Source organism: Trachurus japonicus, chromosome 3 (assembly GCF_045865225.1).
Source record: "Trachurus japonicus isolate A0001 chromosome 3, Traja_1.0".
NCBI lineage: Eukaryota > Metazoa > Chordata > Actinopteri > Carangiformes > Carangidae > Trachurus > Trachurus japonicus.
The window spans coordinates 14,963,032-15,065,135 of NC_140909.1; the positions used below are offsets into that span (position 1 = coordinate 14,963,032).

Here is a 102,104-nt window from a genome sequence, read left to right on the forward strand (position 1 = left end):
AGAACCAACTTTGAACCACACACACAGAAGATGGTACAAGGTAAGCAAAAATGCTGGTAAAAGCTCAGGGTTAACATTTATTTTGCACTAAGAAAATGAGATATCCTTCACCCTTTGCCCAGGATTTACTAAACCACTCCCGACCCAAACAAGGTTAATGTGGACTTTCAATGGACATTATCAGAAACATGGAGGTTGAGCAAAGTTGAGCAAAACCAGCAGAATATCGGCTGTCAAATGAAATGTTATGAAATGGTTGAACAGTTAAACAGTGTAGATGTTAACCCTGGACCCGAAGAGTCTTATAAACTTTATGTTACAAGCCAGACAAAGGTTTACATTATTCTTAGTTTGTTTGTTGGTTTTTTCAAGAATTAAAAGATAAGAGCGGTTTGATATGAACGATTATTACTGAACTACAGCGGATCTTCTTCAGTCCATTACAACCTCCAACCTGGTTGCACCCTTTTTTCCTTCTGCTGCAGTGACTCTAAGACAAAGGGCCATTCAGATGTAGGAACTGTAGAGAAATAGTTGTAAATTACAGGGTTTTGTTCTTGTTTTAGTCGCTACAATGTACAAAGGAAGGTGTGGCGGTGGAGTATTTAACAGCCACATATTTTATGTTTCAGTTTGACTTTTTGTTATCAACGTTCACAACGTATAAAACTCAATCTGTGAGGGGAGAAAACAGGCTGCAGAGGCGGCTGCAGAACTAACTGAGCGTACAGCAGACATAGGATGGACAATGGATGTCTCTGTAGTATAAACGCAGCACGGACTCCGAATGGTAGTAATAATCCACACTGATCACTGTGATAACGCAGAAGATCGAGCTCTGGAGATAAATGGAGAAAATGCAGAGCAACAAACATTATGATTCAAACTAGAAGAAAAGTTTTGACTGAACACGTACATAATTCAAACTTCACAGTCTTTGCATTTTAAGCTAAGAAGAAAATCCAGCTTTGTTCTCTTTAGTTTGGTCAGAATAATTTTCTTGCTGCAAACTGTCACAAAGAAAAAGCTGAGCCCATTTTGTAAATTCAAACACATGCAAAGAGCACTTTGTTGATCCAGCTCTTACTGTAAGTGCTCACACTTGAGGCTGTTTTAGTAGCTGGAAACAGAAAATCAAACTCATACAGTTATCTGAGTAAATAACCTGTTGTTTTTTTTGCAGAATGAATGATTCAAATCCAAATCTCCATATTCTCAGAGTGATTTCTTCCTTTAAGTCACCTGGCTACTGCACTGAGCAAAGCTGTGGGTTTGAGGAACAATGTGATCATGATGAAGATGAGAAAAACACTAAAGCAGCACAACGTCCTCCTGGTCCATTAAGATCAAGTGCTTGCCAGACAACAGTCAACCTCCATAGTCCAAAGATGTATATGTAACCAAGCTGCATAGGTAGGTACCAGTCCATTTTCACAGCCTCTATACAGTCCTTCAGTACTAATGTGGGAGAGACGTGAATGATGAACTAGCTCAGCCACCAGTGGAAACCCAAAGTAGGTCACTGACTCCTAGATGTTGTGTATTCTTGGGTAAAAATCCAACTTGCCTTTGTAGACAATACTTGTGTTTTCACCACATTCACACATTTCATTGTACAGCATCCTTGGCTGGCACGAAGATATGTTGTAGGTTACATTGGCCAAGTTTTTTTTCTTTTTTTTTAATGAGACAAAAATAGATTTTTACCCTCATGAGAAGAGAAATGCATTGGTATTAGTTGTTTTCCAAATAAGATGTGATATGAATCTGACTAGACTCTGAGTCTGACTAGACTTATTCACTGTCTCGCTCCACAGAGGCTGGACAATGAAAAACAAACCCGCCAATAACCAAGCCAGACCAAACTCCATAATTAGTACAGATCATGACTAAAAATGCAGGTTCCACATTAGGTTTGTAGGTTGCACCAGAATAAACTGGGCATGTGACCAGGATAAAATTATTAGCTGCTTAATGAAGGAAGCTCTTTCATTAGAACAACAATGACCCCAGTTATGAAAAAGAAGCTCTAAAAATTGACCATGCGCTGGACTTTTTGTTTTAAATCAATGTCCAGTGATGAAATGATCAGGTCTGGTCCTGTTTTCTAATGTAAATAAGGATGAGTTTTGTTCTGAGAGCCACTCTATTTCAGTCGGCGGTTATTTTTAATCGTGAGTATTGGAAACCAGACTAAAGTAGGGGACAAGTTAGAAAAATCTCTATGAAAAATGACTGCCCGCAGACAGTCCATGGCCCTTCCAGGCTACAAAACAAGGCTACATATATCCATACTAGGCTGTGGAGGAAGAGGTTCCTTCTCCTGTAGAGCTCATACTGGAGGCAGGCTGAGATTAAAACCAGGTTAGAAAAAGGACATTTAAGCACAAAAATCCCTGGTTCTTTCTTGGACACAGCAGTAGGCTGCTGCTTGGTTTTCAGAGCAGGTTCTGCTGGAACCAGGTTGGGCTCAGTAGTAAATCTCATCCACGATAAGACGAAAACCCCTCTTCAAACAAAGACAAATGCATTTTAGATCCACGACAGTCTTAACTTTGGTTCTCAGCCACACTCCAGTCGAGGTCCTGCTCAACATCAGGCTTCAGTAGAGAGAAACCCAAACTGAAAGTGAGTCCTGGCAGAACCCAAACCCTGCTGAATATACAGACCAGGATGAAGTCAAAAGAGGATCAGAGAGTTTCAGACCCAACCACAGGTCTGCTCTAGGCCACGCAGCAGTATCTTTTCCACCAGGACTTTGACAGACTCTTCATCTTGTCCGGTGTCTGCCTTTGCTTTTTTCGTCGTTTTTGTTTCCCTCTCTGGTGCTTTTGGGAGCTGTAGTTCTGCAGACTTGCCAGTATGGCTGTGTCGAACACTTCCTTGAGATTTTTTTGGGTCAGAGAGGAGCACTCCATGTAGGCCACAGCTCCGATTTCCACGGCACAGTCCTGGGCGTCCACTGGGTCGATGGGCCGCTCCCGATACTTAGCCAGGTCAATGAGAACCTAAACAAACAACACGCTTTTAGATCTCATGTTGGTAGTTTCAGTCAGCAAGATAAAGAGCTGTTCGTGTGAAGGCCTTCACCAATTACAATTTAAAGCAGTACTAAAGAACTTTCAGTTTTGGTTGAGTTTGGCGGCGCCTGTGGACCAAAGCGGTAGTGTTTTGCCTGAAGAAAGACTCCATTTCCCATGAACACTAGCGTGAAGCCCTGTAAATATCCTGCATTAAAATTAACAGAAGACATCAAAACTAAGTTTCTGTTTCCAGTGGATCATTTCAAAGTGAAAACACAAACATAATCCATTGCTAAAGTGCTGTTTTGCCTGTTCCCTCCTTGTTGTGACTCGCAAAAGTGAAAGTGAAACTTAAGTGAGAGCAGGGTTCCTACCATGCTCCTCAAAGCTGCTTATAGTGCCAGAGAAAGAGATACAGACCCCCTCAGGCCATGACAGAGGTGTCATTCAACTTGTTGTAAGTCGATGTATCATCACAAAAGTTATGAAAATATTTTATGAAGGTTGAAAAGTTCCTTAGTGTTGGTTTAATCTTCTAAACATTATTTGCGAGCATTTGGTAAACCATCGTGAAAAGATATTATATCTTTATGTGTGCTGAGCCACTGAAAATATCACAAATCAATTACTCAATAAAACTTTGTTAAATGTCGTAAAATTGTCCAAACATTGAACTTTTGGCAAAACAATCCGTTCTTTTCTTTGCAGTTCACGAAAAGTTGGAGGTCTTTGTTCAGGCTCCATGTGATTTATATTAGATCATCTAAGGCACCAAGACAGTAAGAAGGATCCAGAACAATGACAAAAGTAACATTTGCATCCTCTAAGAGCATCATCGTTACTTTACTGTATCCTAAAAATGACTGACTGGATGATTTCCATAAGATCAGAAACACTGAGGTTCAACAGCCCTGAAAGATTGTTGAAAGATGGATGCAGCTACAAAGAAGTACAAACTTTGCTCATGTTAGTTTGTACATAGTCGGATTTTTACACACTGATACAAATCTAAGCGGCTGAAACAGATATAGATATCTATATGATGATATATGTTAATAAGCACACCTTGACATCTTCTCGAAGGTCACACTGCGTCCCAACAAGTACAAGCGGAGCGAACGGGGCGTGTCTCCGTATCTCCGGGATCCACTTCTCAGGAACGTTCTGGAAAGAGGCGGGACTGACCACGCTGAAGCACAACAGGAACACATCTGCACTGGTGTAGCACAGAGGACGCAGCTTGTCAAACTCATCCTGCGAAGGTTGGGAGAGATCGAGAGCAAGAAGGCGTCAAAAAACAATGAGATAAACTCAGTAACTCACCAACCAAACCACTAAATTGCGCTTATTACAGTAATGCATTCAGGACAAACAGAAGAAAAGTGACCAGTGCAGCAGAAGTGTCGTGTGTTGTCAGGAGAAGGAAAGGCAGAGAGGGAGAAAGTGATTATAAGTTCAAAGTAGAGGAAGCAACAGAGCAGATTCAGATTTAGTCCCACAAGTGGAGCAGGAAAACCAACTTTTGAGACCTCTCTTCCTCTTTCGGTGTGTGTGCATGTGAGAGGAGGAAGAGGTGTTGTCCAGTGACACTGAGTGGTCTGATCTCCCAGTGTGTCACTCCTCTGCCTGTGATCCTCCCATTCATTTTGTTTTCACATCTGAGAGCCCTGTGGTGCAGAGGATGATGGCGATTTCTGCTTTATGGCGTCTTAACGTGTGATATTGTTGATTTAAAGCAGAAGTAAGCGGAATGTTGTGTTAATATAAGTCCTAAATAGTTATATCTTCCGACGGCAATCACTTATATAGAGTGTTTGGTCTGAAACACGGGTCTGTCAGTCACTCTGCTCTGCTGTAAGCCGAGTAGAAAACGTTCCTTGTATCCTACAACCTTTATCCAATGAGGAGAGAGAACGGCATGAAGGGGCGGTCTTCTCTGTGTGTGCAGCCAAGAGATGCGCGTGAATGTGGTGACGAGGGCGGGGACTGCTAACTCCATCGGCTGACAAGAAGTTAGTCAAAATGACCGGATCGCTTACTTCTGCTTTAACTGCTAAATATTACCCTTTTGGTAACACTTTATTTGACACCTATCTCTATAACACATTATAACCATACTTATAATGAGTTATAATGCAGTTACAGCACTGTATAACTTTAGTTATAAACACTCATAAATGATCATAATGCTTTATAACAATAATCATAACACACTATAAAGTATTTTATCATGACATATAAGGTCAGTTATTATAATACGTTATAATTGTTAGTAACTGGCTGACAATGCCCACATCGATAATGCATTATAAATATAGTTATAATGTATTATAATTGGCTTATAAACGTGTATAACTATCATTATAAACACTCTAAATTATCATAAGGCTTTATAACAATAACCAACACATAATAGAGCATTTTATAATGGCTTATAAGGACAAGTATTATAATAGAGTTATAATTGCTCTATAATGTGTTATGCTTATTGTTATAAAGCCTTATGGTAATTTATGAGTGTTTATAATGATAGTTATACATGTCTATAAGCCCATTCTTATAATACATTATCGATGTGGGCATTGTCAGTGAGTTACTAACAGTTATAATAACTTATTATAATACCTGACCTTATAAGTCATGATAAAATGCTTTATAGTGTGTTATGATTATTGTTATAAATCATTATGATATCAATTATGAGTGTTTATAACTATAGTTATACAGTGCTGTAACTGCATTATGACTCATTATAAGTATGTTATAATGCATTATAGAGATAGGCGTCAAATAAAGTGTTACCAATCTTTTTTATAACGATGTCTATTGTTTCATTTATAAATCCTATTTCCATTGCTTGTCTCTGGAGCTGATTCCCTCAGGAGCTCACAGACTGGCTGGTAGGCTATACAGTTGTTATTATTATTATCAGTTAGGTAAAGTGCATATCTGACGTTATCAATGAACTATTTGTGTTTCACCGTAAACATCAGCTCTCTGTCGGACCAGTTGTATCTCATCCTAACTTGACAGGTCTTTGACTTTTTTCCTCCTCACATAAACAGCTGCTGCAAGTGTCGACACGACTGCATCACTTCCTGTGTGCCAGAGAATCTCCCCTGGGAAAAACCAGCCAGATACCAGCAGCTAGTTTCCTGGACAAAGACTGAGCCCAACTGAGACCGAAACTGAATTTAACTGAGATATCAGCTGTAAAACTGGATATTTAGCTCCTGGAGGTTAGTGCTCAGTGTTGTGTTGGTCCAACTACGTAGACAATCCTCTGTCCCACTCAAATGACTGATCAAATAAATGTGGACACAGCAACAAAACTTAAATGTATTTATGCATATGAAGACTGTAAATGCATTGTAGCAACATTTTTGAGATGTCAGTAGCCTACAAAACACCAGATGATTGTTATGTTTCCTCAGCTGTAAGTAAAGAAAGAAAGAAAGAAAGAAAGAAAGAAAGAAAGAAAGAAAGAAAGAAAGAAAGAAAGAAAGAAAGCATTGTTTCCAGCCCAAATAAAACAACAGGAAATGCTGCTGGCTTTCTTTGTGTGCGTGTATGTATGTGTGTGTGTGTGTGTGTGTGTGTTGAGATCACTGACCTGTCCAGCTGTGTCACAGAGTTGTAGTTTGACTGGCTGCCCATCCACTGACACCACCGCTACACACACACACACACACAAACACACAAGGTCAATAACAAGTGTAGTGTCGCTTTCCACTGAAGAAAGTAGTAGCTAAATAGGGTCAGATTTGGTCATTTGGAGGTTAAATTTGTGAACAGTTTTTAATCTATTCCCTTGATCATATTATCTATAGCGTATTATATATAGCATATCTAAAGTAGAACTCTGTAGGCCTAAATGATCAAATGACATTAAATAGACTTGAACTACAGTATGATGACTAATAGGCTACTTGATTTGGTCATTTGGAGGTTAAACTGTTTTTAATCTATTCACTATTCCCATTGAGAGTAGCATCTTGAGCTAGAATTAAGTTAGTTATCAAATAACATGAAATAAACTATTTCCAATGTAAGATACATTTATTTCTAACATGTGTAGGCTATTTATATTTCACTCTACTCCACCAACAGTCTGTGTGGGTCAGTCTTTTAGCCTATATCTGAACTTTTTGTTTTTTTCAGTGTCTCTCCTCCATCCTTTATTACCTGAGAAGTTGTCAAACGCGGTGGGGACATACTCGGTGGGATACCCGTTGGTGGTGTAGCTGACCACCAGGCTGGTTTTCCCCACAGCCCCGTCCCCCACCAGCACACACTTCACCCGCCTCTCCGCTGCCCCTGTTGCCCCTGTTGCCCCCGCTGCCCCTGCTGCCCCGGACCGCCGCGTCCTCCCGGAGCCCCTGTCCCGGCTGCGGACCCTCCTGGGCGGGACAGGCGGAGTAGGGGGCACCGGGTCCGGCTTGTAGCTCCCATCGCCCCGCGGAGGCATTTGGCACAGAGGAGGAGGAGGAGGAGGAGGAGGAGGGGGAGGAGGAGGAGGGGGAGACCCAGTGAGGAGATTCAGACCCGGTTCGGTCCCAGATCTCACATCGTCCGCCGCTGGTCCGTCCGGTTTCACGGCCGATGATGGTCCGCTGACTCTGCGGTCGTCGCTGCGCTCCACTTCTCTCTAGTTTCCATGATGAAAACAGCAAAGTTTGAACTTGTGAAAAGCCCGAACATCCTCAGACTGAGACCGAGACCGAGACCAGTCTGGGTCCAGTGTCCGGACCATCAGAGCCGGGTTAAAGATGAATTAAAGTCCGATTAAAAAGAGCGGAGACTCGGCTGTGAAGCTCCTCTACAGCTGCGTCCGTCCAGTCACCCAGAGCACCGAGCTGCCTAATGACATCACGGCGTGTGTGTGTGTGTGTGTGTGTGTGTGTGTGTGTGTGTGTGTGTGTGTGTGTGTGTGTGTGTGTGTGTGTGTGTGTGTGTGTGTGTGTGTGTGTGTGTGTGTGTGTGTGAGAGAGAGAGAGAGAGAGAGAGAGAGAGAGAGAGACCAGTCAAACCTATGATGATAACAACAACAACAGTGATAATAACTGGACCCAGAGTCTGTACTAGGCCTAATAAATTATCTATCTATCTATCTATCTATCTATCTATCTATCTATCTATCTATCTATCTATCTATCTATCTATCTATCTATCTATCTATCTATCTATCTATCTATCTAATAAGAGATCGTGTTTCTGATGTTATTTATTTAGTGGGATAAAAACTTATTTTAACTTTCCCCTTATTTCCTTCAGGGTTTGCACGTTCACGCTTTCACACTCAAATCAACAGATAGCTAGGCCTATACAAACTTGTAACATAATATTAGCTATGCAGTGTTTGATGCTGGACCTTGGCCAAATCTGGTTGATTATTTGAGGGGGGGAAGTATTGTGAAAAACTTTGCAACAGGTGAACTCAACATGAAGTCCCAAAGACTCCCTCTTCAAGACAACTATCATTATTCAGATTTAACCTTAACACACAATAGGCCTAATAATAAATTCAGTAAAGTAGAATATAAATCCCTCTGAGCTACCCATCATAAAACTGAAATATAAGGTGCCTTACATGTTTTCCAAACTAAATGCATCAGATTTAGCTAATTAGACTTTTGACGCCTTTAGACGGACGCTGCATTTGCGCCATCTAGTGGCAGAATATGATAGGCTAGGCCTAATATTTACAATTTCATCCTTTATTGGAAATAAGATTAAAATAAATAACAATATTGTGAGCTTCAGGCAAGTTATACTGTATAAGGCATCATATTAATTTGGATGAGTATTTCTGTGTGTTTCTGAATAAAAAGTCTGAATCAAGAAATGAGGAACCAATAACAGTTCCTCTGTTTGTTTCAACACGGACACTTTTAAGAGTTGTACGAGAGCTCCATGTGTGTTGACATGTCCAAGAGAGTCTTTACTCTACCACACAGTTATTAGCTTATTGATAGAAATAAAACGAAATAAACCTTTCCACCGGACAGACGGAGCCCCTGCTGCAACATGTCCGGCGGCAGCGAGACGGTGCTCGGCTTCCTGGAGGAGGCGGCGCCGTGGCGGCTCCTCGCCCCGCAGTTCCCCAGTAAGGTGGGGGGGAAGCCGGCGTGGCTCAGCCAGAGAGACCTGCCCTCCCCGGCCCAGCTGGAGTGTGAGAGCTGCCGCCTGCCCATGGCCTTTCTGCTGCAGGTTAGGAAGTAAACACCACCGTGTAATATGGAAGTCTGTATGGAGGTGATATCAGATTGAGAGCTAAAATGAATTTAATGTAATTCAGCCACACTGGTGAACAGTTTGTGTGACAGGAGCCTGTTTTGTTTTGTTTTGTTTCTTTTAAAAACATGTCTTAATTGTAGCCTACCTATTTTTATGAGAAGATGGACCCCATGGGTTATTTACTATCTTGCCTAGGACTCTTATACCTCAAAATTAAACATTTATTTACTGATATTGTTATCATTTAACTTTTTTTTTTTTTAAATATCCCTTTTTGTAGTTAGTACAGAACTAGATAGTGTATTGTGTGCTCTACCTTTACACTGTGCTATCTCTCCATGACAGATTAGGCCCTATCTCAAGATGATTTGTTAATGTTAATTGCCTGTTAATGTGCATTAAGGGCAATGAAGTAAAAAAACAAAAACAAACATTAACTTTGTATATTGAATGAATGAATGAATGAATGAATGAATGAATGAATGAAGGAAGGCTTTATTTCACATGTGAGTAATATAGCTATAACATATTTAAAGCACTTAAGTAAATACAACGTTTGAAAACTCCCTAATATCCGTGAGCCTGTGGACATTTTTAGGGACATTTAAAGTGGAATTGAAAGATAAGTAATTAAAGAGTGACTGAATGGCACTCACCTAACACCAGGTTGACTTACATGAACCCATCTCTGATTCAGCTCCTTTAAAACAAACAAACAAACCCAGACTCACTTGAACTACTCAGTGTGGTCACCCCTGTCCTCCTCTGCTGCAGGTGTACGGACCGGTGTCTGGTCGGGACAGCACTTTCCACAGGACACTGTTTCTGTTCTGCTGCAGGACTCCCGAGTGCTACAAACACAACGACAGCCGCTGTATGAAAGGTACTTGAAACCATTACTGTGGTTTTTATGCTCGTCTTTTGTTACACTATAGCAGAAGTGACAGCTCACCAAAAGAGCTACATTAATTAGCAATAAATTAATTAATATATTGGCCAGTAAACAGGAAATGAATCATCAGCTGTTTTGATGATGGGGTCACTGTTTCTCTGTCCATGTTGGTTTTCAGACTTAGTCAGACAAAGCATTTGAAGATGTTGCTGTGGACTGTAAGAAAATGTGACATTTTATAGATCACACAATAGACGACTGATTGAGAGAAAAAATTAGGTAATCTCGGTACTTGCAGCCACTTTGCTCTTTATCTTATTTCATCCAAACTTTAAACTATTCTTGTCTTAATATCTTAAGACTTGATGCCTTTTTCTTTCATGTTCTCTGACAGGGTTATTTTCTCTTTCCATTCAGTTTTCAGAAGTCAGCTACCCAGGAGGAACGAGTTCTACCCTTACGACCCCCCACCAGGTTTGTGCATTTGCAAGGATATCAGTGAAAAGTGTAAACCATCACCCTGTTAGGTCAACAGTACAGATGTTTTCAAAATGCATATATGTTGACTGACTGCTTGAATCTCCTCTACAGCTCATCTCATCAGTAGCTACTAGTGATCAACATTTGTTGTTAAAGGGATAGTTCACCCAAAATTCAAATTTCACTCATTATCTACTCACCCTCATGTCGACTAAGGGCTGGGAGAATTTTCAGAGTCCTCCGTGGCTTCTCTGAGTTACAGGGGGGTCCGCGCAGCATTATTTGTCCATATAATGGTTGTGAATGGTGCTCACTTTTCTTCGTCCAAAAAGACACACCAAAAAACATCCAAATACCTCCATACTGCTCGTCTGTAATGTCCTTCTTGTATTGAAGCCCAGACATGAGAAATTGTTCCGTCGGTCACAGGAAGAGCAGTGAACTGAGACACTGGGAGCTTCCGCTACAAACAAGCTTAAAATATAGACTTATTAAATTTTTTTCGGAACAATTTCTCATGTCGGGGCTTCAATACAAGAAGGACATTACAGACGAGCAGTATGGAGGTATTTGGATGTTTTTTGGCGTGTCTTTTTGGACGAAGAAAAGTGAGCACCATTCACAACCATTATATGGACAAATACTGCTGTGCGGACCCCCGGGTGAACTATCCCTTTAATGTGTATTTCTGCAGGTTTGTGAATTGTGGACCTTTTTGTGGTTTACCAGTTTTATGTGCATGACCTTTTCATGATGTTTTCATATTGCAGTTACTGTACATGCACAACGCTGACGAGCCTTGTTTTGTGTACCATGATTTTTTATTTTTTTCTCATCTATTTTTTTTCTCTCTCTCAGACGATGACCCCCCCAGTGATCCTGAACACAACCAGAGTGTGTTGCCCGTCTCTGGAGTTAAACTGTGTTGGGTGTGCGGTTGCCCTGGCAGCAAAGCCTGCTCTCGCTGTCACACTGTGACCTACTGTGGAAAACATCACCAGACCCTCCACTGGAAACACGCACACAAGAAGGAGTGTGGCAGCCAAGGTGTGTTAGACATGATGAGGGCTTGTTTAGCTTCAGTTGTTAATGCATGGATGGAGGATTTTCTGAACAGCGTTTTACAGTGTTTATAGTTGTAAGACGCTTTCAAATGTCCCAGCTAGGGATGTCACAATTATAGATTGTCTTGGTACGATTATTGTCAGAGCAATAATCACGATAATTATGCATTAATTAATTTACAACACTATGAATGTGTAAAAATCAAATATAGTCAAATATAATTACATTACTTATTATTCACACAAAATATTTTAAGTATCTATTAGTATATGACCAATTATTAATCCCCCAGGGGAAGTGTTTGAAATATTAGAGTTATTAGTTGTCATCTATACCAAATGTTTAAGTTTATTTTAATCATTTTTTTTAATTACAAATGATACGCTAACATTTGAATTCCTACCGATTCAATGTTACGTTAAATAAATGGACCAGTGTCTGTGTGTTTAGCTTTACTTTGGCGCACATCTGCCGATATGGTTTTGACATAGGCTAATCTTTTTTGGAAAGAGACGGTATTTAGGAATCTTTGTGTTTTGTCTGTTCCTGTACAGAAGCACCTGTTGTCACAACCTCTCCGTTCCTCTTCCCTGCGTCTGAGCTGGTCACCGAGCCTGAGGAAGAGGAGCAAAAGGGGGAAGAGGAAGATGCAAAGGAGGCTGAAGGAGAGGAGGAGGAGGAGGAGGAGGAGGAGGACAGTGCTCACAGGGGTGCAGACTGTCCCTCCTTAGCAGACAGTACGTTTTAAATCATACTCAACATACAGGTTAAAAATGCAGTTCTCATAGTATGATTGATCATTTTGATTATTGGATCTTTATCAGCATGTCTCTCGAAGGGATCGGTCCTGACTCTGTTCTCTCTGCAGCGCTGGCTGAGGCAGAGCTGGAGGAGATGGCCACGTGTGAGACCGAAGACAACAAAGTGTTTCAGAAGTTCAAAAAAAAGATTGCACCAGAACCCCATCAGGTAAAAATGACAAAATTGTGACATCTGCAAGCTATATGTATTATTTAATGTTTCATCCCTATGTTATATATTGATTGGTATATTTACATTATCTCAAATAATTGAGTTACACACTGTGCATTTAAATAATCAGAGACTCTGATGATGTGGAGTTAGAAAAGTCTACGCTGATTGTTTCCTCCGCTTCAGTCTCACAGTGTTGTGTGTTGTGTTCAGGTGGTGCGTTACAGTCGAGGTGGTTCTCCCTTGTGGATCTCTCCTCAGCACATCCCCTCAGATCAGGACATCCCACCATGCACCTGTGGCGCCAAGAGGACTTTTGAGTTTCAGGTAGTTACTGCTTTTTAAATCCCCAGTGATCCAGTCTAAGACCTTTTGTGCAGCCTTGAACAGAGCAGAAGAAAACCTCTCCGATTGTTAATCAATGGCCAGAGAGATTTTTCGTTGAAAAATAAAATCGCTACTACCAGACCCAGACTGGTGAATTTCGTGACTATTTGTATCTGTCCAGTGTTTACACTTAGTGTTTACATTTATTTCTTTTATTAAAAACCGTAGGCACTTTAAAAATAGCACTTTATGACAGATACTGCCTGCTGATGCACTTTATTGAATCTCAAATAGCACTTTACGTCAACTATGGTCGGATAAATGCACTTCAATTTTTTACCATCCTCCCGATTAATGCAACCGTTATGTGATGTACTACTGAGTTTACCATTTGTTTTGTCTTTGTCTAAATGTAATTGTATTTGTTTGTGGACAATGGGACTACAGATGGAAATGATCTCTCTAGCTAAATCTGACATATTTGCATATCAAATAATTGTTTTTGTAATGTTCATGAATATGTGGAGTCCCGTTTCAAATAAACTACCGTAATAAATGAAATGAAAAATACATCTGCTGACTTGTGTGTGTGTGTGTGTGTGTGTGTGTGTTTAGGTGATGCCTCAGCTGTTAAACAGCCTCCGTGTGGACGCAACAGGGGCCAGTATCGACTGGGGTACGCTGGCCGTCTACACCTGCTCCGCCAGCTGTAACCATGACAACCAGTACTGCCCCGAGTTCGTCTGGAAGCAGGACTTCAGCTCTGATCAGACTGACAAACAGACTGAACATTCATAATTCAACGTATTGAACTCAGACTGCAGTGAAGAAACTGGTTCGATCACATGTGGTGACGTCACTGGACACGTTACTGGTTGAACACGGACTGAACGTAAAGATCTGTGATATTCAGCTGAGTGAGGGGTCAAACTCCTGAGACGGTAAGGAGGAGATGAAGATGTTTTTTGTGGGGCAGATAGCAACTGCATTTGAGCCAAATGTATTTTTTTATAAGGAACAGACTAAATGTATAACTGATAGGACATACTGTATCTATCATGACATTTAAAGGTTCAGATATTTAAACAGATTTTTGTTTCCTGCTATTTCTACACATTTTCTGTTATACTTTAAAAATCTGGCTGTTAAGAGCAAAGTGTCAGCGGTATCTCTGACCTTTGTGGTTTGTGGGTTATGTTCAGTTCCAGTGCTGCGTACAGGCAGAGACGTTCTGGTACAGGTTAGTCTGCTGGTGCTGATGATGAGAAATATAATATAATCTTGTGCCTTCTCACATAATAAACATTTCAACAAAGCTGTCTAAAGGTATTCATCTAATTATGTTCATATTTTAGTCCCTCACTGATAATATAAATAACTTTAAGCACAGTGTATGTCTGATATTTAGACATTTTTTGACAGTCAGTGGTCAGTTATCCTCCTGCAATGCCAATTAATTGCTACATATTAAATTCAGTATTACATATATATTAGATGTGTGATATCTGGTGGTGGCAGTCAATATGTTCACATAATCTGGTTAGATTCATGTCTTGATGGCCACACCTAGGCCCGTCATAACTGACCGCAATTATTTTGCATAATCATTAAAATCATATCCATTCATCTGTATAAAAACAGCTGAATGAAACCAACAGAAATGTCATATTTCCATCACTATTTCCTCATTCTTTTCCACCGTTTGAGGTTTGACTGGCGTTAATGACATCACGTTGTGCCCCCTTCTTCTGCTATGGTTAAATAACACGAGTGGAGCGCCACAAACTGTTTGTCTCAAGGCGCTTCATTTCTAATATTTTACACCTGCATTTCATTCATCTTCGATTTAGTTGCAAAGCCGAAAACAGAAATGCAGTTTTTATTTATATGTTTCAGTGTTTGGCTCTTCTTCCTCTTCGTAAGGTGTGTCTGTATTATTAAACTACGTTTTGGCTTATGCAGTAACAGCGGCATAAAATTATCAGAAAAAGACAATTAAATCGTTAATCGCAACCATTTGTTTGGCAATTAATTGCCAACAAAAACTTATTGATTGTGACAGCACATCAGTCTTCTCCCTGCCCCATCCCTCTCTGGCCTGTCAACTGACAAAGAAATAACAGAATAACAAAGAAAAGTAGATGTGCTGAATGGGAAAAGCCAATGTAAACCTTCACTCATTAACTAAAATGGATTATTTCACTTTTCAGTGAAACACAATTTGAGAGTAGCACAAGTGATAGGAGTCGTGAAAAAAAGCAGCTTTAACAGGAGGGTCATTATGTACACATTTATTAATGTACAGTGCAGCACATTAACAATTTCAGGAGCAGAATTGCTTTAAGATGTGACTGATTGTTTCCTGCCAGAGTTACAGAGAAATCAATGAATACTAAAAAAGTATTTAACCTCATCTCTTTTATCATTATGTTAGCCATACAGACGTCAGGTGGCAGACACACAGGTGGTGAAATCAAATGCACAGTGAATCCAAAACAATTTGAATTGCAAAAAGTTTACATTCAAGGATGTGTTTAGTTAAAAGCGCCTGTGTGCTCCATAAACATACCAACAAGTGCCCGAAATTCAAACTCATCTAAAAAGTAGACAAGAGGCCAAGAATGCTGCTGAGCAATCCACACAGATGGTCACGCCGGATTCACCAGGTTTGCCTACATTCATAAACAATTCCTCAAAGAAAAACGTTTATAGTTTTAAATGGCGAAAAAGTACATAAAAAAATTTAAGACAACACATAAATGTGGCAACATGATGCATAGTTATCTGCCATCACACAGTCTTTTAGTGCTAAAGTTTTAAAATGCAGGGTGTGAATGCAAAATAAAGTGGTCGGCCTCTCCTTTCACCTGAGACAGTAACGTTTCTTCCTCTTTTAGTTCTCGTCGTTGCATCCCGACTGCTTTTGCAGACAAGGAAGAAGTTGCAGAGCTTGATTCCTTTTGAGGCTACACTCACTTTGTTACAGTTCAAATCAATATATAAACAATTAACCATTAAAAGACTTCACGTTTACAATGGGTAAACTGTTTATAGAGAAAATTATTTTTAGACTGACTCCAGAGAATTAAGAACAAATGTATCAGAAACAAAAACCAAGTGATGTGAACCTTAGAGAACGAACCAACAACTTGCTGATAACCCCAGCTGTAGGACTCGGATCAGTTTAGTTCAACTTGTATCAATTCAAACTTTAAGAGCATCAGACTTTAACTGCAGACTTAAAAGACTGGACTATATCTTGTCCCACACTGAAATTCTCAATTTTAGGAGAAATCTACTTCCAGCATTTATGAAAATAGGACTATGCTGAACCGACATATTTTTGAATGTACATGGTACAACCATAGCACTCTCAAAAGGCAGACTTGAAAAAACTATAATCTTATAACACTGTGATAGGAATGTGGGGCTGACCGACCCAAACACAATTATATATCTGTGAGACAAAGCGAACAATTACTAAAAATGTACAAAACTATTTAAAATCGCGTGGAATAAAAAAAAAAAAAACAGCAACAGTCCCAGTGAGTCTGCCTCTCTTCCAGTCAGCCATTTTTTACATTTTCTTACAGTCTTATGTACAATCAGGGATAAGTGGATGACTAAAAACAAACAAAAAACCACTTGAAAAAACAAATGGAAGGGATCAAGTTCAAAATAAACCATCAGGTGTGATGAGTACGCAGAAAAAAGACCTTTCAAAAGCTTGGTTTTCAAAAAATAAAAAGGTATTCATCCACATCCCTGTACAACAAGCCCTTAGAGCAGTCCACTTGTAGAGGTCAACGCATGGATGACACTTCCAAGGAAATAAAAACAGAGTGTAAAAACAGAGGGGGTGGGGGAGACGGTAAAAGAAGGAACTACAGGTCCTACGTTGTCTTGCGGAAACCTTTCAGGATGGGATAGATGTTTTCAAACGCTTCATAGATCTCTGCTCTCACCTTGGCTCCTGAACAACAAACAAACAAACAGGTTCATCAATCACAAGTAACTTCATCCAGTAACATCCTGTTCTTTATGATGTAACACAAAGGTCTATTATATATACACATGAGCACTGATTTTGAGATTTTAAATTAGGTTTCTGGGGTAGGGTCTTTTCCCCAGCACTCTAAAATACTATATCCTTTTAACAATTTGCTACTTATACACCGATTCCATTTATATGCGATAAGATGTGGTTGTTAACTCTAGTTCTGATCTATAAGTGGTGATGAGCGAAGTGCCTTACCTGTGAGTACAACTTTTCCAGAGACAAAGATGAGCAGGACAATTCTGGGTTTGATCATTCTGTAAATTAGCCCTGGAAACAGCTCCGGCTCATAACTGCAGTGGACAAGTGTTTTGTGTTAGTCACGACAAGAACTAGCTCATTCATTAAGAAACCATTTTAAGTTCAGAAGAAAGCCTGTGCTTATAGTACCTGATGTTGTCTGTACAGTTCATGATATACAGGTGCATCTCAATAAATTAGAATATCATGGAAAAGTTCATTTATTTCAATAGTTAAAACTCAAAAAATTAAACTAATACCTGATATAGATCAATAACACACAGACTGAAATATTCCATGTCTTTATCTCATTAAATTGTAATGATTATGGCTTATATTTAATTAAAAAAAAACAAATTCAGTATCTCAAAAAATTTGAATATTACATCAGACCAATTAAAAAAATTATTGTTCATCTTCGGGAAAGTATGTCCATTTATATATATTCTAGACCAAAAAACGCAGACGAGCTGAAGGCCGATATCAAAGCAACCTGGCCTCAGTATTGCCACAGGCAGTTTGCCTCCATGCCACGCCGAAATGATGCAGTAATTGAAGCAAAAGGAGCCCCAACCAAGTATTGAGTGCATTTAAATGGACATACTTTCCAGAAGATCAACAATTCTGTATTAACAATCATTTTTTTATAGGTCTGATGTAATATTCAAATTTTTTGAGATATATTTGGGGCTTTCATTAAATATAAGCCATAATCATTACAATTAAACAAAATAAAGAATTTGAATATTTCAGTCTGTGTGTCATCATGGATCTATATCAGGTATTAGTTTCACTTTTTGAATTGAACTATTGAAATAAATTAACTTTTCCATGATATTCTAATTTACTGAGATGCACCTGTACTTCATTTGAATTTTAACCAATTCCAGGTTGGAAATAAGGGGCCATGACATTTGCACACTGCACAGAACATAACAAACCTGCTGAACTGTTGATGTGTGAGGACTAAACCCTCCAACCGGATGGGGAACTTCACATCGCAGCTTCCCACCATGTTCTGAATCTTGAAGTCCAGGAACTTGGCAGGAAAACCGAGCTTCTGCACCACACGAGCGTATTTTCTGGCAGCTAACCTCGACTGCTCCTCACTGCAGAAGGAAAGGTCAGTGAGAGGCAGAAAGATCAAGGGAACAATGCAGAGGGAAACTCGACGTGTATGAAGGAAGGTCAGGAAGGGCAAGCTGATGGCCCTGTCCTATTTTTCCCACTTCCACTCGATCTTTGCCCTAGCACTCGGTTTTGCGCGTTCTCGTGTAGCGGTAGGGTGTCCCAGTTCTTTTAAGAGCGATAAGAAGTGCTTTTCAACCCTTAAAACTACCCCTTAAATCGGAGGGAGGTTGGAGTGCAAGATGAAATTACCCACGATACTTTGCGAACTGTTGTTGTTGTTGTTCTTTTTCCGTTTTATTACAGGTGGCACCAGTTTTTTTCAGGAGCGTTATTAAGATCATTAAGCCCACACGACAGGTAACACAACAGCTGGAGCCGGCATTTTCACCATGGAAACCCACCACAGACGCAGGTGAACACGTCGGCTACACCAAGTGGTGTCCCATTGCGTAGGGTACAGTCTCTACTTCTAACACTTCTCACTTCATCGACAAGGGGTATCTCCGTTTGGAGGCCACTCGAAACCGAGTGCTGGTGTTTAGGGAAGAGAAATGAGATTGGGCCTTTATCTCATCCTCAACGTGGTTTACCGTCCCTACTCAAGACGATCAGAAACATCAACAGTGACAATACAAACTACATTCTGACCTCTTGGCTCCGGTGCAGACCATCTTCCCAGAGCTGAAGATGAGGGCAGTTGTCCTGGGTTCTCGTATTCTCATGATGACAGCAGCAAAACGCTACATGAAAGGAAGACAACAGGGAATCCCATTACTACAGCAGAACTTTCCTAATTAGCCACATTCACAGCGACGCCATCTTTGCTTACGTCGTCACTCGGGGTGTGAAGATTCAACGCCGTTGCATAACGTTAACGTTAGCAGTTGCAGCTTATGCCGGCTAACTTAATTCAAATCAGTTTAACCCCAATGTTGTTTTACTTTGAAATATCGGGCGTTAACCCATGCCTTCCTTAAATCTGCATCAACCGGGAAGCGATGAAAGGAAAGCAGTTCATCAGACGCCCGACGTTTTACGGCTTGCAGCCAGTGACACAGCAGTTGTACGGTTTGTTTACCCACACGACGCTGTGAATATGGTCAATGACTGTTTGCTTCATATGAATATGTACGGAAATGTCCATTCAGTTGTGTGATTACTGATGACCAAGAGGAAATGATGGCATGATGACATTACTAAAGAAATATCTGCGTAACTCTATGTAATTTTACACCACACTGGTGACAGCTAAAAAAAACAGAAGTCACATTGTGAGGCTGTTGAGCAACATTGACTGGGTCACATCAGTGTCGTACCTTTGGGTTGTACTCTGCGTTCCTGGCTCTCAGGGCAATGGTCTTCAAGTCGAGTTTACAGCCCAGATTTACAGTAGACACAATATTTCTGATAGTAGGGAGAGTGAGAAAAGCACAGAGATTTGCAAAAAGACAAAAAGGAAAGTTTTTCAGTAAGTTGTTCTAAATTCAAATGTGTCTTGATAATGACAATGACAAAGTAGAAATATCACCCTGGGCTAAGTTTGTGTTTTATTAAATAGGTGATCTTCAAGAGTGACAGTGACAACTGTTATATAGGTCAGGGACAAATAGGGGTTGGCAAGATGAGCAATTCAGAAATTTTTGTAAAAGCCAGTCAGATTTGTTGCTTTTATGTCATTTTAACCATTTAACTAAACTAAGACTGAATAACCTGAACACGCCAAATGGTGTAACCACAAAAGAATACATATTTTATCCACCTACACTGGATTTAAGTGTAAATATACTTTTTTCAGAAAACATTAAATTGAAATACACATTTTGCTGTATTTCTATATTTAAATTTTCATGCATTTTAGCAACACTCAGCGAGACATATACTAAAAACATTTAAAGTGAAAATGAATTTCATTTATTCCATATTTGAGTACAGATTTATTTTCCTGTATATAGTCTGATTTCTATGAAAAATTACTTGACATGGGGTTGCATCACGTGTGGTGACACTCACTTAGTTAAATATTGAATATGAAACTCACTGTAGCTGTGGTACGATTCCCGAGCTCTCTGAGGCCGGTGTTGCCGGTGTGATGGGGGTCATGGGGGTCAGCGGGGTGTTGTAGAGCGGGGTGTTCCCTGGTAGCGCTGTGGTGGTGGATCCAGCTACTGCCTGGGAATGGAAAAGCTGAGGGGTCTGCCCTGAAGTACCTGGAAGGCCTGGGAACCAAAGAAAGTTTTTTTAATAACAGGAACTGGATTATAATTATTATTCCCTCAGGATAAATGTGGAATATGCTAGTTCCAGGAATATGAGGTTAATGAGGATGGACATGATGGTGTATGTTGTAGGCTACCTGCGCTGGCCTGCTGCGCCTGTTGTTGCTGTTGTTGCTGCTGCTGCCTCTGCTGTTCCTCCAGTATAGACAGACTGTTGGTGTTCTGGACAGGCTGAGGCGTCAGGCCGGTGCCATACGGCATCATGGGACTGAAAATTGGCATGCCTGGTGTCATAGCACTCTGCAAAATAAGACACCACCAAAATTAGGATTGAATAGTAACACATGTAAAGTAAACACATTTTTGTCTGCCTGCAAAATTAATAAAATATTTGATATTTATGAATATATAATTTCATGTGTAAGGATTTCTGCAATGCAAAATAAGTGGAGGCTGAAACTAAAGTTTATCGTGCCTGTCCTTTTCACAATACAGTTTGTCCAACCAATAAAGGTAACATTGTAGGTAACCTATATTATTGCTAATCCTGATCGTGGTAAGAGTAATGGTAGTACTATATTCGCACCCAAACACACATATAGGCTCTTTTCTCAGCTAACTTGTTGTTTCCTGCAAGAAGCAGCAACACTTTAATTTGACTAAGTTATGTTAACCAAAGCAGCATTGTTACCTGGGGGGATGCCAGCCCCTGGAAAGCTGGTATACTGTTGTTCTGATCCATCTCTTGGGCTCCTTACGTTGCTTCGCTGCCACCGAGGAGCAGACAGCAACACAGACACACAGATAACTTCACACAGCAGGTGCTTCCTCAAAAGGTGCGAAAACCCAGAAAACCAGACACAACCTCGGTGGACTGGGCTGGAGGGAAACTCTTAGCTTGAGTCGTCTCTTCTCTTCTCTTCTCTTCTCCTCTGGCAGCTTTACCGAGCCTAAAACATAAAGGATAGACACGATATTTTCACAAATCAATTGTTTGACGACGAGCATCATCAAAGCTGGAAGCAAATGACGAGACGACGCCGCAGCGGTGGCGCCAACACAATCACAACTTGCTAACGAACTAAAGTTGCTAGTTGTTTTGTTTTTTTGTTTTTGTTTTTAGCTTTTAATGTTTCATCGCTTCACTTCGACCTCGTGTGCACAAAATGTGTCCTCCGGTGAAGTATGCGATTGACAAATGTATGTATACAACATGCAGTCTCTAAAATAAATACACACACACACACACACACAACACATCAACACGGCGGCGGAGCTGAAGTTAGCCGCATCGCCGATGTTAGCAACAGCAGCTAACATGGAGCCGCGAGTCAAACGTGCGGCGGACACAGAGAGAAAACAGCGACATGGTGCAGTAAAAAAAAACAGCGGCGAATAACTCTGACATTAACCAGTGCATGGTAGCACACAGCCGGCCAACTTACACTTGCTCTCTCGCAGTTAACCCCGGCGCATAAAAACATTTAATTCAGCCTCTGGTCCGTGTCATCCTCGGTCCCTCTCTTCTCCCTCTTCTTCCTCTTCTTTCGGTTTTATGGCGGTTGGCGTTTCGGTGCATTACCGCCACCGGCTGGTTAGGAGTGTGGAGGATCAACTCTGTCAACAAAAAAAGGGGGAAAGAAAGAAACAGGCTACTGTAAAAGACGTATGAAACAGTGAATGTTTTTATTTACAATTTATGATTTATTATTAGTATCCTTATCATTATCCTATGTATTTTTTGTTGTTTCGAATCTTTTATCCTATAACCTTGTTTCCATGGCAACAAATATAACGGGAAAGTGGCAACACAAAAAGGAAGGAAGGAGTGTGGCTTCTTTTTACAAAACATGTGAGCTCCCCGTCAAAAATGGCAACTAACAATTATGTACATAACAATACTGTTGTGCCAGGGGAAGAAAAAATATATAAAAGTATGCTCGGTTGGGACCGGTCGGAACTAACGGTTGTATAAAATAAAAATTAAAAAAAATGTAAAAATGTAATGTAATGTAATGTAAAGAAAAGTGCAGTCTTGTGCTGCCAGGGAATCAGAAGATCTGCCTGTGGAGAAAATCCTGAGGGCTGAGATCAAGTCTCTCCAACACAAGTTGACCACAGAAAACCAGCTCCGACAAAAAGCATCTGAGCAGGAGCTGTTCTACAGATAGAAACTGAACAGACCTGAACAGGCTCGACACTCAGGTCAAAGCATAAACGATGACTTGGTTTCCTTGCTTATGTGACAGTTGAGGTTCCTGTCACTATGCCTCCAATTGTGCCCTGGCTACTTGGCCAAAGGGATGTCCCTTTGGGTGACTGGCAAGCGCGCATGACTATTATCCGGGAGGTGTGGGTTCAATCCCCGCCCGGGCCCTCTTCACCTTGCCACACTTGGTAAGAAGAGCAAAGCTCCTCAAGAAGCTGAAGTCCTCAGGACGACTCAGCAGGATGAGGGCCTGCAGCAAGAGCTAGAGAAAGAATACAACAATCTTTCCCCCCCACTATGACCCATAATAGATCAATGCTCCCCACTCTGGAATAACAGACCCTATAAGGACTGGATGGACAAAAGGCATTTGGTCAGTACTTCATCTCATCGATAGTGATGGTCACATTATGTCAGTTTCTGTCTTAAATACGGTCTCTCTGGAAACCCTAACACTTTTACATCCCTGTCTCTCTCTTGGGATTAATCAGAGGAACCCCATTGAGTCGGTCTGACATCCCCCCTTGTCTTCCACGTCTCTTAATCGGTGGCTGTGGGTTTGAAGAGATTAAAATCCCTAACAAATCTGTATGTAAAATGTATAGTAATATTATACCCCAGGATCTCTTTTTGTGAAATTAAATTTTACAAATATTTTTTAAATGATACAATAGTAGCCTACACTCTTTAAGATCTAAATATTGAAAGTTTCTCATAAACCCAAAAGCCAAAGAAGTTCACTTTAAGACCTTAAAGGCACCATATGTAAGAATGTGGCTAAAAACGGTTACTGCAGTCGAACTCAAAACACAGTGATCTCGTTTTTTCTCCCAGCCATAGCGGCAGCTCAGTGGAGCAGACCGGAGGCTGAAATGCTACTGACGCTGCGTGACTGGGAGAGAGGGCTAGGTGGCGCAACATGTAAACACGCAAATTCAAAACATAAACATGATTTGCAGTCTGCAAAAAAAGATTTTTAATGCGAATACTCTGGCTGTACTATTGTTGTTGGTGAGTTCATCATGTTATATGAACATTATTCCTGAGTCTCTGTGACATATTAGGAGGATTTTACGGCCAGTTGCTTTAGATTTCTTACATATTGTACCTTTAAATGGTGTAGCCTATATCCATCCGGTGAATTCTTACGACTGAGATTCGGTTTTGAAACTAAGTGTGTGTGTGTTTTGTGAAGATATTGAAACTTCTGACCATTTGTTTTTCTTTCGCAAGTTCTCTGATGCTTTATGGACTGATATTCATGGCTTCATACATCGATCCACTTGAATCTCTTCTCTCGAGTCGTGAAGATGTCATGTATGGACATGACATATGGATGACTTTCTCATCAATAATATTCTTATCCTGGGTAAATTTTACATACACAAGTGTACATTTCTAAAATAGGTTTTGCATGTTTCATAACGAATTTCTTAATTTCATAAAAGCCCTCAATCATGAAAAAGAAAAATGCCCTTAAAGTTTAATATTATTGATAAGTATGATCTACAAAAGAAGCCCTAGCCTTTGTTTTATTTATTTATAACTTTATACACATATGTGGATATATATTTATATGTGTGTATTTTATTTTGACCCGGGTTTATGCACTTGTTCCTTTATTGCATTGTTAAAGAAATGTATGTTGTGTACATTTTGATTTTTGATTAATAATCTCATTATCATTACTAAATATTATATACACAAGTGTCGATATGCCAAATCCCCACCCTCGTGGCTTGCTCTTAAGAATGAGTTCTCCTTGTTAAAAAAAAATGTTTGAAACAAATAAATAATCCCCATGCAGATAAATTGTACACATTTATAGCAAAACTTAACCTGTCCTAAACCCCTTGTATTTTAGTATGGATTCACTTATTAAAATATTTTTTCTTTTAATTGCTCTTTTATTTATTTTATTCTCCTTTCTCTCCCTTTTCATCTAAGGTCTGTCATATGATGATTTTTATATGCAATAACACTACCAAAACAATTTTTCAGTTTGAATTACCCAAGGAGGTGTGAATTTAATTTGTAGGCCTATGTATGTAAAAGAACTGTTTTGTTTGTTTGTTTTTCTTTATTTTAAACCAATGCATTTACAAACTAGGCAAATATATCTGTGTCCAAAATTTAACAAGAGCAGACATGTTTCAGAGATAAGAATCATGAATAACATTAAATAAACAAAAATTAAGATATGTGAGTAGAAAACAAAACAAACAACAAATACAACAGGGAAGAGAGAAAAAAAAGAACTGTTTATGTTTGAGTATGTCATTGTTCATGTAATGTGGCATCATCATGTTTAAAAACAAAAAACAAAAAACATATCTTTATTTATTATGAAGACCAAGACAAAGACTTTTTCATTTTCTGTCAGTTAATCTTGAGTTTGGGGAAATTTCACATCCACAAAAACAAATGGGCCAAATCCAAACCGAACATTGCACCCTTTAAATATGAATGAACTGCACTGTTATGCTGCCACAATCAAGGACATAAGAAATAAGAAAGCCGCCAAAACGTACTAAGTGACTTGTGAAGGCCTCTGGCTGTCTTTTGTTTTTTGTTGTGTGTGTTTTTTTTTGTTTTTGTTTTTTTGCTTTATTGTCTCTCTTTCTGTTCCCATGGATGTATTTCCAAGTAGCTATATACTATACTGATGTACGTATGTATGCAATTTTCTGTATCGCACAATATTAAAAAAAAAAACACAAAAAAAAACACATTTTGTTTTTTTAACAAACTTTATTATCGAATTAGAAACATACAAACATGACATTATACAAACATGAAACAACACTAAAGTACAGAGAGTGCATAATACATATAGCAGAGCTTGAGAAAAATAAGAAAATGAAATATGAAGAAAAATTAAAAATACAATGTATCCATATGCATATCCAGAAGGATAAATATATGCAAAAAATTGAAAAACAAAACAAAAACAGTAGAGATTTTATCTAGCAATATGGACCATAATCTTTTAAAAAATATATATATTTATTAGAAATACAAATCTTACAAGCAGCAAATTTCAATATAAAATACATTTTGAAACTGAGCTTAACATGTCAGCATTTCAATAAAGGTTTAACACAGTAACAGATGGAACAGGAAAGCCATGAAAAAAATAAAAAAATAAAAAAAAATATAAAAATTATAATTTGAGGTAAAAATTCAAATAAATAGATATTTGATACAAAGAACATAAATGAAAATTTACAAATATAGAAAATTAGGATCAGGACCATAATCTCATTTGATCTTCTTGTTCTTCGTCGGTCCTTTGTGAGCGTCACTCCGGCGGCTTCCGGAAGTGGAGCAACTTATTTTCCGCCGCGTCACGGTGAGCAACAGACACAGACAGAGCAAAGATGGCGTCGCTGAGTGACAAATCAGTTTGGGACGAGGTGGAGGATGGCATCGGTGAAGAAGTGTTAAAAATGTCCACGGAGGAGATCGTCCAGCGGACTCGGCTGCTGGACAGCGAGATCAAGATCATGAAGAGCGAGGTGCTGCGGGTCACCCACGAGCTGCAGGCGATGAAGGACAAGATCAAGGAAAACACGGAGAAGATCAAAGTGAACAAGACGCTGCCCTACCTGGTGTCCAACGTGATCGAGCTGCTGGACGTGGACCCCAACGACCAGGAGGAGGACGGGGCCAACGTGGACCTGGACTCCCAGAGGAAGGGAAAGTGCGCCGTGATCAAGACCTCCACCCGGCAGACCTACTTCCTGCCGGTGATCGGGCTGGTGGACGCCGAGAAGCTGAAGCCCGGAGACCTGGTGGGTGGCAACAAATAAACCAAGATTATATCATTCATTTGATGTTATTTTTTTAGCCAAAGCTCATATCCACAACCGTAAATTAACTAATCAAATACTTTGTAGGCTACTCACCGTTTCAAAAACGAAATCAAACAATACATCAACTTCAAGGGATAGTTCACCCAAAATTCAAATTTTACTCATTATCTACTCTCCTTCATGTCGACTAATGGTTGGGAGAAGTTTCAGAGTCCTCCGTGCCTTCTCTGAGTTACAGGGTGGTCCGCGCAGCAGTATTTGTCCATATAATGGTTGTCAATGGATACCAACTTTCTTCGTCCAAAAAGACACACCAAAAAACATCCAAATACCTCCATGCTGCTCGTCTGTATTGTCCCTCTTGTATTGAAGCCACGACATGAGAAATTGTTCCGCCGGTCTGACACAGGAAGAGCAGTGAACTGAGACTCTGGGAGCTTCCGCTACAAACAAGCTTAAAATATAGACTTATTTAATTTTTTTCGGAACAATTTCTCATGTCAGGGCTTCAATACAAGAGGGACATTACAGACGAGCAGTATAGAGGTATTTGGATGTTTTTTGGTGTGTCTTTTTGGACAAAGAAAGTTGGTATCCATTGACAACCATTATATGGACAAATACTGCTGCGCCGACCCCCCCCCCCCCCCGTAACTCAGAGAAGGCATGGAGGACTCTGAAACTTCTCCCAGCCCTTAGTCGACATGAGGGTGAGTAGATAATGAGTGAAATTTTAATTTTGGGTGAACTATCCCTTGAACTATCCCTTTAATTAGTCAATCTGAAAATAAGAAAGCCATAGCTGAAGACCATAGTACTATTTTCTCTGTTTCCACGCTTTTGAATAGACCTTGTGTTTGCCTAACATGAAATGTACTTGTTTTTTATCTTCTCCTGCCTTTCATGATATTATGTAAACATCAACTTGCTGACATTATTCCACTTTTCTTTGTAACCCCCTCCTCCCTCATTTTCACATTGCACTTTCCAATTCACAATGATACTATACCTCAATAAAAAAAAAAAAAGGTTGGTGTCAACAAAGACTCCTACCTCATCCTGGAGACCCTCCCCACCGAGTACGACTCCCGGGTCAAGGCCATGGAGGTGGACGAGCGCCCCACGGAGCAGTACAGCGACATCGGAGGGCTGGACAAGCAGATCCAGGAGCTGGTGGAGGCCATCGTGCTGCCGATGAACCACAAGGAGAAGTTTGAAAACCTGGGCATCCAGCCCCCCAAGGGGGTCCTGATGTACGGACCGCCCGGCACAGGGAAGACCCTCCTGGCCAGAGCCTGCGCCGCTCAGACCAAGGCCACCTTCCTGAAGCTGGCCGGTCCACAGCTGGTCCAGATGTTCATCGGAGACGGTGCCAAGCTGGTGAGGGATGCCTTCGCCCTGGCCAAGGAGAAAGCCCCGTCCATCATCTTCATTGACGAGCTGGACGCCATCGGAACCAAGAGGTTTGACAGCGAGAAGGCCGGAGACAGAGAGGTGCAGAGGACCATGCTGGAGCTGCTCAACCAGCTGGACGGCTTTCAGCCCAACATGCAGGTCAAGGTAAATATGCTGCCTGCCACCACAAACACTGTGTCAAACACCTCACACTATATTTATATCAGCCAATTGACTTGCATCACTCTGGACTCCTGGTTAAATCAAACTTAGATGTTATTTTCATGTTGTTACAAAGCCATACTTCCTTCTGACAGAAAAAAAATGTCTACAGACCACAAACTGTAATCCCAGTAGTTAAAAACTAAAAAAACAACACAAATAAATTCATATTTGTATCATTAATGGAGCTTTTAATCCAGCAAAAGATGATTTATGACTCGTGTGGAGGTTGTTTCAAACAAAAAGAGATTACAATTATTTTATCTCATTGAAAACATGCAGTTTTTTTTATATACCTTATATGCCTTATGATAAACACCAAACAATCATTCCTAATTTTAATATCATCCTAACTGTAACAGAATACAAAACAGTTGTGCTGAGTTTTGCATTTGTGACTTTTGCATCCCTCAGTGAAATGTTGTTTATATTCAGTCCCATCACCTGTGGAAACTTTTAAGACACGTATCATTCAAAATTAAAGAAAAAAAAGAGAGAACTCACTGCTCCAACATGTTCAGGTGCCAGACAACATGCAATAAAAACAATACAAAAGTAAACAGAAAGGAATATGTTGAACATCGGCACAGAAAAGTACAAATAAAATCAAAAGACTTGCATGTTTTCCTAAACTAAAAAAAGAAAATAAATTGTAAGCAGAACATATTACCTACAATTATAACTTTCCTGAAGTTGTAGTTGTTAAAAAACAAAAATATTTTCACCACAGCGGCTTCTAGCTCTACATCTGACAGCAGCGTTACTACAGTAATATCCTGTGTGTTTTCTAGGTGATCGCTGCCACCAACAGAGTGGACATCCTGGACCCCGCTCTGCTCCGATCGGGCCGTCTGGACAGGAAGATCGAGTTCCCCATGCCCAACGAAGAGGCCAGAGCTCGCATCATGCAGATCCACTCCCGCAAGATGAACGTCAGTCCGGACGTCAACTACGAGGAGCTGGCCCGCTGCACCGACGACTTCAACGGAGCCCAGTGCAAAGCCGTGTGCGTGGAGGCCGGCATGATCGCGCTGCGTCGCGGAGCCACGGAGCTGAACCATGAGGACTACATGGAGGGAATCCTGGAGGTCCAGGCCAAGAAGAAGGCCAACCTCCAGTACTACGCCTGAGGACACTCCCGGTGTCTTTGTTTTTGTGTGAAAGCCTTTGATTGTTAAAGAAATTACTGAGTAAACACTTGTTACCATTGTTGATTAACTTGAGTTAATAAAAAGACATAAAACGTCACAATTGAGTGTTGTTCTGTTAATTAATTTCCTGCGAAACGGTTGAGGGTGGGCTTGTAAATATGCTCCTGGTTTACAATGGTACAGCTGCTGTGGATTTAATTACTTCAAACAATGTTATCTAAACGTGCATTTACAAGTAGTCAAGTTGGAATTTATCATTTTAGTCAGGTCATAAACTAATTAAAATAAAAATGTATCACTTATTTCTACCAGTGGGATGTCTAGTGAGCTAGCATTACTCATCACTGTCCTCTTGCTGAGAAGCACAGACTTTTCACATTTAGGAATATAGTTCAGTAGAGAGTGTCATTACATCATTTATAGGATGACCTGGGGCTCACCTAGTAAAGCGAATACCATAAGTCTCTGGTTCTAATTGTTGTGGCCATGGGTTCAAATCCAACCTTTGCTGCATGTCATTCCCACTCTCTCTCCTTAAAATGAATGCCTGTCTATCTCTTACTATCCTATCTATATATAGGAAAAGTGCCCAAAATATATTAAAAATAATCACAAAGGTACAGTATGTTTTAAAAGTTGGTAATTGTTATAATAATTTCTTTCATTCTGGCCCTAAAAACCTTGCTTTCACAATTTAATTTGAGAAGTGGAGAACATACACAACATGAAATTGAGATTTCAGCCCTTAAAAGGCTCATCTATAGACTCCAAGTGATTAAAACCAACTAAGTTTGCGATAACACCCCTCTTGTGGTTTTCTACATAAGTTACTCGTCAAGGGAAAATATATCTACACATACATCTCTTTATACAGCTGTATATCCGTTTAAAATATGGTGAAATCTTGTTGGGATCTAATTGTCAAAGACTTGCACATTTCTATAAATAAGTTTATTCACTGACAGAGAATGAAGTCTCTTCTGACAGAAGTTGCACCTTTGTAAACTCATAATGAGGAAAACTGCTGTGAAAACAAATTTGTGTTTTAAAGAGAAAAGAGTGGTTCCTACAAAACCCCAACAGGACAGTCCTGATTATCATTAATTGTTATAGTGAATCCACACGTATGATCAGTCAAGGATCAATCATTTCTGATCAGACACGCTGCCTTGTGTCCTACATTTACCTTAGTAATAACCTACAGTATACAGTTGCTCAGATGTCTGTGACCTCAGGATCAAAAGCCAAGGGCTCGTCCGGGATTTGAACCCGGGACCTCTCGCACCCAAAGCGAGAATCATACCCCTAGACCAACGAGCCAGATATTAAAGAACAGTGCACATGTGTTTCTCAATGGCATCACAGACTGAGGTTTGCTTAACTGTATGTGCAATGTCAAGTCCCCCACTTCTCATACATGTGAACAGCAGCACCCCTCAATACAGGTCACTATGCTGTACCAAGTGTTTTGTTCTCTCATGTTAAGGCTGGATAAAATTACACCTCACACAGACAATGTAAAGATCTGGACTCAGCTTAGTGACAGACAGTTATTTGTGTTTCCCTCAGTAACTTTGTCCCTTTTTTGTCTGATTATATTACAACTGGATAAACACAGTTGCCCACACTGTGGAGCAGGTCTGAACAAGCTGAGGTTCACAGGATAAAGTCTTGTCTTTCCTGCATTTGCCTGAAAAACTAACTTCATTAAATGTCATGCATGCTGGTTAAATGTGACCCCCACCCCATAAAGATACAAAAGCCAAGGGCTCGTCCGGGATTTGAACCCGGGACCTCTCGCACCCTAAGCGAGAATCATACCCCTAGACCAACGAGCCTCTACAAAACGCCTTCCACAACTGTTTTTGTGTGGTGGTGGTGGTGGTGATGGGCCCTGTGATTTGTACTCCTGTTGCTGCTGATGTGGCGACTTGGAGGTTTCATATTTCATCTTATCCAACAGCGCCGCCTGCTGGTGTCGTTTATACGCGCGTTTTCGCATGGTACTACAACCATATCTGCACATCATCCTTTGAATGTGGGTTAACTACAGATCGACTGAAACAATAACTGTTTGGAGACTTTGCTATATAAATGTGATAATGAAATTCAATGCTGGTTATCAACATAATAGATAACATTTGTAATTTAGTATGTTTTGCATCTATACAAAGAAGGAATCGCACTTTATTTTATTAATGTCATATAAAAGATGCGCACTGGAAAACTTCGCCGCTGTAGCTGCAGCTCCGTCCAGAGGCCTGATGCTGCCACAACAACCACCAATTTAGCATTTTCTCTAATTAGAAACAGCAAACGAGACACGGTGCAACCAGAGACTGTATATAAAAACAACTAGTAGCCTCCTGAGGATTGAAGTCAACACCACTCACATGTCCGACCGACTTCGAGCGAGGCCGCGGGAGACACACACCTGACCTGTCACTTCCTGAATCCTGCAGAGCGCCAACCTCCCAGGTGACCCCCAGTTTGACTGACTAGACCCGCCCTCGCCCTCCCTCTGTGTTTGAACCCTCGGAGCCGCCGTAGGAAATTAAACTAATGGCTATTGGTTTAATATGACCTCATTAAAGTGTGACTTGTTCAGTCATTATTGTTCACTAAAAGGTAATTTTTCACTTTATATAAAATATGTTACAGGACAACACTAAATTAATAAAATGTCCAATACTGTCTTAAAAAAAGCAATCAGAAATGTTGTAGTTCACACAGACTATCAATATCAACACTGTATTGGTGACTGCCACCTTGTACATATTTAAAGCACTGATTAACTTTTAACTTGCGTTGGCAGTGACTTTTTTCTTCGTTAGAGCAAAACCATGTTCAACATTGTAAAAATGTGAGGTGCACCTGAGTGAAACACGCCATAAGAGGAGCAACAAAATGTTCAATTCTTTACATTTATTAAGAATGTAAAAAGAACAGCAGAGTATATATCCTTTCAAAACATAATGAAAAAAAAAAAATCCAAACAGAGGAACCATCTATGTGAGGATGAGGAAAGAAGATGCTTCTTAGAACAGGAGTTATGATGGAGAATCAGTTCGGCTAATCACAAACCAAACCAAGGGTTTGTGAATAGTGACAATATGAGGGGAATAACTGTGGTGAGCAGCATACATCTGACATAAATGTAGACTGTAAACTGATATCACAAAGGAAAACCAGCTCCCCAGTGAAACCCTCATGCAAGAGGCCATCCGAATGACCTCTGGATCAGAACTCCTGTTTTAAGAAGCTTGATGTAAAAGGGGCCGAACCAACAGGGAGAGACCAAAGAAGAAAGTAGAAGCTGATGGCAACATCTTTTTTTACTCCTCAATCTTTCCTCAAAGGTACAGTCTGCTCATTAATGCCCTCCTTAGTGATTACACAGACACGAAGGGCGTCTCCGGTGTAGACATCTCTCTCTGCAGCCGAGATGAAGACGTCTTTGACCAGCTGAACCGCCTTGTCCTGAGTCAGGGGGACGTGCTGCACACCTTCCATGTTCTTAAAACCAATCTGGGGGCAGAGCACATTGAAAAGAGAGTCAGACATCATCAACATACCTTGTCCAGTGCAAGGAAATCTGGCAGAACTGCACACAAAAAAAGAAATATTGCATAAACAAACAAGTTATTGAACATTTGTGTGTTGCCTACCTGGTTGTCAAGCAGTGGCTGCAGCATGGCACTTGCCGATCCTCCAGCCTTGTAAGTGTCTCTCTGGTAAGAGCCCACTGGGTCAAAACTGTACACTGCTCCTTTGCCTACATTAGATTTGAAGTATTAGTGAAAAGCTTTACAGTTTAACACACGGCAATGATAATTGAATAAAACTGCATGATACAATGGCAATGTAAGCAAGCCAAAGACTTAAACAGTGTAATATTTACATTCACCTGCAATCACAGATATAGTGCAACAACATAGTTACAGAAAATACATACATCATCACGTTACTTATCTTACAAGCGGCTGAGTTTTAAGTACATACCCTCCTCATCCAGTCCTCCAATGATGTTGTAGACGTAGTAGGGGAAGAACCTCCTGCCGTAAAGGATGGTCGACAACATGGCTGCGATGGCTCCGCTGGTCATTATCTTGTTGTTTGAATGTTTGTACATCTGGTAGAGGAGACATTACAAAAAGAAAAAAAAACTAATTCTTAACTGTGACACAAAACTCACAAAACAACTATACAATACATATAAATGCCCTCTTGAATTTTTTGTAAAAGACTTTAAGAATATTCCAAACTTGAAAAAAACAAACTGTCACCATGAAAAGCAACAAGCCATCAGCCTAAAGTAAATTATATCTGACAGCACCACGACCAGCAGACTGCACTGGTGGACAAGCAGGGGCAGGTTGAGTTTGCAGCGTCAGTAGAACATGGCTTTCTTGAAACTGATTACACCAAAAGAAAAAGAGGCCTGGATGAGCTCACCTTTAGTCTGGCATCAATGATTTTGGTCAGAGTGAGGCAGTCACCATGGAAACCGCTGCATCCAATGACAGTTGTGTCTGTTCTGTATGGTGAGAAGTTGGCACAACAATCACACACAATCAGTGTTGCATATTCTTTACTCATCTGTGTGACAATGACAAGTGATTTACTTTCTTTTTTTAAATCTCCAACACTATCTGGCCTGTAATCAAAGCGCTACCACAGCATCAGTAGGCAAAGGGAAACTACACTTCCCATATTAAAAGTGGAGCCGGGGCAGCAGTGACTAGGAAAGAAATGACATGTGGAACCGTAGTAAGATCTATTAGAGATGATATGGTGTCTAAACAAGTTACTTCTGCTGCTGCCCCTCGTTGACAGCAGATGTGACAGTGACTGTGCAAACTTACAGCTTGTAGCATTTTGGTGAGTCCCGGCTGTGGATGGAGTAGCCTTCACTCAGCCTGGTGTCTGAGGCTACAATGGCGAAATCTTCTCCGGCAACAGCTAGTACGGTCCTGAAAATACGAAGGAATAAACGACACAACACAAAATTAACGCGTTATTTATTTATTTTTTACAAACCAGTAGGGAAGAGGAAAGTGTAAAAATGCACCTCTGCACCTCACACACTTGCTAACGGAAGCTAAGCCGCTAATACGAAACCGAAACCGTGCTACTATTTCAAACTCATATTTCCATTTATATATCCTTAGCTAATGGTATTACTTAGCACCATTAGCTGCTATAAGCATATTTTGTGCTATAAAACAACAAACAAACTCCGCTCTGTTTACAAACTTTCCATCAGAGCTACCTTTGTTTTGTTACCGTTTGCTAACGTGGCTAGCTCGTTAGCACAGCCCAACTGCTAGCAGGCTAACTAGCTCGCGATTGGAAAAACAAACTCACCCTCCGTTGAAGGCGTACGGCGAGAACCTGTGCTCAACGGGGCCGGTATAATGATACTCTCTCATCTTCCCATTGTCTCCAAAAGCCTGTGCAGACATCATCTTTGCTACTAGGAGTCAACAGTGTTCAGCTTTCTGCCGGATAAAGTCGCTGTCTCACTGCAATATGGCAGCCTCTTCTTCTGCTGGCTGCGTGTGTCCGTCCGGCGCGTTCAGCCGCACTCTGCACCGCAGCGCCCCCACCGGATGTTTCTGAGAGAGCAGGCGCCGCCACATGAAGGGAGGAAGGCCAAGAAAAGCCCTCCATCAGGATCTGTATCACTCCCATCCATAGATATAGACACGTCTTCACATGCTGCTTCTTAAATGAATTTAAACTTTATATTAAGTCCCTAAAATGTATGGAGTCTAAACTTGCCAAAGACCTCTATTTAGTGTTCAAAAATGATCTGACTAATGAAGCGTAACAGTTATTGAGTCAACCTTTTAATTCTAATTTATTTACTCTACTTTAAGTGTATGTACTTTCTTTTTTTTGTCTGTTTATTTTATTTCATGCCCTTATATCTTGTGTTTCGTATATGTATTTATTTTAATTTTATTTTTTATCAAGGTTTCATCGCTTCAATATGGTGTCTGTTCTTGTAGATTTTAGTGTACTATTTGTACATTCATTTGTTTGCAATAAAGTAGACTGAAGTAGACTCTTAGACTGAAGTGTTGAATAAAGAAATTATAAATATGCATAAAAATAAACAGTTTTAAATAAAATATTATGCAAAACATAATAGGACAACATAAATAACATTTATGGCAGTTAAAGTCAGGATTGCCTTCGTGTCATCTTCCAGCATTGGTAAGTCAGTCTCATTTGAATGGATGATATAAAATATATCAAAAAGCAAGAGCAAAATAAGAGAATAATTTAGATTTGCAGATTGCTGGACTACACGTAAATTCAAAAAAGTTAATGACACAAGCAATGACAGCTGTCTGCACAACTGAGTGCATCAGAATTATCAAAAACATAATTTGGATGGCAATAACAGGCCAAATACTTTTTATGTTAACTATTCAATAATGCATTTAAGTAACATTTAAGGTTTAAACACAGCCCATCGTGTAATGGGGTTTTAAAGCTTGATTGGGATGTTACATATGGTAATTATGAAGCAGCTTTCTTTTCAGTGCATGAAGGATTATGTCTGAACTTTTGTACCAAAACTGTCCTATCCCTTCCAGCCTTTGAGTTTGAACATTTCATCATCATTGTGAAGCTTCGTTAACTTTAACGTTAAGGCATATTTATACAAAACTAAACAACAAATCCATTCATGGGATTGGTAGACAATTCAAACACTTTTTGGTCCAACATACAAGTTACAAAAGAATTTTCTTCTTGTCTTTTGTTTTAAGTAGCTTTTATTGAAAAAAGACACCTCAGATTTCAGTGACTATGACATTATCGGCACAAAATATTCCTTAAACCACCCACTCATTGCAAGACAAATACAAAATAGATAAGAAAAATACAAAAAAAAAAAAACTTTTTTAAAGGTGATTGCAAAACATTGATAGTAATAATCATAAATGGTGGGTGCTGAAGTAATTACAATGAGTGGTTCCATTTTTGTACAATTATCAACAGTGGGTTGAGAAACTTTGTTTTGATAAACAAGACTCGCACATAAATACCCGAAAAACTGCGGCAGCCGCGAGGTCTACCACGGCCAGTGTCTTTTACATTTCACTACACAGGATAAGCACCATGTCATTATGTAAGACAAGATTGTTTAAATAAGATTGGTCTTTACTGGCCTGTCTCATTAAATAAAAGTTTATTAAACTGTAAGATACAAAAACGTACAAAAAATTGTTTTATGGATTGTTTCAGTAGTACAAGATCAAAAGCACCATTTGTTAAACTGAAACAATTTCCCATCCGACAGTTCATCACTAGAGGAATGTTAAAAAATGTCAGGATTCATTGGTTTGATGAAGTAAGAGCACACCGATACTGTTAATGGTTCACAGTTTAGTGCAGCACATCTGGATGGATTTGATTAACAGTTTAGCTGTTACTGTAGCTTTAATATAAGTCATGTATGGTGTCGGAGGTTCAGTCGGTCTCAGACAGAGTTGCTATGTTAATGTTAATGCCTAATCTAAGTGAGTAGATCATGTATATTTGAGATATAACCACATTTGTTATTTTAGTTTAGCTTGAAGACGGAAAATAATAATTGTAATATTAGGCCCACCTTACTGATGTTGTCAGAACGTTCACAGAAAATATGAATGTTTGTTTTCTGGTGTGAGTTCTGTTTTAAAAGACCAGTCAATCAGTCGAGAGTAACAGCAGTTTGAGACCTTACATCTGATTGTTGGTATTTGGTAGGAGGGCTAAAATGTTTGTTTTTGGATCACAATCTGGGCCTTCAGTCATTCTCCATTTTACAGTTTCTAATTTTACAGTTTGGATCATGTATTGTGGTTAAAGATGATCATTTTTGAGCCGACTTAGACTTCTTCGGTGTTTTGGCTCCTCCCTTTTTCTTGGGTGTGTTGAAATTTTTGTCACACACTTCACATACCCAAAGCCCTGAGGAGACAGAGAGAGATGAAATGTATAACAGTAAAGAAGACAACCAGATTTACACATTCAAAAAAAGTAGGCAAATTAAATTAATGACACGAATATAAATTATGTTGAAATCTGCAGAGTCACCGTGGGTGAAGCCAATCACGACTATAGTTCAAGTCAAGTATGTGGTCGTATATCTGTCTGCCCATCAACACACCCCTGCACATGCCATCATGTGCCGTATCTGTGTCTTTCCACTCACCATTAGGAATGGAGTCCATGCCCACGCAGAATGTGTGGTATCCTCGGTCGCATTTGTCGCAGAACATCATCTCGTCCTCGTGGTGGGGCTGCTGGCACACGGTGCAGGTCTTACACTCCATACACTGCCAGCGGTACGTCTGGATCACACCCACCAGCTCCGTGCTCATGTCCAAGCACGACGGGTGGCCTAAAGACGGACAGACATGGAGACACATGCAAGGAAGCAAACATGCATGCACAGAGCCAAACACACATATATGCAGGGACAGAAATAAATACACAACACATGCACATGCACACACACAAGCAAACACAAAGACACAAAAAGAGACATAATGTGAACAGGCCCATCCCTCAGCATATACACACATGTGAATACATCATCCTCTTGTTTTAAAAAAGCCTTGAGATTGTTAGAAAGAAAGAACTGCAATTGATTTAGACTGGAAAACATTTGAAACCAGTCTGTGCAGTAAAAATAAATAAAATACTAAAATTTCCCACAATTTAGACAAACTTCAGATGAACAACATACTAACAAACTAACACAGTATAAATCATTTGAATTGACGTAAATTTAGCCTGTTAAACTCTAGTTCCTGATATGGGAGTTGAACGTAAAAAAAAAAAAACACATCACAACAAAAAACAGGGAACAGTCCTTTTAAATGAAGCGTGGGAACTTACCGCTGTTATCACATTGGGAGCAGTGAATGAGAGCCTCTGGCTTGCCTCTCTTGTTGGCCTCTTTACCCTTCTGGCAAATGCCACATATAGCATTGGGAATGACCTTAGGCTGCAAGGGCAGAATAATGCTATAAAAACCAGTCATACATGGGTTTCCTGTAGTCATGGACAACAGTAGTTCGACAAATGTTTAATGTCTGAAGAATAGAGAAATAATAAATAAATGAATAATATAAAAAACAAACAAACAAAAGACCATCAGGTTGACTGACAAGGGCTTTTTGGACTTTCAGGACTCACTACATGAATTCATCTCGACTGCTTTATACACTTTGAACTCTACCTCAGGGTACAGAAACAAGAAAGGCATACGATGTCTAACAGACTTTCTTGCAAAGCCTGTGGCACTTAAAATCTATAGCTGGTTAATTTTCATTGCTTTGAGCCAATATGTGGTCAGACACAAGCGCCACTTCCAAAACATTATTCCCCCTTCTTTAACTGTGCTGTGTGAATATACAGATACTTGAGAAGTAGTACTGAGTGTCATAGAGGACAGGAAGGTAAGAACCAGAGCAGGAAGGTTAAGGAGTCTCTGGGACATCTAAATCAGGATGTCAAACAGGAGCTTCTCACTATGTGAATATCTCCATTTGAAGCCACAGAACACTTTTGGATCTCTAGCAGAAAACATGAATAATTCATCATTAGTCACAAATATTATGGTATTATTGACATTGTGACACTGTAACGCATGTGGCGGGACCCTGGTTCAAAAATCGAGGCCTGAACCAAACTATGGACTGTACAACTAAAAAAAAAATCACTTTGTTTTCCTGTTTCTTTAAAGCATGTATTAGCCTGATTAGCCTGTATCGTGTCCAGTTGCTTCCAGTGCCTCAAGATATGATGAGACATCCTTCATTAAAATGTTCCCTGATTGGAAGACAGTACAAAACTATGGGTCAATCAAAGACATGGTTTGGTGACAACATCCAAAAAACAAAAGGAGAAAACTAAACAAAGAGAAAGACAGCAGCAGGAAAGGAAAGTAAGAAAAGGGACAGGCTGGATACAATCCCCTGAACTGCTCATGCACATATTAACATAATTTATGCACATTATATATTGTACATATACCGAATATGTCACCAATTCTCTTGTAAACTTGAGCTGGTCGTAGATTTGGCCTGACTGAGATTACTGAGATCTTTAGTAAAAGCTCCATATTACTATAGTGAAGCGATAACGTAGTTGTGGGCACAGTCGCTTGTGTTACTGGCAAGGCCCAGTCAATACTTAAGAAATCGGCTTCATGCCAAAACATCTTTTCATTACAAACATCTACACAGTAAAACTGAAAGATGAGCAATTCATGAGCTGAATCCAGCTGGTCTGAATAGGTTTTATTCTAAAGAAACTAAAGTTGGACATTAAATACTGTATTTTACACACAGAAAAGGGACACAAAAGTTTAACATTGCATATAATATACTGTAAGACATACATACAGAGGGACAGTTAACTGGGTACTTTATGCCAGCTGACCACACACTCACACAGCTAGTTCCCACAGATTTTACAATAATGGATGAAACTGTATGAATATTTTTACATCACGTTTATTATCATCTAAGGGTCTCTCCTGTTGAGAGATGTCTATAATGTAAGGAATGAGATTTGCTATTTCTACAAATGTTGATGTGTTGCCTCACAACTCCCACACACCTGCCTAGACTGAATGTACAGTATCCAATGTAACGGCGCTGTACTGACGATCAAAGCTCGCAAATTCAAATTCATGTCTGATTCTGTTCTTTCTTCATCTCCACAATGTCTCGTCTCTGTATGAGCCACAGACAGGGAGCGGAGCCACAGCTTTCATATCAATTCCAATTGAACATTTTAACATGTTAATGCTGCAACATAGACTTAACACGTATGTATGTAACATGCAACATGTATCACATCTGGACAAAAAAAAAGTACTGCTGTAAAGGCAATTGGTAAATCAGTCAATCTAATTCCAACTTTGTTGTTCATAATTAGTTTTTATTCATGAGCCGTTTGTGAAACATCACACTAGTCAGAAGCTTTAGTTTTCACCAATCATTAGGTCACCGTTAACCACTGCACATACCGTAGATGGTAGCCAGACCAGAGCGGAGTAACGTTAACCAGCTAGCCTCAAGCTCTAAACTCTTGTGGAGACATAAAAGTCATTAGAAATCTAAAGTCATCTGTCAAACTACTTTTGAATCTTCTGAATATCTACCACTGATGGGCAATTTACTTTGGCCAATTTACCAGAGTAACAAAGTCATGGATTCTGTACACTGCATTTTTCAAAATACAGAAATACCTTTTTTTTCTTATATCTATACGTCGTTTTGCACTCATTGCAAATTGGTACAGTACAGGGATATTAGGTTACTGAGTATTCTAGTTATTTCTGGCTACCAACATGCTATGCCATGTCTACAGGCTCCAAAGCATACGATGAGCAAATGATCTGATGAATAAAAGGTCAATTCAATGTCAAATCAAATCAAACTTAAGCACACTGAAACTCGTAAACAGACACTAAAAAAAAAAAGGACCATGCCCACACCACAAAGCTGAGCCGAACCCAACTGGACTCACCCAGGTCCATCATACTCTTATTAATGGTAATATACCAGCACATTTTTAAGAGTTGGGAATTTTCCTCTGCAGGGTTGTGGATTGGAAAAATGAACAAAAAATCAAAGTGCACAGCTCGTTGGGCTGTAGGAACAAGTCTCATAATACTATTGGCCCATCGACGGTGCCGTTTATTCAATATGGCTACCAAAGATATGCCACTGGTGTGGGGCTTGTCCAGCAGAGTCCAAAACCAGACAGATAGCATGCAGACTACTTCTAGCTCAGCTCAGCAACAGTGTGAACAAGGTCAGCAAGTCCTCATCTCTCAAGGACAAGTAACGACCATGTCAAACAGCTGTCTGATACTTATTAAAAGATTAACAGTACATCACATGGTGTATAAACAAAACATATTATTATACCAATACACACTTTAAACATGAAGGTTAAGTGCATTCTAAACTTCAGATATAAATGTTAAAATTCTCTAGTGTTAACATCAACTACTTTAAAAGAAACCACAAAGTTTATGTGGTTTATATTTTTCTTTTATCGGAGTAACAAAAAGATTTTTCAAAAATGAAAAAGGAAAACTAGCAGCCAAAACATCCACTTACTTGTCTTGGAAGTATCTTTTTTTGACAAGTGAGGACAGACAAGAGGTATATTGAAGACACTCAAAAATGAAAAACTTTTAAAGTTCAAATTTGTCTTCGCTGAAAAAAACAAAAAAAGGTGAAAGTGCGGTGGGAAAGAAACACGTGTACTGTTCCTTTAAAATGTTCTTATTGCTCACAGTCTGGTACGAAGAGGGGAGAGAAAAAAAGCCAAGTGGCATAAAAACAAAAACTGAAGACAGGACCCCCACTGTGTGTGTATGTGTGATGTGTGTATGTGTGTGTGTGTGTGTGTGTGTGTGTGTGTGTATGTGTGTGTGTGTGTATGTACCAGAATGTCCCAGCTGAAATGCCGACAAATTGTAGAAGCCGGAGAACAAAGTGAAGAAAGCTAGGGAGGGGTGGGGGTGGGGGGGTGTGGTGGGATGGATGGAGTAAGGGGAGTGGTAGTAGTAGAAAGAGGAGGAGGGGGTAGAAAGTGCTGCTGCTGTTGTTGGAGAAGAGTTCAGGTGGTTTTGTCCTCTACCTTGTACCCTGGGGTGGCTTTGTGGGAGGCCGAGTGGCGCTGGTTGCCGTCTTTGCCCGGGGTGGATGTCCTGTCTTTGGCCTTGGACTTGTGGCCCTGTCCGCCTGCTCCCTCCTGGCTCTCCACGTCGGATGTGTTGCCTGATGAACTGTCCTGTAGAGAAGAGGGGCAAAAGGAGTAAAAGTATAAAAAAACACTGCTATATTTTATAATTTTCTTCTTCTTTCTACTAGAGTCTCGGTCTATCGTCTTACAGATAAGTTCTTGGGCTTTTTCTCATCTTTGCCATCCTCTCCTTCATCCGAGTCAGGCTCTGAGTCCAGTGCGGGGAGTTCTGGATCCAGTGGAGGCTCAAACAGAGCTGTGTTCAGTGGCAGGTACCGCAGCTCATTAGGAGAGTACCTGTTGTTAGGCACAACACAATGTCAACTTATAAAAGGGAAAGAAATGGAAACTGAAATGTACAAGTCTTAGCGTGGCCGTGAAAGGACCACAGACTTGGAATGAGGTTGAGAGCACAATAAGAGAGTCTGTATCTCTGTCTATTTTTAAAAAGAGATTAAAACAAAAACTGCTGTTGAAATATGTTTAATTCAAGCTTGGGTTGCTGTATTTTGCTTCATGTACTGTACCTGTGCCTGATGTGTTGTTATTGTGTTAAACTTTATACTCTTTGTATTGTACTTATGGAATTACCTTAGGTGGTTAGAATCTAGGTAGCAATAGGAATTGTTTTCATAATATATTGTATTGTTTTGATGTTCTGGGCCCCCGTTTCATAAACTACAGATAGCTTCTGGGGTTACCCTTTTTACAAGATCATGTCTGCTGTATATTATGAATTGAAATTGTATTTTTGGATTTTAAAATGATTTGTAAATAAACGAACGAATGTCACAATGAATATAACAATAGATACATCTTATACGCCTACACAAACAACACCGTATCAAAACAGACATGTACCGTACCTTTTATAGTAGTCTTGAAATTGACCTGGTATGAGAGCCACTGGGTAGGGTCCTGTCCTGCTCAGCTCTGGAGCCAGCACCTTGAACCTGCCCTGAGGCACCTGGATGATCTGAGAGAGCACAAAGAAAACAATGCGTCACAAAAACTTCTGGGTCTCTTATGTGAAAACAGCCAATGCTACTTTTTTTTTTTTAACAAATCCCTGATCATCCATATCCCCTGCTTGGACTCACATGTGTCTGCAGGTCAAAGTAAGCTCTCCTCTCTTCCATGCGCTCCCTGTTGAAGTTACTGTTGAATTCTGCAGCTTTTTTTGCTGCTTTCTTTATGTACTCAGGAACCTTACTGGCCTCCACCTTCTGAGGATTCTGCTGCTGCATTTGCTACAAAAGGACAATGGGGAAAACACACTAGGGTTAGACACTAATCACCATCATCTCTAAGTTCTACATGATATTGCAGTTGTTTTTATACTTACAGAGTATTCTTTAGCTATTCTCTGCCGTTCTCTCTCCTGCAGTATGACCGAATACTCAGAGTGTTTGGTGGGATACTCCTTTATCATCAGATCTATCACCTCGTCACTCCGCAGAGCTGTCAAACCTGGAAAAATAGACAAAAAAAACACTTGCATGAAGAAATACAACATCACACAACAGGGCCCCTCACAAAAATGTTTTATCCACTGTGGTGAAACAATCATGAGCCTCAGAGTTCTGGGATTTGGTCCCTACCCAGAGTGCACTGTGTTTCAGTGATGACATTCTGTTCACGCAGGTAAAGTTTCTCTTTATGGGACAGGTCTCTCCTCTCCATATCTACAGAGGGACAAAAAAACAACATCAGAACCTTTTCCACTGCTGTAAATGACCAAAACTTATTGGAAAGTCTTCTGTAAATATGTATAGTGCATGCAAACACTAATAATCAAGATGTTTTGACTTAAAAGAATTTGTCCTTGGATTTTACTCTCATCTCATAATCTACAATAACTATGCAAGCTAATAGTCTTAGATCGGTAAATTAATCAACAGATTACAGAGTACTATTTTAACATTTTTGTCCGGTTCTTACCAGGATACTTCCTCTTGAATGATGTAACTCCCAAATATTCGCTGACCTGCTCCTGCAGCATGTAATACTCTCCTGTGTCATCTGGTGGCCACTTGTACTCTGTCAGGTTCTCTGCTGGGAAATATGTCGGGCTGGAAGTTTGAGAGAGGAGAACAACAGCTTAGCTTTAACAATTAGTAATGCACCCATAAATGTTCAGGTTAATCGGTAAAATTCACATTTATTTCTGTTCAATATGTGTTTGCATTTCGTATAAATCCATGACATAAAAATGTATCACCATGAACTTTGTTATACTGCTATCGAGGTAAAAGTAGATTAAACATGTCTTTCAGTCTTCACAAACACACCAAAAAAGCTGTCAATGACTATTATTGAAGGTAGAGCATATTTACACATTACAACAAAGAACATTGATCATTATCTATTAGAAGGAAAAAAATTCTGCTGGTCAGCTTGAGTTAGCACAAGTTACTGTTTCACACCCAGCACTGAGCCAACCTACCCAAGCTCTTGGCTAGAGGTGTCACAGCTTCGAGAGCTGTCCCCTGAACCCATCCTCCTTCTTTTGGGAGGCTGGCTGCCATCGTTGGACTCCTCCTCTATTACATCCTCCTGCTGAGAAAAAGAAAAACTTTACTCTCATATACGATATGATGCGTTGTATACAGCCCACTAGCATCTCCGTTTTTCCATTTCCATTTCCCTTTGGTATTTCTTCACAAGAATTTGCCAGTCCTAAAAACATCCTTATGTTCCTGACCTACAACAGCACCAGTGAATGGCTGAAAGAGGCACAGATATACCAGAAATCAATGATTTGGCCCTTGCTTGTGATTTTTATTTTGGACATTCTCAGATGTCAGCTTCACTTGTCCTTGAATCAAAACACTTGAAGACACGTTGTCCTGTCGAAAATGCAGATCCTCACCTTCAAAGTCATCTTCCTATTTCTCAGTTATCTAGTCCAGATATCCCTCAACTGGATTAAAAAAAAGTTTAGTTTCAAAAACTTTGGGGCTGGGTGTAAAATTTGTTGCCTAACAGTTTATTGGTTTGGTGGTGTGAAGTAACCTATTTATTGTGCAAATACACCCCGTCATTCCCTAACAAACCATTTGTGTCTAACCAAAACAAAACGCATGAGTTGATGTGCACAGTTTATGTTCAAAGTGGTGACTTGCAGGCTAGAGGTGAAGACCATATGATGTTAACTGCAACCGCATCAAGCTGCGTAATGTTACGTAAAAAAGAGCATCGCTTTGTGATTATAAAAGCCCCAGAGAAACACACATTAACCCAAACAGACTCTGTATTCATTCATCACAACAGAAAACAAAGGAGTGATGCTAATGTAGCTAACAATTATTGTCGATCATATGGACGGTGCACAGCTAGCCGTTAGCTCGCTGCTAGCTGCTAAACAACCAACCACGCAGAGCTGCGGAGCACAGCTGCCGGTGATTCACGTTAGTATCGAGTACAAATGTCACCTTTAAGGATTGCGCTCCTGGGGTAGCGGGGTTGCTGTCGCAGGGCGGTCTGACGGGGAGCACTGCAGCCATATCTCGTTAAGTAAAGTAAAGCCCGCTACTGGAGCAGCTCAGCTCAGCTCAGCTCAGCTCAGCAGCCTCTCGGTCGTTGGTTGTCCTCTTCTTGAGTGGAATTCCGGTTGTTAAGGGACGTTTAGTTACATAACCGCCATCTTCTGGACTGGAGTATAATGGTAAATGTGTATTTATTTCGTTATTTGTCAATAATGATTGGTATTTATGTTGTACATGAAATGGTTATAGAGAAATATACTTCATTATTAGAGTCCAGGTCCATTTTTAAAAAGGACAAGCACACATAAAGGAGACATATCAAGTTCCACATGGCTGACTGGTATCTCACACAGCACTGAGACCAGGATTGGAGTGGATAGCAGCAATATGACAGCATTATGTGCATCATTCAGTCGACAAATGAATTTATACATTAGTTTTCTCAACAGAGCGTGAAATGCATTAACTCGCACGTTTTATCTTTGGTTCAATTCAAATATAAACCAAACCAAACAGGTCGTATGATAAATGTTCGATGAATGGAATGGGAACAGTTGTGGTGCTATGGTTAACAACAGCGCCATCCGGTGGAAGTCTCGCGATATTACATCATTTGGCCCGTTAGTTCGGCTTTTATTTTGAAACGGCAAGGCACGTACGGGAAGTCAGAGGGGAAAAGCTGCCCGGAATCCGTGGTGGATATCATCAACAAGACTATTTTTTTCCTTTACTTAGCTAGCTGTCAGTGTGAAACTAGTACTTACTCCCTTCGTGCCGTGTTAACTGTCAAACCGCCACCGTGGCGATGTCGGAGTCTTACGGTAAGGAGTGTGTTTTTGACGAGTGTCCACCGTTAACATCTCCCTGCAGCCGCGGGCGGGCGGGGATGGGGAGGCAGGTGTGCACAGAGAGGGTTTTCTCACCGTAAACAGATAGCTGACACCAGGCTAGCCGAGCCGCTGGAGGAGGCTCCTGGCCTAAAAAAATGTCTTGTCAGCGCAAGCGAGTCCACAGAGGCTACACGGCTGAGTTTTACTATGGCTATACAGACAAAATGTATCTGCTTTTTAACGTTACAAATCTCCAATCTCCGGAATATGGCACCTAGGGATAATGGAGCTGCTCTGGTTGTCTGAGCTGTGCATCCTGTAAAATGCTCTCAGTAGCTACAGGGATGTGGGGAATAGGTAGATGTTGAGATGTTATGGTTATTTTTGAACTGCAGCTCAGATGTATCGCCCTTGTCCCAACAGCAGCACTGTTTATTAATGTGTCTTTATTTGAGGGTAACTTAACAATCCTCCATCCCACAGACTGAGTTATGTTTATATTTCCACATATGGCGAAGATAATTCAGGATAATCTGAATATGGTTATCAAATAATTGTGATGGTGACGTGTACTAAGCATAATACTTGGGAAACATGTTATGAAGACTGTCTACATGATCACAAACTGTTGTTTTTTTCTGTAGCTTCTTTAATTATACAGTTTCTCTTTTGTCCAGCTCATGCATTGGTTTGGCTCTTGTTATGACAGCCATTATTGCTGCAACAGTAGTAGACAAATCAAATCATGTCATGTCAACAAATCCTGTTCTCTCTCTCCCTCCGTGTGTGTGTGTGTGTGTGTGTGTGTGTGTGTGTGTGTGTGTGTGTGTGTGTGTTCCCTCCTCAGATTTCCTGTTTAAATTCCTGGTGATTGGGAATGCTGGAACAGGCAAATCCTGTCTGTTGCACCAGTTCATAGAGAAGAGATGTAAGTCAGAAAGACACACACCATCGTTAATTATTTACAGTTTCTTTGACACCTTGTGTAAGTGTAGTAAAGCAGTGTTGCTAGTGTCGTTCCTAGATGTAATATGGCATTTGTAATTATATTAGAAATCAACACTTACTTGCATGTGATAATTTGATTTGCCTTGAGACAATTGTGCCTCTAGAGATATTAGCCTATAGATGCAGAAAATTGCATTAGCCTAATTGTTTTTTTTTTACTGTGAAGGTACACTGTAAATTATCACCATAATATTGCTGTTATTTACTATTTGTGGTAAATATTCCATGTTTTATTTTGTCTTCCAGTTAAGGATGAATCCAACCACACGATTGGAGTGGAGTTTGGCTCTAAGATCATCAGTGTGGTCAATAAGATGGTCAAACTGCAGATTTGGGATACTGCAGGACAAGAAAGGTTCAGGTAGGGATAAATGCAAATTCATCTGGAACATGTATTCAATGTTTGTTGTGTTGTTTTTGTACGGCACTACATAACATGCGTTGCTGTGTCAGGTCTGTGACCAGAAGTTACTACAGAGGAGCAGCCGGAGCCCTGCTGGTCTATGATATCACCAGGTAAAACAGCCAGTCCCACAACGTGATTTCAGGCCACCTTATTATCATCTCCTTCCTTATTTGTTTTTAGTCAGTTCTCAGTTACCCTCACAAGAAATGTACATTTTTCCCCCCCATCCGTCTGTGTCTGCACCCCAGTCGAGAGACATACAACGCTCTGACCACATGGCTGAGCGATGCCAGGATGCTGGCCAGTCAGAACATCGTCATCATCCTGTGTGGAAACAAGAAGGACCTGGACTCTGACAGAGAGGTCACATTCCTGGAGGCTTCACGCTTTGCTCAGGAGAATGGTAAGATCCACAGTTTATGATTGAATGGGACTTTGATTGGTTGTGCATTGGTTGTTACCCCGCAAATACTTCATTTACACATGTTACCTTGATGTTCTAATAGTAGGGGTGCACCGATCACAATTTTCTGGCCGATCACAGATGTTTCAAAAAGCCTGACCTGCCAATTCCGATTTTGGCCGATACCAATATTTTTAAAAAGTCAACAGTACCACCACCACCTACATTTAATTTTACTGTATATTATTAACTGTATCATCCCCCTATTTTTCTGCTCTTTGTGCTCTACAGGGATGCAACAATATCAAAATTTCACAATATTACAATGCCTCAATAACAAGCCCATGATATTTATTGCAGTATTGTTACATGTAACATGATATAAAAATCTCACAGTATGATAATACAATATAAGCTCCACAGTATAATATTTATTCCACTATCCATAAGTCAACAACAAGAACATTTGGTCAAAAATAAAATAGCTTATCTGCCTTTCTCAATCACCTGCCTGTCTGCCCCGGCCCCCATCTCCCTTACTCACCCGGCTCACCTCGCTCTGTCTCCCTCTCAAACTTTAAATAAATAGGCTGCTTGGTTTTGTATCTGCCGTCTCACAACACAACAGTATTTTTTTTCAACAGTGTGAGGAGTTTAACGATCTGCACAGTCGGTCCGTGTGTCTGACTCACGTGTGCTACGTCTGACTCGCGTTACATCTGACTCCAGTCACACTCGGCGCCGATCGATCAGCCGGCCAATTGATCGGTGCACCCCTAACTAATAGAGAGAGGACACATGTCTGCCCATAATTGCGTTGCTCAACATAAAATCACTGTAATGTTTAGACTACAAATTAGTGAAACCCTGTATGCTTATATGCAACTGAGCTTGGCTTTGTGGGATGTGTGACGATCACAGTGATAGTTATGCACATGATTTGTGTCAGTTTGTGGTGTGTGTGGCATGAGGACTTACAGTATGTGATATGATGATACCACTGTGTGTGTGTGTGTGTGTGTGTCAGAGCTGATGTTCCTGGAGACCAGCGCTCTAACAGGGGAGAACGTGGAAGAGGCCTTTGTGCAGTGTGCTCGGAAAATCCTCAACAAGATCGAGTCAGGTAGGGTCTCTGATCTTCACCCTCAACCCTAACCCCCGACGCTAAATCCCTTCTTTTCCTAACAGGATCAACACGGCAGACTCAAGACCCTGCACCGTAGCAGCTCTCTTGGATTATTTTTCAGAGTTGAAGTTAAGAACAGAAATATATCTCCTTACCACACGTCTGGCTCGAGTGTTGTTTCAGAAGAGCCTCAACGAGATAAATACCGGTAGATATACTGTCACATGAAGGGAGTGGATATTGGTTTGTGTTCAATGTTATAAAGGGATGTATACGATGGAAAACTTTGTGCATTTGTGCTTTTTTATTTAATCTACATCTTTTTATGGTCACATTTTGACCATGACTGACTGGCGAGTCTGCTTTTCTGTATTCTGTAATGTAAACTTTGTGGTGATCCTAATGTGGACCTCACGCTTTTCTGTCTCCTCACTGATCTCATCCTTGGTTTTCAGGAGAGCTAGATCCAGAGAGGATGGGGTCAGGTATCCAGTACGGCGACGCTGCGTTACGGCAGCTCCGTTCTCCTCGTCGTGCTCAGCCTCAGGGCACTCAGGAGTGTGGCTGCTAGTGAACGTGCCCTGTGCCCAACACAGATGAGGTAAAGGCCCCAGATTATCAGTGTGTTTGTAATGCGTGGTCACTGTCAACCGTCAAAGGCGACCTCTCGTGTCGTGTCACTAGCTGGGTTTACATGGATCCAAATATTGCGATTACAATCGGTTTAGACGTCCAGACCGAATGAAAATGCTCCACATAAACAGCTCAATCAGAATAAACAGGCCCAAACTAAATGAAATGTTATTGTTACCTTTCATTCGGATTCAGAGAGGTGGAATTAACCTTTTCTTAAACCAAAAGAAATTAAAATTATATCATGTAAACGGTGAAACTGAATTTTGTCTGGTTACGTTCTTTCTGCTCCGTGTCAACGTAAATGCTAAGTGACGTTTCTTCACTTGCAAAACAACAAACAACTACTCTGCTGATCAGACCACAGATCTCCATCTTTGATCAGTCGTGGGATGTTTTGATTATAAGATTATAAAGAACACTCAGCGCCTGCCACACGGATGTAAAACATCTGTTCTGAATAAGAAAAAATTTATTTATATAGCACTTTTCCCAGAGAGGATTCACAAAGTGCTTCACAAGGTAAAAATACAAAAACAGAAACAACACACAGCAACATACAGCAAAAGTACACAAAATAACTAGTAATGAATAGCATACTACTGGAACACACACCTGAAGAGATACATTTTCAACTGTCTTTTTTAAAACTATCGACCGGCGAGGCATTTCTTAGTTCCACCATTTAGGAGCGACTGCCTCAAAAGCTCTGTCACCTTTTGGTTTTTAATTTAGTGCAAGGGACAGAGAGAAGATGGCGCTCAGCTGATCAAAGTGGCCTAGTAAATGCAGTGCAGTTTACTCATGTAAACACCCGATCGGATTAGATCAAATCACATGTAAACAGTCAACCTGAAAGACTTTTTCAGAATGAATTAAATCAGAAATAGGAAGACGTGTCCATGTAAACCCACCTACTGTGGAGAGGTTTTTAGTTTTGTGGTAAATGTTTGATCACTGCCAAAGGAGGAGTCGCTAACACTCTACCTGGCGTGTGCTCAGTGTGTTTCAGACAGGTTTGTGAAGACCAGGAGAAGCAAGAAGAAGCAGAAGAATAGCAGCCATGGGGGACCCAGAGTGCTGGGTGCAGGTTGTGGCGCTGGTGACTCCTCCCCCGACCTTTGATCTTCGACCTTCGCACGGAAACCTTGAGAACCCTCAGAACCTTTGTTGTCATGGCTGCACTTGCAAAGACGCCACGTCCCCCCCTCCCCTTCAGACCTCCGAGCATCTCCAAGGTGACCAGAGACCAACCCACCTCCAACAACAACAACAACAACAACAACAACCTGCTCCACTATTGGACCAAACCCTCCCCGGCCCTCCAATCAGGAAGTGACATGTAACCTCTCTCTCCCTCTTCTACTTTTCTCTCCACACCCTCATACCTCACGACCATGTTTTTCCACTATATCACATATTCACTACTTAAGGAATAGTCTCTACATTTTGAAAAAAAAATATTGTTTGAATTAAACAAAATATAGATATAAAAATGTAAATTATTACCTTTTAAAGGTGTTGGCAGGTGAATATTTATATTTTGCAGCAAACCAGAGCAATCTCCTCTCCCATACTAGCCACTCCAGCTTAAAGTGAACAACACTGACATGAAGCATTGATTTTCTCATTTTAACGCTTGTCAAGAAAACACTAATTTCCCCAAATTGTTGTTAATCCCTGCCTTGCCTACTCTATCACTTCTCACTCTCCATCCACCTGCCTGGACTGCCCGTGAACTCCCTGCTCGCCTGTTTTTAACACACCACTAACAGTCCCTGTACTGGACCTGTTTCACTCCCTTCTTCTGTACTTCCTGTCCTAGTAAAGTGATAATCATACTTTTATCAGCTTATCCACCCTCCATCTCCCCCTTTCTTGCATTTTCTTTACCCCCTCTAGACACCTGCTGCTTACCTGTCTGTCTGCCTACCTGTCTCTTCGCTCTCCCCTCCCGTCCCCATGCAGCATCTTACACACTGTATAGTGTTTGTGTACATAGAGATTGACGCATGTTTTCTCAAACAGAATATCAGAGTATTTCATTATGAAGAGTTATTATATGTATATCAAAGTGGATTTCATATCCAGCATCGGGTTCATGCACCACTGTAATTACCATGTTAAGCTACAATACACTGGCAATCAGTATATGTGGGCAGTACTGTTTGCAGCGTTTATGTTTATTTGTAAACGGGACGAGTTGATGTGGATTTACATGTGGACTAACCATGATGTTGAAAATGCTGTTTCGTCTTTGTTCAGCTTAGACAGAGTTACAAAACACAGAGGCAGCCTGAAATGTCCTGAACAGACGTTTGGTTTTCTGTTCTAGTTCATTTAAATCATTTGTACTGTGAAAGTTACATGTCATCTTTTCACCCACAGTGGCACATTCAACAATCACCGCTAAATGGCAGTGTGACACACTTCTTTGTCCAAAGGTTTCCAGTTATGACAAATGACTGATCTATTCCAGTAATTGTTGCCTGTTTACATGAATACCTGACTGACTGCTGCCAGCTGTTGGCGAATCCTAAATACTAACTGAATGCATTTAGCACTGGTATGAAGCTACCTGACGTGTGCTTGATTTTTGTCTCCAAAGATTTTAAACTTTGAAATAGTTCAGCAACATAAAGCTCGCAACAAAAACACACAACATTTTTGGAAACTGTGATTTAGATTTTTAGTTTGTTTGTTTCACAATGGTGTATTCAAACACAACTACATATCATTTATGATTTTACATTTTCCCAAAAGAGTATGCATTAAACTTTTAAATTAAATACACTTCAAACTGTAGAAATATTTTAAATTAGAATAATCTCAAGTGATCCGATAGTGGTTTTGGCTGCTTCGTGGCAGATTGCTGTCTTGTGTTTATGTCATCAAGTTCCTTTTGTTTATATTTATGTAAGTCTGTTTTTCTTGTCATAATGAATATCATGGATTTTTAATTTATTGTGTATGATAAAAGCATATGTTTTTAAAATAAAAAAATAACTATCAATAAAACATTTTCTTTGAAAAGAAGATTTGATATGACATTTTTGGACCCAAGCATATTTTGTGTGAGGGGTAAAAAAAAAAAAAAAAAAAATTAGGACCTGCCAGAGCAAGAGTCTTTTACACTGATGATGGTAAATGCTCTTCCGAGTAATGTGTGAAAGACAGAGAGGTGAAAAAGGGATTTATTGAGAACTTTGCACCACAGCGTTTAGTTTCTCAACAGTCTGATTCTGTACATTCAGCATAAAAAGCATGATATCCTATATAAACAGAAAAAATACAGAATTATGGAGTTTAAAGTATAACAGCTGTAACATCCTATGTCATTAGTAAATGAATTATTTTGGAATACAATCAATTAATTAGCCCAGACTAAAATTTCTAATTACACTATCCCGTTAAAAGAAATTGTGAAAGCCCTGGTGTGTGTTTCTAATGGATTACTAAACAAAGACAAACATGTTTATTGAAGTAGCTCCTCACCAAAACTAAATTCCTTTACAGTCTTAACAGGATCGTTGCTATGAAATCACTTCTCATTGAAGAAGTAATAAAGTACATCATCAATCAACTACCTTATCACAAGATTGTCACATCTAAAAAAAAAAGAAGAAAAAAAAACAACACTGGCTCAAATGCAGTAATAATGTATATTGCACAAAACTTGTTTTAACTATACGTCTGTATAACTTCAAAACACTGTAAAATGTAACCTTTATGAAGCAAAGCAAGTAATGTAGTAATACTGAATGTCGAAGTTAAAATACATAAATATTAAACGCCTGAATGTGAAGGACAGGCCTCTTGTTCTCTCATCTCCATTAGCTCTGTAACATATACACATAATTTGGACCAATAACTATATCTGCAATGTGAAAATACCTTTTTTTCAAGTCTTTATGGCACAGAGCTGATTGTATGACAGTTACTGTACATGGGATTTAATTTCTCATGGTCCCAACATTCAAGAAAAGTTTCGATTGTTATACAAAGGGGTAAAAATCAGTTTGAGTCTTTTTGCGTATGTACAAATAATATTGTCACGTTCCATACATCAACAAAAACATACAAACAAATATACAGATATTTACAAGTTGAACACAGAACATGAAAACTAAATATCCTCTACAAACATTATATAAGAAAGGTGACTAATTATCAAAGTGCTGCCTGATTTGGTCCTGCTTTGGAGAGTAGCTACACCGTTTTAACCAGCAAGCAGTAAATCACTAATATGTACCCATGAATTTCTATTACTAATAGATAATAGAATACCTAATTAGAGCTAACTCAAGCTTTGGCTTCATCATCTTTGTTTTTGCGTCTAAAACATTAGAAGCTGAAAACAACCTTGGCTGTTTTATGTAATGTTTTTCACACAACCAATAAATGGTTTTTTTTTTAAAAAGAAAGAAGAACAACAACTACAGTATGCAAAACACTGCACACACTGTTCACAGTCATTGCAATGGCTTTAAAGTTCACATACATCTATTTTCAGACTGTGTTAGCACCAGGTTTACACACATGGATTAACACAAGTAAAGGACAAACAAATCTTATTTCAACTTAATAACACATAAAAGTGTTAATGAGCTCATGGAGAAATGCAACCGCAACATTAGACGACCGCCAGCCAGTACAGTGTGTGAGTGATTTGCAATCTATCAGAAAACGGTCTAGTACTGAAGTTACACAAACCATTAAATCTACAAGAGCCAGTTTGCAGCACTGATTGATCTGAAATATATTTGAATCTGTACGTGAACCAACTTCGCACTCAGCACAAATAAGAAGATGCCTATCCACATCGAGGCTGCACAGATTCAACCAAGCACATTTTGGAATACAAACGACCTGCTAGTGTGTTTGACTTTGTTTACATGTGTGTACAAAATGCGCGGGCTTCATTTTACATTCCTGATATTCATTTTTACAATACTCATCTCTGAATCTATCCAAACATGTTGTCATGTACCATTTTACTGCTCCTGTGAGCGTCCACTGTGGTTTGGTATCCATGTATACACACATCTTATCCAGGATGTGTTTAAAGGGATAGTAGCATTTTTTTAAAGTGGGGTTGTATGATCTACAAATAGCCCCTAAGTACTTTAATTGCAGTAGAAGACTCTCTGCACTCCTCCCGTTAGCAACGCCAGCCCATAATAGCCCTGCCCAGAGATTTACAACATACATTGTTGTGAATGGACCCAAAGAAATGGCCTGTTTTCGTGGCCTAAAAGAGGTTTTACCTGAAAAAAAATACACAGTTCCATTGTTCGCTATAATATAATTTTTTCCAGCCCCTTAAAGTGCAGGAAAAACGCAGTTTTTATTAGGAGCTAACCAACTGCTGATCGGTGGGCGCTAACCCTGGGCTGAGGGATACGTGAGTTGGTTAGGTCCAAATAACAACTGCGTTTTTCCTGCACTTTGAAGGGCTGGAAAAAGTTATATTATAGCTAACAATGGAATTGTGTATTTTTTTTCACGTAAAACCTCTTTTAGGCCGCAAAAATAGGCCGTTTCTTTGGGTCCATTCACAACAATGTATGGTGTAAATCTCTGGGCAGGGCTATGGGCTGGCGTTGCTAACGGGAGGAGTGCAGAGAGTCTTTTACTGCAATTAAAGTACTTAGGGGCTATTTGTAGATCATACAACCCCACTTTTAAAAAATGCTACTATCCCTTTAAAGGGTCTGCATCAAAGTATGGCTGTGAAATGAACGTTACACTCTTCATTCACATCTAAATATCTGTATATTTTTAGAAATATTGTATTTACTTTTGTTTCTAATTATTTTTTCTTTCAAAAGTTTTTTTTCTATCATGTAAAATGTTTCTTATATCAAAATTGATTCATTAAAAAAAACATGATAGTACACTCTTGATTAATAAGCCACACTGTGAATTTCAAGGTTTACATTCTCAAAGTCAGAGTGATTCAGGAGCTGCTGTTTGACTCAGTCAGCCCCATTAATTATACTTTAACAGGTTTTTAAACCTCAGAGGTGATAGATAGGCAATAATGGCTTTACTTTCTTTTTTGTCCTGAATCTTCTTTAAATATTTCTGCTGAGTGTGTGTGTGTGTGCGCGTGTGCATGTCCTATCGAGCGCGAGCAGAGAAGCAACGCATATACTCAGTGAGCCAGGGGTTGAACTCGGGTGGGACCACCCTCGTGGCCTTGTGCAGATCAGCGGACTTGGCTCTACGGCGCTCGGTTCTCTGGGTCTGGACCTGGCGCTCCACCTGCCGTCTGGTCTTAGCACGTAAAGCCGACTCATGGATCTGTCAGGAGAAAAAAAACATGAATTTAAGTTCCACATGTGACACAACGTGTTCGGTTATATAACATTGACAGACGGTTCGATTACCTCATTAGTTGAAGCTGCAGGACCCACGTTGTGCGTCTTCCTGCCCGCAATGTCGGCATCCCTCTCCCCTGAGCCGTACAGAGCAAAAGGATGTCTGCTTTCCTTACCGTCCTCCTTGGGCTGCCGGGACGGTGTAGGCCTGACCCGCTGGGGGTGCAAACTTTTTTTTGAAGGTTTGGAGGGTTTACTCGGCTGTCGTCTCTGTCGTCCAGTGTCTCTCTCTACAAAGAGAAAAGACAAGCAGGATGAGAAGTGCCAAGACTGTAGTATAAAGCATAGAGGTAGGCTAATTTGGAGCAAGAGTATCCAATCCAATGATAAGGTTGATATTTACCTTTTTGAACCACTACAGTACATAGTTTGGCTGTTACAGTTCACGCTGGTCAGACAGTTTGACAGACCGTGTGCTACAGTATAAAAAACGGCAGGAAATATTTTGCTGTGCTTGTTATGAGCAGAATGACTTACCTGTGTAGTCTGATCTTTTTGCTCTCCCTCTCCAAAAGGGGGAGCACAGGCTCTATAGCCTCAGTGTTATCCCCCCATTCATTGTCTATTACAAATACAAAGTTTTCATACCTCATTTATTTAGATATTTCCACCTAGGCTCAACTATCTGACAGCATTTCTACACTGAATTACCTTGGTCCGGCTCCCTGTGGTTGTCTGGTAGTTGTCTGCTGCCGGGTCTCTGCTCCTCTCCCTCCTCCTCTGGTGCTCTCCTCGTCTCTCTGGCTCCATCGAGCTGCGAGCCTGAGGAGTGGGTGACAAATCGTAGAGGAGCATGCATACTGTACATCCTCATGTGCTGCAGTTTCAGTCATATTAATATCCAGGGGTCCAGACTAACTTTTTTTTAAACAAGGAGCACAGTGGCCCCTAACTTAAAATGTTATGAGGGCAGGTAGAAAATGTAAAGTTTCACACCATAATTCCACTTGTAAAGCAAATTTTCACATTTCCTCTCATTTTCACTGTGTTTCAGATAAATAGGTCTTTTGTGCCTTCTGCCATTAGTTTGTTGAATGTTCAGCTGGCTTGAAGCTGTAGTTTTTAGTACTGTTGTGTTTTTACGTATATTGCCCCACTTATGTATTTATTATATTTTTGTACTTTTATCTTACCTGATCTCAATTTTGCACTGTCCTTGCACTTTCCTCCTCAATTGTATGTATGCTTGTGTATGTGATTGTGGTGTGGTGGTCAGCTGTAGAAACAGAATTGCCCTATGGGATAAATAAAGTAATCTCAACTCAACTCAACTCAACTCAGATACTTTCATGATGATCCTCATGATCCTCAAAATCAGGATTTGCCTCTGGTACACTAGGGTAAAGTATGCAGCATCGATTGTTCGCTTAGCCAACGTAATATTTACTGGTTGCACATGCACAAGTAGGTGAAAAATTTACTTGCACTGCCTCAAATTTGGGGGTCAAAAAGCCAAAGGCAGTGTGGAGCCCCTGATACAGTATATCATGGTTACCTGCAGCTGGTCCAGCAGTCACAGCCTGCTCCTGCTCCTCCTCCTCCTGAAGGGGCAGCCTGGGTACAGGCCCGGTGGTCCTTCTGTCGTTGGCCTGCTGCTCCTGCTGGGTGTCACACTCACCCAGCTCAGCCTCCGTCCCTGCCCTGGTGGTCTTTCTGGGCATGGGGGGACTTCTTCCTCCTCCTCCTCCTGACTCTGAATCGGTGTCGGAGCCACACCAGAACCAAGGGTTGTGTGTGTGCTCCAGCAGCCGGCGCGTCAGCCTGTACTTCAGCATCTCCTCATAACACCTAGTGTAGGTCTCCCATTTGGGGTCTTTGAATTTCTTCATGTACTCGGACCGGCTCTTCTTGGTCACCATCTTTCTTGTCCCTTTGGAAACCCTGCACTGCAATCCAACTGAAGAGCCTTGGGAAAGTCAAACAGGACTGTCTGTGAGATCAGTTATATGACTACTACATGGCTTTCTAAGCTTTAAAGAAAAGAAAAAAGAGGGAAAGAGGGCAGGCAATCACGGTCCGGAGCCCTGTGAGGTTTGGTCGGTCGCATCCTCAGACATTTAAACCATAATGAGGAAGCGTTGAAAACCAATAGGAGCGCAGCTGGAGTGTAAAGACCCCGCCCACTTCCTCCTCTACCTGGGGGTGGGCTTAGCTGGGATAAAAACAAAAGAGCAGTTTGTGGGGGAAATGTCTATAGCTAAATATCAATATTTTGTATATTTATTTGGTTTCGCTATTAGACCGTAAATTTAATTGACCGACCGCTCGAGCTCGAACTGTAGAAACTTCTTGAACGTGATGACGTAAGCGGTGTATCCTCCTCTCTGATTGGCTGCTGCGGTCTTACGGACTGTTGTTGAACGCTCCTAAAGGTCAGCCAGCCTGAATCACTGCACGAGATTACACAGCAACAGCAGCAGCAGCAGCAGCAGGCTTCATAACGTGTTCATCTAAAAAAAAAAAAAACACACCAACTTTTGGGTGCTATTGTTACAACACGACGGTTTTAAAATAGTCTTATATTAAATCATCATCCTATATAAGACAGCCTACTGCGTTGTATCGGACAGCCAGTGCTCTGGTTATAATCTATTTGGCTCCATATTACCTCGGCTCGTCATGACAAATAGTGTTATTAATAGATGCGTCTGTCTGTTAATCATATTGGAAACATGGAGCGTCGATAATCGCCTGTCCGTCAGCGCTCGCAGATATATAGACACTATCGCTGCTGTGCTGAGTAAACGCTGAAACCCTCTGACCATCCATCGACAGCAGCAGCAGCAGCGGAGGTTCAGGGCTCGAGACAGAGCGTCTAAATTTGTGTACAGTAAATATACTTACACTGGAGTTGAATTTCACGGAAGCAGAGCAGAACAGATGGCGTTCACGGCGGCGTTGTAATCACACACACACATACGCACATACACACACACGCTGCACAGCACAGCACAGCACACACAGGCTGCGTCTCTTAGCGAAGCTCCGCCCACCTGAAGACGTGTTTTTAAAATGCCCAAACACACCCTGCAACAGGTGGCCCCGGCCCGGGATGTCAGGAATGCGGTCAGAGCGCATTGGGACATTTGTCTGATAATGATTTCTATCAAGATTTTTTTTAAGACTTAGTATTTATAATCTTTAAATAATGTGTTTTATTGTGTTTAGGCATCATGCAACAATTCCACTTAATGGCTTAATTGGTTAACTTACTGTTTTAATTGGCCACTGGTGGCTATTAAGGCTATCAATATGTAGGTATGATATTTAAATCAGCTTTTTGTGGAGCTAATTGTATCTGTGGCGCGCTATAGATGCTCATATAAATCTGTGTGGTGATGTAATAGCTGCTCCTTTGTGCCTTAACCCCACACCCAGATAACCTGGTGGGCTTTTATGCATATAAGGGTAGGGCCGCCGCGGAGATGCCCGACTGTACACGACACGAGGTATGGTTTTGTCTAAAGATGGTCTGGGGGACGGGGCAGGCGGGCAGCTCAACGGGACTCGAGCCGGGTGTCAGGTGTCCCCCCCCCCCATGCCACTGATCCGCCCGGTCTGCTGCTGCCTGGGCACATTCCTGGCAAGTCAAACTGCGACTGTCGGTGGCTGAAGGCGTCGCTTTTCATTACCTCTGTCACCTAACAGCCCCCTCCCCTCCCCTCCCTCGAGCCAGTCAGGGGTGGGTGGGGGTGGGGGGGGCAGAAGGGACAGTGGGAGACACCCTCCTCCCCTCCCTCCCTCTGTTTCCTTCAGCTATTTTCAGGAGGCTGTGCCAGCTTCCCCTTCGACCCCCATGACCCTCTAGTCTACACCCCTTTGGTTCTTGCAGTTATAGTGAGGTTGGTTTATTGCTTTGTCAATTAAGCTTATTATCCCAGGCTTTGGAGTTAATTATGATTATGCTGACTATAGTTATTTTTCTCTCCCCAGTTCTGTCATCCATGAATGTTTAATTAAGATGATTTTCACCTAAGCTTTTGCTTCTCTCTTCTCAAACTATCCTTTTCTTTTGTAGAAAAACAAGGCCAGGGTCAAAGAAATACCAAATAATGGACTTTAATAAATTATCAATATGTATATACACTTACATTCACATGTGTTGGGCAACATGTTGTTGTTGTTATTATTTTTTTTATTAAAGTTTTTTGGTGGATGCATGGTTCAGAGATGGTTTTCACAGCCTTTCTCCGTGCAACATCAGACAACAGACAGCTACAAAAATATGCACATTTTCAAGGAATAAAAAAAATGCATATGAATGTCAACAGCGCATGCAGACAGTCCATTGACAGCAGAGTGTTGCAGTGCCGCAGAGCTTGATCCTCCTCCTTGATCGATCCCCAGATAGCCGGTGGTAAAAGTGATGGAGATGATGGAGAAGTCGGAGAAGAAGTTGGAGGATTTAGAAGCACTTCCTGTGGACAATGCTGGGGCCTGCCTCGTCGTACTCCTGCTTGGAGATCCACATCTGCTGGAAGGTGGACAGGGAAGCCAGGATGGAGCCACCGATCCAGACGGAGTACTTCCTCTCGGGGGGAGCAATGATCTAGAGGAGGAGGAGGAGGAGGAGGAGGAGAGAGCGGATGAGTCAAGTGCCCGTGTTTAACACTGGTTATAATTGCTGCGTTATGCGTAAAAGCCGTTATCCTTGATTTAAGCTTGTTTTTAGTTGTAATATTTAGGAGGGTCTTAAGTACCTTGATCTTCATGGTGCTGGGGGCCAGGGCAGTGATCTCCTTCTGCATACGGTCAGCAATACCAGGGTACATGGTGGTACCACCGGAGAGCACATTGTTGGCGTACAGGTCCTTACGGATGTCAATGTCGCACTTCATGATGCTGTTGTAGGCGGTCTCATGGATACCAGCAGACTCCATACCTGGTCAGGTGAGAGCGATAAGTGTTAAAAGGAGTGACAGGTGTTGGCGCAAGACTCCACGTTTCTAATATTGATACATTTTGAGAGAAATAAAAGGTTATTATGGGAAGTACCGATGAAGGAAGGCTGGAAGAGGGTCTCGGGGCAACGGAACCTCTCGTTACCGATGGTGATGACCTGACCGTCGGGAAGCTCGTAGCTCTTCTCCAGAGAGGAGGAGGAGGCAGCGGTGGCCATCTCGTTCTCGAAGTCCAGAGCCACATAGCACAGCTTCTCCTTGATGTCGCGCACGATCTCACGCTCGGCTGTGGGGGGGCAAGTTCATGAGTTATTATCCAGAGTGCCAAAGAGCGGAGCGCACAGCCGGTCAGCGTGCGTAAGTTACAATGAACAGATTTACAGAGACGTCTGAATAAATAAAAATGATTAACTCGCTTTTCTTCGACATACAGCTTAAATTTTCACTGTGTTTGTTAAACACTTTCTGGCACAGCGCGCATTTAAGTTATATGCTTTACAAGCTGCGTCCATTATTATGAAATGTTGTCTTAATACGTTTACATCTGTGATTAACTTTCATAACAAAATTACTCATAGAATAAAATCTTAAATTTTGATAATAAGTTACTTTACTAATGGTCAATGTGTTGCTGTTGTTGTTTTTGTTGTTGTTGTGTTTTGGTGTGGGCTGAGTTCCTCACCGGTGGTCACGAAGGAGTAGCCACGCTCAGTCAGGATCTTCATCAGGTAGTCGGTCAGATCGCGACCAGCCAGGTCCAGACGCATGATGGCGTGGGGCAGGGCGTAACCCTCATAGACTGGGACGTTGTGGGTCACACCATCACCAGCATCCAGCACAATACCTGAAGAGAGGTAAAACAGAGAGTTTGCATGAAGTTCGTCGGGCGACAGTAAATCCTCAAAGATTCTTGTGTGAGTAAAACTGAGGCCAGTGTAGGTGTTTGAGGAAGAAACTACACATACACACTGATGTATGCAACATTAGGGCCATAAACTATGGCAGGAATGGACTCAGAGTGGCCGATCACCTGTGCGTAAAAGTTGTGCGTAAAAATGGCTTCAGCGGGGAAAATGCCCCTTTAGTAGCCGAGTAAATACTAAACTGTGTGTTGAAATTGTTACATAATTTATCAATTATATTTGTCAATTATATATTATTCTATAATATAGTGGGTGGGTGTGTTGGTGTCTGTTCTGTGTCATGAGTGGCAGCTGTTTGTTGTTGTCAGTCTTACCGGTGGTACGGCCGGAGGCGTACAGGGACAGCACAGCCTGGATGGCAACATACATGGCGGGGACGTTGAAGGTCTCAAACATGATCTGGGTCATCTTCTCCCTGTTGGCCTTGGGGTTCAGGGGGGCCTCAGTGAGCAGGGTGGGGTGCTCCTCGGGGGCCACTCTCAGCTCATTGTAGAAGGTGTGGTGCCAGATCTTCTCCATGTCGTCCCAGTTGGTGATGATGCCGTGCTCGATGGGGTACTTCAGAGTCAGGATACCTCTCTTGCTCTGGGCCTCGTCGCCGACGTAGGAGTCCTTCTGACCCATACCGACCATGACACCCTGAAGGGGGGAGAGAAGGGGGGATAGCGGAGGTTAGACGGGGACGTCGAATAATCCATGAAGAAGTATGACCTTCTTCTGGCCAGATTAAAGTCTTTGAACAGGCACGGCGACAGTTGCGTAAATGTGCCAAATGGCAGCGTGGGTCACGGAGATTGACAGAGACCAATTGTGCGACTGTCAATTCATCTGTGACGAATTTAGCCTCGAGGAGGCAAAGGCCACATTGCTGGAGGAGAAAGGAGCCAAAATTACATGGCTCGAGAGTTATTATTCCACCTGTTGCACAAAACTACACCCTGAAACAATGCAATCAGAGTTTAATATTTTAATCACTCCAGCCGGATCCCTCTGCCAAAATACTGATGCACCTGCCTCTAAGAATATTGATTTTTCACTGCTTTGAAATTAGACGAATGATATTTCTCAATTTCAGACAAGGTGCTGGCAGAGGTGTGGTGATTAGAGTAATTGTCAAATTGTGTTTTGTTTTTGTTTGGGGTTTTTTTTTCTCCTCCATGTCCAATTAGTCCTCTCTCCTATGTGTCTATAGTTGAGGCTTCTCTTCGCTGTATACCTGGTGACGGGGGCGGCCAACAATGGAGGGGAACACGGCCCTGGGGGCATCGTCTCCGGCGAAGCCAGCCTTCACAAGACCGGATCCGTTGTCGCACACAAGGGCGGTAGTTTCTTCGTCGTCACACATGTTTGCTTCTGTAAGAGGAAAGGAGGGAATCCGTTATCATCACAGCAGATGGTTGATACACACTGTATGAGAAAGGTACCAAAAACTTCGTTGTGTCCTAATCTCGTGCTGTCTGAATTGTCACAGGCTAAAAAAGACTAAAAATAATTGCAACATCTACTGGAGCTTGAACATGATCAGGGCCCATGGCATGCGCTAAATGCATCCATGGCACACTGACAGCAGGCCATTACGACATCAGCCTGAATAAACCTGAATAAATAAATCACACTAAGGGCACATGGCATTTCAATTCTCCTTCAGATATAATAAATCACAATGTATCTCGACCAATCACTAATATTTCAAATCTATAAATCAATAGAATAGGATTTTTAAAGCAAGGCATTATCACCTTCCTCAGGTAAACAATTCTGGCTTTTTAATTGGTCTGGGGGCGCATCTAAGCGTCAGCATCTCACCAGGCCTCAGTGTTACAGGCTGCCTATAATAAAGATGTTGAATCAGGACAATCAATCTGCTTGATCAGTCTATCAGTTTATCTATCCACTGCCTGATTGATCTGATAACCTCTCCTGTCCATCACTGCGCTCCTGAGCCACCTGTCTTTCCTCAGGCCTCAGCTGTCAACCCTTCTCCCCCCTTCCTCCCTCTTGCTTCTCCTACTGGAAGCAACATGGGCAACTGAATGGGAGATAGGCTGTAGACTGTAGGGTCTACAGCCATGGAAGATAGGCTGTAGACTGTAGGGTCTACAGCCTATCTTCCACTAAGTTGCCCATGTTGCTTCCAGTAGTGTCCGGTCCTCAGGCTCCTGTCCCCGGCTGGCTTGTCTAACTTCTCGCTCCAGTAGATGCTCCTACTCCTACAGCGGTGCTGTAGCTGGTTGTAACCTAGTCAGCTGCTGTCCCAGTCTGGATGAGTGGCTTCAGGTCCTGGCAGGGTCTTACCTTAGGAGTGTCTCTGCGGCTCGGAGAGAAAGAACCCAACCAATGCTGCTGCTGAACCAGCTACGGTCTTCTGTTCAGCTCGTGCCCCTTATATACCCGAACTCCACCATTCACAAACCTCAGCACTGGCCCCCATCCCGGCCCTCTGCCATATTAGGATGCTGACAGGCCGAGGAGTGGGTGGGGGGGCATCAAGGAGGCGCGCCCGGTGGAGGGAGGGGCCCGGCTCCATCAGACCCATCAGGTCTCAGAAGGGGATCAGGAGTGACGCTGCGCGCGCCCGGCTAGGAGAGAGCGCGCGCCATATATGGAGCTGTCGCTTTGACCTCCCATCGAGACTCGCGGTCCCACCTCGAGGGCCGTATAAGGAGCGCGCGGACCACTGGGGGGGTTTGTAAGGGGTTGATGCCAGTTGCTACCAAGCAGGGTTATAGATTTGTTGCAAGTAGGCCTCATCCAGCCTTAAAATGGGAAAATGCTGCCCTCATCTGAACACATTTAGGCCACAGTGACAGCCAGGACCCCCAACCACTGACGGACAGCTCCACCGGTGCTGCAGCCCCCCGATGAGCCAATTAAGAGTTCAATTCTCATTATAGTGATCCATCAAGAAAACACTGAGTCACATTTTAAAAGTTGAGGAGGAGCATTGTGTGGAGACATTTAAACATGAGTGGTTTCTTAGTCCAGACATGACATTTCAGTGATACACATGTTTGTAGAAGTACTGGGGTGTAGTTGATTGCAATAAAATGTGTTGATTGCATTTAAAATTGTAGCACGAGTCTGAACCTGAGTCATGATAAGAAAACTGGAGGCCTTTTTGCATTTATACACAATTAGTATAGAGGTCCAACATGTAATGTATCATGTTGCAATGAATAAAAAAGTTTATTGGAATGTGCAGAGATTTATTTTAAATTTTATTTTACTTTTTTACACATTAAAATATTTCAAATTGGAGTTATGCTCCAGTTGGACACTAAATTGTTTCGCCCCCCCTTTTATTATAATACATATTATTATTACATATAAATGAGTAATTGGCTGAAATATAAATCTGCCACTGTGCAGGCCACATGGTCTGAGGTTCACGTAGGTCTGTCTGTAGCTGTATTGAATAAATAAGGAGAGAACCAGAGAAACAGCCAACAGCTGAAACCTTATCTGCAGGGGCTACTCTGCTCTGTCACTGGAGCAGTTGGATTAATTATAACTCTAATGGAGGAGGGGGGCTGCCGCTGCTGCATGTGTGCATGTGGGAGTGACAAATGGAGAAAGAGGTGCAATGTATGTACATGCATGCAAACAATCTATTTCATGTACGTTTGGTTACAAAGAGTTAAATGGTCTACAATGAATCAAATCATAAGACCTATAGCTGAAGCATAGCTTTAAAAACACTGACTGAACTACCATGTCATAACCTAAAGCTGGATTTACATGGGAGTATAGGGAAATACTCACATACATTATAACCTTTCATGACCTGGATTCTCCTTATAGCAGCAACAGAAAGTGCCAGTATGGATTTGGAAGTGCTTGGGTGTGACATATGCTCTACTTTTGTGTGCAGAATTACAGAAAAGGAGCCTCAGGAATATAAAAATATTAAAAAAAAAAAAAATTGTGCTGTATTTATTAGTTGAAGATAAAAGCTTGTTTTGATCAGTCCTGCAGGTATTCATGGGTCTCCCTCACTTAAAGTACAGTGTATGTTGGGGGGAGTAAAATGATGGAGATCGATTAATTTGTCAAGAAATAACAAGGAGAAGTGGGCGGGAGGAAAATCTTTAAAATTCTTGAGTTTAGACTGAAACAAGTGGGAGGACGCATAGGTGTGTGGATGTGTGTGGATGTGTGTGTGTGTGTTGTGTTGTGGGAGGGGGCAATTGGAGGGGGCTGCAGAGCAAGGTTGCGCTACTTTTATGCACTTGTTGTGAGCCGTTTTGGATCCGAGGGCCCGTGAAACGCCTAAAATGTAAAGGGGCTGGCTGGCAGTTGTTGGTGGCGGAAAGAGGGGAGGGGAGGAGGGGAGGAGGGGGAGGTCAGAGGGGCCGTGGGGGAGGAGTGCCCAGCGGGTCTCCTGGAGGATCTGCTTGTGGAGAGAAGGGGAGGAGGAAGAGGGAGGTGAAAGGGCGTGTGTGGTGGCAGGTGGTAGAAAATTAGAGTTTAGTTTGTCAGGTGATATTCGACCATGCAGGCAGCTGCAGGAGAGACAGAGTGATCGTTTAGTTTAGTGAAGTGGACAGGTAGAGAGAGACAAATGGATTTTTATTTATTTTTTATTTTTTTGCAGTCATTTCAGATGCTTACTGTGCTGCCTGCTCAGTTAGATGTTTCTTTTATTGAGCGAGCACTCTCTCAGTCAGGACTTTGATGCCTCTCATGGGAGCAGGACAGAGGGCGAGAGTGTCAGAGAGAAAGTGTAAGAATAGCACAAGCTCCGGCATTCAATAGCTGGAACCAATACTGTAGCTGTACATCAGTCCTCTAACCTTTTAAAGCGTGGCAGTGTGCTCTGGATGTAACAGGACAGTAGACTCTTAGTTGTTTGAGGAGGGAACAGACAGGACATCTTGTTGTTGGAGATCAGGCTGTTGCAGTGAAGCGTGACTGAGGAGGATGATGTGGATATTTGTAAATGGACAGGTAAAAGTGACGTTGATTAAACACATGCTGTTTAATCTGTTGCTGTTTTAGCCTCGTTTTTTTGTCATTACAATTTAAAATTTATAGGCAGTGGTCCCTCGATGACGGAGGAGGAGGTGGACAGTGTTGACATACTACAGAGAGGCAGGGTGGGGAGCGTGGCCCCTGATCAGAGAGTCTGTGTTAAAGGGGTGGGACGTCTCGTATTGTGCCAGATTTATGTTACATAATGTTTTGGTTATGCTTTCGGTGAGGCTCGAGAAATTCCCCTCATACGCTTCTCCAGCTGTGACAGTGTTGAGCAGAACCAAAAGGCAGCATGAATTTATGATTAATGCAATTTTTATTTATTTCATGCAAATGGCCCAAACTCATGCATTTGGGTTATTTGCATTTTCAGTTTTTTTTTTTTTTTAAGTTCCTGGTTCACAGGCAAATATGGCATCATGTAATGTTTCCGAGTGGTAAATAAACTGATAGGACTTAACACTTGTGAGGCTAAAAGGGGTGAGAAGAGAACCTCTTTTCCTGTAGTTCCCCAAATAGCCGCGGGTGGATACAGAGAAAAGTGGAGGGGAGCTGCAGCAGCACATGGAGCTGGAATTAGAAACCCATGCAGCAGGGCTGAGCGGCACCTGGTCAGCTGAGCCGAGCCGTCCCCTCCAGGACAGGAGCACAACTGCTGCCTCTGCTGGAGGGGACAACCCACTGCCTCAGGGTTAAAGGAGAGTGTAACTGAGGCGATAAAGATGAAGGGAAGGCAGCTAATGATCAGAAATCAAACTGTGAAAAAGAGCAAGTTGAACATAAGCTGAATTTCAAAGGGTTAGTTTGCGATTCCCCTAACGATACACTAGTAAAGGTCAATAAAAAACACTGTGCACAGGGGTGAAGGAAGCGTGTCATTTAAGCTGTGAAGGTGTTTTATAGGTTTTACAGGTGTTTTATGTTTATATCACATCAAATAAACAACTGGAAATGATTTTAAAGCTAAACCAATGAATGTGTACTTGCTTCATCTCGACCTCCCCCCACACACACACTTACAATAGAGGATAAACCCACTGATTACTTTCATGTACTCCCCGGGACGTCTGTGTGTGTGTGTGTGTGTGTGTGTGTGTGTCAGCTGAGGGGAGACAATGTGCATGAGAGGTCCATCACACTGTCAACACGACCTACCGACAGCTGAGTACACATTACTCACATCACTACCATGGAAGTTTTATTTTGGTAAGAAGGACTGAGTGAACACTGTTGCCAAGAACCAGCAGGGAGCAGTGGAGGCCTCCTCTAGCTCAACGTATGAGGCAACAGCGCCACCTACTGACGGCCCGACACGATGCAGAAACTATAGAAAGATACTGATGAGACAGAGAAAAATGTGTTGTTGCTGCTGCACATCATCTCTTATGATTATTTTCTGTCGCTCTGAAGAGGAATTGTGATTTGTGACACTATTTTTCAGAGAAAAAAAAAAAAAAATACAGTTTTTTCCCCACAAACTAAAACTTTTTAATATTTCACTTCATTTACTTTGACATAGAAGTATAATAATTTAGCTAACAAAAAAATCATTAAAAATCTAACATACATGTACATCATTTAGTTCATATTATTTATACAAGTTAGCTGTCTTGTGATTCATAATCAGACATAGACCCTTTGTCAACCGACAAAACAACTTCAGCTTTCACTGTAGACCGGAGTGAGAGGTGAAGCGACATGACAGACAAAACAGAAACCCTCCATTTCATTTCAGTGGATCAAAGGTTTGGCAATATAACTAATGGAGAATGGATGTGTGTGTGATGCACAGAGACGATGCATAATTGGAAGTGAAATTCAGCGAAAATGTTGATAAACACGTCTCGATGACATGAAGATCTGTTGTGTTTCAAGTAATAACTATTTGCCTTTTTAGGTGAAATAACAACAAATACAAATATAGGAAATAAAACATAATAATCTCCGTAATAAATCATCTTATAGCGAATATGTTAAATGATATACAGTCACTCTGATAAATAAATACATCAACCCAGAGAGTGAGGACCATGATGTACAGACAACATTATGAGACTATTCAAATAGCTGATTACCAGTAATGGGTGCTGTATTCATTCATTCAAACTGACAGTCCACGACACATTGCTGCCTTCAAATGAAAAGTTACATCCACACTGACATACTTAACCTCCTAATCACATAATATTATTAAAAAAAATAAAACAAAAGAAAACAAACTTTGCACTTGGTCAAAAAACTTTCATAGTGATGTACACGTCTGCTGTTGCGTCACTGGAGTCAAAAGAAGATATCTTTCATATTGTGCATCATATGATCTTATATTTCTTTGTGCCTGACAGCTCTAACCTGTTTTGAAAAGTTTTATAACACACGTTGTGTTTGAGCCATTGAGAAATTATCTGTGAAATCAAGTTGAGCTGGCACTAAGCGCTCCAAGCAACATGATACAGATTTGAGCTTTGAGATCTGAGTTCAACATCTGGGACTTACAGCTTCAAACAATGTTGTTGAGCTGAGTCTGATTTGTAATTTTAGAAACAACTCTAAAGTAAAACCACTTGAAGGTTATGGAGAAATAAAGCTTAAGGCATTTGCATGTGTGGTTGGAAGAAAGAAAGAAAGAAAAAAAGACTCCCCCTGAGCAGTGAAGTGGGCATTTACGAGGCAAATATTTACTGAGGAGAATCACAACTTCTTAGTCAGGCTCTCCAGGCCAGCTATAATATTTAGCCGGCTCAAGGACGTGGAGGATAACATTTACGTGGGTTCGGAGATGTTTATAAAGAACTTAACGCAGGCCAAATGAATATCCTGTACACACCGACCACTGAGCAGAGCATGCGGGGGGAGAGCGGGTCACAAAGCAGGAAACACGGAGGTAAACAGGTGATTACACTCTCATTCACACTGAGTTTTTTTTTTTTAATGAAGGAATAAATTATTTTAGAGTGAGCGATTGTCAGGACAGAGGTGACCAACACAAAGATCACCTCCAACTTTAATTAAAGTGACCCTCTTCGTCTGGTGCAGCAGGACATTCTCCAGAAAGTAGGCTGCTTACCGAAACCTCAATTAGCTGTGCAAGTTTCCATTTGACATAAAGACGGTTTTGTTTAGCAGTTTCAGGGCTGTCAGTAAAATCCAAAGCAAAAAAAAACAAAAAACAAACTCAAGAGTGACTGAATCTAATAGTACAAAGTCCCTTGTTAAGCGAAATATGCCATGTAGCACCTCAGCTTTGACTTTCAGGACTATCATTCATCGTTCATATTTCCCACGACAATTCAAGACGTCACAATAGTGTTCAGTCGTGTGTTACAGCACAGTGTAAACGTGACAAAAAGCTGCTTCAGTTGGCTTTTTTTTTTAAACTCTAAAAAGACAGAAAAGGCGCTGCATGTAAGCTTCGAGTCGAAAAGAAAAAACACATACAGACGAATATATCAGGTATCTGGACTGTTTTTGGTTTAGTTGTGAAAATTATAAAGGTGATCACAAACTAAAGTGTCCCATCCCATAACAGAACGATGGAGAGGTTTATCACAGACACGCTTACAGCTCTGTCACAGATCTCAATATTTAAATCTGGATGGACTTTTTCCCCCCAAAGCCACGACGGTGACAGCGATTTACATCCCAGTGTGAGTGAGTGTCTCCTCCTCACGCTCAGTCTCTCTGTTTGTCTGTCGTCTCATTCAGTGTAGAAGTCGATACTTTCACAATAATGCATCTCCAGTGCGTCACTGATCCATGTTTCAGTTCTTAGGTCTTTCCTTAAGTCATTCCAGTAGTAAAGGGACACTTTATGTTTCTCAATGGCTTCCAGATCCATCAGCTTTTATCCATTGCCTCCCATTCCAGACACAATATATAAATATATAAGATTTCCTCTCTCCCCTTCCCTTCTGTCTTTTAACATAAGGGGTGTTTCAACTCATTCTGGAGCGAAGCTGTTTTTCTCAGGCATTGAACTCACCTCCAGATGTCTTTCCTCTCCTACTCCACTCGTCTGTGCTCCCCGTCCCTTCAGCACAGGGCTCGTTTCTGTTCTTGCTGTAAAAATGCCTGTTTCTCCATCAGTTTTCTGAACAGTCCCTGCCTGTTGCTTAGCAGCTCCGTGTGCTGGCCGCACTCAGCTACACGGCACTGATCCAGCACAGCCACAGCGTTCGCATTCTGGATGGTGGACAGACGGTGAGCGATGATCACGACCGTCCTCCCTATTGATTCGGAGAGAGGAGGCAGGACATAATATGAGTTTCATGAGGAATAAAAACTGCAGGCTCTATTGAATTTTAATTCTGTTATCTACAAGTGGGTGTAAAATAAAGGACAAAGACAGAGAGATCTACCTTCCATCAGGCGCTCCAAGGCCTCCTGGACCAGGAACTCATTCTCAGCATCCAGCGCACTGAGGAAAGACGATTGTTTAGGATTTGCTTTTGTTTCATTTTTGGTTTTTAAATGACTAACCTTGTATATCTGGGCCACATTTCAGAAAGCAGGGTTAAAACCTCAACTCTTGGTTGACTCACCCTGGACTGTCAAACTCAGAGTTTTCGGTTTCAGAATAAGTGATATAATAGTGAAAAAAGGTGAAATAAGCTAAATAAAAGTGGAGTTAGGCACATTTATGAATGCTGACGCAGAATAAGAGCACATACGTATATAAAAAAAACAAAACAATACTGTAGCAGCTGCAAATGAGTTCGAGCGTGAAGCAGAAATTTGTTTACCAAGTCGATGCGCAAGTACAGCACCAAATGGAGACTAGTGTTTCAACATTTATTCGGTTTCGGTTTGTGCACTCAGGTGAAACGCAACAGGCACAAGATGTACTTGGCAGCAACTAGAGATGAAATACACAAATATAGTTCAGACGGGTGTGGTGTCATTTCATTAGAAGCAGTCACAATGTTGTTTAACCCGTCCCATCTAATTAAACAACATTCAATGGCTGCATTTAACATGTGATGTGACCAGAGTCAGAAACTGTCACAAGTCTCCAAATTTGTGCTGACTGGACATGTTCAAATTTGTCTCCATAACGTGATGGGGATGTGTGTGTAGTCTATGCATGTGATCACGCCCCAAAATATATTAAAATTGATTGATAAGTGCGTCGAGTCTCAAAGGTTCATATTACATTGATAATTGCTAGTCTCTCTGTGAAAGTGCTCTTTGATGAATTCACACAAACGTGTTTAAATATTAGACGTTTCAGTGACATTTCTCACAGCCCAACAGACGGTTGCCTTGGACACATGGAGCTTTGCATCACTGAAGTTATAAATATTTAAAAAAAATCAAAGTGCAACACAAAGAATGAGTGCATGTCCACGATGTGTCAAGTGAGCGATGTTAGGACTGAGAATATTGTTCAGATAGACTGACGATGCAGAAAACCGGGGAATTATAAAACATCCGATGGAGGTCAAATATGATCCTGTGTGTGCTGAGTATTTGCGCTTTAATATCACTCGGTTCAAACAACACACACCATATCTGCCACTGCTTTCAGTCTGCAGGCCTCAGATAAGAATCTCACAGTTAGTTGGAAAAACCTTCCAGCAAGCAGGTTAGGTTCACTGAGTATGTTGCCATGGGCACTGACTCAGAGTCAAGATGAACTGGCTTTGTGAAACTGAAAACTCAGCATTTCATTCAACTCTGAGTCAACTAACTAAGTTTTCACTAAGCTTCCTGCTTTCTGAAACGGGGCCCTCGTTGGAGAAATGACAGAACAGCGCAGACCAGGTTTTCAAGGCAGCACCATCATCATCATGATTTTTATACACATTTACATTGTTAAATTAAGTCAGCAAAGAACAAACACGAGCAAGTTAAGCACTTTTATTAAGTGCTTTTACAGTTTATAGTCATGACTCACCTGGTAGCCTCATCTAAAAGCAGGATTTTAGGATTCTGTGGTGGAGAGAAAACACAAATAGCTTTAAACCATACAGTACATATTCAGGTTACTGGACTAGAATACAGGTTGTTGTGGCACTTGACATTTTAAAGGTTTTTTTGTGTTTCAGTAAACAAAATGATTGAATACTGATGAAGGCATATCCAGATGTGGATCACCTGCCTATCATTTACTGTGACCAGGTTAATGCAGCATAATGCATGATAAATGCAGGTGTGGATAAAAGCAAAAAAACAAAAAACAAAAACAATGCTGTGTGGTTCTTACCTTCAGCAGAGCTCTCGCTATGGCGATCCTCTGCTTCTGACCACCTGAGAAACAAACACACTAACTTCATTATGTTTGTTTATACACACTGCTTGAATTTCCCACCGCATCGGATGTGAGTTTCAGGTTAAAGGGATATTTCAACATTTTGGCAAATTGGCCCATTGCCATAATCCCTATAGTTTTAGGAGTAGGTTCGTTACCTTTAATTGTTGGTGTAAGCTATTTTTAGAACAGCCGAGCAGAGCCGAGAGCTGCTCAGACCTACATTACGGAGGCTAATGGGATTCCTTGGTTTCCCCCATCAAACTCATCAAATACACAATTCAACAACTCCAAAACGCTCTTGTGGACAAATTGTGACCTGCACATTCACCACGCTATGATATAATAACGGAACGTTACGAGACAGAGTTGTTTTAGAGGTAAATTCATGCAAAACTGCTGATGTGTGTTGCCTTCGGGGGCAGTTTTTCGGCAAGCAGTCTCTGCATTTACCTCTAAAACAACTGTGTCTCGTAAAACTACTACTCCTAAAACTATAGGGATTATGGCAATGGGCCAATTTGCCAAAATGTTGAACTATCCCTTTAAAACACACAAGGTAACTAACAAACTAACTATATGGCTCACCTGACAGCAGCACTCCTTTCTCCCCCACGATAGTGTCAAAGCCCTTAGGAAAGGCCTGGATGAACTCAACGGCGTTGGCTACTCTGGCCGCATTGTAGATGTCCTCTGTGGTCACAGCGTCCGGGTCCACTGCGCCGTATGCGATGTTATCTCTGATAGAACATGAAAACAGCACTGGCTCCTGGGAGAGAGGTGGGAAGAGGAGAAGGAGGAGGAAGAGGAGAACGTGAGAAAGACTTGAGATTCTCTTTTTTTGGCACCTGCTGTCAACTCAGATGCATGACATATGTTGTTAATGTGTGTGCTGTGACGTAAGGAATAGAAGTATAAACACGTTAAACATTAATGTTATACCTGGCTGACAGTTCCAATGTGACTCCTGAGCCAATAAGGATTCAGAGTCCTGATGTCGTGACCATCGATGCTGATCATACCTAACGGGAAGGGAAGGAAAAGATTTGATATCTGTTAATATTTGTCATCATCCCACTAACGACTGGGCAGCCGCTGAACAAGCTCCAGCTCTCACCAGCATCGGGATCGTAAAGCCTGAGCAGCATCGACACCAGCGTTGATTTTCCAGACCCACTGGATCCCACCACGGCCATGATGGTACCAGCCGGAACCAGCAGACTGAGGTCCTGGAAAATCGGAGCTTCCTTACGGGTCGGGTAGGCGAAGGAGACGTCACTGAACTCTAGCCGACCCTTCAGCTGGTCTGGAGGGAGCATCAGGCCCTCTGTGGAGGAACACAAAAAACAGATTATGTCAAACTTGAGTATGTTTTATACTGCCCTCCTTGGACTCCCTGAACACACACTTTTTTTTCCTTTCTTTTTTTTCAATCATTATTATTCTTAACTTATTTATTTATGTTTTTTTCTTTTCCTATGTCAGGTTTAAGTGTCTATATTTGTGTCGCTAGTGCTATGTTTTCTGTTGTTCCTTTTGCATCTGCTTTGCATGAAAAAGTTTAATAAAAACATGTCTGAAAAAACAAAAACAAAACAACAACAACAAACAGATTATGTTGTTTAACTTGCCAACCCTTCGACCTATTTAATGCCATGATAAAATATAAGAATGAAACGAGTGGAAGTGCCGTATAGCTGGTTCGAATCCCAACTCCGGTGGCCCTGTGCTGCAAGTCATTCCCCCTCTGTCTGCCTCCCTATTACCTGTCTCTCTCAACTGTCCTATCAATTAAAATACTATTTAAAAAAAAGAATGAAACGAGTGGTAATAAAACAAATGATCAGAAAGATGTAATAAAACAAAGTAGAAGTTATTACACCTTAACTTATTAAGGCATATTAGGCAAAGTATCAATATTAAGGCAAAATATATGTGATGATTTCTATTGACAACTGTTTTACAGCAGCTAAATGAAAGCAATGAATTTTTTAAAACTGTGTTTACAGAGAGAACCACTGAATGTAAAAATATTACACAGTGCGGGGGCTCAGACCACAATACACTATTTTGTTAGCAGCAACAATCTCTTAGGAATTCACTAATCTGCACAAGATATGAACCATTGTTCATGCACAAGTTGTTAATGATATGTTCATGGTAACTGTGTACTGACCATTTAGAGGAAACTCAGGCTTTCTGTCCAGCAGCTGCCACAGTCTGGCTCCTGCTCCAAAACCCTTCATCAGCTCAGAGTAAAATGAACTCAGACCTACGCAGCAAAACACCAGACTATTAGCAATCATAGCGAGTGTACACACACACACACACACACACACACACACACACACACACACACACACACACACACACACACACACACACACACACACATCCATGGCACAGATAAACAGACTGGCAAAAGCTCCAGAGCAATAAATCACCCAAGTTAGTCAAATTATTGCTCTGGAGCTTTTGCTGGTGTGCGGATTTTTTCTTTTTCATCATTGACTTTTTATGTCCGGCACCCAGCTTTTCAGATTTCTGGATGTGCGTGCTTTTTCTATGTTTTCAACAGATAAACAGACTCACATAATAGGAAAAGTGCACAGTTGGTGTGTGTGTTACCTGCGATACTGATGCCGACCCAGAACGTGTACATGAGGAACGATGAGAGCTCCCCCACAGTCATGTGCTGGCTGGCCATCAGAAGGCCTCCTTTATAGAGCACTGACAGGATCATGAGGTTACCACTGAGACCAGTCTGAAACACACACACACACACACACACACACACCAGAGTTATTTGATTACTGTGACATCTGGTAACAGTGCTTCTCCCAGTCTCTGACACAGTAATGGTTACACTGATGAGAGCCTGTGTGTGTTCCTGCTGGAGAAGCTAATCTTCATGTCAGAGACGGCCACTGACGCTCTAATAGTATTTTCTAAACATCAACCTGGAGCAGGAGACACCGGGAGGACTACACACATTCATAGAAAGGACAAAGTTCCTTCATCCAAGCTGCCAGTTTATAAAATCCTCTCAACGTTTTAATTGTTGCCCTTACTCTAGAGTCTAGTGTTTTCTTCCTCTTCCCCATCGTTGGTTCTTTTTTTCTTTTCTATTATATATATTGTAGTGTTGTCTTAAACTGTTTTTATGTAAATGGGACTACGGATGGAAATTAGCATTTTAGCTACAATCCGGCATATTTACATACTTGTAGTGTATGTTCATCAATGTGTTTGCTTCTCAATGTTCTTGGGGACAACGGATGGAAATTAGCCTTTGGCTACACTCCGGCTTGCTTACATTTTATTCCTAGTGAGGAAATGTTCATTAGCATGCACTGTCCCTCCCAAATAAACTAATAATAATAATAATAATAATGTGCACTGTCCCATCTAAATAAACAAATAAATACAAATACAACTAAATCTAATCAAATTTAGCTGACAAATGGCACAACAGCACAATTTATTTTATTAGAAGGTATATGATTTGATGATGACTCTTCATTTTGAAAGTTGTTGGTTGTGCAGACGAACAGCGCAGCATTATACTGAAACCTTTTCTGGCTATCAGTGACATGAATAGTGGTGAATTTGTAGGTCGTTTTAAGAGCTACGGGGGTCACTTACTGCAACACTGGTCAAAATGTTTAAAGTGCACAAGTGGCCGGATCTATTACCTAACCATGTAGGGAGACTTGGAAAAATAATTTCTTGATGGTGAAACATCCTGCATCCTGCGTGTCAGGAACTGAGGTATGGTAACAACCCTTCAATAAGGTGGCAAACGGCAGAAACCTGTGTGCAATACCTCGTTTGCTAACTGTTTGCATCATCACTGAAAAGACACACACACACACACACACACACACTCTCTTACCACTCCAAAGAAACCAGCTCGTAGCACAGCCTCCTTCTTGGCCAGGCCGAGGACCTCGTCTGCCTTCTTTGCGTACATGTTGACCTCTGACAGCTCTTTGCCAAAAGCCCTGACAGTCCGCAAGTTGCTGATACGCTCCTCTGCCAACTACACACAAACACACACGTACACGCACATGGTTTTTAATGAGTAATTTATCTACAGGAAATTACATTATCAACAAAGCAAATTAACTCAGCAAATTTAATTAAGTTACCAGAGGCAGTGGAGCATTTATATTATATAGACATAAACAGTATGGGTTCAATAACCATTAATATGACCTGCTGTTCTCACAAAAGACCTCCATTAAAATCATTAACGTTAAAAAAAGCTAAAGTACTGGGTTTATTGACAAATCAACAGTGCAATAACATTTTGTCCCAGCTTCCTTGTTCCAAATATCACATATCAAATAACATCTAATTAATCCCCTTATCGAGAACGTGATTATAAAACAATAAAGACACAGCACCGTTACCTACGAGTCAGCTGTGTCTGTGTATGTCTGTGTATATCTGTGCACTGTGCGCTGTACCTGCGTGGCTTGTGCAAGTGCGTCCTGTGTGCGTTTGGAGATGGAGCGGAGATATCTGCCGTAGCCTACAGCAAGAATGGCCACAGGGGGAACAATCAGCAATACAAAGCTTGCAAGGCTGGGGGACACATAGAACTAGAAGAGCAGAGAGAAGAATACAGCAGTTAATAAATACAAATGAGTAGAAAACCAAAGAAAAGAAAGGAAGGGGAGGGAACAGAGAGAAAGTTCACACCCAGTGGCTGTGACCAGTAATTACAGCAACTATTTCTATTCATTTCCTTGAATGTTCTTTGCACCAGGAAATAATTTGACTCCTTGTAAACAAAACAAAAACAAAAAAACAAGTTGTGGGCTGTGATCATGCATTATGTTTACTAGCATCCTCCTGTATGGAAAAGATGCAGATTAACCTCCTGGTATTAAGCCGGTGCATATTCTCATTTCCCCCCCTTTGCTCCTGGTATTATGATTTCCACCTGAGCACTTAGAGAGCGTTGGAGGGGTGTGGCTCTCTCTCAGCACAATCTACACATTTCCTGGTATTGATAAGAAGTATTTTTCTAAACCTGTTTTCCAACAATCCTACAGTACAACCTATTATCCTCAGCTCATGTTCCCACAACTATGAATGGAAGGATGCAAACAAAAGCAGATGTCAAGCAATTCACACCTACTCTACTTTACTACATGTCTCAAAATCTGCTACAACAAAGGTCATCGTTATTTCTTTTAAAAAACATTAGCAGTAGTATCATCATTACTATGATTATAGACAGAAAATACTCAGGCTTTATCACTGGTTTGATCAGAACAACAGACATTTTGGAGGCAGCAGTGTTTCTTTAAGTAGATAATTGGACATCCACCGTATCCTTTAGAGAAAGTCTCATTCGAACCTGTTGGGATAAACCACAGCGGATCACTCTCTACTCACCATCATACTGACGCCAGCGCCTGCCTGGGCAACAGCTCTCAGCCCATCTGACAGGTTGTGAGTGATTGAGTTGCCCACCACGGATGTGTCGGCGGAGAGGCGGTTGATGAGTTCGCCGGTCCTGTTCTTGTCAAAAAATGCCACTTCCTGTCTGAGGATGGAGGAGAAGACCGAGGTGCGCAGATTACGAACGATCCGCTCACCTGCGCAGAGAGGACAAATGAGATTAGTGATGAACCCCAAAAGGGAAGAGACTATCAGATGAAACATAAATATCATAGAGTGTTGTTTTATTTTAATGATTTGTTTGAATGTCTGTGCCTCCGCAGTCAGTGTTGTTCTCCGGCCTTGTCTCACCTGAGATCTCCATGAGGTAGACCCTGGCAGCATTAGCGGCCCCACCGCAGAGAAACACTCCAGTCAGCATGACACATAATGACGTGAGGGAGGCTGTCATTGTCTCTAGGTCTGCTCCAGATGAGTAGATGGTGTCGATCACTTTACCAAGGAGGAAGGGAGCAGACATGGTCACTGCACTGGAGACGGTCAGGAAGCCCACAGCAGCTGCAGTGGATCAAGGCAGAGAAAAGAGACAGAGAAACTGATCAGAAATCAAGAACAAACAAGACATCAAGGAAAAAGATATGCTTACACAACTGACTGTAAAACTAAACCAGAAGTAAATAGAGAAGAAGTTCAAATGTGGCATGGGTTGTTTAACCACAACAACGACAACTGTTGATATGTATGACACCAACTGGAACAAGCTGAATTATAATTTCTAACTAACTTTCTAATTCATATTAACCAAGATACCAGGAAGGAAGGGGACATAGCGAGTATCTGGACACTGTTTTACAACTCCATAAACTTTATTGGATGGACAAAAAGCTATATATAGCCCACAATAACCCTCTGTCAAACTACTTCCAGTAAATAAGTTTTTTTTTTTTGTTTTTTTTTACTTAGCTGTGTATGAATAGACCTTGTTGTCATGTAGAAAAGGTCATGCAAGGTGGCAGGTGCATGTAAACTAAAAGAGAGGGCCCTCAGTGTCTTGTTACCCCCTACACACACACACACACACACAGACACAGACACACACAGTTTACCTGCCAGTGTCCACCTCTCCGGGTGAGCAAGTCGCAAAATCCTCTTCACATCATCCAGGGGGACCGTGGTGGTGGTGGTGGGGGTCTCCTGTTGTTTCCCCGGCTCCGTCTGGGTCTTCTCTGGTGACCCTGATCCAGCTCCGGGTTGTGTGGGTGCGGAGGCGGCTGAAGAGCTGCTGAAGGCAACAACAGGTGTGTGTGTGACTGTCCGTGGTGAAGAGGAGAGACCCCTGCTGAGCGGGTGTGAGCTGCACGGAAGAGCCGACGTGAGGGGCCTCGACGTCGCGCACTGGAGCCCGGGAAAGTGCCTCTTCCTCCGGAGGACAGACGAGAGGGTGAGGCGGTGTGAGCGTCCGGACATACGGATCAAAAGCCACATCTTTGCAGGTCGTAAGCGGCTACTAACTAAAAAAAAAAGAAGCTGAATTAGACTAAAAGTGAAAGGAAACGTGGCATCAGTGAGATGAATCAGTCTTGAGGTGGTTCTTGTTCGGTAAAGTCCATGTATGTCTGTATATATCTTCCTGGTCCAGTCAGTCGTTAGGTCGACATCTCGTCTCCATGGTCCCTCAGATGTTGCTGTTGCTGGGCTCGTTGTGACGTCATTGTCCAGTTTCGACCGTTATTGTCCGTTTTTTTTTTTTTATCTGCGCGTGACAGCCTCCTTCTTCTCCCCCGGTTATCTCTGATTATCACCGAGCAGCTATAACAACAACAACACCACAACACCAACACCACCCTGCCTGCCTGTCACTGTCATCTGTCGCCCGATACTCCACCACTACACTCACACTCACTCACGTACACACACACATGAACCAATCGGAGGCCGCCGGTGAAGTGAAAGAAGACACAATAATAAGCGACGCCAAAACCAGACAGATTAAAAAAAAAGAAAGAAACCAAATGTTCCCGTAAGAGGAAAGGTGACCCTGGTGGTGCGACTCGCAGGTACACACACGTACACATACACACACAGCACACAACACGCACACACACACTGCTGTAGCTACTCTGCTCGACTCGGGAAGTCAATGGCCGATGATCACACAGGGAAACTTTCCCAGACAAAACCAAACGAAGCCAGAGCGGTTTCCCAGACTATCCACCTTTTTCCGAACGTTTTGGAATGTTATGTTTACGTTTCCATGGTTTCAGTAGCCGCGGTAAATGCATGGATTTTTTTTTTTTTTCCCCCCAATGAAAATCTGTAAAACGCATGGATCATCACAGCAGCTTTTAACAGTGGATATCACACAAATTGACATCTGTGTTAAAAGCCAGCGTTAATAGATTCATGCGTTTACCGCAACTATGACAACGCCTGAAAACCATGGAAACGTAAACGTAAAATTCCACCAAACCGGCAAACCGGAAGCCAGTTTTGACCATAGATGACGTTCGGAAACTTGTGGATATAAAAGAGGTGTGAACGAGTTTACAAAACAAAAATGCACCATGAAATGTTTACATTTTTTTTATTCAGTATATAAAATGACAATATGGCGCTTGACATATTTTCTAACTTATTTCATTGATGATGAAGAGCATTTTAAAGTGTTTTTTTTCTTTTCTTCTTCTTTTTTTGGTAATGAATTAAAACCACAAATCTGTAATACCCTTTTATATTAAATTTTTAATCATGCGATGACCTCTTAACAGTTAGGCAAAAGAAAAAAGAAAAAAAAGGAAACTAACCCAACCGATAATGTCGATCGACTGTCGATTGCTTCCGACTGGCCAGCAGGGTGAAAGTTGAAGGTTCATCCCAATCTGAAAACAGGAGACACGTGTGGACTGGAAAGTTGTAAGTGTTGTAAGTAAACACACACACAAATACATAGCTGTTGTTTTGACAAGCAGAGTCGATGGTTTTGGGGGTAGTTTTGTTCAAATGTAGACGAGTTACAGCTCAAGTTTTAGTTTGTTTTTACATTCAGTAACCATGCTACGTGGCTAGGAGTCGTTAGCATTAAGTTAAGGCATGACAGCCAGTCTTGTCACAGTCTGACAGAGATAAATGAATAGAAAGTCGGTTTTAACACACCGACAGGGGCTGTTTTCAAATATGGAAAGAATTTATTCTCAGTTTCACACACACAAGTCTTTTCTGAGCCATTAAATGTGAAACAGTCTCGCGTAGAAAATGTGTGTTGGCTAAAAGCTCAGCAGCCGCAGCAGCAGCACCACGAGTTTCCAGACAAAATCTACCTACAAAACAGGCTGAATTAAATTATCTTCCCGTCTCCACAGGCCTGTGCAACCCGTATCTTTAGCTGCAGCGATGTCTGCCATCTACTCAGGCATCCACTTAAAGCTGAGGAGTCCTCAGACATCGTGGGAGGACAAGCTGAAGCTGGCACGGTTTGCCTGGATCTCCTCACAGTGTCTCCTGCCCAACAAGGAACAGGTGACAGCTGAAGTTGTCTCACAAGATGCTGTGTCTTTAAAAAAATGATGAAGATACTTGCTGTGTGTTTTAGTGTGTCTGCATTGTAGTTACTATTGTTGTGCCATGTTTAGACCCATTGTCTATGGTCATCGTTCACTAGTTGTCTATGCATTATCTGCAGATGTTGTGTGTCACTTTGTCACTACACTTTCCCCCCCTGAATTAAGTGTGTGAAGAATATTCCTACAGAGTTGACAGACACTGTAATTTTCTTCCAGATTTTTACTATAGGTGTTTGACAGGCTTGGATTTGTATCTCAATCTATGTTAAAGTGTGTCAATTTGTGGCCAATTTTACCTTTTAGAGACTTTCAACGTTTCGTCTTTGTCACTTCCCAAGTTTTGTTTATAAATTCTGTCATTGTTTCATTCTGGGATGGTTGACAAAAGATCGCTTGCACTGAATGAAGTTAAAAGCAGCATATTGATGATGTCTGCTGGTTCCCCTCCCATCTATAGGTGTTGCTGGACTGGTGCGCCCACGCTCTGACAGGCTGGTACAACCAGAAGGTGGAGTTTTCCCAAAATGTATTGGAGGGACTGTGGTGTTACCTCGATGACCTGCTCCACAGCCGCAAACTCCACTCGCTCCTGAAGCAGGGCAAGACCGTCAGTCTGAGGCTCAACATGGCACAGGTGCAAAATAGAAAAAATAAAAACACAATACTTCTTCCACCTACTTCAGACTGCAACTAAATGGGGGCATTTTACCCCTAAAATTTGAGTAGTGCAAGTAAATCTTTCATCTATTTGCGCATGCACAACCAGTAAATTTGCAGTTTAACACTGGTGAAACGTGGAAGGGGCGACTCAAAGAATCTGTTGCAACAGGTGTCAGGCCAATGTGTGTGAGGTTTAATGGATGAAAAGGAATGTAAATATTTACTGTACTGTGCAAAGTTAGTCTGGAGCCCTGTTGTGTCAATTTTGAGATATGAAGGTTTCACTGACACCTTTTTCCTCTTTCTCCGTCTAGCTGCTGCTTGACCGCCTCCAGGAGTGCGCCCGTGTCGGCTCCAAGTCGCTCCTGTGTGTGTCCACCATACTAAGCGTGTGTCAGGGCATCCTCTCTTCTCCTGTGCTCTCGTCCGTCTTTACCACCAAGTATGAACTCATGGTTGATCTACTGGCCAAGCTCTGCTCTCTGGCCTGTTGTGAGCTACAGCAGCCACTGCCGACAGAGTCCATCTCAGGCCGAGACGAGGCGATGACAGAGCCTCTTCAAAATGAACCGGCTTCTAACTTGGACACTTTGGACGCTCTCCCAGATGACCCGGAGCTAGATACTAATAATAGCTCTTCCAAGTCAAATGAAAAGCTACATTCATCTAATCTGTTTGAGGTGTTGCTCCAGGTGTTGTCGTGTTATTTGTCAGTGCAGCGGCAACAAGCCAACCCCAACAGAGTCTTCACAATGGTGACAAACCAGCTGATCCAGCCGCTAGTGCTGCTACGACACCTGCTGACTTCAGGGGAACTTGTCCCCTCTCAGACACGCTTGCGTCTCCGCCAGCAGCTGTGCAGAGACATCCGTGTCAAGGTGGACTCCATCCTCCAGTCTGCACTTTTCCCCTCCGAACACCTGACGTCCTACAAGGAGGAGCTCCTTCCGTCTAAAGAGGATTGTGGGAAACGCGGTGCAGGGGGGGCAAAAGGGCCCTTGAAGCCGGTCAGTGCCCTACTTTCCAAAGTGAATTCTCAGGGCTACTGTGAGCCGCCCCTGCTCTACTCTGTGAAGTCCAACACGTTGTCCCTGCTGTTCAAATTCTTTCTGGAAAGCTATGGAAAAGGAAGAGGAGAGAGTGAGGAGGAACACAGGATGCTATGTTTCTACTTTCTGAGCAGATTGGTCCCGGCGTTGGATCTAGGTCTTGATGGAAATTCGCTCTCACCTGCAAAACAAGAACAATCAGTCTCTGTGTCCCCGGAGGAGACGTCTCCCCCCGCCTCCCTCTGTCCCCCAGAGAGCTGGAGCCTGGCCCTGCTGGCTGTGGAGTCGCTGCTCAGCCAGGCGCTGTCAGCTGATATCTATAATGTAGCTGCAGACAGGATAAGACACAGAGAAGTGCAGCTCAACTTTTACCGAAGCCTGGGGCAAATGCTCTTCAACCAGGCCCAGCCAAGGTAACAAAGTGCTGCTCTAAATGTGCTCTTAATCATCTGTCCTCAAAATAATTAAAGGGATAGTTCAACATTTTGGCAAATTGGCCCATTGCCATAATCCCTATAGTCATAGCAGTAGGTTCGTTACCTTTAATTGTCGGTGCAAGATGTTTTTAGAATGGCGGAGCAGAGCTGCGAGCTGCTCAGAGCTACACTACAGAGGCTCATGGGATTTCTTGGTTTCCCTCATCAAACTCATCAAATACACAATCCATCAACTCCAAAACGCTCTGGTGGACAAGTTGTGACCTGCACATTCACCACGCTATGAGATAATAACAGAACGTTACCAGACAGAGTTGTTTTCGAGGTAAATTAATGCAAAACCGCTGATGGCGCGTTCTCGTCGGGGGCAGTTTTTCAGCAAGCAGTCTCAGCATTTGCCTCAAAAACAACTCTGTCTCGTAACATTACATTATTATCTCATAGCGTGGTGAATGTGCAGGTCACAACTTGTCCACGAGAGCGTTTTGGATTTGTTGGATAGTGTATTTGATGAGTTTGATGAGGGAAACCAAGAAATCCCATGAGCCCCCGTAGTGTAGCTCTGAGCAGCTCGCGACTCTGCTCCGCCGTTCTAAAAATAGCTTGCACCGACAATTAAAGGTAACGAACCTACTCATAAATCTATAGGGATTATGGCAATGGGCCAATTTGCCAAAATGTTGAACTATCCCTTTAAAAACAGGATTTTTTTTTTCTTTCAAATAAACACCCTCTTGGTTAGATAATTTAAAACTCTGTTTGTCTTGCAGCATCCCAGCGTGGTACCGCTGTTTGAAGGCTCTGTTGAGTCTCAACCACCTGATTCTTGAACCAGACCTGGACCAGCTCCTGTCTTCAGCCTGGGTCAACTCTGAATGCATGGAGGCACGAGTGCAACGGGCCAGACAGGTCTGAATTTCATAAATAAATCCCTAACACTAACCCTAACCCTTTTATTTGTTTGTATTTCATGTAAAAAATGTTTTCAATACTAAAGCCCAAGATGAATACAGAATTAAATTGCTAATCTATCAAAAAGAGAGAAGTTTTGACTGAGTAGATGTTTTACTTTTCCACAGCTCCTGGTGTGCAGTCTCCTTCAGACCTACACGAAGCTCCGCCAACTCGCTCGCCTCTTCTCTGAGCTCCTGTCTGTGATCTGTCAGCCGGCCCTGGATGAGCTCCGTCCTCCTCTGCTTTCTGAGGGCGTCTCCGCCTCCCTCAGGACCTGTCTTCTGGACACACCCCCGTCCCAGGGCCTAGAGATCTGCTCATTAGCGTTGGAGAGCATCAGGAGATATATCCTTCCTGATCTGGCAAAAGAAGAGCAAGAGGCAGAGGAAATGGAGACGGATGGAGATGATAAAGAAGAGAAAGGAGACGTTAAGGTGGATGAAGCGAGACGAGATGCATCTCTGAAGCTCTTCTCTCTCAGTCAGCTCCTTCATGCCGTTTTATTTAGTCTGAAGACTATAGATAACGCATCTCCTGTTCCTTTAGTCAGGCAGAGTCAAGCCCTGATGAAGGAGATGCAGCAGGTGATCAAGGACTTGCTCAGGCTGGTATCAACAGAAAAGAGGGCTGCAAAAACTAATGTAAATTCAGCACAAAGGACACAAAAGAAAGGCAGAAATTTGGGCCACAAAGAGTTAGAGAAGGTCCCAGACTCAGGAGAATTGTGGGAACAAAAGACCCAGGAGGCTGCTCTCCTCCTCAGGTACACCTGGTCAGAAGTGGACACCCTTTTTAATATCCACTGTAGCAAATACACATCTCTGGATTCAGCCCAGACGGCAGCTGTAAGCGAGACTAAAGACCAAGCTCCTTCTCACACCGACATAGAGAGCCTTGTATGTGGCGACACTTCCCGCAGCCCCATGAGCTGTTTACTACTCAAACTCCTCACTTTACAGCGAATGAAGAAAGTTTTGTTAGATAGCACCTCACCCCATGAACCCAGCACCGCGGCTCTGCTGAACAGGGCGGCCCAGTTCATCCTGGCTGAATTGAAGCTCGAGGAAACTCTTGATGGAGAGCAGGTGTGGGACGGGCAGATAGGCAGCGTAAATACCAGCTCCTACCTTGTAGCTCACCGCCATCTTGTCACATCCAATCTCCCTTTGATCGCCCCGCACCTCAGCGAAGAAGATGTGGGCTGCATAGGAAACGCTCTTATCAGTTCACTCCTCAGCAGACAGACAGAGGGAGGGAAGGAGTGTCCGCCCGGCTGTCTCTCCGTCGCCCTCATATCTTCACAGCTTCTCCAAAGCCCCATCCTCGCCGAGCTGCCTTCGCTTTTCTCCGCCACGGTTTGTTCCCTCACGCAGAGGATGTACGGTGTTCTCGCGGCAGCGCACGCTCCCAAGGTCTGTGCTACACTCTCAAAGTTTCAAAAGGGAGGAAATGATGCCAGTCAGGCTCTGTCAAAACCTGTGAACACAGAGACCATAGTTGAGGATATATTGGCATCCTCCAAGACTGGAGATGTGTTTGTATCACTGACTGATACACAAACAAAGGAACTGGTGGACTTGATCCAAATCTTGACAAAACTGCACCCAGATGGGATGAGCTCAGACGATCTCGCCTCCACTTTCCTCCTCCTCTTCTTCATGCTCACCTCCACCTCCAGTCAGTCAGACACGGCGGCGGTAGATCGCCCCGATGCCGCGTTCCTGGCGAAGGTGCTCAGGGTGCTGACTTGTCTTGTGGAGAGTTCAAACTTCAAAAGCGTTATGAAGCTCATTCACGGAGGCACGCTGCTGCAGGCGGCTGTGTCGTCTCTCCTCTGGCACAGCAGCGGCGGAAGATTTCAGGCCACGTGCAGCAGCGATTGGTTGGATTTAATCAAAGCAGTGCAGGGCTTCATCAGGTCCTCGGTGGAGTTGATTGTAACGAGAAACAGCAGCGTTCGACTCAACCTGGACCAGTTTGTCTCCTTCCTTACCAGTGAGGAGACAACAAGCAGGCAAAACGTTGCAGCAGCTGCTTCCAGTCAAACAGGAGCGTCCACTTTGCCCGTTCATCTTATGCTGGCGTCGCTTTCCTCCTTCGCCCATGCGATGACCTCTAACCTGGGGAAGAGCAAACCGCTCGATCAAATCTTGACACAGATGCTCACAAGAACGACCGCTGCGCTGGGACCGGCTGTTGAGTCCGTGCTGAGGCCCCAGACGGTCAGCGAAGCAGCCGTCCAGCCCGCCAGCGTCCTCGGTCAAGCCTTTGTAGTAGAAGTTGTCACCGTCATGCTGCGGTGTGAACTGTCCTCGATGTCCGTGGAGGACCGGAGCGAGGAGGGTGGCGCCACGCTCGCCCTGCACCACATGACCCTGTATCAGGGCTTCAGCCAGCAGATCCTCAGAGAAATAAACTCTGCACCCCGGCCCATGGACTTCCTGGTTTCCTCTCTCCACTTCCTGTCTACCTTCTACAAGGCAGTGGAGAGGACGAGAGGAGGAGAGGAGGAGGAGAAGAGTGGACAGGAGCTGAACGAGCTGTACATGCAGATACTACAGAATGTGCACAGACTGCTGACAGGTACACAGACATACAGTACGGTGGCATCAAGCAAACGTTTGGGCCCCCCCGGTCAAAATTTCTGTTATGTGAACAGTAAAGCAAGTTACAGATGACACATTCCCTTTACATTTTAAACAATATACAGCTCTGGAAAAAAAATAAGAGACCACTTTCACAAATGTTTCTTAAAAGCATCTCTACATGTATCACAGTCATTCTTTTCCTTTCTTTTCTTTTTTAAATACCAACACAAACACAACTCATTCTACTTAATGAATCACATCTGATTTTATAGGAAGATTTTATAGGAAGATTATAAAAACCACTGCTGGGATTAATCATTGACATTATCCCACAAAAACTGATTTATAAACTCTTCCTGAGTTACGATACGAGTTGACAATATTTCTTTTTCAATTTTTGGAGAGATGTTGTCGGTAGTTGATAGAATAAAACAAAAAAAAATTAATTTAATTTTACTCAAACACATACCTATAAATAGTAAAACCAGTGAAACTGATCATTTTGGGAGTGGCCACCCTGCATACTGTACAGTAGTTACATAGTAGCCCCCCATCCAAACCATCACAGCATGTAAATAGTAAATAGTTTGTCTGATACCTTGGTCAAAGTTATCCAAGAGCTCAAGTCTCCTGTGTTTCCCATTGTCTTGCAGGGTGCTGCTTTCTGTTGTTCAATATAAAATTGTAGAAAACAAAAATAATACACTGATGTTGCGGGTTTATAAGAGGGTTTCATGTTTAACTTTATGCCTTTTGGAGATCATTTAATCTTCCACTTGCTTAACTGTTCACATTAACAGAAATTTTCACCAGGGGTGCCCAAACCTTTGCATACCACTGTTGAGTAAACAACAAACATATCAATCACCTGTGCAATCAGCCGATACTCTCCTCTGCTTATTCAACACACTTAGTTTAGAAATTGATTGCACCTCATTTATTCTGTGCCTGCTGTTTTAGATTGGAAGCCCATGTCTCAAACAAATGCAATTCTGTTTCTCTAAAAGCAGAAACTAATCTATATATTACAATATATAAAAAATACAAGTACCAAGTCATCTCTGTGTGAGTGCAGAATGACAACACAATATATTATAAACATTTTAAGCATTTCACTTATTTCTAGCTATTTTTAATTAACTTGGTTTCTAATTATATCAATCTGCTTTATACTGAATGCAACACTATTATTTTGTCCACAGCTTCTTGGCTGTCCTCAAATGATCTCACTGAGCTGGAACCAGCTGTGCAGGAGCTGCTGCGCCACCTGGTGGAGAAAAGTACAACAGGTCAGTTCAACCTGCTGCTCTTGATGATCAGAGAAGGACTGGACGCTGGCAAGCTGAGGGCCGGAAACTACAGGGTGAGAGAGGACAACATCAGGCCTGCTTACCTGTACATTTTGTGGCTCATTTTAAAAAAGAAAAAATCTATGTAACATTTTTTTTTTTCAAATGTTTTTGTTCAAATGTTTTCACTCGTCTCCAGGAGGTGCTGTCTGCAGTTACCATCGTTACGCTGCTGTGCCGTTGTCAGCTACCTGCACCCTGCTCTAAAGCCCTGTGGCTCATTGCTCCACATATTATATCTGCTATGGTGGTGAGAAAAACACACACACTCTTAAATATACATTCAAACAAAACAATGTCATGTTTATGAACACAAGATGGAGCAGCCTTTAGTGAGCAGTGCACACATGTTACTTATTGACACATGCACACATGTTCAACTCCACCTTGAAAAAACATTGTGAATCATTATTAAGATCATTTTATCTCTCCTGTAATTTTGTAAGTGGTGTTAAATGAGTCCTATCAGACCATGTCCATGTCGACTTTTGAAACTTCCTGGACTGGGGACAAAACTTAGAGAGAAGAGAAATAAAACTAGTGCAGGTTGTGTGCCAGCCTGGCAGGAGGAGCTGCTTTCCAAACAGGATACAATCAGTGTTTTATGAGTGCAGGTGTGTGATGCTGGTTCGGCCAAATGCCCTTTTCACAAAGTAAAATCTTAACAGCAATGAGCACATCTAGTTTCATTAGAATACACTATGTGCATGTGTAGGCAAATAGAAGATGTATAAATAGATAAAATAACATAACATAAAAATATCAGTATAGGTTGCCCTTTGACATTAGGATAAAAAGGATATTTTACCGAATGCTCCTCAGGCATCTGTAACAACTATGTTTGAAGCACAGCACGTGTGACAGCTGTCTGAAGTGACTCAGCAGCCAAATGACAATCAGTATGCTGATTTCCACTGGAACGACTGTTCATTGTAATCTCCGTCGAGGCTCCTTTCGGTCAATGTGTTTTTCATCAGGCCACACGGCAATCTGCTAAACCGTCCTGCAAATATGCACAGAGTATTTTAATACGCTAACCATGCTGTCCCTCTAACTCCTCTCCTCCATTACCCACAATCGCTGTGTCCATATGTCATCTGTGTAATCTCGCATTTTTATGTATTTCTTTCACACTCTTCTCTTCAGACAGTGTGGGAGAAGATGGTCAGATTTTAATAGCTATAAAATATGAATGTTTTTAAAAGCAGGTATAGATTTATTTTTTGTCAACTTCCGGGTTCTTGATCAGAAAGCCTTTGGTAAAAATGGGCAAAGTAGGGTAGTATCCAAAGAAATTGGAGGTTTTAGTCTATTCACAGAGGATATTGTGATGTGTCGCAGTTGGAAAAGCACAGGTATCAATAATAAAATCAATGAGAGCTGTATTTCATGTGGCTGCTGCGTCAGAGTCCTGGTCCTGGACTTGTTCATGTGGCTCATTGTCAAACTGTCATAACTCACTGGGACACTTAAATAGATCAGAGCCGCCATTAATGTTATTGGTAACAGCTGTGGAGCTCATTCTGTGACAAGTCAAAATGTCGATGTAAAAAGCACTGCTGGGCGTGTCAAGTTCACATTTAATGGAGTATAAACTACTTCCCTGGCGTGTCTTTGTGTGCATCTGTGCGTGTCTGCAACTACTTGCACTCGCAGTCGTCCAAATGTTGTTTTTTTTCCTCTCTAACTTGCTGTGCGCTATCTCTCCGTGTGAACAGGGCTTGGTGAGGTCATCGGGTCAGGACGTCTCTCTGGCCCTCCCCTTTACCGTTCCCACGGTGACGTCAATGACGTCACTGCTGCGCCAGGGGGAGGGGCTCATCGGCAACCCTCATCACGTGATCCTGGTGCTCGGAGCGCTGCAGGCGGTGTCCCTCGACCACCTCACCCCACTCGTCTACCGGTCGGCGTTCCTGGCTGTTCATGAGGCGCTGTTCGCCATCATCCAGTGTCATCCTCAGGTATGAAGAGGCAGGCGGTGAATGAGTGAGGCAGCACATGATTAGATGAATGAAAAAGTATTTCAACACAGTATAGCACCTTAAGGTATGTCCAAACAATTGTACATTTTTTGTATCTTCAACAAAAACCCATAAATACAACATAAATCAACAATTTTTGATGTAGCTGCATAGTGGAAATCAAGTTGTCCTTTCTCAGTGGTGGACAAAATATGACACTGTTGAAAATGCATCAAACCTAGTTCAGCATTTCTGCAATTTCTTGCTTCTTATCACTGGAATACACACAGATATCATTACATCTGCAATAAGATGTTATCAGCCAGTACATGACTCTGGCTAATTTATCAGTTTAGCTCCAGTAGAGATGTAAGATATCAGATTAGATGAAGATCAGGGTTTGATTTACCCCCTGGAATAGGATTTGGTTTAAGAACAAGATGAAAATATAAAGCACGGAGCACATGAGAGAGATGTAGACGGATAAAATGTAGACATATGCACAGTAATTAACAAGTGTAGCACATAATAAGAAAATGCATACCATGTGAACATGAGTCTATAATTAGTGTAGTAGAGGATCTCACACAGGTCAGAGAGACTTTGCCACAGATTTATGGCATTTACATTATCATGGCGTACACATCATGTGACAGATGTGCAGGCAGATTTGATTAAATACTTTTTATCTGTGATATAACAACATGTGGTCTGTAGTAGTTTTTAAGAACATGTTCTTTTTTCTTTTTTAATTTTCTTTTTGGATCATTTTAGAGTTTCTTCATTTATTACCTTGGTCTAACAAGGTCTAACCAGTGATATGGAGGCTTTTTCTGCTCTGGGATTTGCCTCAAAGTCCAACACCCCCTTCATGGTGGAGGTTTCTGGGACTGTAGGCAGATTGGGAAGATGACTACAGACACTTCTCAGGGCTGAAGGAAACACCCTGCGTCTGTTTAGATAAAGAATAATTTACTGTTTACAAATAATATTTTACTCTCATAAAGAGGTGTATGTAGGAAATATAGAAATAGAACACAGTTATCTTTGAATGTAGGTAGGAAATTATAATTTTACTTTACTCAGGTGTTGTATAACATGATATTTATTAGTGTTAAGTCTTAACCTCAGGTATTAGTACACTGACCTTATTATGGACTACATTTAGTGTTATACATTTTACACACACACACAAATCTACTCATGCACACATAAAAGAAAATGCAGTATGTGCCTTAAACTGTGCTGCTGAATCCACACGATGCCCCAGAGGAATGTCGACTTGAACCAGAGGATATTGCAGCTCACCAGTCGCGCTGCAGCTGCACGAAAACCTCATAACATCCACTTTTCAGCTCTAACTCAAAGTGTTTGTATTTCCCACCAAAATGTGACAAAGAAAAGACACAACAAAGATTTTATTTTTATTGTTTGCATAAAAAATGTAAATGTTTGTAAAGGGAATTTACATTCCAACTCTCGCGTGATCTTTTGTTGCACTGGTGTTAATGTGATAATCTTTTAGGTCCTCAAACTCTCAAATGTTGACTGTGTGTTTTTTGTGCGACAGTGTGCGACTGAAGCGGGGCAGCTGTATTGAATAAAATGGGGCAAGAGCCAGCTAACCGGTATCAGATGTTTGTGAGGACAAAAGACAGCAGTAAAGGAGACCAGCAGAGAGGGAGGAAGAGGAGGAGGAGGAGGGGGACACAAAGAACGAGAGGAGATTACATTTATAGAGGAAGAGAGGGAAATAAGAAATCAGTGATGAAGAGATGAGAAAAAGAAGCTGGAGATGGAGAACAAAGGAGTAAGATGTGATAGGAATGTGATATGTGAGGAAAGTTTAAGGACAGTGAAGAAGAGGGAGTGAGATGGAGAGAGGAGGTGTGATAGGACAGAGAGGAGGGAGGGAGGAAAGGAAGGAGGGAAGGAGGGAGAGAGGAGGTGGGAGCTGGCATGCAGCAGCGGTTGGCATGGTGCAGGTTTAAGTCGATGGAAACCATTACTGAGCCCCAACCAGAGCTGGTGACATCATCCCCCTCCTTTTTTATATTCCTTCTCTATCTTCACCCCTCCCTCCCTCCCTCCCTCTACCCGGCATAGGCCTCGAGCAGAGAGAGAGAGAGAGAGAGAGAGAGAGAGAGAGGGAGAGGGGTATGGACTGAAATGCATACGTAGCTCTTTTGGGAATCCAACTTCCACCTCAGTCATTTACTGAACTCAGTTTATGGCTGGAGCAGTGGAAATTATGTAATAGATGCATAGTGCAGGATTGTGTTGTAGCCATTTCCAAAGACTGTTCTCTGTTCAGTGTCTGAAAGTCTAAAAACTTACATTTCCTCTTTACATTTTAAGAGAAAAACACTATTGGACATTACCGCCTGTATAATTCTCTCCGTAAAGTGAAATACTTAACTCCAGGACTCATGCATGTTCTTCGACTGTACTGTCACATTGAGGGGAAACGCTCTGCTTGTCTTGAGTGTCCTCTCTACGCATTCCCCTGTAATTCGACCAGATTCATTTAATTACACAAGTGCTGAGGGTGTAAACTGCTATTTAATGGAACCAGTTGGTTTGGGTTGAGTGGGACTCATGAGGAAATCTGCTGTGTCAGAGCTGTGAATAGGCCGCAGTTCACGGTGCAGCCTCCCCACTTTGCTGAACACAGAGGGTTTCAAACCTGAACAAAGTGCTCTTTATGTCTTTGAGCAGCGCTTAAAGTTTCACTGACAGCAGTGTTATGACAATCCAACATGCAAAATGGAGCAGTTGTCTCAGATGTTTGAGCCCTATTTACTTACTCATCTACTGTGTGTGTGTGTGTGTGTGTGTGTGTGTGTGTGTGTGTGTGTCCAGGTGATGCTGAACGCAGCTCCGTCCTTTTTAAACGTCTTCTACCGTCTGGTGGCCTCCATCATGCAGGAGGGTCGTCAGAGAGGAGACAGTGACACAGGTAACAGCAACGGGCTCGGAGAGGAAAATGTTTAAGACTTTGACTTGGTGAATAATTGTAGAGTTTAAGCCGGCAGTGGAGCAGTTTCATTGGAAAAGTGTGTAATGAAACGCTCAAGGTAGAGAAAGTTAATAAGAGCGTTTATAAAAGGCCTCGCTCCCTGATGGAATAAATCCCATTCGTCTAATATTCCCAACATGCTCACAGAGTTGTTAATGAATGAATGAATATGATACTCGGCTCTGCCCAGGTGTTGATTGTTCTTTGACGCACTCCTGTCTTTGAAGTGCAACAAAGAGTTGGATGGCAGCTTGGTGACAAATTGTATTGAACTGTATTGAATTTTGAGACGTAGATTCATCTTTCTACTCTTTACCTGTTACTGTTACTGACAGGGACCAAGTCTGATATTCACTCTGCAGCAGCAGCAGCTTCCAGAAATAGTGGAAAATGAAGGCGCGGGACTTTGATAGTCTTGACTAATTTTTTACTCTGGACCCACAGTTACGTAAGAACTGACATCTGTTGTAGAAACCTCTGCCTAGTCACCATAGTAACTATTCTTTGCACGTCAACAGGAGTGCTGTGTAAGCAGTAAGCACTGCACGTTGTAGAGGTATCTTTAACTTTTGAATTGGAGTTCAGTTGCTGCCATAGTTGAATTCATGTGTCATTTATTATTTAGGCTTAAAAACACATTTAACTCTTACTGAAACTGGGGCCGTTTGCACAGCAGGTAGTGGAAGTGAAGCAGACTCCTGGGCAGCGAGGAGAAGTTTCCAAACTTTTCCACAGTAAACTTAGACGAGGTAAAACTGCTCCTTTCTTCTTTTTTTATGGTCCAGGTTGTGACGTGTATCTCCAGTGCTCCAGACTGGTAGAGAGGATGTACTCTCACATCGCTGCTACAGCTGAGAGCTTCACCACGCTGTCAGCCTTCATCGTGGCTCAGTACGTCACAGAGCTGCAGAAGGTACGCACACACAGACACACACAGACACACACACACACACACACACACACACTTTGAATGCTCACTGTGTCCTTTTTGCCAGAATTAACATTGGAAAATGCCAGCAAACACACACAGACGCACAATTGCATACAGTCATAGTCAGCTCAGTTCCTCATTCAAGCACATCTGCTTTACTCTGTGATTTTTTACAGCTGTGACACTGACACACACACACACACACACACACACGCACACACACGACATGTATGAATGAGGCCGCAGGATCTCAGCTGATCCTTTGATCCAGGCCTGTTTGTCTGGTGGTGCGTGCTGAGCTGGAGAGATTGAGCTGGGCAGAGTGACGGAGAGGGGGACGGGGAGGGGGACAGGGAGGGGGACGGGGAGGGGGACAGGGAGGGGGACAGGGAGGGGGACGGACGCCGACGCTCAGAGCAGAGATGTGAAGTATTTCCATTGGCCAGATTGTAAATGTTCACAAATCTCAGTGAACAGGTCCAGGATTACTGTAAGTCAATGTGCTGGAATGAAGCTTTAGGCTGGATGTTCCCTCAGAGCAGTGAGTCACGTCTGGTTGGAGAGCACGGCTCCTCTCTTCTACCAGACTGTATTTAACATGACGCCAGGCTGACTCAGCAGTTTCCAGCGGAGTTACACATCGAGAGAGGGAGACATGAAAGTCCCCGTCCAGACAGACAGACAGACAGACAGACAGAGGCCGAGGGACGGACACACACACAGACAGACTGGCAAGCAGAAATGATGCAAAATAGGTGTTTGGGATTCCTTGAGCTCTGCGTGAGTCGTCTAATAATCCTAGAATTGGATTTATGTTGTGCTCTTAGTCGGGCATTTCAAAGAGATGGACCTTTTTTGCAAGTCAGAGGTAATTTAGCCGCCTCTGTGTCAGAGCTGCTTCTAATGCCTCTCAGCCCAAACTGAACTTTCCAAGCAGCAGCCAGGTGTCATTAGTAGAGCTGCAGTTAGAAAAGCTGGATTATTATGCAGGTTGAGTTCGGGCATTTGGGCATGTCCTAACATTATTTTTCTTTAAACTTATATAAACAAATTGAACTTAGATGAGTAAATTAGGGCTCTGTGCTTCTGTTACATTGCAGATCTTGCAAGGTTGGTTTTCGACCAAGAGGAGCTATGTGGAAGGCAGAGAGCCTCTATTTGCCCTGTAACAAGTAATTTAACCATCACAGTTACTTTGAAGCTGTTTAATTAAGGCAAAATGTAGCATAGTTAAGGAAAAGATCCTGCATAGTTCCTCTTTAAAAAAAAAGAAATGGGCATTAAAATCAATGCAGCAGGACCAAATTGTTGCTTTTATTACAAACATTCACCTTCCTTGTCAGCATCTGGTGCCGTTATAACCCACATTATCCATATTACCATATTACCCATGGTGCACCTTGATGACTCAAAGATTCTGGTATGTTTTACAAGTATAATTTGATTGTAGCCTCTAATAGAGATGGGGAACAGGATATAAAGTTCTAGTAAAACAACCGCTGTCAGTCACAAACGACTTCATTCAACTTTTTTTTGTTATATGCAGAGTTGTAAACTTTGAGGTGCAAAATATACACACTTCACTTTTGAGGTGAACTTCATTTGAATATCCTTATTTCATTCAAATCAAATGCATATCACAAGTCTAGATGCAGATGGTGAGAAAACCTTCAGTTAGAAAACATCTAAACCAGCGAGTATATGTTGTACTATCCAAGTTAGCCGAGTAGATTCACCTTCAATCCACAGATCGACAGAAGTGAAGTTACACGACAGATGGTTTGATGTACAACCAACATTTAACACGTGCACTTTTGCAAAGCAGCATTCAACGGCATGTTTTGTGTAAGAATAAAAAGCTTTAGTGCAAAGACTGGATGTGAGAGAGAGCAGCGCCTCATCACTCTCCAGAGGCCACAAAGTGCCGGCATGACCTCAGCCACAGACGTGAACCACAGACATGAACATAACTTTGCCTGCTGCGACTCGGCTCCTCCTCTTCTCTTCCTCTTCTCTTTCACTGAATCCAGACCCAGCCATGAGGACAATCAGTGCACCACTAACTGTAATTACTGTCCACTGCTGCTCCACATGACATTCGCTTGGAAACTGCTCTTTGCAACAAAAAAAACCCCATAATAGGCCTGTTCATAATGTGAAGCCTGTAATTAGGTGAGTGAGTTTCTCTATCTAATTATTTAAGAGGTGTGGTGGCCAGCGGAGAGCAGCCATCATCTTGTCCCTCTTTGTCACAGTGTACATCAAAGTGTGACATCCACAGGTGATGGTGTAACGCCTGTCTACCTGTGGGGGCGTAATGTGACAGGGATGGATAACCAGACACTGTTGAATGTTCTGCACACAATGTTTTCTCACAGTTTGCCTCAGGCTGTAGCGTGTTGTCACGTACATACGGATTTTCACATTAGTTTACTGAGAAAGATGAAAAGATGATCATGTTGCAGTACTTGTGGAGAATGGAGGAACATACAGCGGGGAAAATAAGTATTGAACGCGTCAATAGACTTGCATGGTGAACATGCATAGATGCCATGGCGGTTGAGCGCATTACTCATTGTTTTTTTTGTTTTTTTTTTACAACTGTATCTGCTGATTCCAGGTCTGTCTAAAGCTCCCTGTCAGTGGTCCTGGGCTCTTGGACGACTCTTCTTAGTTTTCTTTTACTCTGTCAGAAATCTTGCGAGGAGCACAAGGTCGTGGCCAGTTTATGGTGAAATGTTGTTCTTTTTAGTTCCGGATAACGGCTCTAACGGATAAAACGGTGCATTCAGACACGTCTGTAACCGATGCCATCAGTATGTTCTGCAACATAGGTTTCTGAAGGTCTGGGGAGAGCTCTTTGCTTTTCCCCATCATGAGATGCCTCTTGTTGGTGATGAGAAACCTTTTCAAAGGCGTCAGTTTGGACTAAACCAGCTGATATTACTTTGCACAGAACGTTACACATAACTTAATTTATAGACATAAACGTTTGGATTTCTTTCTATGTGTGCATTACTTTGGTTGTCTCCAACATCAGGTGAAAATCTCATGTCAATAGCTCTATTAGAAATATATATAGAAATATATATTTTCTGAGAAAAAGGTTGACACGTTCAATACTTATTTTCCCTGCTGTATATGTGTGTGAGAGAGAGAGAGAGGGAGTTGGTGAGAGGATGTATCGACTAGTAAAACAAAGATTTGACAAACATAATGTGAATTTTCTGATTTCCTTTTGCCATATTTCAGATTCCTGTTCTTCTCCTGAGCTTTTATTCCTTTTCATAACCTCTCTCTTGTTGACATCTCCAGGTTACTCTGCGGCCGGACATTAAGCAGCATCTAACTGAGGGGATCTATCAGATCCTGGACCTGTGTGTGGAGCAGGATATCAAGTTTCTGACGGCCGGGCTGCAGATGGGAGTCAGAGAGGTGTTCAATGACCTGTATGGCAGCTACACCCACTACCACAAAGCACAGAGGCAAGGAGAGGAAAAGTACACCGTTTGAACTCACAACAACAACTTTCAGTTTAGGTTCCTATGTAATTACATGGTGCTAAGACAACACCATATATACGTCTGACTCTGTATGCATATTTCTCATTTTGAATATGCAAAAGCATGGTGCCATAGTCTATAAACAGTGTAAACACAGTGAGAACACTCTCAGGGGATTTCTCAAGGTTTGGACCACAGATGTAAAGGAATGAAGACCAAGACTGTGCTGCCTGATGTAACTGATTTATATTTTCTGTCTGCAAAATGGTAGAAACATACCATTTACATACATGCAGAATGCTTTGGTTACACCATAAACGTGACGGCAGCACCATGGAAACTGGTCATTAAGACGTTTCTTCTTGCCACAAATGACATAAAATGTTGTGTTTGTATTACTGTATGAGTCAAAGGAACTAGTTTCAATGAGGTGTGGTTTGCATTTTGAGTTGTGGAAGAAAATGTGGGTTTGTATGTGATCTGTATTTCTGACTTTTCAGAATCATTTAACATAAAATTGAATTCAAAGCTGCCTCAAGCTTCATTTATTACATCATTTTGTGCACAATGTTGTTTGTGTCTTCGAATGTTTTACCTTTAATGGAGGACAGTACAGGACCAGACAGGAAATCAGTTCAGATTAGTGAATTTTATTGATCCCCTTATTGATCTGAAATAGGAGTTAATAGAGAGGGGGACATAAGATATACAGATTCAACCCAGGTATGTTGTAGGGACATGATTTACACTGTCAGACCCACACTATGTTTTTGTTTGAAGTATTTCTGGTATAGAGTCAAGTAATTTGTCCCTTCAATGAATCCATTTTATATGACAGAATGACTTTTTACTTTCTGAAGCTGTTGCGGTTTTTATAATCACAACCCTCAGTTAATCACACTGATCTGAGTGCAAGCTGGAACATTTCTGTGAGCGTATCTGTGCCTAAGTTACCGCAACATGGCAGAAAACGTCTGCTTGCTGCTCTCACCCTGCCAAACTCAGTAACTTTCCTGATTTACTGCACATGTTGGTGCCTTTAGGTGCTGAAACAGAGACTTTATCTAATGAGTGGGATGCTGTCCTATTTACCGATGAAGGTATATATATAAAACCTATTGTAAATCTGTCAGTGTGCAGACGCCCCTGGTAGAAACACAGACGCCTCAATAGCAGTTTGCTTTATGTTTAGATAAATTATACTGACAGTTGTTTTATTTGACTTTGAATAGACCAACTGAGCTGTTGATACTGAGGCTGACAGCTCAGAGGTTTCATACTGTAAATGTATTGTTTAAACTGACAATGTCTGCAAACACTGATGCAACAAACGTGAAAAACAGAATCAGTCCAGCTCTTAAAGAAACTACAGAGATTTACATACATCGAGTACATGCATGTACTTGATTAACGTTGATCTGTGTCTCTTATACTGAAAACTCACATTTAAAGAAAAATGTGCTGCTTACTGTTGGGGGAAAATATTTAAATGAATCAAATGACCTTTTGTCTGCTGCACCTGCAGACAAAATGCTGCAAAGACGTCATCCTCATATTTCTGTTTTTAGGGGCTTGATCAGAATACATTATCGGTGCCCTGGGGCTTCGCTCCGAGGCGCTCGCCTCTGTGAAACACCTGTAGAGGCCAGAGCCTCGGAGCTCTTGTTAAACTGGCTCCACCATCCTGAGCAGATCTGTTCCCAGGTTCACCTCGTCATAGGTCACACACCTACACACCAACAGTCATGTACAGTACATTATAGATGTCCTCACTCACCTGGTCTCTTCCTTCTATCTACAGTATCTATTCATGTCTGTAAGACACATGATCGTCTCTCTCTTCGCCCCAAATTTGTCTTGGATTTTGTGCTAAAAATGTGCAGCATTCATATAATGAAACACATGTGTTAGCCTCATTTAAAGTAACTCTTTACAGTCCCTGCTGTTGGAGAAGTTGAGATAACTGGCCAGGTTCACAGCCAAGAGACAGACTTGTTGCCTCTGCTCTCTATTTCTGGAAGACGAGTTGAATTCTTGAAGGCCTAACTGATCGTCTTCAGGGGTAATTTGAGACCCTCGTAACAGTTGTTCAGGACTTCTGAGGCAAAGGGTAAAAGATAAAAACCTCTTTTACCTCTGTGCTGCCACATTTGCACATCTGCTTCTCGTGCTTCTTACTCCTGCACCTCTCTGTAACTTCACTTTGACTTCCACCCATCCATGCTCTAACACCGCTGTGGGTAACATAAACACACCGAGTGTCTCCTCAGACCACCGCAGTGGAGGCAGCAATGAATAAGTGTGTGTATTACTGCTATTACACTCTTTGGAGGAACAGCACAAAGTGTGTATTGACAGCATTTTTTTTTTCTTTTTTGGTCTTGGACTGCAGAGCACTTAGCTCTCCAGTCAAAATCAGATTTTGTCATCATTAAAATGAAAAATGTCAGCAGCAGACTGAGCCTGAACTGGACCTTTTAGTTTATTCAAGGTGTTTCCAGCTGAGGTCTGTGTCAGAGAGTCGATGTGAGTGCTACAGACCCAAGAAAAATCTATTTGAACTGTGCTTTCAGATGGTTTAACAATGACAGGTCGACTCGCTCCAAAATGTCTCACTGAATAACTTAAGGTTTTCAAAAGATGATTCATCAACCACAAAATAAAGCAACACAAAAAAGCTTTACTGTTCTTGAATGTTAGGAATGTCTTCTGCTGTAAAAGTCCTGAAAGCACCTGTTTTCTGTTATTTCAATCAGCTTCTTAGTACATTAATCAGTACCCAAATAAACCTGCTACTTTATGCAAGAACAAGTTTTTATTTTTTTTCATATGACAGATAGTTATCGTCTGTGGATGGGAGAGAGGTGTCATCACACTTTCTTCTGTGCACCAATTATGATTTAACAACATCTGAATGTTGTGAGGTTGTTTTTCTCATGCGCCCAAGCAAATGTCAATATAAATCTGAATCGCACAGTGCTGGTGAAGCAGATGAGCTGAGTCTCTGAGCATTGATTGAGAAATAAAATATATCTAACAGTGTTTTTTTGAAACTACATTTTCAGGGGGTTTAAAGAAAATCCACTGTTCGTTCATTTTTGTGTATTCTCCTCTCATAATTGAACAAGGCTAAATGAAATCAGGATGTGC

General features: G+C 41.7%; 11 protein-coding genes and 2 non-coding genes across 14 annotated transcripts; 4 read left to right on the top strand and 9 right to left on the bottom strand.

Moving 5' to 3' along the window:
- Window positions 1–60: 60 nt before the first annotated feature.
- rhoua (ras homolog family member Ua) lies at window positions 61–7,647 on the bottom strand. Of its 2 annotated transcripts, XM_085763675.1 has the most exons (5): window positions 7,371–7,550; window positions 7,209–7,340; window positions 6,637–6,695; window positions 4,089–4,277; window positions 61–3,008 (listed from the first exon to the last, which is right to left on the bottom strand). In XM_085763675.1, exons 1-5 carry the CDS (start codon window positions 7,489–7,491, stop codon window positions 2,724–2,726), a joined length of 786 nt encoding a protein of 261 aa, XP_085619801.1. In that variant the 5' UTR covers window positions 7,492–7,550; the 3' UTR covers window positions 61–2,723. The 2 variants fall into 2 exon arrangements, with proteins under 2 accessions (XP_085619801.1, XP_085619807.1); XM_085763681.1 differs by having other exon boundaries at window positions 7,209–7,647.
- A 1,270-nt stretch (window positions 7,648–8,917) lies between these two features.
- On the top strand, window positions 8,918–14,004 carry pdcd2 (programmed cell death 2). The gene is made up of 8 exons (XM_085763662.1): window positions 8,918–9,233; window positions 10,035–10,143; window positions 10,570–10,626; window positions 11,491–11,679; window positions 12,252–12,434; window positions 12,566–12,666; window positions 12,883–12,996; window positions 13,612–14,004. Exons 1-8 carry the CDS (start codon window positions 9,051–9,053, stop codon window positions 13,792–13,794), a joined length of 1,119 nt encoding a protein of 372 aa, XP_085619788.1. The 5' UTR covers window positions 8,918–9,050; the 3' UTR covers window positions 13,795–14,004.
- A 1,268-nt stretch (window positions 14,005–15,272) lies between these two features.
- Window positions 15,273–22,211, bottom strand: tbp (TATA box binding protein). The gene is made up of 9 exons (XM_085763625.1): window positions 22,086–22,211; window positions 21,332–21,590; window positions 20,778–20,940; window positions 20,463–20,640; window positions 19,741–19,828; window positions 19,073–19,164; window positions 18,235–18,402; window positions 17,252–17,346; window positions 15,273–16,969 (listed from the first exon to the last, which is right to left on the bottom strand). The coding sequence occupies exons 2-9, from the start codon at window positions 21,380–21,382 to the stop codon at window positions 16,890–16,892; spliced, it is 915 nt and encodes a 304-aa protein (XP_085619751.1). The 5' UTR covers window positions 21,383–21,590; window positions 22,086–22,211; the 3' UTR covers window positions 15,273–16,889.
- A 4,005-nt stretch (window positions 22,212–26,216) lies between these two features.
- psmc3 (proteasome 26S subunit, ATPase 3) lies at window positions 26,217–29,532 on the top strand. Its single transcript, XM_085763638.1, has 3 exons — window positions 26,217–26,643; window positions 27,694–28,224; window positions 29,073–29,532. Exons 1-3 carry the CDS (start codon window positions 26,230–26,232, stop codon window positions 29,409–29,411), a joined length of 1,284 nt encoding a protein of 427 aa, XP_085619764.1. The 5' UTR covers window positions 26,217–26,229; the 3' UTR covers window positions 29,412–29,532.
- A 1,148-nt stretch (window positions 29,533–30,680) lies between these two features.
- trnap-ugg (transfer RNA proline (anticodon UGG)) lies at window positions 30,681–30,752 on the bottom strand. The gene has a single exon. It is a non-coding gene; the product is annotated as a tRNA-Pro (tRNA).
- Window positions 30,753–31,198: 446 nt separating this feature from the next.
- trnap-agg (transfer RNA proline (anticodon AGG)) lies at window positions 31,199–31,270 on the bottom strand. Its single transcript has one exon. It is a non-coding gene; the product is annotated as a tRNA-Pro (tRNA).
- Window positions 31,271–32,342: 1,072 nt separating this feature from the next.
- On the bottom strand, window positions 32,343–34,966 carry psmb1 (proteasome 20S subunit beta 1). Its single transcript, XM_085763650.1, has 6 exons — window positions 34,800–34,966; window positions 34,298–34,405; window positions 33,888–33,969; window positions 33,435–33,564; window positions 33,101–33,207; window positions 32,343–32,960 (listed from the first exon to the last, which is right to left on the bottom strand). Exons 1-6 carry the CDS (start codon window positions 34,898–34,900, stop codon window positions 32,775–32,777), a joined length of 714 nt encoding a protein of 237 aa, XP_085619776.1. The 5' UTR covers window positions 34,901–34,966; the 3' UTR covers window positions 32,343–32,774.
- A 1,653-nt stretch (window positions 34,967–36,619) lies between these two features.
- On the bottom strand, window positions 36,620–45,784 carry phf10 (PHD finger protein 10). The gene is made up of 12 exons (XM_085763694.1): window positions 45,641–45,784; window positions 44,653–44,762; window positions 44,148–44,278; window positions 43,808–43,891; window positions 43,552–43,676; window positions 43,307–43,456; window positions 43,073–43,182; window positions 42,356–42,503; window positions 42,102–42,254; window positions 38,334–38,442; window positions 37,645–37,833; window positions 36,620–37,400 (listed from the first exon to the last, which is right to left on the bottom strand). Exons 1-12 carry the CDS (start codon window positions 45,710–45,712, stop codon window positions 37,303–37,305), a joined length of 1,479 nt encoding a protein of 492 aa, XP_085619820.1. The 5' UTR covers window positions 45,713–45,784; the 3' UTR covers window positions 36,620–37,302.
- A 550-nt stretch (window positions 45,785–46,334) lies between these two features.
- rab4a (RAB4a, member RAS oncogene family) lies at window positions 46,335–53,136 on the top strand. Its single transcript, XM_085763707.1, has 8 exons — window positions 46,335–46,515; window positions 47,372–47,452; window positions 47,779–47,893; window positions 47,986–48,048; window positions 48,187–48,341; window positions 49,369–49,464; window positions 49,923–50,068; window positions 51,103–53,136. The coding sequence occupies exons 1-7, from the start codon at window positions 46,500–46,502 to the stop codon at window positions 50,036–50,038; spliced, it is 642 nt and encodes a 213-aa protein (XP_085619833.1). The 5' UTR covers window positions 46,335–46,499; the 3' UTR covers window positions 50,039–50,068; window positions 51,103–53,136.
- A 2,792-nt stretch (window positions 53,137–55,928) lies between these two features.
- ccsapb (centriole, cilia and spindle-associated protein b) lies at window positions 55,929–59,466 on the bottom strand. The gene is made up of 5 exons (XM_085763719.1): window positions 59,328–59,466; window positions 57,979–58,389; window positions 57,135–57,245; window positions 56,493–56,713; window positions 55,929–56,406 (listed from the first exon to the last, which is right to left on the bottom strand). The coding sequence occupies exons 2-5, from the start codon at window positions 58,340–58,342 to the stop codon at window positions 56,224–56,226; spliced, it is 879 nt and encodes a 292-aa protein (XP_085619845.1). The 5' UTR covers window positions 58,343–58,389; window positions 59,328–59,466; the 3' UTR covers window positions 55,929–56,223.
- A 1,060-nt stretch (window positions 59,467–60,526) lies between these two features.
- On the bottom strand, window positions 60,527–64,666 carry acta1b (actin alpha 1, skeletal muscle b). The gene is made up of 7 exons (XM_085763732.1): window positions 64,603–64,666; window positions 63,524–63,660; window positions 62,622–62,946; window positions 62,067–62,228; window positions 61,479–61,670; window positions 61,184–61,365; window positions 60,527–61,032 (listed from the first exon to the last, which is right to left on the bottom strand). Exons 2-7 carry the CDS (start codon window positions 63,650–63,652, stop codon window positions 60,889–60,891), a joined length of 1,134 nt encoding a protein of 377 aa, XP_085619858.1. The 5' UTR covers window positions 63,653–63,660; window positions 64,603–64,666; the 3' UTR covers window positions 60,527–60,888.
- Window positions 64,667–70,732: 6,066 nt separating this feature from the next.
- On the bottom strand, window positions 70,733–80,543 carry abcb10 (ATP-binding cassette, sub-family B (MDR/TAP), member 10). The gene is made up of 14 exons (XM_085763743.1): window positions 80,050–80,543; window positions 79,295–79,501; window positions 78,938–79,140; window positions 78,001–78,135; window positions 77,424–77,570; window positions 76,157–76,292; window positions 75,705–75,800; window positions 74,646–74,855; window positions 74,471–74,550; window positions 74,117–74,297; window positions 73,484–73,527; window positions 73,175–73,209; window positions 71,637–71,695; window positions 70,733–71,504 (listed from the first exon to the last, which is right to left on the bottom strand). Exons 1-14 carry the CDS (start codon window positions 80,426–80,428, stop codon window positions 71,311–71,313), a joined length of 2,106 nt encoding a protein of 701 aa, XP_085619869.1. The 5' UTR covers window positions 80,429–80,543; the 3' UTR covers window positions 70,733–71,310.
- A 1,245-nt stretch (window positions 80,544–81,788) lies between these two features.
- Window positions 81,789–99,340, top strand: urb2 (URB2 ribosome biogenesis homolog). The gene is made up of 12 exons (XM_085763756.1): window positions 81,789–81,856; window positions 82,303–82,459; window positions 82,961–83,137; window positions 83,478–84,625; window positions 85,420–85,558; window positions 85,729–88,186; window positions 89,394–89,554; window positions 89,680–89,790; window positions 91,259–91,501; window positions 94,364–94,460; window positions 95,306–95,433; window positions 98,767–99,340. Exons 2-12 carry the CDS (start codon window positions 82,334–82,336, stop codon window positions 98,962–98,964), a joined length of 4,986 nt encoding a protein of 1,661 aa, XP_085619882.1. The 5' UTR covers window positions 81,789–81,856; window positions 82,303–82,333; the 3' UTR covers window positions 98,965–99,340.
- Window positions 99,341–102,104: the final 2,764 nt, after the last annotated feature.

Coding starts and splice junctions, on each gene's coding strand:
- phf10 (XM_085763694.1), bottom strand. CDS start 45,712: ATGGCTGCAGTGCTCCCCGTCAGACCGCCCTGCGACAGCAACCCCGCT. Junction 44,279..44,652: donor ACCTCTAGCCAAGAGCTTGG/GTAGGTTGGCTC, acceptor TCAAACTTCCAG/CCCGACATATTTCCCAGCAG. Junction 37,834..38,333: donor CTCCCAATGTGATAACAGCG/GTAAGTTCCCAC, acceptor GTCCGTCTTTAG/GCCACCCGTCGTGCTTGGAC.
- acta1b (XM_085763732.1), bottom strand. CDS start 63,652: ATGTGTGACGACGAAGAAACTACCGCCCTTGTGTGCGACAACGGATCC. Junction 62,947..63,523: donor TTGGCCGCCCCCGTCACCAG/GTATACAGCGAA, acceptor TCCCCCCTTCAG/GGTGTCATGGTCGGTATGGG. Junction 61,366..61,478: donor CTTCCAGCCTTCCTTCATCG/GTACTTCCCATA, acceptor TCACCTGACCAG/GTATGGAGTCTGCTGGTATC.
- rhoua (XM_085763681.1), bottom strand. CDS start 7,491: ATGCCTCCGCGGGGCGATGGGAGCTACAAGCCGGACCCGGTGCCCCCT. Junction 4,278..6,636: donor TCTGTGACACAGCTGGACAG/GTCAGTGATCTC, acceptor CAACCTTCGCAG/GATGAGTTTGACAAGCTGCG. Junction 3,009..4,088: donor ACCTTCGAGAAGATGTCAAG/GTGTGCTTATTA, acceptor TTGTTTGTTTAG/GTTCTCATTGACCTGGCTAA.
- tbp (XM_085763625.1), bottom strand. CDS start 21,382: ATGGATCAGAACAACAGTATACCAGCTTTCCAGGGGCTGGCATCCCCC. Junction 19,829..20,462: donor GGAATCGTACCACAGCTACA/GTGAGTTTCATA, acceptor CCCTACTATCAG/AAATATTGTGTCTACTGTAA. Junction 19,165..19,740: donor ACGCAGAGTACAACCCAAAG/GTACGACACTGA, acceptor CCTTTCATGTAG/CGTTTTGCTGCTGTCATCAT.
- pdcd2 (XM_085763662.1), top strand. CDS start 9,051: ATGTCCGGCGGCAGCGAGACGGTGCTCGGCTTCCTGGAGGAGGCGGCG. Junction 10,627..11,490: donor CCCTTACGACCCCCCACCAG/GTTTGTGCATTT, acceptor TCTCTCTCTCAG/ACGATGACCCCCCCAGTGAT. Junction 12,435..12,565: donor CTGTCCCTCCTTAGCAGACA/GTACGTTTTAAA, acceptor TTCTCTCTGCAG/CGCTGGCTGAGGCAGAGCTG.
- abcb10 (XM_085763743.1), bottom strand. CDS start 80,428: ATGTGGCTTTTGATCCGTATGTCCGGACGCTCACACCGCCTCACCCTC. Junction 74,551..74,645: donor GCTTTACGATCCCGATGCTG/GTGAGAGCTGGA, acceptor CCTTCCCGTTAG/GTATGATCAGCATCGATGGT. Junction 73,528..74,116: donor GAAAGGAGTGCTGCTGTCAG/GTGAGCCATATA, acceptor TTTGTTTCTCAG/GTGGTCAGAAGCAGAGGATC.
- rab4a (XM_085763707.1), top strand. Junction 47,453..47,778: donor CCAGTTCATAGAGAAGAGAT/GTAAGTCAGAAA, acceptor TTTGTCTTCCAG/TTAAGGATGAATCCAACCAC. Junction 47,894..47,985: donor GCAGGACAAGAAAGGTTCAG/GTAGGGATAAAT, acceptor TTGCTGTGTCAG/GTCTGTGACCAGAAGTTACT.
- ccsapb (XM_085763719.1), bottom strand. CDS start 58,342: ATGGTGACCAAGAAGAGCCGGTCCGAGTACATGAAGAAATTCAAAGAC. Junction 56,714..57,134: donor CCACAGGGAGCCGGACCAAG/GTAATTCAGTGT, acceptor TTCTCTTTGTAG/AGAGAGACACTGGACGACAG. Junction 56,407..56,492: donor CTGCAGCTTCAACTAATGAG/GTAATCGAACCG, acceptor TTCTCCTGACAG/ATCCATGAGTCGGCTTTACG.
- psmb1 (XM_085763650.1), bottom strand. CDS start 34,900: ATGATGTCTGCACAGGCTTTTGGAGACAATGGGAAGATGAGAGAGTAT. Junction 33,208..33,434: donor TGGAGGACTGGATGAGGAGG/GTATGTACTTAA, acceptor AATCTAATGTAG/GCAAAGGAGCAGTGTACAGT. Junction 32,961..33,100: donor AGCCACTGCTTGACAACCAG/GTAGGCAACACA, acceptor CTCTGCCCCCAG/ATTGGTTTTAAGAACATGGA.
- urb2 (XM_085763756.1), top strand. CDS start 82,334: ATGTCTGCCATCTACTCAGGCATCCACTTAAAGCTGAGGAGTCCTCAG. Junction 82,460..82,960: donor TCCTGCCCAACAAGGAACAG/GTGACAGCTGAA, acceptor TCCCATCTATAG/GTGTTGCTGGACTGGTGCGC. Junction 83,138..83,477: donor TGAGGCTCAACATGGCACAG/GTGCAAAATAGA, acceptor TTCTCCGTCTAG/CTGCTGCTTGACCGCCTCCA.
- psmc3 (XM_085763638.1), top strand. CDS start 26,230: ATGGCGTCGCTGAGTGACAAATCAGTTTGGGACGAGGTGGAGGATGGC. Junction 26,644..27,693: donor AGCTGAAGCCCGGAGACCTG/GTGGGTGGCAAC, acceptor AAAAAAAAAAAG/GTTGGTGTCAACAAAGACTC. Junction 28,225..29,072: donor AGCCCAACATGCAGGTCAAG/GTAAATATGCTG, acceptor TGTGTTTTCTAG/GTGATCGCTGCCACCAACAG.